This window comes from Barbus barbus (genome assembly GCF_936440315.1).
Source record: "Barbus barbus genome assembly, chromosome: 50".
NCBI classification, from domain to species: Eukaryota; Metazoa; Chordata; class Actinopteri; order Cypriniformes; family Cyprinidae; genus Barbus; species Barbus barbus.
This window is the reverse complement of record NC_136728.1, coordinates 16,889,606-17,012,481: the sequence shown is the minus strand read 5'-3', so window position 1 is coordinate 17,012,481 and position 122,876 is coordinate 16,889,606. Positions and strand designations below refer to the sequence as shown.

At 38.0% G+C, this 122,876-nt stretch overlaps 4 protein-coding genes across 4 annotated transcripts; 3 read left to right on the top strand and 1 right to left on the bottom strand.

The window, feature by feature from the left end:
- Positions 1-8,090: 8,090 nt before the first annotated feature.
- On the bottom strand, positions 8,091-13,959 carry LOC306868053 (protein saal1-like). Its single transcript, XM_079414043.1, has 13 exons — positions 13,816-13,959; positions 13,136-13,335; positions 12,210-12,311; positions 12,054-12,137; positions 11,890-11,969; positions 11,740-11,799; positions 11,517-11,632; positions 10,840-11,002; positions 10,598-10,680; positions 10,174-10,344; positions 9,877-10,055; positions 8,506-8,598; positions 8,091-8,410 (listed from the first exon to the last, which is right to left on the bottom strand). Exons 1-13 carry the CDS (start codon positions 13,817-13,819, stop codon positions 8,315-8,317), a joined length of 1,431 nt encoding a protein of 476 aa, XP_079270169.1. The 5' UTR covers positions 13,820-13,959; the 3' UTR covers positions 8,091-8,314.
- A 7,834-nt stretch (positions 13,960-21,793) lies between these two features.
- Positions 21,794-61,691, top strand: LOC306867926 (mucin-5B-like; the record flags this gene model as incomplete). Its single annotated transcript, XM_079413879.1, has 50 exons — positions 21,794-21,866; positions 23,312-23,573; positions 23,665-23,779; positions 27,747-27,837; positions 27,996-28,117; positions 28,233-28,458; positions 28,583-28,708; positions 28,926-29,040; positions 29,350-29,488; positions 29,623-29,736; positions 30,466-30,532; positions 30,623-30,760; positions 30,857-31,021; positions 31,512-31,606; positions 31,856-31,982; positions 32,921-33,176; positions 33,279-33,331; positions 33,742-33,842; positions 33,976-34,127; positions 34,334-34,472; positions 34,564-34,668; positions 34,952-35,131; positions 35,262-35,507; positions 35,609-35,765; positions 35,994-36,137; positions 42,417-42,586; positions 42,673-42,805; positions 44,007-44,176; positions 44,263-44,395; positions 45,795-45,964; positions 46,051-46,149; positions 48,559-48,670; positions 50,501-50,766; positions 55,820-55,994; positions 56,978-57,225; positions 57,313-57,496; positions 57,615-57,822; positions 57,909-58,084; positions 58,271-58,340; positions 58,459-58,559; positions 58,700-58,731; positions 58,856-59,033; positions 59,123-59,214; positions 59,291-59,299; positions 59,880-60,002; positions 60,090-60,188; positions 60,698-60,826; positions 60,933-60,972; positions 61,072-61,195; positions 61,278-61,691. 50 exons carry the CDS (start codon positions 21,794-21,796, stop codon positions 61,492-61,494), a joined length of 6,966 nt encoding a protein of 2,321 aa, XP_079270005.1. The 3' UTR covers positions 61,495-61,691.
- Positions 61,692-63,753: 2,062 nt separating this feature from the next.
- On the top strand, positions 63,754-82,659 carry LOC306867925 (mucin-2-like; the record flags this gene model as incomplete). Its single annotated transcript, XM_079413878.1, has 23 exons — positions 63,754-63,847; positions 63,940-64,005; positions 64,925-65,219; positions 65,329-65,443; positions 65,564-65,651; positions 65,754-65,833; positions 66,733-66,925; positions 67,060-67,185; positions 67,782-67,899; positions 67,987-68,125; positions 68,239-68,346; positions 69,437-69,605; positions 70,172-70,266; positions 70,382-70,511; positions 71,904-72,150; positions 72,258-72,298; positions 72,428-72,525; positions 72,665-72,825; positions 72,929-73,067; positions 75,131-75,235; positions 75,741-75,983; positions 76,698-76,820; positions 82,552-82,659. 23 exons carry the CDS (start codon positions 63,754-63,756, stop codon positions 82,657-82,659), a joined length of 3,081 nt encoding a protein of 1,026 aa, XP_079270004.1.
- A 5,259-nt stretch (positions 82,660-87,918) lies between these two features.
- Positions 87,919-102,291, top strand: LOC306867924 (intestinal mucin-like protein; the record flags this gene model as incomplete). Its single annotated transcript, XM_079413877.1, has 19 exons — positions 87,919-88,047; positions 88,621-88,740; positions 90,040-90,159; positions 92,065-92,184; positions 96,417-96,591; positions 97,583-97,830; positions 97,910-98,093; positions 98,212-98,346; positions 98,856-98,925; positions 99,044-99,144; positions 99,285-99,316; positions 99,436-99,613; positions 99,702-99,793; positions 100,478-100,600; positions 100,688-100,786; positions 101,296-101,424; positions 101,531-101,570; positions 101,670-101,793; positions 101,877-102,291. The coding sequence occupies 19 exons, from the start codon at positions 87,919-87,921 to the stop codon at positions 102,091-102,093; spliced, it is 2,436 nt and encodes an 811-aa protein (XP_079270003.1). The 3' UTR covers positions 102,094-102,291.
- Between the last annotated feature and the right edge of the window lie 20,585 nt (positions 102,292-122,876).

Genomic DNA, 122,876 nt, shown 5'->3' with positions numbered 1-122,876 from the left:
ATAAATATACACAGTACACATAAATATATTATGTAAACAAAAACATTTGGACAGTGCTAATCTTGATTTTTTTTCTGAGATGCAAAGCTGAATTTTCAGCATCATTACTCCAGTCTTCAGTGTCACATGATCCTTTAGAACTCATTCTAATATGCTGATTTAATATGCTACTCAAGAAACATTTCTGATTATTATCAATGTTGAAAAAGTTGTGCTGCTTAATATTTTTGTGGAAACCGTGATACAATTTTTTCAGGATTCTTTGATGTTTAGAAAGTTTATTAAAAAGCGGCATTTATTTGATTTTGAAAGATTTTTCTTTTTCTTTTTTTTGCAACAATATAAATGTCTTTACTTTCACTTTAAATCAATTTAATGCATACTTGCCAAATAAAAGTATTAATTACTTAAAAAAAAAAAAAAAAAATGTTGAATGGTGGTGTACAATTGAAATGCAGTACTGAAAAGCCAATAAAATAACTTAGCCTTTTTATTTACTATATTGCAAACAATTAAACAGTTGCAAAGAGCTTAAATACTGTATAGTGGGATGTAGAACTGACGTTGGTAAAAGAAGCATGTGACCCCATTCATGATTTTATGGGTCAGGTGTATTCCAGACTTAACGTGGAGAGAGTGTTGACTGTGTTTTTTAAGAGATTCACTCTGATTCCTTGAATGAGTCTTAAAGATGTGTGTCTGAACTCTGAAGTCAGTCCCAGGACTCCACTTGGGAAGATGTGGAGTCCTGGGACTCAGAATGGTTGGTACCCATGGTAAATATGATCAGAGAAGGCTGTGAAAATAAACCTGCATTATTAATCCTTTTGATCTTTTATTTAAAACAAATCACAAAAATTAACCTTTCATTGAACTAAAACAATTGAAAATGGGAGAAAATCTCATTATGAAATAAAAATTTTTTCAAATACACGTTGGGCACAATTATTGGTACCCATAGAAATTCTTATGAGTAAAATATCTGTGACGTATATTCCCATTCATATTTACAATTTTGAGCACACCAGAGCGATTATGAACATGAAATTATCCAGATTAATTATCCAATTATCCTGTTTCACAGAAATATAAATAGGAGGGAAAACAAAGGCCAAATTCCAAATTAATCATCCATCACAATGAGAAAAACCAAAGAATATATTTCTGATGTGCAGCAACAGATAATTTAGCTTCACAAATGAGAAAGTGATCAGGGCAATAATGAAGAATTTCCAATCAATAGAAAGAGGACGTGTGTCTATATAATCCTAATGCATGGTGAGAAGGAGAATTTGAGTGGCTAAAGACTCCAAGGACCACAGCTGGAGAACTGCAGAAAATAGTTGAGTCTCGGGGTCAGAAAACCTTAAAAAAATATAAATCAAACAGCATCTACACCACATGTTGTTTGGGAGGGTTTCAAGAAAATAAAAAATAAAAAATCAAGAAAAGAAAATGCTCTTTTCCAAAAACAATCCCCAGCATATTCAGTTGTCAGACATGACTGGAACTTCAAATGGCACTGGCTTCTATGGTCAGATGAAACTAAAAAATTAGCTTTTTAGTAGCAAACACTCAAGATGGGTTTGGTGAACACGGGGATAAAAAGATCTTCCAACCGGACAATAATCCGAAAACAAACCTCAAAAACAACACAAAAATGGGTCACTGAGCACAAAACCAAGCTTCTGCTATGGCCATTCCAGTCCTCTGACCTGAACCCTGAAGAAAATGAGTGAGGTGAACTGAAGAGGAGAAGCACCGTCATGGAGCTGTGAATCTGAAGGATCTGGAGTGATTCTGGATGAAGGAATGGTTTCTGATCTCTTGTCAGGTGTTCTCTAAACTCATCAGGCATTTTAGGAAAAAACTCCTATACTATTTTGGCAAGTAGAGGTTTCAAAAAGTATTGAATGAAAGGGTACCGTTAATTGTGTCCAATGTGTATTAGAGAAAAACATTTATTTCATAATGATATCCTCTCCCCCATTTACAATTCTTACGCTCCAGTGAAAGGTTAGATACTTAGATCAAAAGGATTAACAATGCAGATTTATTTTCACAGCTTTGATCATATTTACCAAGGGTACCAACAATTCTGACCACATGTGTATATATACATACGTACATTTTATATTTAAAATTACAAATATAGTTTTTAAATAAAGTAGTAACAAAGTAGTAGACAAAACTTTCATGCTTAAACAAAACACTGGAAGTCTAGTGTGACCATAGGCTAAAAATAATTCTGACATAGATCACCATCTACTTCCAGAAGCTGTGATGTCCCACACGTGTCAGAGTTTGGGGTGTGTGAGCAGTGTGTAAACTGAGGAAAACCCACCTGGCGGAAGGCAAACAAACTCCTTTCAACAGCACGGGGTGTGTGTGCGGAGGCTGCAGACTGCTGCTACATCAAAGCCTGAGCTCCAGGGGTCTGGAGACCACACGGATGCTGTGCTGTCATGACTGATGGGTGCAATGTCAGAGCCCCAGGAGCCTTTGAACTGTGTTCACTTTGACATTACGCCAGATGTGATGACAAACGAGCTATGACAGACAGAAAAGTGAACATTGGGCAACATAAAAGGGAATCTTTGTACAGTATACTTGATTTTTGCATAAGGTGCTGTTCATAATTCATAAATGGCTTTTTTAGAGGTAATAGTCAGATAGGGCAAGATGACTTCTGATACGACTCAAGTGGGTTTAAATGGGTACATAATTATGCGTATACGGCTGATAGTTTTAAAGATTGGTGCTGAAGATGTTTTGTCTCGTCTCGATAGTTTGGAGTAGGTTAGTTAGATGAAGCGAATCGATGTTAGAAATTGATATTTAACCGTGATGAGTCAGCCTCGCTCTCTCTCTCTACACAAAACAAGCTCAGTGTTAATTAAAGGAAGGCTTGGCTTACATTATGCAGCCTCTGGTTCTTTTGTGTGGTTTGTTTTGAAGAGGCTTTTAGCTGCAATGGCCAGTGAATGCTCATCGGTACACACTCATCTCATTACAGCTCACTCACAACCCAACACAACCGCAAGACGTCTACAAACAGCCAGACCACATGAGTTCACCCGATATGTTTCAGAAAGAAAATAATGCTTATTTTTGGACCATTACGATTATTTTCATTGTGATATATTCATGTTTTGATTTCTGGATAGCTAAGCATATTTGAGTCATTACAATGAATTAAAAATATATGATGTATAATGTAATATATGTGAACTATGTGAATGTGAGCTAGCCGCAACCAAGTTGAACTTCCAGATGCAGTATGGCAATGAGACTTTGAACAACATATGCTTAATTCTCATGCATTTTTTTTGTTTTTTTTTCCAAATCATTATTTTTTAATGAATTTGGGGAAAAACATTCTTAATTGTCATGAAAAATGTCATACAAAAATATTCCTGAAATTTTTTATTTTGCTAAAGCAAAACTACATAATAATAATAAAATGAACAGAAAAAAATGTGTTTTGTTTTCGTATATTGTTTTGGGACCTTTAAGACTATTTTCATTGCAATTAATTTCTTGACTTCTTTACAGTTAAGCACATTTTAGTCATTAGTATCAATTAATCAATCAATAAAAAATAATTAATTAATAATTAAATACACACAAATCAATTTTACAGTAATAAGAATTTAACAAGAATGAAAATTGAGAGTTGCAAATTAGGATAATGAGAATATTGGGAAAACATCCTTAATTGTCATGAAATATCTCATGAAAAAATATTCCTAAAATATTTAATTTCCCTAAAGCAAAACGACATAATGATAAAATTAACAGATAAAAAAATGTGTTTCATAGAGAAAATAATTTTGGGACCATTTTCATTGTGACATATTAATTTTTTTGATTTCTTGGCAGTTAAACACATCATTAGAATCAATCAAATAAATAAATAAATAAAATGTTGCAGTAATGAGAATTTAATGAGAAGGAAAATTGAGGATCGCCAATTATATTCAGATAATGAGAATATAGGGAAAACGTCCTCAACTGTCGTTAAAAATGTCATGCAAAAATAGTCCTGAAATGTTTAATTTTCCTTTAACAACCTACACAATAGTTATTATAATTTATTTTATTATAATTAATAATAATATAATAATATTTTTTGTCTTTGTTATTATTCGTATTTAGATTAAATATGACCTGGAAATGTTCTCAACAGATTTTGCTGTAACCAGTTTGATATCACATAACATTTTGTGCTGGCCTACAGCAACATTAGCACCTTCCATGTCACAATAAACATTCAAATAAGCACAAATTGGAGTATTTATGCATTTACAAACAAGTTTGTTGAAACTTTTCTGGCATTCCAGAACATCACAATCCACTTTGTGTACACAAAGTACATCAGTATGTGATGAGAGAGTGTAACTAGAGAGAAGGGAAAGTGTGAGTGTGTTTCCTCTTAGCAGGTGGCACAGAGAACATGCCCATCCTAGACAGACCCCTCTGATAACCTGGCCCAGTTCTGTTCATTTCAATCAAGGGATTCTCTCTCACTCACTCACTCACTCACTCACTCACTCACTCACTCACTCACTCACTCACTCACTCACTCACTCACTCACTCACACACAGTGATAGATGAGCTTGGCAATCCACCCTAAACTCAATTTGATACCAACTCCACAGTTCACACGAGGACACCATTTACAAACACACTACTGGAGCAAAGAAGTTTACAGCTCCCAAAAAAAGTCAAATTGGATTTGACTGCTGCAATAGTACATAAAAGTAACTTCCAGTCTAATTCTGTTATCAGATCTACAGTCTACCAAGAATTGGATGCACGGCATCTGCTGTATGCGAAAATCTGCTTTGCATTATAAATGAGTTCAGCAGGCATGAACAATAGCAACATGAGTTGGAATTGTGAACCAGGAATATTCAGGACATCATAAATGCATTTGCATGAACATACACTGAGCATCACGAACAAACTTTTTACTGGAAGTGAGTCACTTAATGTCAGGTTTTCAAACAAACAAAACTTGCGTGCACAAGTATAAGTGAGTCATTTGTCGTGCGTCATTGGTGTTGGAACATAGTCAATTTAGGACTCCACCTCTGACAGAACAAACACTAAACAGCTGAGCAACAGCAAACAGCACACTGCTATACGAGCACAGCAGATCCACTGGGAATCTGTCAGCTTCAGACTGAGAAATCACTCTGTTCTGACATTTCAAAGGCTGGGAGGGTTGCAGGTTGAACGGACCCGGTTTCCATTCATGCAGACGGGCTGTCATTACAGATAGACATCAACATGTTCCTGAAGGCTTCCTAACACTGTAAAAACACTTCCGTCTTTACACATTTACCACGTCAGGTACATGACACATAAGTTTAAAAGCAAACAGAAAGAAAGAAAGGAAGGAAAAGGATGATGTTAAAGCAATAGTTTACTTAAACATGAAAATTATGTCAATATTTACTCACTCATAATCTGTTTCCAAACCTGTTGTTATTTCTCTGTGGAACACAAATGGAGAATTTTTGGGGAGAGAACAACCCGTGACACTGCCTTACTTTCCTATACAAATAATATCAATGCATATTTTAGGACTGTCTCCAAGATGCTTCAAGAAACCTACATGCAAAGCTGCAGTATTAAACGTTTTAAGCACTTGTGTAAAAATGCTGTAAAATGAGGATGCTGTCAAAAATACTGTCATAAATAGATTTTCTTTATCAGTTAACTTCTATTAATTTAATTAAATCAACATTTGCGTTTAAAGCAGCTTTTGCCCTCGGTGCACTTGTGCATACATTCTAAAAAATGCTGGGTTAAATACAACTCAGCGCTGGGTAAAATATAGACAAACCCAGCAGTTGGGTTACTGCCCAGAAGGTTGGGTTAAACATTTAACCCAACTGTTGGTTGAAAACAACCCAGTCGCTGGGTTTATCCATATTTTACCCAGTGCTGGGTTGTACTTAACCCAGCATTTTTTAGTTTTTCAGGTAGCTTTGCTGGTAGGTCTCTTGAAGCATCTTGGAGACGTTGGCACAGTTCTTCTGGGTTTAGTTTGTCTCAGTTTGTTCTGTTTCTTCAGGTCATTCCAGACAGACTGGATGATGAGATCAGATCTCTGTGTGGAGCACTGCTGTTGTCAAACAATTTAGATTGTTTAGATGTTTATAGCTTGGTGTGAGACGTCAACATGCCATTTTTTTAATCTGAATGCAAAAACAATTGAGATTAGAAGTGAATAATCAGCACTGAATCACACATAAATATCATCTAGTTTAAAAAGGCTTGGATAAATTGGATTTCTAATCCTTTTTGGGCTTGGCAACTGTGAGCACTAAACTGTCCTTGTATGGAAAGAATGGAAAACATTCCTCAAAATATCTGCTAGTGTTTCAACATCAGGGTGAGTAAATAATGACAGAATTCATCTTTAAACAGTTACAGATCATCAAGTATGAGATGGCATCAGAGTTATTCTGGGAAATCCAGCGTGAACTGAGAGAAAGTTTCATTGTGTGCTTGTTGACAGGAGAGATAAACAGCAGCTGAAGAAGGCTGTGATGAGAGGCAGCTCCACGGCCCTTAATGAGCTCCAGCGCACAAGCAGCTGGACGAACGAGTGAAAAACAGACGTACGTGCCAGAGAGCACAATGCAGACATGTGTCACGTGACCGCTGACTACTCCAAAGACCGCATTCATCTTTAATGACATGCATTGTTGAGTTCCAACCTGATCCAGTTGTCTATTCTTCAAATGGAATTTCTGAGGTAATCAATCGCAAAGATGCCACTGAATTTATATGAACCATAATGAGGCTCCTACCACTGCATTATGACAGTGTTTCAGACTTTTAGTAGTCATGCAGAGGCCCCAAAAGCATTTGGACATTTAGCCGCTATAAAGCCAACATAAAAGGTTGTTTGTAACTGATTTTACCCAACGTAGATGTGAAAAAATTGAGCTGAATGTTCCTGAAAATAAATATTTAGTTGTAAATTTGGATAAAAAATTCATTGGAATAATATGAACCAATGAATTTCAGACCTGTTCTCAAAATGAACTTTTTCCAAATTATTTTATCATTTGAAACTTCATTAAATAAATAAAACAATTTAATGTAGCATTACTGCTGAAAATATGTAACTAAATGTTACTGAATATAAGACATTTGAGGTTTGTGTGTCTTTAAACCCAAATGTATGACTTTTACTGGCTGTTGCACACATCTACTATAGTTAGTGGGCGATGTGCCATTTTTGGTCATGTTACGCGTCATCAATTTAGGAGTTCTGTGCATCAGAGAGATGTTTGACAGCTGCCAATCATCTGTTTACGCTTTAACGTCTATAAACAGCACTGCTTCTGTTTTAACCAGTCCTCCGTCAACTCATATTAGTCGAGCGTTCACTTATACATGCAGTGATCTGGAGCGAACCAACTCAAGTGCTCCCTCACCATGGGGGACGCCCGTCAGATCAGCCTCAGGTAGATCTAAAAACATGCACGTCAATCAAAAGTCCTTGTATACCTGAGCATCTGGCCATTTCAGGCCAACCAAGATTCCCTCAAAACCTACAAAAGCCAGCGCCTTGAAATCACGCAAACGTGGTTAAAATTAGCCCCTGTCCATTTTACATTCAGTCCGGGTGGAGATCCGAGCTGAGTGTCTGGCCGTGTCTCTCTCAGGTCCTCCTCCTACACACCAAATTTCCATAAGAATGCATTGCGCTCTGCATATCAATCCGAACTCTTAATTAAAGAGCTGCTATATTCCTGCTGGCGTCACATACACGGGAAGTGCGCAGTAGACCCTTTCTCCCTGTTCTGATGGCCATTTGGAAAGCAAATGAGGGAAGTGATCACAGCACGGACGAGGCACGCACATTTGAGGGACACCTGATGGAGAACATCAGTAAACACTCGAATGTATGCAGCCAAGTGTGCGTAAAAAAACGTCAGCACGTTTGCCATTATATGCAAAACCTTTTTGTTTGAAGCAAAACACATTAAGTAACGTAAAATAAGTTGCTCCGTGAACTATGTTGTGCACTTGAAAGTATACAATTAAATAAAAACAATTACTCCATTCAAAACACAATCTACAAAACATGTTTACTAAACAGAAATGCTGGTGTATACAAACAAAACGATAATATACACAATTTAAACAAATATTTTAAACTACAACGAAAGCTGTTTTATTTTTTGATGTGTCTAAACAAAAGACGAGTCCTTTCATAAGAAGATGAATTTATCTCCAGTCTTTTGGGTCTGGGACTTTACTGAAGAATCTTTCCTTTTAGATTTTTCAGCTTGATACATTGGATGAAATAGAAAAGTCCTTTTTTATCATTTCTGCCAGTTTCGGTTCCACTTCTGACAACAAGCCAACCAGGTGCTGGACCTGTAGATGAGATGAGAAAAGACGAGAAGCTGTGTGATCACTGAGGGCCTATAGGAGCAGCGAGAAGGACAAAAAAATAAAGGACAAGAACGTACCGCTGTTATATGTTGAGGTACGAGGGTGCCAACAGCAGACACACAGCTTCTCTCTGTCAAACACCCTTCCTTGACTATGGATGACAACAGATCCTGAAGATTCAAGGGAATTTTCAATGAATTGATATGTAATACATTTAACATTTGTATGTTTTAATTTAGTGATTTTTACATTTACTTTATATTTTCATAATAAAATAAAAAAATTTTTTTGGAATGTACTTGTATTTAATATATATATCTATAATATATCTTATATATAAATATATATATCACATTTTTATAATATAGTGCAACCAAATAATATATACAATAAATTAGAATTGAATAAGTTAAATGTTTTGAAAGCCATTGGTTTTCTGGAAAAAAAAAATAGCACTTTCTGTTAGAATTTTACAGTCAAATAAACAAATTATGTGAAAATTACCTGTTGTACCCTCAGGTCTTAAAGGGTTAAGTTGTAAAATGTCATTTTTATTTTTAATAATATAGAATAAATGAGTCTCCGCGTGCTGTCGAAGGAGTAAGGTATGCAAAGACAGTAGCTCTATTTATTGTGGGGAAGTCGTGGCCTAATGGTTAGAGAGTCGGACTGGTAACCCAAAGGTCACGGGTTCGAGTCTCAGGTCCAGCAGGAATAGTAGGTGGGGGGAGTGAAGAGTGAATGTCCAGCGCTCCCTTCCACCTTGAATACCATGACTGAGGTGCCCCCAACTGCTCCACGGGCACCCAGCATAAATGGCAGCTCACTGCTCTGTGTGTGTGTTCACTGCTGAGTGTGTGCACTTTGGATGGGATAAATGCAGAGCACTAATTCTGAGTATGGGTTACTATACTTGGCCAAATGTCATGTCACTTTTAAATAATACTTCAATAAATTCTACATTTATTTATATTTTTATAATAATAGTATAATTTAGTATATATATTTTAAATTGAAATGTAATCATTTATTATTTTGTAAATTTGATAGCTTTAAGTTTCAATTTAATTTAAATTTTAGTGCTGTCAAACGATTAATCGCATCCAAAATAAAGGTTTTTGTTTACATAATGTATGTGTGCTGTGCATATTTATGATGTATATATAAATACACACACATGCATGTATATGTTTCACAAAAATAGGTTATGTTTATTTATAATACAAGTTATTTGAATATAAATATAGACATGTAAATATTTTCAAAATATATACATGCGTGTATTTATATATAATAAATAAACAGTACACACATATATTATGCAAACAAAACTTATTTTGGATGCGATTAATCGTTTGACAGCAGTAAATATAATATTATAATATGGTCTCAAGTTAGAATTTAATAATTTATTATTATTTTGTAAACTGGATAGCTGGCAGTTTCACCTTATTCAGTTGCATAAGGACGGCTGAGAGGAACTCTGCTGTGGTTTCGACTAAAGCTTTGAGCTGTACATCTTCCTCTTGCTTCACCTCTTCTGATTCAGAGTTTCCAGCTGTTCGGCTCTCACGCCATTCAGCATTGAACTGCAGAATGCGAAAAAGACTTCCTAATAATTCTGTACCTGTTAATAATAAACACACATTATGAAATCAAAACAGCAATATAATAGCAAACCTTAAACACCACAATGCCTCTCATGAAGCAATGAATCTGATATGCTAAAAGTGTGTGTTTCGTACTGATATCTGTCTGCAGGCTGGAGTGTAACGCTGACAGTAAAGCGAGCGCTGGGACCAGGAGGGCTTTCTGCTCCTGCAGGACGAGAGGAGGATCGTCCGCTTGACATAAATCCTCACATACGATCTTACACACAAACGTCCACACTGCATGACCACAAGCTCCATCTGATACTGGACACAAGGTAAAAACAAGAAATACATGATTAAAATACATTACAATTTAAATTGTAATAATATATTTCACAATATTACTGTTTTACTGTATTTTTGATCAAATAAACGCAGCCTTGGTGAACAGAAGACACTGACTCTCAGAGAAGGAACATCAATGTATAGCTCAAGTGATTATGTTATTGCCCCTAAAAAAAACTTGCTAGATAATAAATGAATTTTCAGGGACAGTGAAGGTCAGTGTGTGTCTCACCCAGAGCCTGCATGCCCTCTTCTACTGTAGTCAGTAGCTGGAGTGAATGAAGATACACTTCAAGAGCCTCTGGACTCTCTGACCTACAACACAAAAATTTGAATAATGCTAAACTGATATTTCAAAAACAACATTGATCTGATTCAGATAGAACATCTTCTCTTGCTCTAGCAGCAGACAGAGGAATAGGCTGGTAAATGCCTCGGACAGCAGGTCACATCACCTTAATGAACACGTCTCACCTAAGCTGTGTGGCCGCCTCAAGCAGAGAGGATGTGACGTCCTGCTGTGTGTCCTTGTTTGGGTCACTGTCGCTGGCTGGGGTGGACACCCAACTCTTCATCATCTCCTCATCCTCATCAAAGAGCTTATCCACCAGCTCCCCAACCTTAACCAGCAAATCCACTGCAGAGAGAGATACACTTTAGTGTCCCAATACTTCAGAGGCACAATTATCTGTTTGATAAACTTTTATCTAAGATTAATTTAAATTAGCATTAAAACACATCAAATGCATGCATTTTAAAATTCTGTTTTGATTTTAACATGACTGTAATTTAATTAAAATAAAATATATTTTTTAAATGTTAGCTTTAATTAATTTAAAACTTTAAATGAAAATATAACCTTAATCATATATTATTTTACACATTGACTTTTTAAGAATTACCTAAATGTAGTCATTAATTAGCTATAGAAAGTTATTGTGAGAAAGAAATTAACTAATTATTTATCTTTAATATATACTTATCAATAACTACAAGCCAACATTTGGTCACAAAATAGCTAGTGAAAACAAACTTGTGAAAAAATAATAAATATGCATAAGTTTGGGGGAAAAAAACTAAAATTGCTGCTTAATTTCTTAAGAGTTTCAGGCCCTTTTTTGTTGAAAGCAACATCTGTAAACATCACTGACCTTTGGTGGAGCTGCTCATGATGAAACACAGACTGCCGCACATCGCCGGCTGCTGCCGTATCCTCTCCAGCCACAGAGGGGCAACATCAGGCTGAGACAGGCACATTAGCAGGAGCCTGAGGAAGCCACAGTGTTGCAAGTCACACACCCACATTCAGTAAAATGCAGCATGCATTGTATAAGTTGTCTTTGAATTTTGTAACAGGGCTTTATCAGCACTGACCTGCACGTCTCCAAGAGCGTAGGTGGATCATTGTCCCCGAGCAGAAGTAGTAACACAGAGCTGAGATATACAGAGAACATGTCAGACATGAATTAGCAGTATTGTATTTACAAAAGTAGCTGAATTATTCTGATGTTAACAGAGAGTTACCATAGGTCAGAGTTCTGGCTGAGAGATACACATGTGTCATGGAAACAGGCCATATTACCCAGAATTCCAACACAGATTTCCTGTAACAGAAGCTCTGAGTAATTATTTGAAGTCATAAGCATACAAACATTATGTAAAGCAGTTACAGTGGTAAAATGTCTTACCGTGAGCCGTGGACTACGTGACTTTGCGATCACACCCAGTAAGATGTCTGGAGCTTTGAACTCCTGAAGAAAAACAGCCACATCCTGGAGAGAAAACACATGTAACATATGTAGATGGTGGGCATGGAGCAGGGGGATGAGTGTGTTTCAGTTTACCTTATCCATAGCCATGTCCCAAACTTTACACAAGTCCTCCTCCAGATCATCTGTCAGTTCCACTGAAGAATCACTCGGCCCACTTTCTTGATCTGTCACCACCTTGAAGTATATATTAAGAAAGAAATGAAAGAATAGCACAGCTTCAAGAAAACTTGTTGATAGATGGATGGATGGATAGATAGAATTAAAAAAGGGGTTCAGATTATATTTAATTTGAATTAAAACACAAACACATACATATACAAAGAAACCCAAATGATTCCATTTTATTTTTATGTATTTTTATGTTTTATTTATATATATACACACAAGTTAAAAAAAAAGAAGAGTATAGTTTTATATATTAAAATATAGTTATGCATCTAAATAAACTATAAAATTACAGTATAGATGCAATATATTACAGTTAATGTAATAATAAAAAATATATTTTAGAGACCATTTTAGTAGTTTAAATAATGTATCAATTATTTTTTTCATATTTATATAAATTTACTTTAGAATAATATTTATATAATTATGATTAAAAATTATAAGGACTATTAAAATCAAAAGGGATCAAATTTTATTTAAATGCAATTAAAAATAAAATGTTTTTAATAAAAACACAAATGGCATTTATTTAAAAAAATATACATCATCTTTCAATGTAACGGGTATGTTTTTGTAAAAATTAAACAACATAATCCGACCTGTACTTATTAAAACATCTAAAAGTGATCATACTCTATTTTTATTATATTTTAAATGATTCAAAACTTTTCATATTTTAAATTATTAAAAATGGCAAGGATTGGCAAAGATTTAAATTGACAATTAATTAGTATTTTGGGGGCTGCACTGTGATCTTGTTCTAATATGCCTGACAAGATGCTTGCTATGTGGAGACCAATGATACATAAGTGTAGTGTGTATGGTTATACTTGAATAAGGCGGGTCAGAGTGCTGAAGAGCCAGTGTTTGCTGTACACGGTCTCCCCGATGGCATCCGCCTCCTCACCGGCCTCAGTCTCATCTTCCTCGGGTGGAGGCGATGGGTTGCGGTCCATCTCCAGCGAACCCGCGGTGGAGGAACCACAACTGTCTCCATCCAGCTCCTCCTGAGAGCATCTGTCTTTGTGCTCTGATAAAATCAATGCATGACATAAAAGCATGAGGGATGAGATAAAATGCATGGATTAACCTTCAAAACATAGCATAAAACATATGCATGCATGCAAAAAAAAAGTCTCAGATAAAATATTAATGTGTGCACAAACCTCACATGCACACAAAACTTGCATGACTACATGTATGCATGAACTTCTCACTCATTCATGCAAAGCCTGACCTAAATGCATGGATAAATATAGTTCATGATGTAAACGCGTGCACATATTTACTGTAATTAAGTGGAGTCAAGGCACGAATCCAACACGCTTTAGCAACATAAGTGTGAAATGCAAACTTACAAAAACCAGTTTCGCTGTATGTTTAAAGCTTGAAAGTTTTTGCAGCTTTATTTATATAATACCGGTTCAACAACGTGGCAAATATTGAATTATTAAAATAAACATTCAGAGAGGATCAACACTTGCCCAATAACCCACATATCCTGACTTACCCATTAAAAATTACTTTTCACAACCAACGCTAAAATGCTCAGAAACGTCAATTCGAAAAATGAAAATTAAGCTTCAAGGTTTAACGTTTTGAATAAGCGCATAAAAGTGAACACTTCCGCTCTCGTGAGCATGATGGAAAGAGAAAAAGGAAGATAAAAGAGGATAGAATAGCAGTTGCATGAAACGTCTGAACATAAATGGGCGGAGTTTGTGTCCCGGTTTGACAAGCATAAGCTTGAAAGGGAGTAAATAGTATTTTTCATATTTCTGCTGTGCAACATTTATTTTTTCTATTCAGTATCTGTAAATGTGTAAGTGTAATTATGTAGCTATATACCCATTAGCTATTGTCTAGAACAGGACGGAAGCACATTTTCACAAGGAAGGTACGAATATGATTAGGCTAAACTGGTGCTTTAATATTGTTTTGGTCGGATTTCTGTATGTCAGTCACCAGTTCTCGACATGAATATTTAAACGGATACATTTTCCCCTGTAAAATGCCTCAATGGGACAAAAAACGTGGGTTAATGAGGGTTTCTGAGCCTCCATGCGCCCCCTGGAGGAAGATTCCTTGTTGTCGCTTTAAAATGGTTACAGCTTTTGCTGTTAAAAGGTAATCTTTCTCACACTGTCTATGTGTTTTATATCTTTATCATAAATTGAGTAATGACCTTAAACAGTGCAGAGTATTTCTTTTATTTCCTATTTTACCTCATAACTTTTTCACGTTTCAATATGGTCTCAGACTTCTGAACCCTACTGTATTTGTACAAAGTAATGTCCATTTCTGTAGGCCTGTGTTACATTCAGATTTGATATGGATTGTAAATGATTGTAAACTGTACAAATCCAAGGTTTTGTGTTCAACTCGATGGTTATATTATACTCTTTTCTTATTTCTTGAACTCAGCAGGCTAATAATCGAGGCAATGTACTGCAGTCTTACACTGTCTGTACATACACAACATATAGGCCTATGTCAAATGAGGCAGTGTCAATAGAAACTAGAGGCAGTTGTGTTGGTTTATATAATCAATGTTTTATGTTTGTTCCCTCCTTGTGCCAACAATGTGCCCGGTTTCATGAAGGCATTTTCTGAGGAACAGCTGTTTCTTAGACTGTCAAAACTTGCTTTGTGGTGTTACAAAAAGGTGGAGCCATCATCTCACTTTACATACATGCACATCAAACCAGATGTTTGCCTTTGGAGGAACTTTTGTATGGTGGCAGAGAGAATGCTGCAATTTAAAAAAAACAACTGATTGTACTTCCATCGAGGATGTAGAAGTTACATCCTGCACTGGCCACTGTGACACCAAATCAATGTGGGAGCATTGCACCCCTGTTGATTACAAATATACTCATTTTTTTTGTTCTTTTGAGTTCTCAGATGAACTGTATTGGAGTCATACTGTCATACTTAATATTTCATAAAACCAAATTAAGACTAATTTAAGATGGTGCTCAGTAGGTACAATCTAATTTGGTACCAAATGTTGATTTGTAGTTATTTATACACTTATATTTTCCATAAATTAAATTAAATTTTTCTATAGACTAATTAATTGGATATCAATTCAACAGACTGATAAAATGGTTGTTACCTTCTCCTTAATCTGCTGGTATGGGTCCATTACTGTAAAACAAAAAAACTCCCTTTCAAGATTAATTAAGGTGAGCAGCTGCATCACAGGTTCTAAGCAGAAAGGTCTGGAGGAACTTTATCAGAAGCAGATGTTAAGAAGGGTTGAATCTATCCTGTCAGAAAGTTCTCATCCCTTACAGGCTGAATTTCAGATGTTGCCATTAAACTCCCAAAATTTAGAACTAACAGATATAAACACTCTCTCGTACCTGCTGCCATTCTGCTTCTAAATTCTATAAAGAACCATAGATAACTTATTGACTTATTTTTAGCCAAGGTAGGCAATATCTGTATTGTGTGTGATTTGTACTGTACTACTCTGTTGCACAACGAATTGCCTCATTGGGGACAAATGAAGTAATTTGAACTTGAACTTGAACTTGAACCTGAATTATCATGTTTAACCAAAAAAAAAAAAGTAAAGTTAGTTCTGGGAAAATCTCCAACATTCATTTTCAGTAGCCATTTGGTTTCATAGTTTTGGATTTATTCTATGAAATTGAATACGTTTGCTTTTAAGTCTGCCTTAAGCATCCAATCCTTTGTGGAGACACTACATTAAACACATTCAGCTGTACTGCACTCATCTGACTGGGGCTTTCTTGGATGCGCAGGTATTCGATGTACATGAACGATTTGATGCACAGCTGTTCCTGCTGCCAGGAGGAGAAATTCACCCTTCGACCGGTGACGGTGAAGTGTTAAGTGCATTAATGGATATATTGCACCATTTATTTATTCTGTCTGGGTTGACCCAAGGCAGGGGCGTAGATTACGTGGGGGACATGTCCCCCCCCACTTTTTATAAAAAGTAAATTCGTCCCCCGCACTTTTTCATCGGACAGTTGTGTTCTCGACATGTTGAGGTTTTAATGGAGCAATGTATATAAATGCAGAATGATTTAAAATTCAAAGAGACAAGATAATTCATACATGACGTTTACGTTTCCATGCCAATTTAGTCACTCAGTTTGTGACGTGACGACATACCCAGGCTCGCGCCCGCGGTCCCGCGCTGTATCCATCATTCATTAGAGGTCGAGATGAGTTCAAAGCGGCAAGAAACTCTTCACTCCTTTTTTACGAAGAAGTCAAGCAGCGTAAGTTGTCATGTGGTATCCGAATAGTGTTGCACAATGTTGAGTGACTCTGCCTATTGCTCTTGCTGAATAATTAGCAAGTTTTGATGTTCATTATATGGAGAAATAAAAAGCTGCCTGGACAAACATGCACTCATTTATTTTCAGTGTATTTTTCCGTAACTCTTTTGTAACGTCTTTTATTTTAACACGTATGTATGTTATCAGAACCCTTCAAATAAGAATAAAGATAATGTTGAACTGAGATTTTACAGCGTTTGCAGCATTGTGACACTTCTACATGATGTATTTCAATCAAGTATGCAAGCACTGATTTTGATACAGGATCGATCTTCATTTAGGGCTGCTCTGTCATTAGTGCACTATCTTTATCGTTTTTATCTGTTGTCAAGAATGAACAAGAAACAGTCAGCCTAGGTCTGTTAGAGCAGAATCAGGACGACACACAGTGACAGGTGAGAAGAGTGGCTTTTAACACCTGGCTGTTTTTACATTCTATAAAATCTATTAATACACAAGTGTTTGTAGGATTATATATGGACCAATCATAGAAAACACATAATTAGTCAAATATAGAAAAATAAAAAATAGCATTAGTATGATGAACAACTTCTTCATTTTTAACTACAGTAGGTAATTATTAGCTTGCATATTGGTTGTTTATTAGTACTTAAGCACATATTAATTCTGTATTCTTCATGATCATATTCTGCATCCCATAATCATAAACTTAACAACTACAACGACTACCTTACAAGCTGTTAATAAGCAGTAAATGAAGAGTTTATTGAGGCAAAAGTCATAGTTAATAGTGAATGTGTTAACTCTAGTCTGTATTCGTATCTCTCAAAGGGGATCCAGTTTTTCTTTTATTTGTTAGATTCTTTGGAAATGCTTGATATGATTATGCACTTTTCCTTCCAATGAAGTGAATTAAAATCACAATAAAGCATAATAAAGAACATCAATTACAGTTCACTGGATTTTTTTTTCAATAAAGTCCCTGTGAATGCACTGAAAAAAACCCACCAACACTTAAAAACGGGATATCTCACAATGATTAAAGTACAAAGACTTTTTAAAGATTTTATATTTTAGAAGATTTGCAGGTGATTTATTTTAAAAGTCAACTTCTTGATCATTTGAACATCTAACATTGTCTACTTAGACATAAATAATCTCCAGTATATGGTTTCATATTTACAGTGAAAATAAAAAAAATACTTAAACTTTGTCCATGTTTAATTTGGATTTTGAAACTCACTGTACAGAGACAGTACCCACCTGGCCACAAAAAAGGTATCGTCATATCCTCTGCAGTACCTACATCTCATCATAAGAGATCACTGTCGTCCACCTACTGAAACTGACTTCAGCATGCACCTGTCTAACATTTCTCCAAACAATTATTAACACGTTCTTAATTCAACTAATTACAAAGCACTTAATTCTGATTCAGGTAGGCTATTTGTGAAAATACTAATCATTTGTCTAGGGCTACGTCGTGTAAATTACAGCTATCCTGAGACTTCTATTGTGAGGAAAAATTTGATCCATGACTAGAACCTTTGGAAAGTTAAAACAAGAAAATGAAGAAACAACACACAAACGTTTAATTGATTAATTCGAAAAGTTAACGAAGTTTCAGTTTAAGCATTAACTGCAAGGTGCATAGTTAGTGTAATATGATATAATGATATATACTAATATGATTGCAGGCACACAGATGAGCGAATATGCTATGCTATCCTATAAACTAATCCAGATTTTTAGTCTTTGATTTTTTTATTCTTTATTTCTTTATTTTTTACTCTTTCCCTAGAATTACTTTTGCATTGTTCTGAACTCGGTTTGATAACCAAGGCCATGTAATGCAGTCACTATATGCAACATTCATGTCAAAAGAGGCAGTGTCAATAGAAACTTGACGCAGTACAACCAATGTTGGTTTATCTAATCAGTGTTTTATATTTGTTTCCTCCCTTTGCCAACAATGTGCCCGGTTTCATAAGGGTATTTTATGAAGAACAGCAGTCGTGGCCTAACGGATAGAGAGTTGGATTTGTAACCTGAAGGTCGGGGGTTCGAGTCTCAGGTCCGGCAGGCATTGTAGGTGGGGAAGTGAATAACCAACACTCTCTCCACCCTCAATACCATGACTGAGGTGAGACCCTTGAGCAAGGCACCGATCGGATCTCACTTTGCATGCACATCAAAAACTTAATGTTTGCATTTGGAGGAACTTTTGCTCTACTGAAGGAAGTTGTTTGATGGCTCGGGCAGATCTCAATATCACTAAATTATTATATTTGCTATCGACTGAACAATGATTTACAATTGAGGGCCTGAATTTACTTCTTGTCTAATGGCCTGCCAGCCTTCTGATTATTCACTGTGTAAAGAAAGTAATGAAGGGCCATGTCAATAAACTCTTTTTTTTTTTTAATTAAAGCTGCAGTCCGTAAATTTTGGCTCTTTGTCGCCATCTCTGTTTGAAAACTTGGAATTGTAGTTTCTTGTGGAATTCCTTCCTTGCGTGGGGTTGTGCTCCGGCATAATCAAAGATTCTAGCCTATGTCTTGGAATATATGACCCAAAAAAAAGCATTACCATAAATCGCGCTACCAACAGTGATTAAATCTAACGATCGGTTAGCTCATATCACATCAAACCGTGCAAAGTATTATTATTTTTATACTTTATTCTCAAATTATTAATGTTAACAACATCAGCATTGCATTACTATGAGTATAGTGTGTATTAGCGTGTAGATTCCAATTTCTGTACAGTCTAATCTAATTGCCATACCATTCGAATTTCATACCAAGAAATGATTTTAACCCAAAAGGCAAACTATGCTCCCTTTTAACTGGTTTACTTTCAAATACAAATCTTGTGTAATCCCAGCTATCTGTAATCAGAAGCACATTTAAAACTAGAATATAATTTAATTTCATTCACATGTGTTTCATAAACACATAATCCTTTCTGGATTACAATCTACTATCAAAATGATTTTTTTGGACATTTAATAATTCTAGGGGAAAGGGAAGTGATGGGTGGCAACCCATACTCGGAATTTGTGCTCTGCATTTAACCCATGCAAGTGTACACACAGTAGTGAACACACACCCGGAGCAGTGGGCAGCCAATGCTGCAGCGCCTGGGGAGCAGTTGGGGGATTGGTGCCTTGCTCAAGGGTCTCACCTCAGTCGTGGTATTGAAGATGGAGAGAGAGTGTTTGTTATTCACTCCCCCCACCTACAATCCCTGCCGGACCTGAGACTTGAACCCACAACCTTTGGGTTACAAGTCCAACTCTCTATCCATTAGGCAACGACCGCCCTGTTCTAGCTGCTGTGAGAAAAGGCTAAACTTTCTGCCACCTGCAGGATCCTCACATGTCAAGCCAAGTGGGACAACTTCTTTATGTTTACCGAAGTGACGTAATGGCGCTGAGCCATGCTTGAATTTCCCGCAAAAACCTACCCATACCACTCAAATTAGAAAACATTATTATAAGCTAACCGTTGTGAATCGGGCTAAAGTAAGGCGATAGTTTTGAACACTTGCTGGTTATGTTCTTGCTCAAATATTAATTTTGGATCATTTTTAACCAAAAAAAGTTACGGACTGCAGCTTTAAATTTATTAAAACATTCTGTAAATAATTTCATATCAGTGTTCCTGAATTTACCATATTGAGGTATACAGAGATGAATCCATTTGAGCTTGCAAACTGAATTGCAAATGCATATTTATAATTATTGTATGTTTATAAAATTTCATGTTTTACTGTATAATCTCCCTATATTTCCCCATGCCTTGATTAAAATGTTATATTTTAATAAAATATACTGAAAGTACAACTTAAAAAGTGTGTTGTATTGCATTATCAAATGTATTTTGCAATATTTCCCTCTTAATGAAACTTTGTCATGTATTTTTTTTAAAGTTGCAACAACAATAGCAGTAAAGAGCCTGAAAACAAATAAAAAAGCTAAATATCAATGATTTATTTTGTATTTAATTTTTTTTTATGTATATTTATTTTAATGTATATTTACAGAAATTAGCAGCTTGGATATACTTTAAATTCTTAAAATAAGTACGCTTTCAGTGATAAATATTTCATTTTTGGATGAACTAATTATTTTTCTAAAGTCTAAATCATGTCTGTATAAATGTGGTTATTTTTACTGCAACTAAACAACAATCAGGAATTTCCTATCTTGTTACCATTTGGTGTCCCCTCAGTAAGACTCTTTATTTTATTTTATTTATTATTTTATTTCACTTTAAATACTGTAGAACTTTTTTGATGACTAATGTTTCATTTCCGAAGTGTCCACAGGGTCAGCCATGCTTGAAAAAATAGCTGAAGAAACAGCCATAAATGGTTATGCATGACATCACACTTCTCTCAAGTCTAAAATCTTTAACAAGTAAAGGATCAGGATATGAGCACTTCCAGATGGTGAATGGTCAGTTTGTTTGAATTCATGAAAGCTCAGGTGGCATTCAGGAGCTTGAGACACACCTGTGTACCTGCAAAGATGCTGAACGTCAAATGATCTGCATCGCAGACAGGATATTCAAACCTCACACGCAATCATATATGTGGACACTCGACATGTACTGCCATTTTGCTGCAAGCTTGATGGAACATTTGATTAATTTGACACATTTATGATCATATCCGTCTTGAGAAATCCATATGGATGTCCACAAAGTAACTTGGGACACTTAAGACTTTAGTTATTTACACAAGACCATTAGTCTTCATCTCATTCTTCATATCAGATGCTAAATGGTTTATTAATCATGTATTGTATATTTATTTTGCAGGTTTTAGCGGTGAATGTTATTTTTACTAATCCTCATCATACATGTACACCGAAGTTGTAAATTATTCACACCCTGCTGTAAATATAATATTCATTACATCAATTTTATTAAATGTCTCATCAAACATCGTTTAGAGAGGCAGAGGAACTGCCACCCTCACACACACACACACACACACACACACACACACACACACACACACACACATGCCATCACTGGACTTTTGTAATAGCAGGTTGACTTTTTTTCTGTCACATACACCACAGAAAGCTGGCAGACCCTCCCTGCAGGGTGTGGAGTGAAAGGTGAATGAGAAATGATATAAAAGAGAGAAATCCAACAGTACTGGAGCTTTACCTGTAGACCTCTCTCACCTCCCACCATGGAGTGGAGAACATCTATAATCTACATACTGCTTCTGGCGCTTACCAGCGTTCAGGTTGATTCAAAGACGGGTAAGAGTTAACGATCAGTCAAAAATGTCATACTTGAAATGGTTCATCTCTCTCGTTTATTTTATTTTATTTTTAAAAACAGTTTAGATTTTTTTTTATAATTAGCATAATATTTCTCTAAACCCTAACTGTATGATTTTATTTTATTGTTTATTAAAATATTAAATATATACTATATATATATATATATATGTGTGTGTGTGTATGTGTGTGTGCATGTTTATGTGGTTTATGAGGACACTGCCTATGTCCCCGTAATTCAAAAGGCTTAAAAAACATACTAAATGGTGTTTTTTTGAAAATCTAAAAATGCACAAAGTCTCCTGTGAGGGCTAAGTTTAGGTGTAGGGTTGGTGTAGGGCAATAGCACACACAGTTTGTTCAGTATAAAAACCATTACGCCTATGGAGAGTCCCCATAAACCACAAAAACCAACATGTGTGTGTGTGTGTTTAAAAAAATATTTAAAAAATCTTTAGTCATATCTAAATGTCTAAATCTTGTCCTTATTAATATAATTATTTTATTTTTACTGCTAAATAAATTACTTACAGTATATTGTTATAATTTGGCGTCCCCTCAATAAGACACCTTTTTATTTTATTTTAGTACTTAAGTTTAGTTCAATCAGTATACATTTTGGAAGGTTTTATATTTACGATTCAATATATGAAATGTTACGTGTGTTAGAATTTGAGTATGTACATAAATTATTAAGGTAAAAAACGAAATAAAATTCACATGCTTTAATCAATATATGTTTCTTTAGGATTGTAACCTTGATCATGGCAATGTTGGTGCAAAGATGAATTTCAAAGATGATTTTAGCTTGATGTGGTTAAAAACAGCATTGGTACAGTATCAGCATTTGGAAAGATAGAAAAACAAAAACAGGAACCAACCAGCTGATGACAGTTGTGAAGATATAGTTTCATCACCTGAACCTGATACTATCAGAGCCATTGATGACTTGCCTTAGAAGTTACTAAATATTTTCAGTTGTGTCAAAAAGTGACATAGTTCAATTACTTCCCTTCATGATGACTTGAAGTTCAGCTTGATCAACTTTCCGTAAACTTCTGGTTTGACAAATGTAAAAGTGACCAAATGCAGGAATTATCTGAGAATGCCTGAATTTTAATTGAGTTTGCAAACAGGGAACATAATTGTAATTAAAATTTAAGGAAATATAATTCATTTTCATAATGCATTTATATAACTGCTATAAGCATATATTTTAATAATACATTATGTTTCACATACATACATCAGCGATCAACATTTGAAAATCCACTTAATTTTTTTAAATTTAATTTATATTTAATAAATTATATTTTGGGCTGTGGTAGAAGAATAAAAATTCCCAAAATGATTTAAATTCTCTCAGAATTTTCTAAAATAAGTCAAACTTTTCACATTTCTTTGTTTTCTCCCATTTCTTGCAGTCTCTCCCAGCAACCATGTCAACAACATCTGTAGCATGTGGGGAAACTTCCACTTCAAGACGTTCGATGGAGACGTGTATCAGTTCCCAGGCATGTGTGAGTATAACCTGGTGTCCGACTGCCAAAGCCTCATTCGCCAGTTCTCGGTTCACGTGAAGAGAACAGAACACAGCACTGGCCCAAAGATCAGCAGAGTCTCTGTTACCATCAGTGACATTGGCATTGAGTTGACCGAGAAACAGGTCGTAGTCAATGGAGAAAAGTAAGATTCTGGGGAGCCCAACCAGCTGTAAAAGGCTTTAAAATGTATTCTGGTTGGTCAATCTTTCATTTGAATCTTTTCTCTTGTTCAGAGTAACGCTGCCCGTGCATGTCGCAGGGATCCTTGTGGAAGAGAACACAATTTACATCAGACTCTATTCCAAAATGGGCATCACTGTCACATGGAACAAAGAGGATGCCGTTATGGTGAGTTCAGAGGCGTAGCCATCATTTCAAAAGTCGGGGGGACGGAATGTCTAGTGTTATACCTGTTTTTTTGTTGTTGTTTTTTTTCAGTTAACCCTTGTCTAATTGACAGGTTTTATTTTTAATCATACCTTTTTGCTTAATATGCTTTATGATTATATTATTATATATGATTATAAAATAGAAGGAAATAAAGATAGAAAAAAGAAAAAGAAAGAAAGAAATACAACAGCTTGTCACTGAGACAGTACCCTTAAAAGGACATCTTTGTACCTTATTTACCTCAAAAAGTTTCATAGTTGTACATTACGGTTCATATTGGTATTCTAAGGTACTAATGTGCACCTTTTTGAGTATAAGTTACAACGATGTCCTTATTAGGGTACTATTATTTACATATTTCAGATTGTATTTTGTGAGTGTTGTATGTACAGTACATGGCACACAGTAATGGATACTTGCACATTCACATACTACTTTATTCTGTTCTGTTCTATTATACATTAGTCTGATTACTCTATGTTAAAAGAAATATCTTATCATAGACAATGCTGTAAATAATCTTTACCTCTGAAGCCTCACTGAAGCCTTCTGCCTCATTCACTCCCTCTGTCTACAGCAAATACAGTAGTGTTTGAAACATGTACATACAGGGAATAGTGACATACAGAAGAAAATAACACATTAAGTACACTGTTGGACAATAACCAATCATTTGTATCCTAAATTATTTTTTAACACTTTAGAATGGGGAACACATTCACTATTAACTATGACTTTTGCCTCAATAAATTCTTCATTTACTGCTTATTAACAGCTTGTAAGGTAGTCGTTGTAGTTGTTAAGTTTATGATTATGGGATGCAGAATATGATCATGAAGAATACAGAATTAATATGTGCTTAAGTACTAATAAACAACCAATATGCAAGCTAATAATGACCTACTGTAGTTAAAAATGAAGAAGTTGTTCATCATACTAATGCTATTTTTTATTTTTCTATATTTGACTAATTATGTGTTTTCTATGATTGGTCCATATATAATCCTACAAACACTTGTGTATTAATAGATTTTATACAATGTAAAAACAGCCAGGTGTTAAAAGCCACTCTTCTCACCTGTCACTGTGTGTCGTCCTGATTCTGCTCTAACAGACCTAGGCTGACTGTTTCTTGTTCATTCTTGACAACAGATAAAAACGATAAAGATAGTGCACTAATGACAGAGCAGCCCTAAATGAAGATCGATCCTGTATCAGATCAGTGCTTGCATACTTGATTGAAATACATCATGTAACGTTACAATTGGCAGAGTGTCACAATGCTGCAAACGCTGTAAAATCTCAGTTCAACATTATCTTTATTCTTATTTGAAGGGTTCTGATAACATACATACGTGTTAAAATAAAAGACGTTACAAAAGAGTTACGGAAAAATACACTGAAAATAAATAAGTGCATGTTTGTCCAGGCAGCTTTTTATTTCTACATATAATGAACATCAAAACTTGCTAATTATTCAGCAAGAGCAATAGGCAGAGTCACTCAACATCGTGCAACACTATCACCCTGTAGTGTTGCACAATGCCATATCCATATCAGCCATATCACCCTGTAGCCCAAGACTGGTTGCCCACTGAAGCTAAGCAGGGTTGAGCCTGGTCAGTACCTGGATGGGAGACCTCCTGGGAAAACTAGGTTGCTGTTGGAAGAGGTGTTAGTGAGGCCAGCAGGGGGTGCTCACCCTGTGGTCTGTGTGGGTCCTAACGGGGACACTATACTGTCAAAAAGCACCGTCTTTCGGATGAGACGTTAAACCGAGGTCCTGACTCTCTGTGGTCACTAAAAATCCCAGGATGTCTTTCGAAAAGAGTAGAGGTATGACCTCGGCATCCTGGCCCAATTTCCCCATTGGTCTCTGACCATCATGGCCTCCTAATCATCCCCATACATTGATTGGCTTCCTCACTCTGTCTCCTCTCCACCAGTAAGCTGGTGTGTGGAGGGCGTTCTGGCGCACTATGGCTGCCGTCGCATCATCCAGGTGGATGCTGCACACTGGTGGTGGACGAGGAGACACCACCCCTCACAATGTAGAGCGCTTTGAGTGCTTAGAAAAGCAGAAAAGCGCTATATAAATGTAATGAATTATTATTATTACTATTCGGATCCCACATGACAACTTACGCTGCTTGACTTCTTCGTAAAAAAGGAGTGAAGAGTTTCTTGCCGCTTTGAACTCATCTCGACCTCTAATGAATGATGGATACAGCGCAGGACCGAGGGGTATGTATGTTATCATTTTTAATGTCAGGAGTAAAATGTCAGGAGTGAGACATACATCCCTCATCCATCACATAAATGCAGGATTCCGTTTTCGAATGGAAGAAAAATATAATTTATCAAAATAGATTATTAAGCAATGTAAATGCACACTAATGGATTAATAGAAATATATTTGAATTTTCATGTCAAAATATTTTTAAATGGGGTTTGCAATTATTTATAAAAGTAATGACTGTAAATCTTGAGATGTCCAGATGTCAGACAAAGGTCTGCTAACAGACATAGGCTATATAATAGAAAAGAAACCCCAACTCAACCCGCTGTGTTGTTAAACGCAAAGGTTGGCAGCCTTGTCTTTAACTATAGGTCTTCAAATGCACTGTAAAAGAAAAAAAACTTAAAAGTTTAAGGCAACCAGCTTCAGCAGATTTTTGCCTCCCTCAAGTAGTTCCAAACCTGTAAGAATTTCTTTGTTCTGCTGAACACAAAGGAAGATATTTTGAAGAAAGTTTGTAACCAGGCTGTTTTGGGGAACCATTGACTTCTGTAGTAGGAAAAAAACAAAATACTATGGAAGTCAATGGTGCCCCAGAACTGCTCTGTTTCCCGCATTCTTCAGAATATCTTCCTTTGTGTTCAGCAGAACAAGTTTGGAACTACTTGAGGGTGAATAAATGATGACAGAATTTTTGGGTGAAATATCCCTTTAAGAGTCTACATTATTTTGTGAACCCACCGTAGGTTTGTTTTAGTGTGCAGCCCACGAAAACTAAACAATAGAATGACATGCTTTCTTTCCATGATTTCTTTCATGGTTGTATCCTTACAACCAGTTTAGACCACAAACTACATTTACATTTAGTCATTTGGCAGACGCTTTTATCCAAAGCGACTTACAATTGGGGACTAGCATGTAAACTAGCATGTAAAGCTTGGGTAAAACATGATTTATTTAGTTGTGGCACTGTAGAATAATAAAATGAATCTGCGTAATAGAATCTAGAAAATAATTTAATGTTTTATCAATTTTTTAAATTGGGCAATGCTGTCACTTTATTGGGCTTCTCTGATGATTGGACAAGTGCACAAATAGGCGAGTCTTTACAGCAAACGGCCAAACTGAAACGGCGAAATACACGATTTACAGACAGAGAACTTCAAAATCCCGCTGGAGATGGCTGTGGCATTATATTTGACCTTTATTATCTTTTTAAGTAGTTGAAGGAGCAGAATTAATTTATTGCTCAACATGACAGTTTCAAGGAAGTGAACAGCCCAGTAGCATATTGTGCAAGAAGCAGCAACGTGTGAAGTAAAATGCTATATAAGGCAATTCTCTGTTACACACTGAAGTGTATTTCCATCTTTGTGAACATAGTTGTTTACAATAGTGAATTTAAGTCTGCAAGTAAAATTTACTAGTGTATACTGACGAAACAAGTACTGTACAATACCATGGTAACTTATATATGGTAATATTTTGGTACCATAGTATTTTTACGTCATTGTTCTGGTTCCAATGGCTGGCATTGGCCTTTTCCCACAAGACAAAACACAAATGATATTCCATATTCCATTGTTTTGCTTGGTCTGATCACATAACATTACTACTGACATGAAGTCCAAATGGCCACAAATATTAAGTCAAATGATCTAACAATTCTGTGTGGTCCTTTGTTAGGTGGAACTAGACTCCAAATATTCCAATCGGACTTGTGGACTGTGTGGCGATTTCAATGGAGTTCCAGTTTATAGTGAGTTCATTGAATCTGGTAAGTCACTTTTACAGCCTGATTTCTTACTTTTCTGTATATAATGATTATTTGACCAATTATGAACAGTATTAATGATTATTCCTCATGGATTCCAAATTTGATGAATCTTCAAGAACTTTAAGAATATCCAAGATCAAGTGTCTTATTTATTACAGGACGGCGGGTTAGCTATGCTGAGTTTGGTAATTACCACAGAGTTCCCAACCCAACACATGTCTGCGAAGATCCTTTTGAAAACGACAATGAGCAAAATGTGGTGGACAAATGTGAAAAATTTGTAAGTCACAGAAGAAAGTTGATCATTCTACATTAAATTCATAGTCACAACAGCAACTTTTACTATTGTTACTTAATATGGCCCTTTAAGATGTTCCATGTCCTTTTCACAACAGCGCGCAGATTGTGCAGACCTTTTGAAGGATGAAAATTGGTCTTCTTGTAGCTGGGTTTTGAACCCAGAGCCATATATCAAGGCCTGTACGAATGATATTTGCTCGAGCCAACCTGAGGATGACGACACCAGCATCTCTGCGCTCTGTGCGACTTTGTCTGAATATTCACGTCAATGCTCTCACGCTGGAGGAACTCCGCCGACCTGGAGAACAGCAAACTTCTGTGGTAAGAAATGCCTTGATAATTCTGGTGGAAATGATAGAATTCTTTCATCTTGAGCTGTTCCTTTGCTTTTATTCCTTATTAATAGCAGTTGTAAAGCAGTTGTGTGTCTTGTATTCCAATGCAGCCGTGAAGTGCCCCTACAATATGGTACATTCTGAAAGCGGCTCCCCCTGTATGGACACATGCTCACACAAAGACACAAACGCATTGTGTGAGGAACACAACACTGATGGATGCTTTTGCCCGCCAGGTCAGTACCACTATTTATATATTGTTCAAAAGTTTACATATTTTATACAGCAAGGGTGCATTATATGGATCAAAAGTGACAGTAACAGCATTTATAATGTTACAAAAGATTTCTATTTCTATTTTTGAAGAATCCTGAAAAGAGTAAGCAGCACGACTGTTTTCAGAACATTAGAACCACATCAAGTTGATATTGTTGCATTGTATGTTCGTTATAGGAACTGTGTTTGATGACATCTCAAACACGGGCTGCATCCCAGCAGAAAAGTGTCAGTGCAAACATGACCGCGTCTACAGCACAGGAGAGATCCTACGCAAAGATGAGGAAGAATGGTAAGAAAACGCATTTATCTCAGTTCTCCTCATATTCCTGATATCCATGTATGGTGCATTTTTTTTATCCTAGTGCATTTTGTGTCCTTTCATGTATTTTACTACTCATATACAAGACAAATATGTATATTCATCAATATTACTGTTAACTGCATATTCATGACAAAATGCTAAATTATGATGAGATTGGATGAATAGGAAAAATGGGAGTCTCATAAATATATAAAAACATCAGAGCTGTGATTTAGCACATTGGCATCTGAAGCTCATTGTTTTCCACGTCTGTTTGTAATTGTATGTGTAATTCAGTATATGTAAGGAGGCAAACTGGATTTGTACGAGTATTCCTGGCCCTGGCCTGTGCTCCGTAGAGGAAGGATCTCACTTTACCACCTTTGATGGGAAAGAATTCACTTTCCATGGAGACTGTAACTATGTGCTCTCAAAAGTAAGTGGGATTTAGTTACTAACGACACCTTATTTAATCGCTAAGACGTGTTGGTTTTTCTTTGGTTTGTATCCATGCTTTCGGGAATATGTGAGATTCTTAAAATATGTTAACTTCTGCATTTGTTTTTGTAGGATTGTGAGGAGTCCAAGTTCATCATACTGGGTCTGATTGTTCCTTGTTTTACTCATCAAACTGACACCTGTTTAAAGTCTGTTGTGGTGCTGTTTGACGAAGACATGAAAAACGTGAGTACACCTCTCTACTTCCACAATCTTTTATATTTGACTTTTATAGCAAACAGTTTGAGTGAGTAATGAGATGTACATAATATGTGACCCTGGACCACAAAACCAGTCATAAGTGTCCATTTTTTCAAGTGTCAATAAATAAGCTTTCCATTGATGTATGGTTTGTTAGGTTAGGACAATATTTGTCTGAGATACAACTATTTGAAAATCTGGAATCTGAGGGTGCGAAAAAATCTAAATATTGAGAAAATCTCATTTAAATTAGTCCAAATGAAGTTCTTAGCAATGCATATTACTGATCAAAAATTAAGTTTTGACATATTTACAGTAGGAAATTCACTAAATATTTTAATGGAACATGATCTTAAAATTCTAATGATTTTTGGCATAAAATAAAAATGGATAATTTGGACCAATACAATGTATGGCTATTGCTACAAATGTACCCCAACAACGTAAGACTGGTTTCGTGGTCCAGGGTCACATATTACAGTGCTGTTCAAAAGTTTAAGGTCAGTAAAATGTTTCAGATGTTTATGCTTACCAAGGCTGCATTTACATTTTCAAGATTCCTTGAGGAACAGAAATAAAACAGCAGACTTTAATGTTATTTTTATTCAATGTAATGTGTCCTTGGCTAATAACAATGGCATTTATTTAAAAAGAAAAGAAAAGTAGTGTAACTTGTGCAAAATAAAACTATGACGGTGCTCTTTTTTTCTTCAGCCTCTGATTATTAAAGCTGACGGGACGGTGCAACACAATGCAGAAATTTCACTTCCTTACATGGCAGGTGAGGGAGAGGAAGCTTTTTATCTCTTTTCTGTGTTTTAGAACATATATATGAAGCATTTTTCAAACTCTTCGACTCTTTTTCGCTCAGCTGACTTCACGGTGTTCATGCCGTCATCGTTTCACATCATGCTTCAGACCACCTTTGGGCTACAGGTGCAGGTACAGTTGGTGCCTCTTATGCAGATCTACATCACTGTAGACCAAAGCTTCCAGGGCAAGACTTGTGGTGAGACCTCTGTCTTAAAAAGCATGAAACAACATCTGAATTATAAAGTGAATTCATCATGAAAGCCAATGTTGTGGCATTTGTTTGTTTATGCAGGTATTTGTGGAAATTTTAACAAAGTGCTGTCAGATGATCTGAAGACCCCTCAGGGAGTGGTGGAGGGTACAGCGGTCTCCTTTGCAAATGCCTGGAAGGCCCAGTCCAACTGTCCTGACCGTACTGAGAGACTGGACGACCCCTGTTCCTACAGCAGTGACAGTGGTGAGAGACCTTTTACTTCCAAACTCAATGTGGCGATGTCAGGCCGATTAGTTTTTAATTTTGTATTCGTATTGTTTTATACATATCACTGTAAAAAGTGATAAGTTCACTTAGGCAACCCATTGCTTTAAAATGATTAAGTAAATTATTATTTTTTTTTTTATTATTATTTACTTATTAATTTTAAGGCAACAGGTTTCCTAAATTTTTTTAAGTTAAGTCAACTTATCACTTTTTCCAGTGTAACGAAGGGTTTATAAGTAGATTGGATAGTAATAGATTCGGAAGCGATCAAGAGCACGAGTGTGTGTTCACGTATGACCGAAAATCACATCAACAAGTGTCAGTATTCTTTCAATACTGTTGCATCAGCCAGTATTTCCACATAAAATTACATGGTGCCCACGTTTTAATAAAGTATCTGCTCGTTTATGCATTTTTTGTTAAGTAGGAGTTTTAATAAAATTCCCATCTTTTATGATACTTTTAGAGCACTTCGCTGAGCACTGGTGTTCCAAGATGAAGGACAAGGAAAGCCTCTTTGCCAAATGTCACACCACTGTCAATCCAGACAGCTACTACAAAGTATGATATGAAACAGTAGCAGATTATATACAGACAAGCAGCATTTTCTTAACCTTTTGAAACTAAGCAACCCAATTTTGTATTATAGTATTTATTAATATTTTAAATTAGCTTTGTATTAATGTTCAGTTTTAGTAATTGCATGTGCTTTTGTTTTTTAAATATTTCTATTTAGCTTTAAATCTAGGACCAATTTAATTCCATTTATCCCAGCTTCCACAGTGACACAACATTTCTATGTACTTTCAGAGATGCAAATACTCCAGCTGTACCTGTGAGAAGAGTGAGGATTGTCTGTGTGCAGTGTTCTCTGCGTACGCCCGAGCCTGTGCGGCTAAAGGAATAATCCTCCAAGGCTGGAGAGACATTGTGTGCAGTAAGATGGCTGAAAATGATTTATTCTGTAGATGGATGGATAAGGGGAAATTTTCAGTGAACAAAAAGTCAAAAGTCTATTTAATGCTAAGTCATGTGATTAATTGTGCAAGTTTTTCACACTAACAAAAAATGCATACAATTTTGTGAGGGAGAAAATGCTAATCTCACATTCTTTGCAGTGTACATTTTTTCCATTGCACTATTCTCTGTATTATAAAAATGTAATTTTAAATATATTTGAACTGAATTCTAAAGGTTCAGGTGTTTACATTTAGGATTAAGATCAAATATTTTCCAGGTAATATTTTCATAATTTAATTTTAATTCAGTAGTAATGAAAAGTTGATGCCAACTTAATATCTTTATAATATAATGCTTATCATTTTTCACACACTATAAAAGTATATAAAACAATATAGCTGACTTTATATTTTAGGAAGGGCATCTTTTACAAGTGGGGTCATTATATCTGGGTATCTCAAAAAGCTTGAAACTAATCTAACCTAGATGATTAGAAGAATGCGTATGTAAATTTGCGGTAACACTTCATTTCGATAGCCCACTTTAGTCATTCTACTAACAGTAAGTAAGTTTGCAACTACATGTCAACTAGCAGTCATTAGAGTATTAGTAGACTGTCTGCTTAATAACTTCTAACACTTTATTTTGATGGGTCCACAACAGACAACATACTGACTATAAGAAACTTTGCAAATATTAAAAACATCAACTTATTCTACTAACCCTAAACCTAACCTAACAGTCTACTCTGAGAGTAAGTAGACATGTAGTGGCAAATTAATAAGAATTAGTTGACATGTAGTTACAAAGTTACTTAGTTAGTAGAATCTCTAAAGTGGACTATCAAAATAAAGTGTAACCAATTTTGCTACATGCATCTTTAAGACAAAATCTCTTTCAAACTGATCTCCACAGAGAAATATACGGAGAATTGCCCGGCCTCACAGAACTACTCCTATGAGCTGCAGAGCTGTCAGCGTACCTGTCTGTCTCTTGCCTCTGAGCGCCAAAGCTGCAGCGTTGACTTTGTGCCCGTTGATGGATGCACATGTCCAGAGGGACTCTACCAGGATGAGAATGATCTGTGTGTACCTATGGAAAAATGCCCATGTTACCACAATGGACAGAAAATTAATCCCGGCAAGTCTGTCACCATTAGGGATGAACACTGGTAAGTGAATGATAACATACTGTGGGTATTAGAGGAGTAGTTATACAAGAAATTTTAAAACTATGAATTTAATATACAATTTGATCTTATTTCTCTGTCTAGTGTTTGCATGAATGGAAACCTTCACTGTCGTTCCTGGAGAACCCAAATTCTGGGTATGAAATGTTTCTTTCATCTACTGCATAGGTTAAATAATTTTGCTTTTGGTTGATATGGACTATACCATCACTAGTACTGGGCTATCATGGCATCTGTAAACAAGGCATTATAAAGTTATCTAATCAAATGTGATGTTGAAAATAATTGTCTAACCAAGGTTTTGATAACCAACAATCCATGAACAATAAACAGTGGTCGATGATTAATATGGATTTTTTTGAGTGGCCAGTGCTGATATGTTAGACAACAAGGTGGCAGAAGTATAAATGACGCTGCACAAGTTACCTTTTAACTTTTTTCACAATTATCTTTTCACAATTGCTTGATGTCTGTTGTAAACAGTCTTTGAATATGGTTTCTGATATAACAAGTACATGAATGATGCAGCGCCTGATATATTTCGCAGGATGCTCCTCTCCGAAGGTTTTCTTCAACTGCAGTAGAGCAGCCCCAGATGAACATGGATTGGAGTGTGCAAAGACTTGTTCGCAACAGGAAGTTGACTGTGTGAGTCTGTAGAATCTAACATCTCTTCTCTCTTTTTCTTTCCCAAAGTCTATCACATGATTTTGCTGGTGGTGTTATTAGTGTGGATAACAGCATTTTGCTTGTACATAATGTTTTCTTCCCTTCTTTCCAGTTCTCACTGGACTGTCAGTCTGGCTGCCAGTGTCCTTTTGGTCTATTGGATGATGGGAGAGGACATTGTGTTAAACCAGATAACTGCCCGTGTAAACATGATGGACAGTATTATGCACCAGGAGCTGAGATATCCATAGATTGCAATAAATGGTCTGTAAAACCAGTGTTATTTATTTCAAGTAATTCAATTATTTTAATTTATTTTTTGTTGACAATAATAACCCAGTGTAAAACAACAGTCATTACCATTGCTACATTAAAATTACATTACCATGAAACCCCTAAATAATGAGGAAATACAACCTGGCCTTTAATGATCTGTAGTATAATACTGTAGTCTCCCTCTATATTTGCAGCACTTGCAAACAGGGAAAATGGAAATGTACACAATATACGTGTCCAGGCATATGCACCATTTACGGCAGTGGACATTATAGAACTTTTGATCAGCAAAGATTCGGCTTCAGGGGAGACTGCAGTTATATTGCTGCTCAGGTATGTGCATTTGGTCAGAGGCTTTATTTAAAAATAATTACAAATAAAGCTTCCTTCAGGAGGCAACACAGCACGTTCTCTTGTTTTGCAGAACAAGTGTGGAAATAAAACTGGCAAATTTCATGTGATCACTGAGAATATGCCTTGTGGAACAACTGGAACCACATGTTCAAAGGCTGTCAAGATACTTTTGGGGGTAAGGCTGCAGGCGTAGCATGCTATGCAGTTTTATGTTTAGCAAAATAGTCAATACTATGTGGTACATTAAGAGAAAAATAAAAGTTTTTAGCTGTTAAGCATATTAAACTTGTTACGTGTAATATAAGACAATATTAGTGTGCAATTTTAAAGGCCAATGAAGGATTTCCTCCCCTCATTCTCTTCAACATTTGAAAGCAATATATAGTCAATGTCTGTCACTGGAATCTATAACTCTTTTACGATGTTTGCGACTTTTTTTTCCCTTCTCTCTCACACAGAGGACTTTGCTGCTGCTTTCTGATGGAATTGTAACAGCCACTGATACTGGAAGTGGTCCAAAGATCAAGTACACTGTGAGAAACGTTGGGATGTACCTTGTCATTGATGCTAACATTGGACTGACAGTTTTGTGGGACCGCAAAACCACCGTCCGCATCATTCTGCAACCTCAGCACATGGTGAGTTTAAGCCATGACTCATGATCTTCAATTTTTTATGTTTTGAACTGACACTTCCAGACAATTTACAACAGTCCCTGAATTTGATTTATTTGTAGTGTAACATCGGTGCTTTATTGATTTTTAACAGGGAGACGTTTGTGGTCTGTGTGGAAATTTCAATGGGAATGGAAAAGATGACTTTACCACTCAGGGAAATTTGCCAACTTCTAATATCCTGGAGTTTGTGGATAGCTGGAAAGTGTTAAGCAGTTGCCCGGAGGCAAAACCAGACTACAACCCATGCCTTTATACCCCCAATCGAGAGACATGGGCAAAAATACAATGTAGCATCATCAAGGATATCCATGGTCCGTTCAAAGTCTGCCATCAAAAGGTACAGTTGCAAAGACTTCTGAGTAAATAAATGGAGTTCCCTATAATGTCGTAAACAAGAATCCTACAATTTTTTAAGGATGGAAATGCATGTTCCCACAGGTGGATCCAAACCCATATTATGAGAACTGTGTAAAGGACTCGTGTGCATGTGACACAGGTGGAGATTGTGAGTGCCTCTGTACAGCTGTTGCAGCTTATGCTCAAGCCTGCAATGAGGCAGATGTTTGTGTGAACTGGAGAACACCTGAGATCTGCCGTAAGCATGTTTCATTCTAGTGCACATCTGTAATCTTTAAATGTGATTCATGCAGATTCTGAATTTTCAGCTACTGTGCTTTCACAAAAAATATATTTTGTATAAACTGATTGCCTGATCATTGCTGCTTGAAGTGATTTCTTTCTTTTAACAATGTACTGCAGTTTTATTGCATTTCTTTTAGTTCAACTGTACACATTCATACTTCTGTCCATGTTTCTCTGTCAGCTGTGTACTGTGACTACTACAATAACTACGATAATGGAACAGAAGATTGCACATGGCATTACAGTCCTTGTCATAAACCTTGCTACAAAACCTGTCTCAACCCTGAGGGTATCTGCAGTAATAACAGTTTACCCCACTTGGAAGGTGAGTTGACATCTGGTGAACGCTAGTGTGCAGTTTTCATCACACTGCATATTTCTGACCTCCTTTTTGCGTTGCAGTGTGCACACATTTTTTGTAAGTTTGTGCACAGGTGTGGATGCACAATTTTAAGGCGACTCTTACCAAGGTGGCACATATTTAAATAATTTTTTTGCTCTTTGTGGCTTTTAGGGAGAAAATAGTATAATTTATTGCATAGGTTATCCAAGGCTTTTTTTTAATTTTTATTGAAATACATTTTATTTTTAGCGTTATCGCAAAGTTTAGCCTATTATTTAAAATTAGTAATCATTTAGAATTAACACTATTTGCTTAAAGTTGTTTTGTATCACTATAAACTGACGTGACGGACAGTGATTAACCTCATACTTTTGTCTCTATACATAAAGATACATCATTTCCTGATTTTGCACTGTAAATGTGATCATTTACATTAAGCACCCAGTTTGTGCCTGTCTAAAATTAAAATTACATTTACAAAACTAGCATACAATTAGGGCTGTCACTAATGATTATTTTGGTAACTGAGTAATAATCTGTCGATTATTCTGATGATTAATCAAGCAATTTGATCCTTTTTTGTGGTAATAAAAATAGACTTAAACGAACAATAGACTTTAAAAATGACTTAAAATACATATACAGTAGCAATGAGGCAATAGCAATTGGTTCAAATACAAGAGCAAGTAATCCCATAGTTTTATTGAATAAAACAGCTAAAATACACAGTGTAATAAAGCAATTTAATCATAACTTACAAATTATGTAGCACAGTATATCAAATGTCTGCAGAGGGCGTTAACAGCCTGACGATTGTTTACACTTTGGAGCGCAATCTAATACTTGTTTAATATTAATTAAACATTTAATCAAAATGTCCACTTAATCTTTAATATTTGGCCACTTCTTTATGATTGAAATGCTACAGCCACTGTAATTTCTCGAACAAGATGTGGACATCAAAACATGCAAACTCAGAACGAGGGTTTAAATTTTACTTTGGAATTGCAATGAACATTTAGCATACTTACAAAGATCCTGCCGTAATTCTCCTGTGCTGGCGTAGGATTTAGGGAAAGGATTTACCTTATAAATCTGATAGAATGGCGCACATTGTTCCCAGATGAACATTATAAGCAGAATAGCAGCATATTTAAAGATAGAGTTTGAGATGGTCCATGCATGTAAATGATAACTGTTTGTGTGGAGCAACATTTACTGTAAACGGAGCGCCTCTAAGATGCACATAACCTACAGTACACACATATAAATAAAGCTCATATATTTATTTAATTTTATTCAAATTTAATCGAGTGACGGAAATGAAATAGCAGAAATTAGCTTTTTTAATGAAAGAGAAGGTCCGTGTACAATAAAGTTGTTAATGAAATTAAAATGTTTAACGAAATTAAAAAAGATTTGAAAATGAAATGAAGATTTCATGAAACACCAGAACACATTTTTTGAGATGTGAACAGATTATCTACAGACTGCATTTCAGTGAAAACACTAATAGCGCTCATAAATGTTATCAATAAATGGAAATTGGTAATTTTTTCATTTTTCTGAGCAATTTCGTTCTTCCGGGTTGAAATGCAAAGTCGAGGTTACGTCGTGGGATGTGACGTAGAGCCGTTAAAAAGTGCGTTCGCAGATCGGTCAAATTCTGACTTGAAGCAGTGCATGCCGGTTAGAAATTTTGTCCGACTTGAGACAGTGTCACGCTGCTCTGGGAACACGGAGCACGGAATGAGGAGATGAGGAAACACGGAGAGTTCACAATTAATGTCTTTAATATCCAACAAGGTTACAAGGAGTACAGGCAGGGAAGACATTCAAGGACCGACGAAACACTGACTGAAAGGACTGGGGCTTTTAAAGACAGGATAACGAGGGAACTAAGGAGACACACCTGGGATCAAATTAAGCAATCAACATGAGGGAGAAACTGGGTCACAGAACACATGGGGAGCAAAACACACAAAACAGTCCACAATCCTGACAGACGGTGCCAATGACACGTGACTGTCACGCGTGGCATCAAAGTACCGCGATGGCGATTAGAGAGCAGCCAGCTGACTCAGCCGCCACAGTTTCTCCAGAGCGGCTGCAGGATCGCTGATGACGACAGCTGTTTTACGATTGGCCAGATTCACCGCATGACAACAGTCACGTGTGTTTCGATTTTTTCTAACCTTTTCAATTCCAATAATGGCCACAAATCTGTGTTTTTAGAACAGTAAAAGCATTTTTACAATAGTCGCAAAGTTATTTAGTCACGTTTATCATAAAACACTGATGAAAGCATATATATACCCCCACTTTATTAGTATTTAAATAGTATATGATTGTTGAACTTTGTTGCTCATGAAAATGTATTTGACAAATATTGCATTTTAATCACTTCATCTGCAACCCAATCTCATGAAAGTGCGTATAAATAGTACACCAAATAAAAATTAAAACTTGTGGTATTGTATGCAAAAATGGAGTTTGGCGTGTATATGCTACACGATGGGTAGGATTAGGGTTGTGGGGTAGGTCAGTATCATATGGACGTGAAAACTGTGTATCATATTCATGCCAACAAATTTCGTATCACATGCACGCGAAAACTGCGTTTTATATGTACCTGTTTTGTTTGGTTCGATTAAAACAAAATCGCTTCCCCCTTTGGTGCAGATCTTTGGGCAGGTGTGAATACAGCAATCACACTCTGGTGCGCACCAAACAACCTAACCGAGACCCAGCTAAAGAGGTGGTCTCGGTTCGGTTCCAAATTAACTCTGGTATGGTCCGTTTAAGGTGTGAATATGAACCAGCCTCGATCCGACCCAATTGCAGAAAGCACGCTCAGAAACACACAGCTCGCGCATATAGTGCTGTTGTTTGCATTTCAATCGCTTAAATCACTTGTTTTTAAACCGCAATGCTTAAAAAAGCATGCAAATTATGAATTTGAAATAAAAATAGACCCTTTACAGTTCCGAACTACGTATTATTCTTACCTATTTAAATTAGTTTCCACTGATATCCTGAAGCACGCTTCAGCTTCCACTCTCCACATAAATGATTGGATATGCGCCTAGCGCACATTTATCTAGGTTCAATGTTTAAACTAACATTTTGATATGCTTTAAGTATTTTATATCTATAGATTTTAATTACATAGTATGACATTGTCTCATTTGATGCTCATAAATTTCTTCAAATTGCGTTAGTATCTCATAACAGCAAATCAGTAAAAGAATACAAATTGCACTATGACGTGCCGTGACGCAACAGCTAAAGTCTGCCTACTCTGGATGCGATAAAGCGACTGTTGAAAATCATTTGAAATTTGTGTCAGCACGTCATAAATAGAACGCGGCAGCAGTTCTTTGTTGGGGATTTGTTGCGCCGCGCAGTATCCAGCGTAGACACTGGATGCGTCTCAATCAGCTCCCTAGCTCCCGAGCTCGTGAATCAGTTGATCATGTACACGAATTCGGTCACTGGTAAGTTCGCTGACTCACTGCATGTTGGGACAGTGATCACTCGAATTCCAGTGACATGATTACGTACAGCATCAACAGACAACATTGTAGAACGTCACTGCTTGAATTAATAAACAACAGACTGGACCAATTTTTTTATATTATTTTTTATTCTCTTTATTCACATTATTTTGCTTTGTTTCACAGAACTAATCGTTGCCTGTGTCGCGTAGATTACGTATGTGTGGGGCGGAGCTATCAAAATAAGGGCGAAACCCTTTTGGGGTAGGGGCGTGTTTGTTTTGGTGATTTCAAATATCAACATTGGCTTCCAGAAATCGCTTACTCCACCTTCAATTTCGGACCGGAGCAGACACTTTTCATTCATATTTTATATTTTCTCGTGCTCCAAACATGAGCCAGCACCATATTCAGGCACATATCATGTCTTCAAATGAAATACGCGCGAATAAGGGCGCTGATACAGCGGTACATCTGATCATGAATGTGATGACATGATGGATTATTGTGAAACACCACAAACAATGATATAGCTTATAGACCAAAAATTCAAAGAAGAGTAAACAATAAGTGACTGCCTTTATTCTTTCTGTTCTAAGGTGTGAACGATCAGTGCTGAAACGGGGGTTTCATGACACTTTAAGAGGTTGTTGTTCAATTTAGTTTGACACAAATAATGACACAAATAATCTCAAGGGTTTTTCACATGTGTCCCCTCAATGGACCACAACCTAATCAGTCTGTACATAAGAAAATAATTAATTCATCAAATCTACTCAAGACGCCAAGTTTTGAGTGCTGTACCGCAAACTACTACTTCTCACTGCTGTTTCCTTATAGTTCCCAATCCCAGTCCTCACGCTCTCCTGCTCTGCACATTTCATGTATTTCTGTGAAGTGGACATCACAGGATATTCCGCCATGATTACAGTTTGAAACGAGCATATATTTTCCATACAAAGGGCATTAAAGTGTGCGAGACTTTAAATAGTATAGAATTTAAATAGTATTTATTTACAGAGGTATATTATGTCACACTTCACTCTTCTCTAGTAAGTTTCGTCTGTGTGTGAAGATGCTGGCGCAGCGCAAATCCGTGAATTAATAAAAATCCAGGCAATGCTATGGGGGTCATTTGTAAAATTATTTTAATATGTTCCTTGAGGGTCACTTAAAATGTTAATGTTTTTTGCACTAAATAAATAAATAAGCAAATATATATGCAAAAAATTATTATTCTCAACCATCTTTCTGAAATTATCAATTTTTAAGGGACAACTCCTTTAAGGCTTATCAGTAAATGAAAGATCTTTTACTCTTCTGTTTGTCCTTTTGTCAGCAGACTCAAATGTCAGAATGTCCGAAACTGAACTGAATTTGTGTACTGTATCCAGTGTAGATAGCGTCAGTGATTATAAAGGGATCTATTTGCTTTTGACTTGCATAGTGCACATAGTGCTTTTGACTGCAAGTGTCAGCCATTAAGCGACTGAACACCAGTGGGTGGGACCTAAAGTGCAAAGATGTATAAATATTCGTTGATGTCACGCAATGCCACCCAATATACAAACAAACCATTTTTGGAGCTTGAATAAATGAATGATTTGTTTATAATGAAGGGCATGTTTTGAGCTATGAAACTTCCTAGACAGCAAGCAGTGTCGGCCCAGATCTGGCCCACATGGATTTCACACAGGCCAGATGTGGGCCAGATCTGGGCCAAAACTATGTTGCTGTCTGGGTTGCATGTTTTAATGGTACACAGAGCAAACACAATGGTCCAAAGTTTAAGGCAAATTTGATTTCTCATGTTATGATCCCGTTAAGGAAGCTTAAAGGTAAAAGCTCTTGGATTTCATAAAAACTATCTTAATTCATCTTCCAAAGATGAATGGAGGTCTTATGGGGTTTGGAATGACATGAGGGTGAGTAATTAATGACAGAATTCTATTTTTTGGGTGAACTATCCCTTTAACGTTGCTTAATGTATTGAGTCACTTGCTTTGAAGGATCAAAGCACCATAAATAACCTGCTGCGTACAGATAATTTGATTGTTTGACAGACAGATGGATAAAAACAGATATAAATGTGAAGTGTAAGTTTAATGTTAAGCAATAGAAAGGTGTTTACTATTTAATATCTCTAACATGACAAATATGGCATTCTATGGATTAGGGCAGTTTTGCAGTAGGCAATATTTATAACAAGCAGTGTTTGAGGGAAAATAGGTTCTTTTTTGTTGTGTTTTTAGTACAGTAAGCCAAATTCACCATTTTTCATGTTAAGTATTTTAGAATGTGCCTGCCTGTCTACTCTTACTGTCATTTTTTATTAATAATAAAATATGTAATTAAGTGAAATTATTCAACTGAATATATTAAAGGTAATAAAATAAATAATATATACAAATAAAAAAATATAACTTGTATAATAGTTCAAATAATAGACATCTCTCTTATTTATTTATTTATGCAGGATGTTATCCAAAATGTCCAGAGGATAAGCCTATTTTTGATGAGCAAAATCATATCTGTGTGGAGGAATGTACACCAACAACAACACCAGAACCTACGACATCATCTACCCCTACACCGACAACTACAACAAAATCTACTACAACAACACCAGAAACTACCACATCATCTACCCCTACACCGACAACAACAACAACCATGACATTTTCATCAACATCAACTGAGACTATGACACCATGCATAATATGTTGGTGGTCTGACTGGTTTAATGTGTATAATCCTGAATTAGAAGGATCGGATGACTTGGAGACTTATGAAAACATTGCAAAAAGGGGAAAAGAGATCTGTGAAGAGCCAGTAGATATCGACTGTAGGGCTGTGGGCCAACCTAACACAAGCTTTGAAGATTATATTCATCACACTGGACAAGTTGCCCATTGCAATGTTTCATATGGATTGGTGTGTAAGAAAACAGAACAGAATTCACGCCCCTATAAGTGCTTTGACTATGAAATACGTGTTAAATGTTGTATCCCTTGTTCAAGTACCACATCATCTACCCATACACCATCAACTACAACACAGTCTACTACAACAACACCAGAACCTACCACAACAACAGCAGAACCTACCACATCATCTACCTTTACACCGACAACTACCACAAAGACTGCAACAGTAGAACATAACACAACAACACCAAAGCCACCCACACCATCTACCCCAACACCGACAACTACCACAAAGTCTACTACAACAGCAAAACCTATCACAACAACACCAGAGTCACCCACACCATCTACCCCAACACCGACAACTACCACAAAGTCTACTACAACAGCAGAACCTACCACAACAACACCAGAGCAACCCAGACCATCTACTCCAACACTGACAACTACCACAAAGTCTACTACAACAGCAGAACCTACCACAACAACATCAGAGCCACCCACACCATCTACCCCAACACCGACAACTGCAACAAAGTCTACAACAACAACAGAAGAACCTACCACATCATTTACCCCCACACCTACAACCATAACAAAGTCTACTACAACAACTGAAAAAATAAGTGTTCAAACGGCAAAACCACCACATACAACAACAGCAACAGCTACACAGCAAATTATAATTACAACACCCACACCATCTACCCCAACACTGACAACTACCACAAAGTCTACTACAACAGCAGAATCTACCACAACAACACTAGAGCCACCCACACCATCTACCCCAAAACCGACAACTACCACAAAGTCTACTATAACAGCAGAACCTACCACAAAAACACCAAAGCCACCCACACCATCTACCCCAACACCGACAACTACCACAAAGTCTACTACAACAGCAGAACCTACCACAACAACACCAGAGCCACCCACACCATCTACCCCAAAACTGACAACTACCACAAAGTCTACTACAACAGCAGAACCTACCACAACAACATCAGAGCCACCCACACCATCTATCCCAACACCGACAACTGCCACAAAGTCTACTACTACAGCAGAACCTACCACAACAACACCAAAGCCACCCACACCATCTACCCCAACACCGACAACTACAACAAAGTCTACAACAACAACAACAGAAGAACCTACCACATCATTTACCCCCACACCTACAATCATAACAAAGTCTACTACAACAACTGAAACAATAAGTGTTCAAACGGGAAAACCACCACATACAACAACAGCAACAGCTACACAGCAAATTATAATTACAACACACCCACCATCTACCCCAACACCGACAACAACAACAACCATGCCATTTTTATCAACATCAACTGAGACTATGACACCATGCATAATATGTTGGTGGTCTGACTGGTTTAATGTGTATAATCCTGAATTAGAAGGATCGGATGACTTGGAGACTTATGAAAACATTGCAAAAAGGGGAAAAGAGATCTGTGAAGAGCCAGTAGACATCGACTGTAGGGCTGTGGGCCAACCTAACACAAGCTTTGAAGATTATATTCATCACACTGGACAAGTTGCCCATTGCAATGTTTCATATGGATTGGTGTGTAAGAAAACAGAACAGAATTCACGCCCCTATAAGTGCTTTGACTATGAAATACGTGTTAAATGTTGTATCCCTTGTTCAAGTACCACATCATCTACCCATACACCATCAACTACAACACAGTCTACTACAACAACACCAGAACCTACCACAACAACAGCAGAACCTACCACATCATCTACCTTTACACCGACAACTACCACAAAGACTGCAACAGTAGAACATAACACAACAACACCAAAGCCACCCACACCATCTACCCCAACACCGACAACTACCACAAAGTCTACTACAACAGCAAAACCTATCACAACAACACCAGAGTCACCCACACCATCTACCCCAACACCGACAACTACCACAAAGTCTACTACAACAGCAGAACCTACCACAACAACACCAGAGCAACCCAGACCATCTACTCCAACACTGACAACTACCACAAAGTCTACTACAACAGCAGAACCTACCACAACAACATCAGAGCCACCCACACCATCTACCCCAACACCGACAACTGCAACAAAGTCTACAACAACAACAACAGAAGAACCTACCACATCATTTACCCCCACACCTACAACTATAACAAAGTCTACTACAACAACTGAAACAATAAGTGTTCAAACGGCAAAACCACCACATACAACAACAGCGACAACAGCTACACAGCAAATTATAATTACAACACCCACACCATCTACCCCAACACCGACAACTACCACAAAGTCTACTACAACAGCAAAACCTATCACAACAACATCAGAGCCACCCACACCATCTACCCCAACACCGACAACTGCAACAAAGTCTACAACAACAACAACAGAAGAACCTACCACATCATTTACCCCCACACCTACAACCATAACAAAGTCTACTACAACAACTGAAACAATAAGTGTTCAAACGGCAAAACCACCACATACAACAACAGCAACAGCTACACAGCAAATTATAATTACAACACCCACACCATCTACCCCAACACCGACAACTACCACAAAGTCTACTACAACAGCAGAACCTACCACAACAACACTAGAGACACCCACACCATCTACCCCAAAACCGACAACTACCACAAAGTCTACTACAACAGCAGAACCTACCACAACAACACCAGAGCCACCCACACCATCTACCCCAAAACTGACAACTACCACAAAGTCTACTACAACAGCAGAACCTACCACAACAACATCAGAGCCACCCACACCATCTATCCCAACACCGACAACTACCACAAAGTCTACTACTACAGCAGAACCTACCACAACAACACCAAAGCCACCCACACCATCTACCCCAACACCGACAACTACAACAACGTCTACAACAACAACAACAGAAGAACCTACCACATCATTTACCCCCACACCTACAATCATAACAAAGTCTACTACAACAACTGAAACAATAAGTGTTCAAACGGGAAAACCACCACATACAACAACAGCAACAGCTACACAGCAAATTATAATTACAACACACCCACCATCTACCCCAACACCGACAACAACAACAACCATGACATTTTCATCAACTGAGACTATGACACCATGCATAATATGTTGGTGGTCTGACTGGTTTAATGTGTATAATCCTGAATTAGAAGGATCGGATGACTTGGAGACTTATGAAAATATTGCAAAAAGGGGAAAAGAGATCTGTGAAGAGCCAGTAGATATCGACTGTAGGCCTGTGGGCCAACCTAACACAAGCTTTGAAGATTATATTCATCACACTGGACAAGTTGCCCATTGCAATGTTTCATATGGATTGGTGTGTAAGAAAACAGAACAGAATTCACGCCCCTATAAGTGCTTTGACTATGAAATACGTGTTAAATGTTGTATCCCTTGTTCAAGTACCACATCATCTACCCATACACCATCAACTACAACAAAGTCTACTACAACAGCAGAACCTACCACATCATCTACCCCTACACAGACAACTACCACAAAGTCTACCACAACAGCAAAACCTAGCACAACAACACCAGAGCGACCCACACCATCTACCCCAACACCGACAACTACCACAAAGTCTACTACAACAGCAGAAACTACCACAACAACACCAGAGCCACCCACACCATCTACCCCAACATCGACAACTACCACAAAGCCTACTGCAACAGCAGCACCTACCACAACAACACCAAAGCCACCCACGCCATCTACCCCAACACCGACAACTACCACAAAGTCTACTACAACAACAGAACCTACCACAACAACACCAGAGCAACCCACACCATCTACCCCAACACCGACAACTACAACAAAGTATACAACAACAACAACAGAAGAACCTACCACATCATTTACCCCCACACCTACAACCATAACAAAGTCTACTACAACAACTGAAACAATAAGTGTTCAAACGGGAAATCCACCACATACAACAACAGCAACAGCTACACAGCAAATTATAATTACAACACACCCACCATCTACCCCAACACCGACAACTACCACAAAGTCTACTGCAACAGCAGAACCTACCACATCATCTACCCCTACACCGACAACTACCACAAAGACTGCAACAGTAGAACATAACACAACAACACCAAAGCCACCCACACCATCTACCCCAACACCGACAACTACCACAAAGTCTACTACAACAGCAAAACCTATCACAACAACACCAGAGTCACCCACACCATCTACCCCAACACCGACAACTACCACAAAGTCTACTACAACAGCAGAACCTACCACAACAACACCAGAGCAACCCAGACCATCTACTCCAACACTGACAACTACCACAAAGTCTACTACAACAGCAGAACCTACCACAACAACATCAGAGCCACCCACACCATCTACCCCAACACCGACAACTGCAACAAAGTCTACAACAACAACAACAGAAGAACCTACCACATCATTTACCCCCACACCTACAACCATAACAAAGTCTACTACAACAACTGAAACAATAAGTGTTCAAACGGCAAAACCACCACATACAACAACAGCGACAACAGCTACACAGCAAATTATAATTACAACACCCACACCATCTACCCCAACACCGACAACTACCACAAAGTCTACTACAACAGCAAAACCTATCACAACAACACCAGAGTCACCCACACCATCTACCCCAACACCGACAACTACCACAAAGTCTACTACAACAGCAGAACCTACCACAACAACACCAGAGCAACCCAGACCATCTACTCCAACACTGACAACTACCACAAAGTCTACTACAACAGCAGAACCTACCACAACAACATCAGAGCCACCCACACCATCTACCCCAACACCGACAACTGCAACAAAGTCTACAACAACAACAACAGAAGAACCTACCACATCATTTACCCCCACACCTACAACCATAACAAAGTCTACTACAACAACTGAAACAATAAGTGTTCAAACGGCAAAACCACCACATACAACAACAGCAACAGCTACACAGCAAATTATAATTACAACACCCACACCATCTACCCCAACACCGACAACTACCACAAAGTCTACTACAACAGCAGAACCTACCACAACAACACTAGAGACACCCACACCATCTACCCCAAAACCGACAACTACCACAAAGTCTACTACAACAGCAGAACCTACCACAACAACACCAGAGCCACCCACACCATCTACCCCAAAACTGACAACTACCACAAAGTCTACTACAACAGCAGAACCTACCACAACAACATCAGAGCCACCCACACCATCTATCCCAACACCGACAACTACCACAAAGTCTACTACTACAGCAGAACCTACCACAACAACACCAAAGCCACCCACACCATCTACCCCAACACCGACAACTACAACAACGTCTACAACAACAACAACAGAAGAACCTACCACATCATTTACCCCCACACCTACAATCATAACAAAGTCTACTACAACAACTGAAACAATAAGTGTTCAAACGGGAAAACCACCACATACAACAACAGCAACAGCTACACAGCAAATTATAATTACAACACACCCACCATCTACCCCAACACCGACAACAACAACAACCATGACATTTTCATCAACTGAGACTATGACACCATGCATAATATGTTGGTGGTCTGACTGGTTTAATGTGTATAATCCTGAATTAGAAGGATCGGATGACTTGGAGACTTATGAAAATATTGCAAAAAGGGGAAAAGAGATCTGTGAAGAGCCAGTAGATATCGACTGTAGGCCTGTGGGCCAACCTAACACAAGCTTTGAAGATTATATTCATCACACTGGACAAGTTGCCCATTGCAATGTTTCATATGGATTGGTGTGTAAGAAAACAGAACAGAATTCACGCCCCTATAAGTGCTTTGACTATGAAATACGTGTTAAATGTTGTATCCCTTGTTCAAGTACCACATCATCTACCCATACACCATCAACTACAACAAAGTCTACTACAACAGCAGAACCTACCACATCATCTACCCCTACACAGACAACTACCACAAAGTCTACCACAACAGCAAAACCTAGCACAACAACACCAGAGCGACCCACACCATCTACCCCAACACCGACAACTACCACAAAGTCTACTACAACAGCAGAACCTACCACAACAACACCAGAGCCACCCACACCATCTACCCCAACATCGACAACTACCACAAAGCCTACTGCAACAGCAGCACCTACCACAACAACACCAAAGCCACCCACGCCATCTACCCCAACACCGACAACTACCACAAAGTCTACTACAACAACAGAACCTACCACAACAACACCAGAGCAACCCACACCATCTACCCCAACACCGACAACTACAACAAAGTATACAACAACAACAACAGAAGAACCTACCACATCATTTACCCCCACACCTACAACCATAACAAAGTCTACTACAACAACTGAAACAATAAGTGTTCAAACGGGAAATCCACCACATACAACAACAGCAACAGCTACACAGCAAATTATAATTACAACACACCCACCATCTACCCCAACACCGACAACTACCACAAAGTCTACTGCAACAGCAGAACCTACCACATCATCTACCCCTACACCGACAACTACCACAAAGTCTACCACAACAGCAAAACCTACCACAACAACACCAGAGAGACCCACACCATCTACCCCAACACCGACAACTACCACAAAGTCTACTACAACAGCAGAACCTACCACAACAACAACTGAGCCACCCACACCATCTACCCCAACACTGACAACTACCACAAAGTCTACTACAACAGCAGAACCTACCACAACAACACCAGAGCCACCCACACCATCTACCACAACAACACCAGAGCCACCCACACCATCTGTCCCAACATCGACAACTACCACAAAGCCTACTGCAACAGCAGCACCTACCACAACAACACCAAAGCCACCCACACCATCTACCCCAACACCGACAACTACCACAAAGTCTACTACAACAACAGAACCTACCACAACAACACCAGAGCAACCCACACCATCTACCCCGACACCGACAACTACAACAAAGTCTACAACAACAACAGAAGAACCTACCACATCATTTACCCCCACACCTACAACCATAACAAAGTCTACTACAACAACTGAAACAATAAGTGTTCAAACGGGAAATCCACCACATACAACAACAGCAACAGCTACACAGCAAATTATAATTACAACACACCCACCATCTACCCCAACACCGACAACTACCACAAAGTCTACTGCAACAGCAGAACCTACCACATCATCTACCCCTACACCGACAACTACCACAAAGTCTACCACAACAGCAAAACCTACCACAACAACACCAGAGAGACCCACACCATCTACCCCAACACCGACATCTACCACAAAGTCTACTACAACAGCAGAACCTACCACAACAACACCAAAGCCACCCACACCATCTACCACAACACCGACATCTACCACAAAGTCTACTACAACAGCACAACCTACCACAATAACAGCAGAACCTACCACATTATCTACCTTTACACCGACAACTACCACAAAGTCTACTATAACAGCAGAACCTACCACAACAACACCAGAGCCACCCACACCATCTACCCCAAAACTGACAACTACCACAAAGTCTACTACAACAGCAGAACCTACCACAACAACACCAGAGCCACCCACACCATCTATCCCAACACCGATAACTACAACAAAGTCTACTGCAACAGCAGAACCTACCACAACAACACCAAAGCCACCCACACCATCTACCCCAACACCGACAACTACCACAAAGTCTACTACTACAGCAGAACCTACCACAACAACACCAAAGCCACCCACACCATCTACCCCAACACCGACAACTACAACAAAGTCTACTACAACAGCAGAAACTACCACATCATCTACCCCTACACCGACAACTACAACAAAGTCTACTACAACAGCAGAACCTACCACATCATCTACCCCTACACAGACAACTACCACAAAGTCTACCACAACAGCAAAACCTACCACAACAACACCAGAGCGACCCACCCCATCTACCCCAACAACGACAACTACCACAAAGTCTACTACAACAACAACAGAAGAACCTACCACATCATTTACCCCCACACCTACAATGATAACAAAGTCTACTACAACAACTGAAACAATAAGTGTTCAAACGGGAAAACCACCACATACAACAACAGCAACAGCTACACAGCAAATTATAATTACAACACACCCACCATCTACCCCAACACCGACAACTACCACAAAGTCTACCACAACAACAAAACCTACCACAACAACACCAGAGCGACCCACACAATCTACCCCAACACCGACAACTACCACAAAGCCTACTGCAACAGCAGCACCTACCACAACAACACCAAAGCCACCCACACCATCTACCCCAACACCGACAACTACCACAAAGTCTACTACAACAACAGAACCTACCACAACAACACCAGAGCAACCCACACCATCTACCCCAACACCGACAACTACAACAAAGTCTACAACAACAACAACAGAAGAACCTACCACATCATTTACCCCCACACCTACAACCATAACAAAGTCTACTACAACAACTGAAACAATAAGTGTTCAAACGGGAAAACCACCACATACAACAACAACAACAGCTAAACCGCCAATTATAATTACAACACCCACACCATCTACCCCTACACCGACAACTACCACAAAGTCTACTACAACAACAGCAGAACCTACCATATCATCTACCCCTACACCGACAACTACCACAAAGTCTACTACAACAGCAGCACCTACCACAACAACACCAGAGCCACCCACACCATCTACCCCTACACCGACAACTACCACAAAGTCTACTACAACACCAGAACCTACCACAACAACACTAGAGCCACCCACACCATCTACCCCAACACCGAAAACTACCACAAAGTCTACTACAACAGCAGAACCTACCACAACAACACCAGAGCCCCCCACACCATCTACCCCAACACCGACAACTACCACAAAGTCTACTACAACAGCAGAACCTACCACAACAACATCAGAGCCACCCACACCATCTACCCCAACACCGACAACTACAACAACGTCTACAACATTAAAACCTACGACATTACCTACCACTACAGTGAAAACTGAATCGGTTGTTTCCAGTACTACACCAACACCTGCTCCTACACCAACTCGACGCTACGACTGTCCCGAATGGGATGCAAACGTACGACTTAATATACTTTCTTATAATTTTTGTATCAAGGGGTCATGAAATGCAGTTTCAGATTTTTATATTGTTTCTTGAAGTTAGTATATAAAGTTTACAAATAAATATTTGAAAATATGTATATATATAGGTAGGTAGGTACATACATACATGGGGGGAAAGTTACTTGTAAAAGTAATGCATTACAATATTGTGGCACTCCCTAAAAAAGTAACTAATTATGTTACTTAGTTACTTTTTATGGAAGTAAATATTTTTAAATATGAGCAGGGCTTGATTGTTTGTTTTTAATATAAAAAGTTATATTATAGCAAATGTAAAAGCTTCAGTCTGAAGGAAAAGTAAATTCACACCTGTACAGTAGAACGCAGGAGAAAAAGATTCAGCAATAAAAAAAAAAAACAATGAAGCACAATTGTTAGTTTATCTTAAGTCAATTGTTGCTTATTAGTATGGCTAGATCATCAAAGGTCAGCAGAAAAGACATCGGTTAATAAAATGAGATTAGATACATGTGTTATTTAACATTTAATTATTGCAGGTTTGCGTCATATTCTGAGTTTGCATTTCACTGTTTTAATTCATTTTGATGAATACTAAATCAGTTTTTTGCGAGTGAGATTAATTAATGCGCATTCACATTTAGTCTAGAACTACAGTAACATCATGCTCACAGCGCAGACGACACCTGTGTACTTCCGATTTCTTCCAATATGGGGACAGGAGAACTGTCAGTCAATAAAAGGGAAAGCAAAGTTTTTGAAAAAGTAACTCAGATATTTTCTTGTAAATTGAAAAGTAACGCATTACTTTACTAGTTACTTGCAAGTTACGTAATCAGATTACTTTTTTTCGTTACTTGTAATGCGTTACCCCCAACACTGTACGTATAATATATATATATATATATATATATATATATATATATATATATATATATATATATATATATATATATATATATATATGTATTTTTTTTTTTTTTTTTTGTTTTTTTTTTTTTTTTATACTGGATTCTGATTGGCTGGCAGGTATGCAGTAAAACCGTTTAATGCACAGATAGTTCCAAGTCAGTTTGATCACCATTCCATATTAATGTGCTGCTTTAATTGATGCACACAAACACACACACACACACACATAGAGAGAGGAGGGGGGGGGGGGGAGAGAGAGAGAGAGAGGTCAGAGATCAACGCTGCCCCATGACGTTTATTAATAAAATAGCCTAGATACTAGATCGCTACATTATATTCTTCAGCAAGGAGGTGGTAAAGTCGCTATTTTTGAAGTAACTAAACACGGCTTGATTGTTTGTAGAAAGACAAACTGACACAGGTAACACACACACACTTGTATCTCTCTCTCTCTCTCTCTCTCTCTCTCTCTCTCTCTCTCTCTCGAACGATAATTAATTAAAATAAATGCTATAATTAATTCAAATAAATGTGATCTTACTGCACTTTTTCATCTCTATGTCTCATTTGAAGCGGGAAGAATGTGCTAACTGATGAAAATAACCATAATTTTTACCCTTCCGGTCAAATATTGCACTGAAAAGAGCAATACTAGCTTTAACTTGTCTATAACTTGGCAAATGACCATGGAATAAGCGGGATAATCAACGGCTGGCTGTGCATTAAAGGGGATTCACCCAATCTCATGTTAATCTTGAGTACCTATAGAGTAGTAGTGCATCCTTCATATCTCCAAAAAGTCTTTAGTTTTATCATATTAATAAAAGAAAGATACAGCTTTACGATTCTCTATGGAAAAAGCCGAGCTCCTGGAGGCGCGCCGTGTGGGCGGAGCTAAAGAGTGAAGAGTACTTGCGCCGATGGCCAACATTTGATGCTGTTTCACTTACCATCTGCAGTTCTGAATCATGACCGGGATCTTTTATAGCTGGAACTGCTCCATCTCTCAGTATTACACATTGTGCAAATCCAGCATCGAACTGGGCCTTGTTTATAAAACGTTCGTCGACAAAACACTTGAGAAACTCCATTGCTGCCCTGGAAAAACAAACTGTATCCACTGTTCACGTAATGGTGGGTTCTTTTGGGAAGCTGAACAAGGTTATCTTTCCCTCACAACCAAAAGCACACTTCTTTAGAGACATTCTTCCCAAGCGAGTTCTGTGCAGCAGTGCAGTCGAATGAAACGCATTGATGGGCGCTCTCTCTCTCGCGCGCGCTGTTCGATGCGTGCACGGGCGCGTTCTTCCGGGAGAAATGCCCATATAAGGAGTTCCACCGTCGTTTACGTCAGCAAGAACCATGATAGAAAAAAACTCTCTGAAACGTGTACAAACCCGGAAGTGAGATTTTTGGCACAGAAATACTCTGTTATACGTCTAAATTGTTTTTTGAAACTTTGTCCATGCTTAGCATGAGAATCCAACTCTTTAACAGTGTAAACAACTCTGAATGCATGAAAACGCATTGTACACCGCTTCGTGTCATGGCTGCATCACCACCTCGGGTGTGCATTATTTTTCTAATAATTCAATGGCCCGTCGTCAATTATTCCTTACTTAATGCACGGCTAGCCGTTGATTATCCCTTACACATAGGATTTCATCCTAATTTTCACACTCTGTGAAAGACACTTAATGTCAGGGGGAATTACCTCTCGAAGAACCTGAAGTAAATACCCACTGCTGTCTGCTGTAACTGGCTAACTTTATTGCACCGTATCCATGCTTGTCATGTGTTTTGATACTCGTGATGGCAAGTACTGTGATAGAGGCATATATGTTTGAGCCAGAGTCAGATCCTGAGACAGTCAAAATTGAAACACTTCATCCACAACAATTGAAACAATCTGTTTCAATGTGGAAATTTTTGCTTGCTTAATTGCTTAATTTTTGTTATGCAGTTTTAAAATCACTATCAGCAAATGCATTTATTACAAAAAAGACACTGCATGTATGCAGGTATGTACTGATTTTACAAGCAATACTCAAATATGATACAATCAGTATCTTAATAGTATTAAGCACTGGTTTGACGTTTATTACACACTGTAAGAATAAAAACAAATGTACTTAACCTGTGTTGCCTCCAGTGACAAAATGCTTGGCAATGCAGTATCTTTCAAAAAAAGATATTTTGAAAAACTGTTGGCATGTTTAGAATGGTTCACTGAAATATCTTTCAGTCGTTCAGGCACATCATTAAAAAAATTAAATTCAGCCATGCATTTTTAATGTGCAGATGTTTAGTAGGGCTATGCAAAGTTTTTGGAGATGCAGTTTCTTTACATCCACTGACAGAACGTCTGAGTTCTTACTCAACATCTTTATCCAACAGAAGTATTGCTCTTGTCATTGATGAATAGACATGAGTTGTTCAGAACACACCTCCAAGATTATGTACAATTACATAGGATACATGTTAAGGGGCAGATCGAGAACATCACAATTGTTCTGATTTCAAATCTGGGCATTTCAGAGGGGTAGAAAATAATAATTCATATTTAAAACTGGGGAGTTAGTTCATAGTTCTGAAACTAATTATTGTAGAGCAGGGGTATGCAACGTCGGTCCTGGAGTTCCGATATCCTGCAGAGTTTAGCTCCAACCCTGAAAAAACCTCACCTGCCTGTAGCCCTAGTAATTCTGAAGACCTTGATTAGCTTGTTCGGGTGTGTCTGATTAGGGTTGGAGCTAAACTCTACAGGACAGCGGCACTGCAGGACTGACGTTGCCTACCCCTGTTGTAGAGTAACCTCTTATATGTCTTAATTAACATTTTGATTCTCCATTTCATGAGCCCTTCAAATATATGTGGTGTATTTATTTTTTTTTTTTTTTTTTTTTACAGGAGTAATGTACTATTATAAGTGTCTATGGTGCCATTTTAATATTCCAAGGAAATAACATACACTACATTTCAATTTTACATTTAAATTTTCAATTTTACGTCTTTATAATTCTTGTACTTTTTTCTTTATCACCAGACAAATGAGATCTTCTACTTGTGTAAATGCTCAATGGCGAGGTGCATAGAAGGCAACGTCATTGAAATTATCCCAATTCAATGCCCTCCACTGCAGACCATCACCTGTGAAAATGGCAAAAAACCAGTGCTCGTCTATGATGAGCATGGCTGCTGCCAATATTATGCATGTGACTGTGAGTAAACTGGTATTCACAATATGCTTTATTTGAACTGTTATGCTTTCATGGTTTCAAAGGTGCTTGAATTTTGAATGTGTTCCTTTTAAAATTACTATAATTACAAAACACTGCAGTTATGATCTGTGATTTTCTGGCGTCTCATTGAATCTCTTTGTTTTGATGCTGCGCAAGAAAATAAAATGGTCTCTGTCACAGGTTAAATGACAAAGTGGTTATGATAAAATGTTCAATTCTTCAAATGTCAATTGCTATTTTCAACAATCAATGTACATAGGATCAGATTTACTAAACAGGTCAAAATAACATTAGACCACAATCCTATAAAAGCACAAATGGGAGTGTAAGGTTGTGGCTGATCTACTGCACAAATTAAATAACACAGAAGCAGCCAGCTCATTTCCATACTGACAATGCAATATAGGAAGTGGAACACAAAATAAAAATTATGTGGCTTGGTAATCGATATATTCAGATAACATTGTCATTCCAAATAAATGAACACAAGTGGAGAACATTTTCTTACTTCTACCATAAGCTCTATCTTCTTTGTGATGTCTCCTCCTAGCAGCAACTATTGCAGCCATGTCAAGCACAAAATGGATTAAGATATGTTTTGGAGGGCACAATTATTAAATAATGGCACAAATACCAGTAATTTGACTTCCGCAAACCTTAGTAAATCATGCATGATTCATTTAAATACTCTTCTCTCAGAAATTTTGCATCTGAAAGGAAAACTCCTACAAATGCACATGCAATAAGATCAGCTGCAAAAATTCCTGTCCACACATTTCATTGCTTATTTTTCACTGCATTTCATTAGTAAAAAGGCTGTAATTTTTTAACTGCAAAAAGAGGGTTTGCCTGGAACAAGCTATAAGTAAATATGGCCCTTAGTGTTTACCAAAGTCCAGTAGCTTGTTCAGTTCAAATAATTGAATACTGTTTTTTTATTGTTCACCCTCTCCTAATCATAGGCTTTTGTGAAGGCTGGGGTGACCCGCATTACAGCACATTTGATGGACACTTCTACAGTTATCAAGGAAACTGCACTTATGTATTAATGGAGGAAATCAGGCCTCAATTCCATTTGAAGATCTACATCGACAGTGTCTACTGTGACCCTGTTGAGCGTGTATCCTGTCCCAGATCTATAATTGTGTCTTACAACAAACTAGTCATAACACTCACAAATCACAATCTCATAGGAGGTGCAGACCTAGAGGTGAGACTTTCTAGATTTGGAATGAATAACATGTTTTGTCTGCTTTACCAAGTATCCTAAAATTCTCATGTAATATTCTCATAACAGGCTTTTGAGAACAACGTAAAGGTACAACTACCATATGCTCGTAATGGTGTAAGAGTTATAAGCTCAGGCCTAGACTTGTTCCTGAGTATTCCACTGCTGGATGTTAACATAACATTTGGAGCCACTGGATTTGGCGTCAATCTGCCATTCCAGCGTTTTGGAAACAACACACAAGGTCACTGTGGTAAGTCAGCCACCCCCCTTTTTCTGTATGGATGGTTAAATCACAGTGTGGATGGTATACGAGGGATTTGTTTTTATGCATTGCCCATCTAAATTACTCCAAATTAATTCTGACTAAGGAACATGCAACAACAACCAGGCTGATGACTGCATGATTCCTGGAGGGATCTTGGTGGACGATTGTGCAGCCATGGCAGATTACTGGCCAGCCAGTGGTGTGAACGGTGAAATTTGCACTCCACCAACTGCATTACCTACCGTTGGGGGTAACAAACCTACATCTAAGCCATGCCCAGTTCATCCTGACTGCAACCTCCTTGATAGCGAGTGAGTGGATTCTGTGTGGTGTTTTTATTATAAATTTCAATACAAGGAGCTTCCAAAGTGATATTTACTACCTCTGTCTTTCTCAGGGTGTTCAAAGCATGCCATTCCCATCTGTCCCCCAAAAACTTAATTTTAGCATGTGAATATGACAGTTGTCACATGAGCAACCCTGCCATGGTGTGTCCCAGTCTGCAGACTTACGCAAGGGCTTGCTCTCAATTAGGGATTTGCATACACTGGAGGAACTACACTAAACTTTGCAGTAAGTTGCATTTTATTAATCTTTATATCATGCTGCTTCTTTAAGTTTTTCCAAAACCCTTAACTTTCTGTTGTACATTTCTGACTTTAAATTTCTTTTTTATATGAGATTTTCTTTGTGGTCTCAGACTTTTGGATGCTTAAAGATTATTGTGTGTAAATGTTGTATTTGTCTTTTCTTCCCCAGATATTGAATGTACAGCAGATAAAGTCTTCAATCCTTGTGGTCCAGCTGAGCCACCAACCTGTGCTGATATGTATGCCCATTTATCCAAATGTTTTAATAATTTAGACATTTTAGAATATAAAAGTTTAGATGTTTATTGGAATGAATCTCAGGTGATATGTGTAATAAAAAAGGTAAATACTTTGCAGACCTGGACAGAACACCATTAAAGTGCCCACAGAGGGCTGCTTCTGTCCTGAGGGCTCATTGCTCTTCAACAAGGCGTCAAGAGTCTGTGTGAACAAATGCGGTGAGCAGCCTTCGAGTCAAGTTTATGTGCATGCATATTGAGATGTACAAAAAAGTGTGCCTTTCTGAGTCATCCTGCATATCTTAGCTGCTTTTCAAGAACATATCTGTCTAATTTTGTTCTTCCCTTTTTGTTTTTAGGATGCTTGGATGCCTCTGGAACACCACATGAGGTATGGTGGTGTTTAACAGTTTTAATTTAGCTGTTTGCTCAATACTAGAATTTAATTTTATAGTTCTTAAACTTCAAGTTATTTCCATAACTTTTAACTGAATTATCTTGATATTTTGTGGCAGTTTGATGAAGTTTTCGAATACAACTGTGAGGAGTGTATCTGTGATAAGGCCAGCAAATCTGTGATCTGTAAGCCCAAGAAGTGTCCTGATGTGAACCCTGAAAACTGCACTGAGCCCGGCTTTGTGCTGGTCAATGTCACCGATCCTTCAGACCCATGCTGCAACAAACAAGTTTGCAGTAAGTTAATGCAGTTTTTTTTTCTTTTTTTTCAAGAGTACAGTTTTTTGGTTTGGGTTCACATCTTCCTTTTGATTTGTGTGATGTAGATTGCGATGCCAACATGTGCCCACCTATGGATACGAAGTGTGCAGTTGGATATGCACTAGTCTTGGAAGTGCCTGACCCAAAATGCTGTCCAGTAATCAAATGCGGTATTGCTATTATTCACACTTCAGTTCATTTTTGTGACATTTGTATGCTTATTTTTGTCTCAGATTGTGTCGGTAATATCATTCTTTATAGTGTTTTGTTTGTTGTTTGCCTCCTCAGAGCCAAAGAAAGTGTGCGTCCACAAAAATATGGAATATGCGGTAATTAAAATGACTGTTATAGTACTTTTTTAAAATCAAACATTTCTGATTTTTTTTTTAAACTAATAATTAGTGCTGTCAAACAATTAATCGCGATTAATCACATGCAAAATAAAAGTTTTTGTTTACATAATATATGTGTGTGTGTACTGTGTTTATTTATTATGTAAATGTCAATACACACACAAAGTATATATTTTGAAAAAAATTTAATGTATATAGATTTATATATTTATATTATATATAAATATATATGTAAACATAACATATTTTTCTTAAATATGTACATGCATGTGTGTGTATATATATATATATATATATATATATATATATATATATATATATATATATATATAACAAATATACACAGTATACACTCATATAGTATGCAAACAAAAACTTTTATTTTGGATGCGATTATCTCGATGAATCATTTGACAGCACTAGTAATAATTAAGCTTTACACGCTCATCTCTCCCATTACTTCCCCCAGCCTGGTACCAATGTCCCCGTTGTTGACTGTCAGGAATGCAGCTGTACGTGGGACGTGGATCCTAAAACGCAGTTCTTCAGGATCAAATGTGGATTTGTGCAGTGCAATGAGAAATGTGATCCTGTAAGTTGCATGACAAGCTTCTGATCAGCTTGTCTCAGAACTGAGTGTAATTTCATCGACTTCATTTAATGTTTATTGTTTTCCCAGGGTTATGCATATGTTGATACGAACTCTGTCGACTGCTGTGGAAAGTGTGTGCAATCTCACTGCATTGTCAGTGTCAATGGGGTCGATCATATAATGAAGGTAAGGTCAAATGTCAAAAGTTCAGTTGTCTTGATGTGTGGAATATTCAGGTTAAATGGAACTTGAATTAACATGGGCCAGATTTACTAAACAGGACAAATTAGCATTAGATCGCATTTCCATAAAGGCGCCAATGGGAGGGGCAACTTCTGCGGGTTATTTACTAACAATGCACATTAAAGAACAAAGACACAACCTATTCTGACTTATTTTGAGTCAAATCAACTGACAATAAGTCTGACTAACTGAAATAAACCTGGCTTATTTGGTAAACTTGTTTTGTGAAACAAACGTTTGTAAATTGTTTTGCGTGATTCATTTTTATTCTCTCCTCCCATAAATGTTTTATCTGAAAGGAAACTCCTACAAATGCATATTCAATAAGGTCAGGCACATTTCGTGTGAGGAACAGATCCAAATTTAAGCCAGTATTACTTGAAAATCTCATTCCTCCTAACAAACCTAACATTTTTGCAATGAATTTGACCTTGTTCTCTTTTTGTTTGTAGGAAGGAGAGACTTTGCCCACTACAAATCAGGGCTGTGACAGAATCACGTGTACTAAAGTTAATGGACAGTTCATCACCAACAAATACACAGTCCAGTGTCCTCCTTTCAACATTTCCAACTGCCAGCCTGTCAGTACTTCATATATCATACAAACACACATTTACACATTATACTGACTGATCATGGTGATTAAATCACATTGATGATATTCTGCCTTTGTGATTCACTCTACAGGGCACCGTCCAACTGTCACCTGATGGCTGCTGCCATGTTTGTGAGTATTTTATTTTTTTTAAAGAAAACAATGTGAATTTTGGTTGATTTGAGTCAATTATTAATGTGTCTATGTGCGTTCAATTGCCTGTGTTTGAAGGTGTGGACCAAATTAAGGGATGTCAAGTACAGACTGTTCGTGATTACATAAATCACAATGACTGTCAGTCAGAGAAGAAAATGGACCTGACATTTTGTGGTGGAGACTGTACTAGTTTTAGCAGGCGAGTAGACACAGACTCTGTAACTTAAATAGACTGGTTTGAAATGTTTACATGTGTTTTTCTCTCTTTCTCACATTTGTAGGTACACTGAACCTGGATTGTCCTCTTGTACCTGTTGCCAGGCCACTCGTGCAAGTAATCGCACAGTGAATCTTGGTTGCGTAAATGGACGCATAGTGACCTACACATACATCCATGTTGAGGAGTGCGCCTGTAGCAGAACTAACTGTCATAGAGCGGGAGTGGACCAAGCACTCATTGAAGACAGCCAAAGAAAACGCAGCTTAGGACTTCAGTGACCAGCAGCAGTAAATCATCCATAGGAAGACACTGAAATATGAATTATTTGAGATACTTTGTTTGGAAATTAATTTAAATTGCACATGCTTTAACATTTCTAAATCTTTATCTATAGGTCTCTTTTTTTCTTTTCTTAAAAATGCATACTATTGTGCTTGTGTTTGAAATTAAAAGCAATAAAAAAGCATCTTAAACCTAAACGCATTCATATTGAGTCTTGCACTGAGAACATTTTTATATATTGTTTATGATCACATATTTATATATACATATGTAATGTTATTTACACCATTTGGCCATAACCTTGGTGTCATTAGCGCCATTATCTACTTTTTGAGCTACAGAAATGGTTTAAAAGTGAATAGCCAAATAATGTAGTCAGTAGGTTCAAATCATATTTTACTAGCAGCGAAATTGCATGATACAATTTAATTGCTTTAAAATGTTACGATCATCAAAGAATGCAAAACTTTGAGATCACAAGCGTGTCCTTGCTGAAATGATCAAGTGCATCTATTTGTTTTTGTATGTAGGTTTATGGACAGTCATGCGACAGTTTGTCCACTGTCATTGCAGGACAGGTTTGCTCTTTCAGTAATAAAAACAATAATCTTCAGTTACTGACATCTCATGTAATATGATTTGTCACCATGTTAACTTTGCTATCCTGTTGTTAAAAGAGTAGCTTTCACTATGAAAATGTCAGAATCCCTCCTAAACTTTAGCAGTAGATTAAAGATGCTGTATTTAAAAAATATTAATCATGAAAAAAAGTAATATGCCATATCTGAAACTTGTACTGACAGGATGACTAATACATCCTACAAGACCGGAATTAAAATAGAGCGAAGTTAATCAAGGATCAAAATATCTAACAAACATAAATAGGTTGTCTTTTGGGAGGTAAATCATGTGTAAATACACTTAATGTAATAACTGTAATGGCTACATTCCAAAAATAAAGGTGCTTAAAAGGTTCTTCACAGCAATAGAAGAACCATTTTGGTTCCACAAAGAATCATTCAGTCAAAGGTTCTTAAAATAACCATCTTGTTCTTACCTTTTTAAAATCTGAAGAGCTTTCTTTTGCCACAAAGAACTTTTTGTGACACAGAAAGGTCCCTCAGATGTTCAAGGTTCTTTATGGAACCATTTAGACATAAAGGTTCTTCTATGGCATCGTGAAGCTCCTTTATTTTTAAGAGCGTATGTGATGCATCTAAGTTCTTTGATAATACCAGACCTTTCTTAAGCACTGTGTCTTCGCACACAATGCAACAGAAACAAGGAACAGGGATGAAACAGGGTATGAATTTAACACGAGATTCAATAATTATACAGAAAGCATTAGAAAAGCAACAGTGGATCAACTGGTTGTTCTACTTATCTTACATGGTATTGCATTCAATCAGAAATATCTCATATATTTAAATATTGACTTTCGGTGGAAGTCTATCAAGTGGTCTATCAACTATGGAGGGACGCCGTGGTGCAGTAGGAGAAATGAGGCCTATGATCTCATTTATCAATCAGAAATTTGATCAGATGAAATCCTAAAGTTAATGTATTTGATCCTATGTTAAAAATGGCAAACAAAACAGGAATTATAAAGGCAGCAAGTTATGTATTTTTATGTGTAAGCCAATGGAAATATATGTGTACATGTACCACTGTATGCCAGTGCATGCTGACTCGATTTACAGTAATACAGTATTGATTGTTGATTTCAAAAGTCAAGCAGTACTGGACAATTTCACTTTTTATATAAAATTGCTTGTCAGTGTTTGTGGCATTCCAGACAGCATGATAGTCTGAGTGTTGTTCTGCGACATGCAACGGTTGATCCTGCTTTGGCTTGGATGAAATCATTTTAATTTGTAGAGTGAAATATAGAAAAAATAACTGCCAATATTGTGTCTTACTGCATTACAGTAAATGTAAATACCTTGCTAACCCAGAACAGTTACTGAAAAGGTAGGTATTTATTGAATAGTTTACTTTGCATATACTGTACAACTAAGTTTCATTGGAAATAATAACATAATTATTATATCTCCCCACCAAAGTTTGCATAAGCATTGTTTAAACTCAAATAAAATTATAGAACATTAAATATCCATTTGATTAAAAGATAGAATCCCATTGTAATGCATAATATAGGTTCCACCCTGTGAGCTCTAATTACATTCTTCCAATGAAATCTAATATTCACTATAAAAGATCAAGTTCTGGCCGATAGTTGACATTAGCTCTTGAGGATGGATGTTATCTCCATGGGGACTGTGAGGATGTCCCAGATATGGATGCTGAGATGGGTCGTCCTGCTGATGGGGCTGCAGTCGGTGCAAGCAGGTTAGCTGACTAAAAAAAGAAATAATTTCTGTTCTCATCTCACGATACTAAAAATGATTGTAAATGTGTATCTCTGTTTTTTATGTTTATAGACTATATGGGAAATCAAATGGAAGGCATAACAGATTCTGTAGTGGACGTCATGACAACAGCAGCTGGTAAATATTTCCTTTTTATGTGTTGTGTGTTACAGGTATTAATTAGGGGAGTCAATGTAAAGACTTTTTTATTAATTGTAGTGCTGGGGAAAATAGCACATTAATTTCTTGGATAAATTTAGGGGAACGTGTGTTTATTAGACTAATCATAATAATAAAAGGCATCATTACACAAATATTATTTCAAAGTTAGTAAACTATCACCTGGTTTCACAGACAGGGCTTAGACTAAACCAGGATTAAGCCATTGTTTAATTAGGACATTTAAGTAATTTTTATATACATGCTTAGAAAAAAAACATTACTGGGGTGCATGTTGAGACAAAACAAAGGCACCGATATATTTTAAGATCAGTCAGTGCAAGTTTATTTCAGCTGAAACAGCTAAGATTTACATTTTAGTCTGGGACTAGGTTTAAGCCTTGTCTGTGAAACCGGGGGAAAATGTTTAATCCACATTAATTTGGTTTACTTTGTTAATAAATAGCATTTATTATGTTTAAATGTATTAATTGCACCTAACATTATTAAACATTTAGCCCCACTACTAATTGGATTGATTTACAAAGAATTAAAATTTTACATTCATTTGTCTTAAAAACATGATTTAACTCTTCCTCGTCTTCTTTTTAAGTGTTCCCTCCCAGCATGAAAACTGTGATGGTAACTAGAGGTATGAAGTCATAGCTTTTTTTTTTTTTTTTTTTATTTGAACTGATTTTTGAGTGCTAGTACAGATATATTATTAACCCAAAACTGGCAACGTATCAGGTGGGATACAAACATTAAAATCAAAATGAAAAGTCATGTTTTGAAAGAAAAAAAAAAATGATCAAGTTGTATTATTTGTGTCCCAATAAGATGGAAAATAGCAATAAATTAATTTTCTGATGTCTCTTTATGGTCTTGCCATTTTTAGGGTTAATATCTATTCTCTCTCTTGGTTTAGCAGAAACAAATCCTGATCATCAGTCCATGATCTGCAGCACATGGGGAAATTTCCACTTCAAGACCTTCGATGGTCATTTCTTTCAAGCGCCAGACACGTGCAACTACATTCTGGCGGTGATGTGTCACAGCACAACATCCGATTTTAACATCCAAATGCAAAGAAAGACTGAAAATGGCTCAATTATTTTCAGCAAAATCACAATAAATCTGCAGGGGACAGTCATTGAACTCACCAACAATGACATCATCATGGACGGTGAAGTGTGAGTTTATTTTTATTCACTCAAGACTGCATCCAAATGTCCAAGATTTTTCTTAAAAACATTTTCTTTTGTTGAATGTTGACCTTTTTTTTTCAACTTGCTTTAACAGGTTGTATAATTCAACCTCTAAGAATGAAATTGCAGTCGAGCTGAGTGCATCAAGTGTTAAGGTCTCTAAAAAATATGCAGTGACTGTCTTTTTTGAGAAGGACCAATCTTTGTTGGTATGCTATTTCTCTGTTCAAATATACAATTACTGTATAGTATATGTGTGTCCCAGTAGGTCAAAAAAGGCCTAATCTCCATTCTGTAATAATCTTATATTTTTATATGATGTTCCCCAGATTGAACTTTCTGACAGTTACCGAGGCCAGACCTGTGGACTCTGTGGAAACTTCAATGGCATCAAGGCCGATGATTCAACTGACAGTGGTAAACCTCATTATGATAAAATCACCTGCTAAAGTAGTTCAGTAATTCATATTTTAATGACATTATATTTTGTTGATATCTGACCATTTGAAACATGTATAGGTCTGGCCAACTGGAAGGTGCCTTCGCCTGAATCCTGTGGGAAAGTCAATCCTCAGCTTAATGATCATTGCGAAAATCAGGTATTATGACAAAAAAAAATGCAATTTGTTGCAATTTTAAAAGATTTCTAGAAATAAAAGTTATTTTATAAAGTTATAAAAAAAAATTATATTTATAAAGTTTCTTTTTAATTATTTCATATAAATTACTAATTACAACATTAATGCATTTTGTGTGGAAAATAGTTTGGAATTACAGAGTATATGCTTTTAATTCTCATTTATTATTTCAAGTTATCAGAATCAGAATTAGTATTAACTTTTTCGGCAAGTGTGTGCAAACACACAAATAAATTGTTTTGGTTTTTTATATTATATATGTTTCAGTATTTCTTCAAATTTGTTATGGTTCTATTACGTGTAATATGGCACTAAGTGCAAATAGCGATAGCTTCTGTTTACAAAAAGTGCAAATAATGATTAGATAGATAGATTCTAATAGATCCTATTTACACTGTGTAAAAATTGCTGCATTTTCTTTGCAATACGTGTTAACAGTAGATGCTGTTTATACTATTTAATTTTTTATAATGTTTATTTGCACCTCAGTATTGTAGTAAATTATAAAACAGTGTGCAGTAATAACTTATTGAGTGTAAATGATCATATTTCTTAAAATTACTTAATGGATGCCACCTTATATTGGGGTGATAAAGCCCTACCCCTAAATCAACCCCAACACTGTTATATTATTAAATAGCCATGAGTCCATTTGTTAAATATTTATTTTATTTTTATTGACAATAAATGTCTCTCTCTCTCTCTCTCTCTCTCTCTCTCTCTATATATATATATATATACATATGTATATACATATACATACATATATATATATATAAATATATATATATATATATATATATATATATATTATTATTATATTTTTTATTTTTATCTCCTAGACAAGTGTTTGCCAGCAGTATCTCAGCAGTCCGGGGTTTGCTGACTGTTACAGGGTGATGGACATGAGTTCATTTGAAAAAGCCTGTGTAGACGACCTGTGTCAGTGTTACGGCAATCACGACTGTCTCTGCAACACACTCACAGAGATTTCACGACAGTGCACACATGCTGGAGGAATACCAGGAACATGGAGAACAGAACAACTCTGCCGTCAGTACTATATTTGGAAGTTGATATAAACAAATGAAATGATGATGGATGGAGTGTTTTATAAGTTAATTTTAATGCTCTAGACCAGCAATTATGGTGCATTTTGTGACACACTGTGTTATTCTGTGGAGCAGCAAGGACATGTCCTCTAAACATGGAATACCAGGAGTGTGGCAGTCCATGCAAGAACACCTGCTCAGATCCAGATGCAAGTCTACTGTGTACAGAACACTGTGTGGATGGCTGTTTCTGCCCTAATGGTGAGAAACAATTTACAAAATGCTAGGTAGGGATGTGGGCCCGATACTGCTCTCCTGTACTCGTACTCATAAAAATGCTCCGATACTGATACCACACAGCGTGTGAACATTCCTTTGTCCAGACAGAACAACAACAGAGCTTAGACTGGAGTTATTAGAGATTAAGGATGTCTATGAAGTACATGAATCTAATTAATATAATGTTAAATATTCAAAATTCATGCCTGCTGATGTGTGCAAACTGATAAGCAAATCAAGTTGATTGAGCGTGCAGCAGCCCAGATCTTTTAAAAAATTACAAATGCTATGGTAATACAGGTATCATTTTAAGCAAGTAGGCTACAATAAAAAAAGTATCCATATTGGTATCAGTGCACCCCTAATGCTAGGAGCCTCCTAGTGGGAGTTTTTTTTTGCACCTAAGCATTACCGCTTGATAGGTCTATTTTCAAATGAAGCTTCTCCTTGCAAGAATAACTTACCATGCTTAAAGTATTACATTAGATGCAAGTAAATCTTAAATATGAGAACTGTTTGGTTTATAACATACAGTACTGAATAAAAATGACACAACATTCTGCTTACTTTTTGTAAAGGCAACGTTGAGGATGACATTGGTAAGAAAGGTTGTATTCCTGTGAATGAGTGTCCATGTGTGCACAATGGCAACATATACCTATCAGGAGAGTCATACACACAAGCTTGTAAAACATGGTGAGTCATTTGTAATAGAACATACAAACATGCACTAGACATTTAACAAAATATACCCATGATAACATTATTGCCATACTGTGTCAGTGGGTGTGCTGCTGGACACTGGAACTGCATAGATCTGGAATGTCCCGGAATCTGCTCTGTTGTGGGAGGGTCTCATATCATCACTTATGATGGAAAAAAATTTACCTTTGATGGCGCCTGTGACTACATCCTCACTAAGGTCTGTGACTGTCAGTATAACAAATGTACATTAACCTGCCCTAAAATATACTCCCTTAAATGATCAATTATTTAAAATCTGAATTTAATTGTTTTTTGTTTGTTTGTTTTCAGCACTCTAATGGCAGTGATATTGCGGTGGTGGGAAATCTGGCACAGTGTCATCAGGCCAAAACAGAAACATGTCTAAATTCAGTTACCCTTGTCATCTCAGGGACCACGGTAAGCTCTGTTTAATATTAATATCTAACAAATTAAATAATGTTTATCTCAAAGTAATAGTCAGACTTGTTGTCACACTATATACAAAATTTAAAAAGAAATAATTTACGAAAACAAGACAATCCAAAAACGTATTTAAAAAAAAGTAGAAAGGCCAGCTCTGATATGAGGAAAAATTTTCAACTTTTCAGTTAAAATCTTCCTTAAACATAATTGACCCTTACCTGAATTTCACCCTTTGTGGTTTTATTGTGTTCACCTAATTACACAACAGCTAGTACAACAAATATTTACAGTTTTCTATGAATTTACAGAAATCATTCTAATTGAAGGGGGTTTTATTTGTGTAATTAATTTGTGTAATTCACTGACATAGATTTTTGAATTCCTTTGATCTTTTCAGTGAATCTGTTGATCTAGAGCACAAACCAGTCTGAATGAATCATTCACAAACCAGAATGATTAGATTCTCAAGTTCTAATGACTAATTGCACAATAGTTCGATCACAGCCAGTAACAGCTGTCTAGAGAAAAAATGAACAATGTCAGATAGCTTCAGAAAACTTGCAGTTCAGAAGTCAAATGTTATTTTTAAAAACATTTTTAATTCATTCATTTTTAAGCTTGAAAATATTGCATGAAAAAAATTTGACAATTATTTAAAAAGTTCCGTTTTGTGTCCTGAGGAAGTCAGTCAGTCAAAAGAGATGATGAAAGAATTATATTTTTAAGTGAACGATCCCTGTATAATCAACTTCATATTAGCATATAAACGTATCTTTTGTAAATTTGAGAAATACATTGAGGTTTATTCATTATAATCACAGTACAATAATAGATTTTGTTGTTGTTGTTACAAAACAGATAAATTTTTTCTCCAGTGGATCCGTAATGAATGAAAACAGTCCATATCTGCTTCCTGTAATTAAAGGTATGTTGACCCTAGCAAACACAAAACACTCATTTAACATTAGAGTACAACAGATAATTTGATATTTGCACATGAAAATTGTAACATAATTTATGTTAAGGGAAGATAGTGAGAATCAATGCTCCCTAGTTTTTGTGGTGCATTGTGGGATTTTCTTAGCGAGTGAACATTCCACTTAATTTCTTTGTCCCAGGTCCTGTGAGCATCTTCCAGCCCACTTCCTCTTTCATCATTGCTGATATGAAGAGTCTTCGTCTAGAGATCCAGTTGGCTCCAGTCATGCAGTTGTATATTGTAGCCAGCACTGAAGAGAAAGGGAAGATGAGTGGTTAGTAAAGCAGACATCAAATCATTTTGTTATTTTGATTGTAATGACCCCAGTAATGTATGTAATAACTCTATCCACTACACACAGATTTTAAAAAAAGACTTGTCATACAATGCATGTATCATATACTGTAGATACAATTAATAAAACAGTATAAATGTTAACTTCCTTTAATTCCACACCTTGCTTGTTTCAGGTCTGTGTGGCAACTTTAATGACAACCAAAAAGATGACTTTAAAACGGAATCAGGAATTATAGAGGGCACATCAACAACCTTTGCCAACATATGGAAGAAAAACATTTACAGTTGTACAGATGTTAAAAACACAATTTTTCCAAATAATCCCTGTAGTGTGGCTTCGAACACAGGTACAGTTATATAAACATTAATACAACATGCACTGATAAAAGGATTTTGAGAGAATATAAGAATGGTTCATAATATAAATAGAGGTTTTGTTTTCCCATCCTGATATTTTTAATCCCTTTTATTTGGAATACTAGAGGACAAGGTCCTACTACTTTTTGTCTTAGTTGTGCTGAAAGTTTTTATTCTTTCATTCAGAGAAAACGGCTAAAGACTGGTGTTCCCGTCTTACAAACCCAAATGGAGTCTTTTCCCCATGTCATTCAGAAATACGTCCTGAGATTTACTATGAAGTGAGTCTTTTTGCACAAAACTACCCTTTCATTTTAATTAAATGGTACATGAAATATGATACACAAATTTAAAGATTATCCTTTATTAATGTTATTTCTGTTTCATCCTCTGCAGTGGTGTGTCTACGATACCTGCAAATGTGCAGATATTAGGAAGTGTATGTGTGCGGCCGTGTCCAACTATGCCCATGCCTGTGCTGCCAGAGGAGTCATTCTCCAGGGCTGGATGGATTCTGACCCCTGTGGTGAGAACTTTATAAGTATTTGTTTGTTTATATGTACGCTATGAAATGTAAATGTGAATGTGAGTATTACAGTGGCATGCGAAAGTTTGGGAACCCCTTGCAGAATCTGTGAAAATGTGGATAATTTTACCAAAATAAGAGAGATCATACAAAATGCATGTTATTTTTTATTTAGTACTGTCCTGAGTAAGATATTTTCCATAAAAGATGTTTACATATAGTCCACAAGACAAAAAAATAGCTGAAATTATTAAAATAACCACATTCAAAAGTTTGGGAACCCTTGGTTCTTAATACTGTGTGTGGTTACCTGGATGATCTACGACTGTTTTTTTGTTTTGTGATGGTTGTTCATGAGTCCCTTGTTTGTTCTGAACAGTTCAACTGAGCACTGTTCTTCAGAAAAATCCTCCAGGTCCTGCAGAATCTTCAGTTTTCCAGCATCTTTTGCATATTTGAACTATTTCCAGCAGTAACTGTATGATTTGGAGATCCACCTTTTCACGCTGAGGATGATTGAGGGACTCAAACACAACAATTAAAAAAGGTTCAAACATTCACTGATGCTCCTGAAGGAAACACGATGCATTAAGAGCCGGGAGGTGAAAACTTTTGAACAGGATGAAGATGTCCAAATTTTTCTTATTTTGTTGAAATATCATATTTTTCCATTTAGTACTGCCCTTCTGATGTGACAGAAGATACTTGCATGTTTCCTGGAAGACAAATGAAGTACAATTTACCTTGATCTTCAAATTCAAAAAGTTTTCACCCCCGGCTCCTAATGCATTGTGTTTCCTTCAGGAGCATCAGTGAATGTTTGAACCTTTTTTAATTGTTGTGTTTGAGTCCCTCAATCATCCTCAGCGTGAAAAGGTGGATCTCAAAATCATACAGTTACTGCTGGAAATAGTTCAAATATGCAAAAGATGCTGGAAAACTGAAGATTCTGCAGGACCTGGAGGATTTTTCTGAAGAACAGTGCTCAGTTGAACTGTTCAGAACAAACAAGGGACTCATGAACAACCATCACAAAACAAAAAAACAGTCGTAGATCATCCAGGTAACCACACACAGTATTAAGAACCAAGGGTTCCCAAACTTTTGAATGAGGTTATTTTAATAATTTCAGCTATTTGTTTGTCTTGTGGACTATATGTAAACATCTTTTATGGAAAATATCTTACTCAGGACAGTACTAAATAAAAAATAACATGCATTTTGTATGATCTCTCTTATTTTGGTAAAATTATCCACATTTTCACAGATTCTGCAAGGGGTTCCCAAACTTTCGATCCCCACTGTATATTATTAATGTGCATTTGAATCACATTGTATTGATTTGGCATGAAATTAAACCATGAATCATTACAAATGTATGTTATTCTGTAGATTCAGTGACTGAGTGTTCAGGCAACATGAAGTACTCTTATGGCGTGACCAGCTGTGGCAGCACCTGCCGCTCTCTCAGTGTACATGCTTACAATTGCTCCTTCACACCTGTATTTGGCTGTGTCTGTCCTGAGGGCACCTACCTCAATGAAGCAGGCAGCTGTGTTTCTGCTGACCAGTGTCCTTGTTATGATGGTGACAAGGTCATAGATCCTTCAGGAATATTCTACAATAATGGTGTTAAATGGTAAAAATAGTAGTTCAACATACCATATTATTGACTCATTTATTATTGATAATAAAAACCCTATAGTTACTCTTGATATCTCCTTGCCTTGTTTTGTCATGTTACAGCACATGCAACCATGGCAAATTACACTGCTCCAGTCAAGAAGGTGAGCTGCAAATACCTCTTTCTCAACACCACCTGCCAAATTCAAACTTGAGACATTACTGAGACATGCCAACATTGGTATGATGTGTGCAAATTTTCTGCTACTCGTTAATGTACTGTCCTGTTTTAGACTGTGTGGCTCCAAAGACATTCTTCAAATGTTTAAATCCTGGAATAAGAGGGACAGAGTGTCAGAGGACATGTGAGAAACAAGACCCAAACAGTTGTGTGAGTAATAATAATATAGCATTTATTATAATACATCGATAACATGAAATAGCACATTTTGTAAAAACATTCTTGCAGGGGACATGATTGCACTATATTGCACTAATGCTGGTTCTTCTTTGGTTTGTTTTGTCTGTAGGTGAGCACAGGTTGTGTATCAGGGTGTATGTGTCCGGATGGCTTTCTGGCTAATGAGACAGGTAGGTCTTTCACATGTGTAAAGAGGGAAGAATGTCCATGTACCCATAATGGAGGCATCTATTTACCTGGAAGTGAAGTTCAACAGGACTGTAACAACTGGTGAGCCAATCATCCAATCATTACATACATAAGCCATGTTATTAGAGTGTATTGTTGATGATAATTGTTTGGTAAAAAAATGTATATGTGTTTGATATTTTAGCAAATGCATAGCTGGGAAGTGGATTTGCACTAAAACGGCATGCTATGGCACCTGTACCATCTACGGTGAAGGTCATTTCAGGACTTTTGATGGCAAGAGATATTACTTCCATGGAGACTGTGAACACACCATAGCCCATGTATGTTTTTCCTTGTCTGTGTCACTCAGTGGGTTAGGGTTAGGTTAAATACATGAAGACTGTTTTTTTTATAGGCTTTATAGACAGATAAGTTGAGATTGACTCTTTAAAGACTAACATCACATCCTCTTGTACCACTCTTTCAGGAATTGATCTCACAGAATCTTAATTTTTAGTCCAACTCTGTAAGACAGACTTTTCAGGATAGGAGATAGACTAAAAATGAACTCCCAAAACTTACTGCCAGATTCTGGAAGATAAATTCTGAAATGCTGGAAAATTCTGATGTGATGCTAGTCCTTCAAGAGTCATTCACAACTTATCTGTCTATAAACCCTATAAAAAAAATATATTTTTTTCATGCATTTCACATCACTTCAGCATATTATTCTTATTATATTATGTGTCAGGTTGCAGTTCTCGAAAATGGTGGCGCTGGAGACTAAATAGTTCCTGATGGTTTCGCACCTAATTCTTCACCTTAATTCTTAATTTTGCAGTTAACGTGTCTTTTCTTCTCCATCTGTTTTTTTTCTGACCGTGCTGACCCAATGAGCATTTCGCTGTCCAATGTTCATGCCTTAACGTTGCAAATTCTAGTATTGCATTAGTATTGCATCTGTCTCATGGGAATTTAATAATTTTTTAATTTTCAGTCTGTTAAATCTCTTTTTTGGCTCATTTGATCTGTAAAAGAAAATGTGCCTAATAATTATGCACACCTGAATATTAGTAGTTTTTCACTTCCAGCCTTCATGGGCAATTATATACCACTTATAAATGATTAAATACAAAATTAATAGTAGTTATTAAGATTGATGTGGTTTGGAATTGGTCAAATGTGCATGTTAAAAAAATATCACCAGAATATCAACGTTCCTAATAATTATGCACGCACTGTAGTGTGCATTTTGGAAGGCAATGTTTGCCATGATTACTTTATTTTCATATTTGCATAATTTCCAACATTTTTATATAACTTTTATATATAACTTTTCAGAATTTTATCAGATTTGCAACGAGAAGCATTGATCAACCTGTTGTCAACTAGACACAGAAATGTCCACCAGCAGGAAACACGGAAACTAGCAAACTAGAAAACGCTACAGGCTAAAGTCCGGGGTAATGTGGCAAGAGTCTGGAATGGAGTGCCCTTTAGCGAAGCTCATGGGCACTCCAGCTTGAGATCGTGACACTTCCACCATTGGTATTCCTCTGGCTGTGATGAATTATTTAAAATGAAATTACTTCAGATCAAGTTGTAGCTTTTCTTTTTGTTATTTGAGAATAGAACATTTTTTAAAACGTGTTTCCTTGTTGTCCTAAAAAAGGTAACTGAAAAATTAAAAGTACAGAGTGTCTATTTACACTAAGTGCAAATAGTCCATCTTGTTGGCAAAGGCTATTTACACTAACTCCGCCCACCAACGTGTGATTGAGTTAGTCACCAGTAAAAAACAGGCGCTAATTCAGCATTAGTTTCAGTGGCGCAGGTGGTAAGACGTTTTGACGCGATCGACCCGAGTTAGAGCCTGGCTTTTGCCGAACTTTTTTTTCTCCCTTTTCAAATCTCATATTGCATCAGAAAATCATTTGTTTTAAATAAAAATGAAGGAAATAATCAAAAATTTGAAAATAAGTGTATCGGGTAGGGTTAGGGTAGGTGTAGGTAGGGCTTTATCATCCCAATAAGGTGGCATCCATTTAATAATTTGAATTAAAACTATAATTTGCACTCAGTACGTTATTATTGCATACTGTTTTATAATGTACTACAATACTGAGGTGCAGATAATTGCCACTATTTGCAATAAGTAGTATAAATAGCAGAAAATCTTGCTATTTTAACATTGTGTAAATAGAATCTATAGCTATTTGCACTTATTGTAAATAGCATCCATCGCTAAAAAAAAAAAAATGCTATTTACACTGAGTGCAAATAGCCACTGCCTTATAAGAATGCACTGAACATATATTTCCACTTGCAAAAACTGTTTTATGAATTCACCTCTCTAAGGCAACTTCTTCACTGCCTGACAAGTTACTGTTTGTAACCCCCCTAGGATTATTGCAACATGAACCAGGCTCTCTCCTTTAGCCTTGTCGCAGAGAACAAACTCAGTAAGACCACCAACAACATGTACAAGTCTCTCAGTCTCTTATTTGGGGTGAGTTTATTTCATAGCTCAAACTAAGCATGAATGTAGTATTAGAAAATGTGTAAAATGTGGAACAACAAAATCACAAATGTGTATCATTTATATAATGAGGGTAAATGCTTAAAAAAATTTAATGCAAAATCTGTACATATTTTTGTCCTTTGTGATAATTTCATTAATAAAAAAAGAAATATATTCAATTACACATGTTGAATTAATGGAGAATGTTTTACTACTCACTATTCAAATCCTGCAGCAATACAGCATACATTTGTCAGAGGATGGAGTCAAAGTTGTTGAAAGCAACAGTACTTATGGCCAATATCAAATCTATACTGCTGGGGTATACATTATTACTGAGGTCGAAGGTCTTTTGAACTTAATCTGGGACAATAAAACAAGTCTGATGGTCCAACTCCATCCCAAATTTAAGGTAAGCATTACACCAAACCATATTTTACACCTTCCTGTTCATCCACTTACCTTAATGTCTACGTCTCTATCTCTGTGGCAGGGCAAAGTGTGTGGACTGTGTGGAAACTTTGATGATAATGCAAACAATGACTTTGTGAAGCACAATGGAGAAGTGGTAACAGATCCAGAGGACTTTGGGAATAGCTGGAAGGTGGATCCCAAATGCCAAGATAACACAAACATGGACTCTTGTACACATCAGCTAAATCCACATCGGTTATCCCTGGCTGAAAAACGATGCAAGATTATTAAAAATGATGTCTTTGAGAAATGTCATGCATCTGTAAGTATCAGTATTAACATTTTCAGAATACAGGTGATTTGTTAAAGATTTATTATTTTTCAATGTTCAAGCACTTTCATCTGACCAGAGACAGACAGCAGAAATTTTGCAACAGTTTGCTAAACTTATTAGATAACACTTTATTTTGATAGTCCACTTTAGTCATTCTACTAACATTAAGTAACTTTGCAACTACATGTCAACTAGCAGTCATTAGAGTATTAGTAGACTGTTTGCTTAATATCTTCTAACACTTTATTTTGATGGGTCCACAACATACAACATACTAACTATGAGAAACTTTGCAAGTATGTCAACTTATTCTACTAACCCTAAACCTACCCTACTGAGAGTTAGTAGACATGTAGTTGCAAATTAATTAGATTTAGTTGACATGTAGTTACAATGTTACTTATAGTTAGTAGAATGTCTAAAGGACTATAGAAATAAAATGTAACCACTTATTATTTATTTAACTTATTTAAAATTATTTTTACCATTCCATTTTGTGATGATAGTGCCACAGAAAACAGTTCTATAAATAAACTGAATGAAATATAATTTAACTTAAAAGGTTGCTTAATAGTGTATATTTCATTTCATTTCCTAAAAGTAACGATGGGACCCCTTGAGGAAGCAAAGACTGTCTCTAATTGTCTTTGCCATGAAGTACATGATGGAAGCTGTAAAATATTTTTGTTTTTCTTATCCTAGGTGGATTCTGGCCCATACTATGATGCCTGTGTAAAGGATACCTATACATGTGACACTGTGGGTGAATGTGATTGTTTCTGTACTGCAGTGGAAGCTTATGCTGCCGAATGTCGTAAAAAGGGGGTTTGTGTGACATGGCGGAGCCCAGTTAATTGCCGTAAGTCACAAATATCCTACAGAAAATGTATTTTTTGTGTGCTTTTATCTATAAACATGAATTGCAACGTATCATAGAACTTTGAATGGAACGTGATTGTTTCTATTGGTATTTTACAGATCTGCATAATGTTCTATGTATAACATTGTCATACTGAAATGTTTTTGCAGCTTTATTCTGTGACTACTACAACCCCCCGGGAGAAGAATGTGTGTGGCACTATACATCCTGTGCAGAACCCTGCATAAACACCTGCAGAAACTGTTCTAATGAAATTCCTCTTCTTGAAGGTTAGTTAGAGTAGTTTGTTGCCGGCTGCTGAATAGTTTTGATTTTCTCACTGTTAATATGCATTGCATTGACTGGGAGAGAGTATCCTATCTTTATATTTTATAATATTGGAAGTTAAATAATAGTTGATGGCAATTATGATGCATTTTGCATTATAAAAAATGTGTGTGTGTATATATATATATATATATATATATTTATGTGTGTGTGTGTGTGTGTGTGTGTGTGTGTGTGTGTGTGTGTGTGTGTGTGTGTGTGTGAGCATGAGCAATATCACACTCGAAGTCGTGAGATATTGCTGTATATTGGCACGGCTGTGATCCCATACAGCCATATCTCACGACTACGAGTGTGATATTGCGTTTATACAACAGTTCAACGGCAGGAGTGTGTAAATACATAAGAAACAACAACAAAGTGTCTTTAAAAACCGGTGACACTACACAAGAGCACATACGTATTGCAATATTAGCACTCTAGTAACTATTAGTAATTAACAAGAATCTCTGATTAATGAATTTGTAAGTAATAGTGCTTAGTCGAATGTGGTAGTTCACTATTAGCTAATTAGTAACTATCATTTTTTTCATACCTCCTTAATAACTACTAAGAACTACTGTATACAGGTTAATACATTATGTATAATTAATTCTAAAGTGAAGGTGATTGTAACCCACTAGTAACAACTCAAGTATTATCAAATTCTTAACTAATTAATTAACTAGGGATTAACTAATTATTTGGATCAGTATTCTATAGTGAAGATCATGATAACTCCCTAGTAATGACTAAAATCATTGTAAGTTTTTGGGGGTTTTGTAAAGTATTGGATAGTAGTTATTCAGGTGTTGCTACATCCTTCTAAAGGAATTACTAATTTTTTGGATCGGTATTCTATAGTGAAGATCATGATAACTCCCTAGTAATGACTAAAGTCATTGTAAGCTTTTGGGGGTTTTGTAAAATACTGGATAGTAGTTATTCAGGTGTTGCTACATCCTTCTAAAGGAATTACTAATTTTTTGGATCGGTATTCTATAGTGAAGATCATGATAACTCCCTAGTAATGACTAAAGTCATTGTAAGCTTTTGGGGGTTTTGTAAAATACTGGATAGTAGTTATTCAGGTGTTACTACATCCTTCTGTAGAAACTATTAATTTTTTGGATCAGTATTCTAAAGTGAAGATCGTGATAACTCCCTAGTAATTACTGAAGTCACTGAAAACTTTTAAGGTTTTTGTAAGGTCCTGGTTAGTAATTCATTTTGCTAGATTTGGTAACACTTAAATAATTACTAGTGGGTTACCGTGATCTTCACTTTTTGAATACTGATCCAAATAATTAATAGTTTCTACAGAAGGATGTAGTAACACTTGAGTCATTACTATCCAAAACCTTACATATATCTCAAAAGCTTACAATGATGTCAGTCAATATTAGGGTGTTATGATGATTTTCACTTTAGTGGGTTACCTTGATCTTCATTTTAGAATTAATTAATCATTATGCATAATTCACATTAATTATGAAGCTGTATATAGTAGTTCTTAGTTCTCCAGGATATATGAAAAAACAATTGTTATTGTTAGCTATTGATTAGCTAATAGCGAACTAACTGAGCGCTATTACTTACTAAATCATTAATCAGAGTTTCTTGTTAGGTAATGGGATTTACTACAATGTTAATAATGCATTAGTCATTTGCTCCTGTCTAGTTATTCATTAACGATGGAACAGTATTCTAAAGTGTTACCTAAAAACACTCTTTTGTGCAGGACTACTTGCTTCCACCACGGATTCAAATCTAAGTTTGACAGTTTAACAGCTCAGCCCAAGCCTCTGTCACTAATTCGAAACCCTCACTTTATAACTAGTAATGAAGGAACATTGAATTGCTCCATTAAAAGCTTATTGTATTACTATATTAAAAGCAGTGTATTATGTGTAGTAGAGTATTATGAGAGAGAGATGGACTGAGCGAGTGTGATTACCTGCATCTGATACAGCATTCATTCTTCAGATCAATCTCATACTCCCAATTAAACATTAGTTTGAATGTCCACTGAGGAAAGCGATAGGCTCTTTGTTGTATTATCCTTTCACCTGTTAAGGGTAATTTCCGATGACAGCGCTGCTCAGTGCATTTGTTGGTAGCGTCTTACAGGCTGTTGTCTAAAGCCCTGAACACACCAAGCCGACGCCGAACTAGTGGCGACGACTGACTGCGGGGTCAGACCAAGCACGTCCGTTCTGTGCCTGCGTAAGAAGAAAGCAGCAGGTGGCAGTAGTCTCGTGCACTGGTTCGCCAGCTGAGCAGCCAATCAGAATAGTCAGATGGCCAACTGGCCGACCACCTCTGACACAGATTCAACATGTCGAATTGGCCGAAAAAAAGCTGATGAGGACCAACTTCAGCTGACGGTGCAGAATACACTAAGAAAACTTAGTCGGCCGGCGTACAAAAACTGCCCGATGGCCGACTGTCGTTGGCTTGGTGTGTTCTGAGTTTAAAGGCCAATTCACACTGCACAGACAAACGCCAACAAACAATCAACAAACTAGTCTGTTGGAGTTTGTTGAATCAGTGTGTTACCCTTTTTGGCGTTTTTGCCATTGGTTGGAGTTTATCACCCCACTGAACATGCTTAATCGGCGTTTGTTGGGTCGTGAAATATCTGAGCAGTGTGAAATGATTTTCCAACAAACGTCAACAAACTCTGGCCCCGTTTATTCTGTCAGTTATATGTGACCCAATTCCGATTTTTTGCTCATATGTGACACAGATCGGATCTGTTCTATGACAGTGTAAACAGGAAAAAAACGCATGCATTCGGAGATAGCGAGTCATGTAAACAGGCTGATCGGATTTTCTGAGGCATCGTTCTGTACGTCATTAAAACTGCGACATTAAAATTTTGCGCTACAGAAAAAAAAAAGGTAAAAATTTAGATTTTAGTCAAATTTGAGGATTTCACAAAAATGAGTTCATTAAGTCCTTGTTTAGCAATCACAATGCTACAATTAGTAATTAACATCTAAAAGCATCTTTAATTGTATATTTTCTGAGAGGATTACCTTTTCTCCGCTCGCTTTTCGCGCTGATTGTCATCTGAAGAGCGTGCATAACGGCGCTGATGGTGCGCAATGTCGATAAATAAACAGAATTATAGTATTTCAGTATTCACGCAAACATAATCTGTTCTGTGTTAAGTGAACGCTTGGGGAACTGATGGGGAAAAACATCTGATGTGTAACTTTATATGATTCGTGCATTACAGTAGGCCGTCTGTCTCAATGTTATCTATCAATAGCCTATAAACGAAAAGAGGGAACCACTCGTAGCACTTCATTTAACTGCTTTTGTAGTTTTAATAATCAATTTATTTGTAATGAACACACTGAAGTGATTTTTACATTTGATAATTTGTTTTTCATAGGCTATATGAATGCTTTTGTTTAGATGTAAAATGATAAAGGTAATGCATTATTTCTTTCTTTCTAGGCTATTTGTTCCTATATTGTTTTTTTTCCATCTGTTCATATTTATAATAGGAAAGATTAAAAAAAAACAGTTATATTGGTTTTATTAATATGGTAGCCTAATTATTAATAAGAAAAGAACTGGAGGAAAACTTTAATCTCTCTCATAATCAACCTTGCTTACTCTATATCGACTTTAAACGAGTGTAGCAATAATTTTTTGTCCGATTCCAAAAAAATCATACATCATTTTGAAGGTCTTTTAATGGAGAATGTGAAAATAAAAATAACAAATTTATTTTTAAATTTGCTCGACTCGTTTTGTCAGCACAGGTCACATTATTCTCAGGAGGAAGCATGTGTGCATGTGGGATGTTTCAGATGGTATGGCAAGTGTAAACACATGAATCGGATATGGGTCACAATTGAAAGAACATGTAAATGGACAGCCAAAAATAAATCGGATATAGAGAATGAGAATGTGACGTAACGCCGCGTTGAGTTCTGGGAAACCGCTTTGTTTATCCGCTATACTTGCAGGATAGTGCTGCCTTTCCGCTATTGAGTTTAGGGCAATATTTGATTTTATTTTTGTCGTGATTGTGAAAAATGTCATCATTGTATGTCAATCATGCTGCATCGAGAATTGCAATAGTAACTCATCGTTCTGAGAGAAAACTGGATAAAACAGAATGTTTTTTCACCTTTTTTTCTGTGTAAAAACACCAAAGGAAGCAGGTCGCAGAGAAGACGTTGAATAGTAAATCTGTTACTCCCTGATTAAACCTATGACTCTCACTAGACTTGTGAATTAGCACAGCTTGAACAGGGGCCTTTCAAATATGTGCAGATACGCAGCTCAGAATGTGAATGCAAAGTGATAATAAAAGGCCACATTCTGTACACACCTTTCTAATAAATCATAATATGTGCAAAAAAGCAGATGAGCCCAAAATATGAATATTAAATATCACTGTATTAATCCATAAGCATTTTCTACTTTACGGTTTTCTAAAGGGAGGAAAACGCTTTGTTTAAACATGTCACGTTAATATTCTGGCTCACCTGCATGTCTTTTAGCATCACTGTTTTAGTACATTAAACCAGCATTTTAAAATGCTATAAAACAGTTCACGAGCTCCTAGGGATTAGATTTTGCTTGCCATTTGTTGACTTAAAATATAAAAATACAGCAAGTTTGTGACTCTCTGAATGTGACCCACAATCTCTGATTCTCCTCTGTGGCCATGGAAAAATTAACAATTATACTTTGTCATTTAAAAGTTTCCAACAAAGAAATTGATCGACTTCTGTCAGCTTGTTGAACACACTTTTATTTGGATAATACCATTTGACGGCTGAAGCAGCAGCGAGCGATGCATCTCAAGGGGTTTAACCCAAATAAAATTAGTTGAATTTGTTGTTGAACCATGGAAACGGACAGCGTATCCTGCTAATATAGCGGCGCCTTCCCGAAATGCAACGCGGAGTGAAAAGAATGTGACGTAACTCCTCATTCTCCATAGCAGGGTTCCTCAAATCTTTCCCTGGAGGTCCAATCTGCTGCAGAGTTTAGCTCCAACCCTGATCAAACTCACCTACCTGTGATTTTCTAATGATCCTGAAGACTCTGATTAGCATGCTCAGGTGTGTTTGATTAGGGTTAGAGCTAAACTCTGCAGGAGTGGGCCAGATTTGAGGATGCCTGCTCTATAGGCAACAAATCGGAATTGAGTATCAAGACCTGCAGTGTAAACGAGGCCACAACATAATCTGTTGTGGCCACGCCATGACGATGCACATATTTCACTTAAAGCAAGCTTCCACCACGGCCTCTTTCATTTTATTTGGCGTCTTTCCGGCGAAGAATGACACGCAAAGACGTTAATAACAGTAAAATTTTGATCATCTATTTCTTACCCAGTTAGAGTTCTACACCATCTACACCGGACGCGAGTGGCATGGTGCGACAATATACAATGAGGTTCTATCAGTGACTCTGTCTACAATGGATGCGGCGCGTCCGGTATAAACACAGTGTTACTTGACTCTTTGACTCAAAGTTTATTGGTGTTTATTGGGGCAGTGTGAATATGATAGCTATTTTTCAGCCAACAGCCAACTTGAGCCAACTTGTTTGTTGGTGTTTGTCTGTGCGGTGTGAATTGGCTTTTTCACGTGTGTCCCCCCCAATGGACCACAACCTAATCAGTCTGTACATAAGAAAATAATTAATTCATCAAGATGCCAAGTTTTGAGTGCTGTACCGGCAAACTACTACTTCTCACTGCTGTTTCCTTATAGTTCCCAATCCCAGTCCTCACGCTCTCCTGCTCTGCACATTTCATGTATTTCTGTGAAGTGGACATCACAGGATATTCCGCCATGATTACAGTTTGAAACGAGCATATATGTTCCATACAAAGGGCATTAAAGTGTGCGAGACTTGAATTGAAATAGTATTTATTTACAGAGGTATATTATGTCACACTTCACTCTTCTCTAGTAAGTTTCGTCTGTGTGTGAAGATGCTGGCGCAGCGCAAATCCGTGAAATAATACAAATTCAGGCAATGTTATGGGGTCATTTGTAAAATTATTTTAATATGTTCATTGAGGGTCACTTAAAATGTTAATGTTTTTTGCACTAAATAAATAAGCAAATATATTTGCAAAAAATTATTATTCTCAACCATCTTTCTGAAATTATCAATTTTTAAGGGACGACTCCTTGAAGGCTTATCAGTAAATGAAAGATCTTTTACTCTTCTGTTTGTCCTGTTGTCAGCAGACTCAAATGTCAGAATGTCCAAAACTGAACTGAATTTGTGTACTGTATCCAGTGTAGATAGCGTCAGTGATTATAAAGGGATCTATTTGTTTTTGACTTGCATAGTGCACAGGAAGGAATCTTAAAGGGATAGTTCATCCAAAAATAAAAATTCTGTCATTAATAACTCTCCCTCATTTCGTTCCAAACCTGTAAGACCTTCGTTCATCTTCGAAACACAAATTAAGATATTTTTGATGAAATCCGAGAGCTTTCTGACCCTCCATAGACAGAATCAGAATCAGAATCAGAATCAGAATCAGAAAGAGCTTTATTGCCAAGTGTGTTTGCACACACAAGGAATTTGTCTTGGTGTTATGAGCTACCAGTACAGAAAGTACAAACATAGTGCAGACAACATATAATTAAGGTGATAAAGAACACTAATGAAGAGAATATACAATAATTAAGAATAACAATAGTAATAAAAATAAAAATATACAGAAAAGAGACTTGACCATAGACAGAACTGTGAATGTGCATGTGTCCTATGTACAGATGAAGGTTTGATGGGTTATTTACAGATGTACAGTACCGGGGTGTGTTATGTGTTGTTCAGGTGGGATACGGCCTGGGGGAAAAAACTGTTCTTGTGTCTGGCTGTTCTGGTGCTCAGTGATCTGTAGCGCCGGCCAGAGGGCAACAGTACAAAGAGAGAGTGAGCTGGGTGTGAGGGGTCCAGAGTGACTTTCTTAGCCCTTTTCCTCACTCTGGAGGTGTAAAGTTCTTGGAGGCTGGGCAGAGGGGCACCGATAATTCTCTCAGCAGTCCTAACTGTCCGTTGTAGTCTTCTGATGTCTGTTTTGGTAGCTGAACCAAACCAAACAGTTATAGAAGAACATAGGACAGACTCGATGATTGCAGAGTAGAACTGTTTCAGCAGCTCCTGAGGCAGGTTGAACTTCCTTAGCTGGCGGAGGAAATACAGCCTCTGCTGGGCCTTTTTCGCAATAGAGTCAATGTGATTGTCCCACTTCAGGTCCTGAGAGATGGTGGTGCCCAGGAATCTGAATGACTCTACTGAAGTCACAGTGCTGTTCATGATGGTGAGTGGGGGGAGAGCATGGGGGTTTCTCCTGAAGTCCACTATCATCTCCACAGTTTTGAGCGTGTTCAGCTCCAGGTTGTTAAGACTGCACCAGACAGCCAGCTGCTCAACTTCCTGTCTGTAAGCAGACTCGTCACCGTCCTTGATGAGGCCTATGACTGTAGTGTCGTCCGCAAACTTCAGGAGCTTGACAGAGGGGTCCTTTGATGTGCAGTCATTCGTGTAGAGGGAGAAGAGCAGTGGGGAGAGAACGCAACCCTGAGGGGCGCCAGTGCTGATGGTGAGAGTCCTGGATGTGAGTTTGCCCAGCCTCACTAGCTGCTGCCTGTCTGTCAGGAAGCTGGTGATCCACTGACAGATGGAGGAGGGCACAGAGAGCTGTCTCAGTTTGTCTGAGAGAAGGTCAGGTATGATGGTATTGAAGGCCGAGCTGAAGTCCACAAATAAGATCCTTGCATAATTCCCAGGTTTGTCGAGGTGTTGCAGGATGTAATGCAGTCCCATATTGACAGCGTCATCCACAGACCTGTTTGCTCTATAGGCAAACTGAAGAGGATCCAGCAAGGGTCTAGTGATGTCCTTCAGGTAGGCCAGGACCAGTCTCTCAAGTGACTTCATGACCACAGACGTGAGTGCGACAGGTCTGTAGTCATTAAGTCCAGTGATTTTGGGCTTTTTGGGGACGGGAATGATGGTGGAGCGTTTGAAGCAGCGGGGAACTTCACACAGCTCCAGAGATCTGTTGAAGATTTGTGTAAAGATGGGGGCCAATTGGTCAGCACAGACTTTTAGACAGGCAGGTGAAATACCGTCTGGTCCTGAAGCTTTCCTAGATTTCTGTTTTCTGAAGACCCGGTTCACATCCTCTACACAGACTTTAAACGCAGGTAGAATGGTGGGGGAGGGAGTAAGGGGGGTTGCAGGGGGTGAAGGTGAATGTGTGAAGTGCAGATCAGAGCGGGTGCTGGGTGTCAATCTGGCCTTTTCAAATCTGCAGTAAAACACATTGAGATCGTCAGCCAGTTGTTGATTCTCTGCAGACTGTGGGGGTGGTGACTTGTACATGGTGATGTTCCTCAGACCAGTCCATACCGACGCCGGATCGTTGGCTGAAAGTTCTTTTTTCAACTTCTCAGAGTAGTTCTTTTTAGCTACTCTGATCTCCTTTGTTAGTCTGTTCCTGGCCTGGTTATACAAGATTTTATCCCCACTTCTGTAAGCGTCCTCTTTGGCCTGACGAAGCTGTTTGAGTTTCCCAGTAAACCACGGTTTATCATTATTGAATGATAAGAATGTCCTGGTGGGGATGCATATATCCTCACAGAAACTGATATATGATGTTACAGTCTCTGTGAGTTCATCCAGATCGGTGGCAGCGGCTTCAAAAACAGTCCAATCAGTGAGGTCAAAACAAGCTTTTAAATCTTGCTCTGCTTCATTAGTCCATCTTTTAACAGTTCTTAATACGGGCTTAGAAGATTTGAGTTTTTGCCTATAGGTCGGTATGAGATGAACCAAACAGTGATCAGAGAGCCCCAGAGCTGCCCGTGGGACAGAGTGATATGCATCCTTAATTATTGTGTAACAATGATCCAATATATTACTGTCTCTGGTGGGACATGTAACGTGCTGTCTGTATTTTGCCAGTTCGCGGGAGAGATTTGCTTTATTAAAATCTCCAAGATTGATTAAAAAAGAGTCCGGGTACCTTTGCTCTGTTTCAGATATTTGTTCAGCCAGCTGTTGCATCGCGGCGCTCACGCACGCGTCCGGAGGCACGTACACATTCACGAGAATGAAGGAGGAAAACTCCCGGGGTGAATAGAACGGCTTACAGTTTATGAAGAAGGCCTCCAAATTAGGAGAACACATCTTCTTCAGAGTTGTTACATCTGAACACCAACCTTCATTTATGTAGAAACATAGTCCACCACCTCTCGTTTTCCCCGTTAGCTCCGTGATGCGGTCTGATCTGAACAGCTGATATCCCGGCAAATGAAGCATGTTATCCGGGATGTTTTCACTCAGCCAGGTTTCAGTGAAGCACAATGCAGCAGAGTTTGAAAAGTCCTTATTTGTGTGGGTGAGGAGAAGTAGTTCATCCATTTTGTTAGGAAGGGATCGGAGATTCGCTAGATGAATGCTTGGGAGCGCAGTTCGGAAGCCGCGTTCGCGGAGTTTAACCAGCGCGCCGGCGCGCTTCCCTCTTTTCCGTCTGAGCGCGCGTTTGACTAGGACCGCTGCCCCTCCGACCAAAACATCCAACAAAGCGTCTGAATAATCAAAAACCGGAAAAAAATTGTCCGGTGTGTGTTGCCTTATGTCCAGTAGTTTGTCTCTGGTAAAACTGACAGTAGGAGAATGACTAAACACAGAACAAACAAACAAAAACAACAAAAGTACGGGAGCGTTCCACACCACAGCAGCCATACTCGGCGCCATCTTGAGACAGCAATGTAAATAAAATGTTCCCAGGTCCAGAAACGTAGTAAGGACATTGTTAAAATAGTCCATGTGACATCAGTGGTTGAACTGTAATTTGTCAAAGCTACAAGAATACTTTTTGTGTGTTAAGAAAACAAAAATAATGGCTTTATTTAGCTATTCTTCTCCTCTGCGTCACTGTCCACCACCATTCATAAGAGTACCTTGACCCATGTGTGTGATGCTGCTGATGTAGAATACACATGCGCTATACCTTGTTTATGATCAGAGGAATGTCTATGGAGGGGCAGAAAGCTCATGGATTTCATCAAAAATATCTTAATTCATATTCCAAAGATGAATGAAGGTCTTATGGGGTTTGGAATGACATGAGGGTGAGCAATTAATGACAGAATTTTAATTTTTGGGTGAACTATCCCTTTAACGTTGCTTAATGTATTGAGGCACTTGCTTTGAAGGATCAAAGCACCATAAATAACCTGCTGCATACATATAATTTGATTGTTTGACCGTTAGATGGATAAAAACAGATATAAATGTGAAGTGTAAGTTTAATGTTAAGCAATAGAAAGGTGTTTACTATTTAATATCTCTAACATGACAAATATGGCATTATATGGATTAGGGCAGGTTTGCAGTAGGCAATATTTATAACAAGCAGGGTTTGAGGGAAATTAGGTTCTTTTTTGTCGTGTTTTTGTACAGTAAGCCAAATTCACAATTTTTCATGTTAAGCATTTTAGAATGTGCCTGCCTGTCTACTCTTACTGTCATTTTTTATTAATAATAAAGTATGTCATTAAGTGAAATTATTCAACTGAATATATTAAAGGTAATAAAATAATATAACTTGTATAATAGTTCAAATAATAGCAATCTCTCTTATTTTTTTATTTATGCAGGATGTTATCCAAAATGTCCAGAGGATAAGCCTATTTTTGATGAGCAAAATCAGATCTGTGTGGAGGAATGTACACTAACAACAACACCAGAACCTACGACATCATCTACCACTACACCGACAACTACAACAAAATCTACTACAACAACACCAGAAACTACCACATCATCTACCCCTACACCGACAACTACCACAAAGTCTACTACAAAAGCAGAACCTACCACAACAATACCAGAGCCACCCACACCATCTACCCCAACACCAACAACTACCACAAAGTCTACTACAACAGCAGAACCTACCACATCATCTACCCCAACACAGACAACTACAACAAAATCTACTACAACAACACCAGAACCTACCACAACAACACCAGAAACTACCACATCATCTACCCCTACACCGACAACAACAACAACCATCACATTTTCATCAACATCAACTGAGACTATGACACCGTGCATAATATGTTTGTGGTCTGTCTGGTTTAATGTATATAATCCTAAATTAGAAGGATCGGATGACTTGGAGACTTATGAAAACATTGCAAAAAGGGGAAAAAAGATCTGTGAAGAGCCAGTAGATATCGACTGTAGGGCTGTGGGCCAACCTAACATGACCTTTGAAGATTATATTCATCACACTGGACAAGTCGCCCATTGCAATTATTCATATGGATTGGTGTGTAAGAAAAAAGAACAGACTGCACGCCCCTATAAGTGCTTTGACTATAAAATACGTGTTAAATGTTGTATCCCTTGTTCAAGTACCACATCATCTACTCCTACATCATCAACTACAACACAGTCTACAGCAAAAACACCAGAACCGACCACAACAACACCAGAACCTACCACATCTACCCCTACACCATCAACTACAACACAGTCTACTACAACAAAACCAGAACCTAACACAACAACAGCAGAACCTACCACATCATCTACCTTTACACCGACAACTACCACAAAGTCTACTACAACAGCAGCACCTACAACAACAACCCCAGAGCCACCCACACCATCTACCCCAACTACCACAAAGTCTACAACAGCAGAACCTACCACAACAACACTGAAGCCACCCACACCATCTACCCCAACACCGACAACTACCACAAAGTCTACTACAACAACAGAACCTACCACAACAACACCAGAGCCACCCACACCATCTACCCCAACACCAAAAACTACCACAAAGTCTACTACAACCGCAGAACCTACTACAACACTAAAGCCACCCACAGCATCTACCCCAACACCGACAACTACCACAAAGTCTACTACAACAGCAGAACCTACCACAACAACACCAGAGCCACCCACACCATCTACCCCAACACTGACAACTACCACAAAGTCTACTACACCAGAAGAACCTACCACAAAGTCTACTACAACATCAGAACCTACCACAACAACACCAGAGCCTACCACATTATCTACCTTTACACCGACAACTGCCACAAAATCTACTACAACAGCAGAACCTACCACAACAACACCAAAGCCACCCACACCATCTAGCCCAACACCGACAACAACCACAAAGTCTACTACAACAGCAGAAACTACCACAACAACACCAGAGCCACCCACACCATCTACCCCAACACCGACAACTACCACAAAGTCTACTACAACAGCAGAACCTACCACATCATCTACCCCTACACCGACAACTACCACAAAGTCTACTACAACAGCAGAACCTACCACATCATCTACCCCAACACAGACAACTACAACACAATCTACTACAACAACACCGGAACCTACCACAACAACACCAGAGACTACCACATCATCTACCCCTACACCGACAACAACAACAACCATCAGATTTCCATCAACATCAACTGAGACTATGACACCGTGCATAATATGTTCGTGGTCTGACTGGTTTAATGTATATAATCCTAAATTAGAAGGATCGGATGACTTGGAGACTTATGAAAACATTGCAAAAAGGGGAAAAAAGATCTGTGAAGAGCCAGTAGATATCGTATGTAGGGCTGTGGGCCAACCTAACGTGACCTTTGAAGATTATATTCATCACACTGGACAAGTTGCCCGTTGCAATGTTTCATATGGATTGGTGTGTAAGAAAACAGAACAGAAGGCACGCCCCTATAAGTGCTTTGACTATAAAATACGTGTTAAATGTTGTATCCCTTGTTCAAGTACCACATCATCTACCCCTACACCATCAACTACAACACAGTCTACTACAAAAACACCAGAACCGACCAAAACAACACCAGAACCTACCACATCTACCCCTACACCATCAACTACAACACAGTCTACTACAACAACACCAGAACCTAACACAACAACAGCAGAACCTACCACATCATCTACCTTTACACCGACAACTACCACAAAGTCTACTACAACAGTAGAACCTACCACAACAACACCAGAGCCACCCACACCATCTACCCCAACACCGACAACTACCACAAAGTCTACTACAACAGCAGAACCTACCACAAAAACACCAGAGCCACCCACACCATCTAGCCCAACACCGACAACTACCACAAAGCCTACTACAACAGCAGAACATACCACAACAACACCAGAGCCTACCAAATCATCTACCTTTACACCGACAACTACCACAAAGTCTACTACAACAGCAGAACCTACCACAACAACACCAGAGCCACCCACACCATCTACCCCAACACTGACAACTACCACAAAGTCTACTACACCAGCAGAACCTACCACAAAGTCTACTACAACATCAGAACTTACCACAACAACACCAGAGCCTACCACATTATCTACCTTTACACCGACAACTGCCACAAAATCTACTACAACAGCAGAACCTACCACAACAACACCAAAGCCACCCACACCATCTAGCCCAACACCGACACTAACCACAAAGTCTACTACAACAGCAGAACCTACCACAACAACACCAGAGCCACCCACACCATCTACCCCAACACCGACAACTACCACAAAGTCTACTACAACAGCAGAGCCTACCACAACAACACCAGAGCCACCCACACCATCTACCCCAACACCGACAACTACCACAAAGTCTACAACAGCAGAACCTACCACAACAACACTAAAGCCACCAACACCATCTACCCCAACACCGACACCTACCACAAAGTCTACTACAACAGCAGAACCTACCACAACACCAGAGCCACCCACACCATCTACCCCAACACCAACACCGACAACTACCACAAAGTCTACTACAACTTCAGAACCTACCACAACAACATCAGAGCCACCCACACCATCTACCCCAACACCGACAACTACAACAAAGTCTACAACAACAACAACAGCAGAACCTACCACAACAACACCAGAGCCACCCACACCATCTACCCCAACACCAACACCGACAACTACCACAAAGTCTACTACAACTTCAGAACCTACCACAACACCAGAGCCACCCACACCATCTACCCCAACACCGACAACTACCACAAAGTCTACTACAACAGCAGAACCTACCACAACAACACCAGAGCCACCCACACCATCTACCCCAACACCAACACCGACAACTACCACAAAGTCTACTACAACTTCAGAACCTACCACAACAACATCAGAGCCACCCACACCATCTACCCCAACACCGACAACTACAACAAAGTCTACAACAACAACAACAACAGCAGAACCTACCACATCATCTACCCCTACACCGACAACTACCACAAAGTCAACTACAACAGCAGAACCTACCACATCATCTACCCCAACACAGACAACTACAACACAATCTACTACAACAACACCGGAACCTACCACAACAACACCAGAAACTACCACATCATCTACCCCTACACCGACAACAACAACAACCATCAGATTTCCATCAACATCAACTGAGACTATGACACCGTGCATAATATGTTCGTGGTCTGACTGGTTTAATGTATATAATCCTAAATTAGAAGGATCGGATGACTTGGAGACTTATGAAAACATTGCAAAAAGGGGAAAAAAGATCTGTGAAGAGCCAGTAGATATCGTATGTAGGGCTGTGGGCCAACCTAACGTGACCTTTGAAGATTATATTCATCACACTGGACAAGTTGCCCGTTGCAATGTTTCATATGGATTGGTGTGTAAGAAAACAGAACAGAAGGCACGCCCCTATAAGTGCTTTGACTATAAAATACGTGTTAAATGTTGTATCCCTTGTTCAAGTACCACATCATCTACCCCTACACCATCAACTACAACACAGTCTACTACAAAAACACCAGAACCGACCAAAACAACACCAGAACCTACCACATCTACCCCTACACCATCAACTACAATACAGTCTACTACAACAACACCAGAACCTAACACAACAACAGCAGAACCTACCACATCATCTACCTTTACACCGACAACTACCACAAAGTCTACTACAACAGTAGAACCTACCACAACAACACCAGAGCCACCCACACCATCTACCCCAACACCGACAACTACCACAAAGTCTACTACAACAGCAGAACCTACCACAAAAACACCAGAGCCACCCACACCATCTAGCCCAACACCGACAACTACCACAAAGCCTACTACAACAGCAGAACATACCACAACAACACCAGAGCCTACCACATCATCTACCTTTACACCGGCAACTACCACAAGGTCTACAACAGCAGAACCTACCACAACAACACTAAAGCCACCAACACCATCTACCCCAACACCGACACCTACCACAAAGTCTACTACAACAGCAGAACCTACCACAACACTAGAGCCACCCACACCGACAACTACCACAAAGTCTACTACAACTTCAGAACCTACCACAACAACATCAGAGCCACCCACACCATCTACCCCAACACCGACAACTACAACAAAGTCTACAACAACAACAACAACAACAGAAGAACCTACCACATCATTTACCCCCACACCTACAACCATAACAAAGTCTACTACAACAACTGAAACAATAAGTGTTCAAACGGGAAAACCACCACATACAACAACAACAGCTACACCACAAATTATAATTACAACACCCACACCATCTACCCCTACACCGACAACTACCACAAAGTCTACTACAACAACACCAGAATCTACCACATCATCTACCCCAACACAGACAACTACCACAAAGTCTACTACAATAGCAGAACCTACCACAACACCAGAGCCACCCACACCATCTACCCCAACACCGACAACTACCACAGAGTCTACTACAACAGCAGAACCTACCACAACAACACCAGAGCCACCCACACCATCTACCCCAACACCAACAACTACCACAAAGGCTACTACAACAGCAGAAACTACTACAACAACACTAAAGCCACCCACACCACCTACCCCAACACCGACATCTACCACAAAGTCTACTACAACAGCAGAACCTACCACAACAACACCAGAGCCACCCACACCATCTACCCCAACACCGACAACTACCACAAAGTCTACTACAACAGCAGAACCTACCACAACAACACCAGAGACTACCACATTGTCTACCTTTACACCGACAACTACCACAAAGTCTACTACAACAGCAGAACCTACCACAACAACACCAAAGCCACCCACACCATCTACCCCAACACTGACAACTACCACCAAGTCTACTACAACAGCAGAACCTACCACAACAACACAAGAGCCACCCACACCATCTACCCCAACACCGACACCAACAACTACCACAAAGTCTACTACAACTTCAGAACCTACCACAACAACATCAGAGCCACCCACACCATCTACCCCAACACCGACAACTACAACAAAGTCTACAACATTAAAACCTACGACATTACCTACCCCTACAGTGAAAACTGAATCTGTGGTTTCCAGTACTACACCAACACCTGCTCCTACACCAACTCGACGCTACAACTGTCCCGAATGGGATGCAAACGTACGACTTAATATACTTTCTTATAATTTTTGTTTCAAGGGGTCATGAAATGCAGTTTCAGATTTTTATATTGTTTCTTGAAGTTAATATATAAAGTTTACAAATAAATATTAAAAAAAAATGTATATAGATAGATAGATAGATAGATAGAGTTTTTTGCGAGTGAGATTAATTAATGCGCAATCACATTTAGTCTAGAACTACAGTAACATCATGTTCACAGCACAGACAACAACTCTGTACTTCCGATTTCTCCCAATATGGGGACAGGAGAACTGTCAGTCAATAAATGGGAAAGCAAAGTTTTTGAAAAAGTAACTCAGATATTTTCTTGTAAATTAAAAAGTAACGCGTTACTTTACTAGTTACTTGAAAAAAAGTAATCTGATTACGTAACTTGCGTTACTTGTAATGCGTTACCCCCAACACTGTATGTAATATATATAAATATATATATATATATATATATATATATATATATATATATATATATATTTTTTTTGTTTTTTTTTTTTTTTTTTTTTTTAATACTGGATTCTGATTGGCTGGCAGGTATGCAGTAAAACCGTTTAATGCACAGGTAGTTCCAAGTCAGTTTAATCACCATTCCATATTAATGTGCTGCTTTAATTGATGCACACAAACACACACACACACACAGAGAGAGAGGGAGGGAGGGAAGGGAGGGGGGAGGGGGGGGGGGGGGGGGGGTCAGAGATCAATGCTGTCAACGCTGCCCCGTGACTTTTATTAATAAAATAGCCTAGATACTAGATCGCTACATTATATTCCTCAGCAGGGAGGTGGTAAACTTGCTGTTTTTGAAGTAACTAAACACGGCTTGATTGTTTGTAGAAAGACGCACTGACTCAGGTAACACACACACAGTTGTATCTCTCTCTGTCTCTCTCGATCGATAATTAATTAAAATAAATGCTATAATTAATTAAAATAAATGTGATCTTACTGCACTTTTTCATCTCTATGTCTGATTTGAAGCGGGAAGAATGTGCTAACGAGCCGTAACTGATGAAAATAACAATAATTTTTACCCTTCCGGTCAAATATTGCGCTGAAAAGAGCAATACCAGCTTTAACTTGTCTATAACTTGGCAAATGACCATGGAATAAGGGGGATAATCAACGGCTGGCTGTGCATTAAAGGGGATTCACCCAATCTCATGTTAATCTTGAGTACCTATAGAGTAGTAGTGCATCCTTCATATCTCCAAAAAGTCTTTAGTTTTATCATATTAATAAAAGAAAGATACAGCTCTACGATTCTCTCCGGAAAAAGCCGAGCTCCTGGAGGCGCACCGTGTGGGCGGAGCTAAAGAGTGAAGAGCACTTGCGCCGATGGCCAACATTTGATGCTGTTTCACTTACCATCTGCAGTTCTGAATCATGACCGGGATCTTTTATAGCTGGAACTGCTCCATCTCTCAGTATTACACAATGTGCAAATCCAGCGTTGAACTGGGCCTTGTTTATAAAACTTTCGTCGACAAAACACTTGAGAAACTCCATTGCTGCCCTGGAAAAACAAACTGTATCCACTGTTCACGTAATGGTGGGTTCTTTTGGGAAGCTGAACAAGGTTATCTTTCCCTCACAACCAAAAACACACTTCTTTAGAGACATTCTTCCCAAGCGAGTTCTATGCAGCAGTGCAGTCGAATGAAACTCATTGATGGGCACGCTCTCTCTCGCGCGCGCTGTTAGATGCGTGCATGGGCGCGTTCTTCCGGGAGAAATGCCCATATAAGGAGTTCCACCGTTGTTTACGTCAGCAAGAACCAGATAGAAAAAAACTCTCCGAAACGTGTACGAACCCGGAAGTGAGATTTTTGGCACAGAAATACTCTGTTATATGTCTAAATTGTTTTTTGAAACTTTGTCCATGCTAGCATGAGAATCCAAGTCTTTAACAGTGTAAACAACTCTGAATGCATGAAACCGCATTGTACTGTTGGCATGTTTAGAATGGTTCACTGAATAGTCTGTTGTGAAATGTGAAGAAAAACAATAACATTTTCTTTCATTCGTTGAGGCACATCATAAAAAAATTAAAAATAAATAAAAATTCAGCCATGCATTTTTAATGTGCAGATCTTTAGGAGGGCTATGCAAAGTTTTTGGAAGTACAGTTTCTTTACATCCACTGACAGAACATCTGAGTTAGTTCATAGTTCTGAAACGAATTATTGTAGAGCAGGGGTATGCAACGTCGGTCCTGGAGTGCCGATATACTGCAGAGTTTAGCTCCAACCCTGAAAAAACCTCACCTGCCTGTAGCCCTAGTAATTCTGAAGACCTTGATTAGCTTGTTCGGGTGTGTCTGATTAGGGTTGGAGCTAAACTCTACAGGACAGCGGCACTCCAGGACCGATGTTGCCTACCCCTGTTGTAGAGTAACCTCTTATATGTCTTAATATCAAGAACATTTTGATTCTTCATTTCATGAGCCCTTCAAATATATGTGGTGTATTTATTTTTATTTTATTTTTTTTACAGGAGTAATGTATTATTATAAGTGTCTATGGTGCCATTTTAATATTCCAAGGAAATAACATACACTACATTTCAATTTTACATGTATCAGTCTTTCTAATTCTTGTACTTTTTTCTTTATCACCAGACAAATGAGATCTTCTACTTGTGTAAATGCTTAATGGCGAGGTGCATAGAAGACAACGCCATTGAAATTATCCCAATTCAATGCCCTCCACTGCAGACCATCACCTGTGAAAATGGCAAAAAACCAGTGCTCGTCTATGATGAGCATGGCTGCTGCCAATATTATGCATGTGACTGTGAGTAAACTGGTATTCACAATATGCTTTATTTGAACTGTTATGCTTTCATGGTTTCAAAGGTGCTTGAATTTTGAATGTGTTCCTTTTAAAATTACTATAATTTAACTTTTTAAATGAAAACATTGCAGTTATGATCTGTGATTTTCTGGCGTCTCATTGAATCTCTTTGTTTTAATGCTGCGCAAGAAAATAAAATGGTCTCTGTCACAGGTTAAATAACAAAGTGGTTATGATAAAATGTTCTTCAAATGTCAATTGCTATTTTCAACAATCAATGTACATAGGATCAGATTTACTAAACAGGTCAAAATAACATTAGACCACAATCCTATAAAAGCACAAATGGGAGTGTAAGGTTGTGGCTGATCTACTGCACAAATTAAATAACACAGAAGCAGCCAGCTCATTTCCATACTGACAATGCAATATAGGAAGTGGAACACAAAATAAAAATTATGTGGCTTGGTAATCGATATATTCAGATAACATTGTCATTCCAAATAAATTAACACAAGTGGAGAAAATTGTCTTACTTCTACCATAAGCTCTATCTTCTTTGTGATGTCTCCTCCTAGCAGCAACTATTGCAGCCATGTCAAGCACAAAATGGATTAAGATATTTTTTGGAGGGCACAATTATTAAATAATGGCACAAATACCAGTAATTTGACTTCCGCAAACCTTAGTAAATCATGCATGATTCATTTAAATACTCTTCTCTCAGAAATTTTGCATCTGAAAGGAAAACTCCTACAAATGCACATGCAATAAGATCAGCTGCAAAAATTCCTGTCCACACATTTCATTGCTTATTTTTCACTGCATTTCATTAGTAAAAAGGCTGTAATTTTTTAACTGCAAAAAGAGGGTTTGCCTGGAACAAGCTATAAGTAAATATGGCCCTTAGTGTTTACCAAAGTCCAGTAGCTTGTTCAGTTCAAATAATTGAATACTGTTTTTTTTATTGTTCACCCTCTCCTAATCATAGGCTTTTGTGAAGGCTGGGGTGACCCGCATTACAGCACATTTGATGGATACTTCTACAGTTATCAAGGAAACTGCACTTATGTATTAATGGAGGAAATCAGGCCTCAATTCCATTTGAAGATCTACATCGACAGTGTCTACTGTGACCCTGTTGAGCGTGTATCCTGTCCCAGATCTATAATTGTGTCTTACAACAAACTAGTCATAACACTCTCAAATCACAATCTCATAGGAGGTGCAGACCTAGAGGTGAGACTTTCTAGATTTGGAATGAATAACATGTTTTGTCTGCTTTACCAAGTATCCTAAAATTCTCATGTCATAACAGGCTTTTGAGAACAACGTAAAGGTACAACTACCATATGCTCGTAATGGTGTAAGAGTTATAAGCTCAGGCCTAGACTTGATCCTGAGTATTCCACTGCTGGGTGTTAACATAACATTTGGAGCCACTGGATTTGGCGTCAGTCTGCCATTCCAGCATTTTGGAAACAACACACAAGGTCACTGTGGTAAGTCAGCCACCCCCCTTTTTCTGTATGGATGGTTAAATCACAGTGTGGATGGTATACGAGGGATTTGTTTTTATGCATTGCCCATCTAAATTACTCCAAATTAATTTTGACTAAGGAACATGCAACAACAACCAGGCTGATGACTGCATGATCCCTGGAGGGATCTTGGTGGACGACTGTGCAGCCATGGCAGATTACTGGCCAGCCAGTGGTGTGAACGGTGAAATTTGCACTCCACCTACCGTTGGGGGTAACAAACCTACATCTAAGCCATGCCCAGTTCATCCTGACTGCAACCTCCTTGATAGCGAGTGAGTGGATTCTGTGTGGTGTTTTTATTATAAATTTCAATACAAGGAGCTTCCAAAGTGATATTTACTACCTCTGTCTTTCTCAGGGTGTTCAAAGCATGCCATTCCCATCTGTCCCCCAAAAACTTCATTTTAGCATGTGAATATGACAGTTGTCATATGAGCAACCCTGCCATGGTGTGTCCCAGTCTGCAGACTTACGCAAGGGCTTGCTCTCAATTAGGGATTTGCATACACTGGAGGAACTACACTAAACTTTGCAGTAAGTTGCATTTTATTAATCTTTATATCATGCTGCTTCTTTAGGTTTTTCCAAAACCCTTAACTTTCTGTTGTACATTTCTGACTTTAAATTTCTTTTTTATATGAGATTTTCTTTGTGGTCTCAGACTTTTGGATGTTTAAAGATTATTGTGTGTAAATGTTGTATTTGTCTTTTCTTCCCCAGATATTGAATGTACAGCAGATAAAGTCTTCAATCCTTGTGGTCCAGCTGAGCCACCAACCTGTGCTGATATGTATGCCCATTTATCCAAATTTTTAAATAATTTAGACATTTTAGAATATAAAAGTTTAGATGTTTATTGGAATGAATCTCAGGTGATATGTGTAATAAAAAAGGTAAATACTTTGCAGACCTGAACAGAACACCATTAAAGTGCCCACAGAGGGCTGCTTCTGTCCTGAGGGCTCATTGCTCTTCAACAAGGCGTCAAGAGTCTGTGTGAACAAATGCGGTGAGCAGCCTTCGAGTCAAGTTTATGTGCATGTATATTGAGATGTACAAAAAAGTGTGCCTTTCTGTGTCATCCTGCATATCTTAGCTGCTTTTCAAGAACATATCTGTCTAATTTTGTTCTTCCCTTTTTGTTTTTAGGATGCTTGGATGCCTCTGGAACACCACATGAGGTATGGCAGTGTTTAACAGTTTTAATTTAGCTGTTTGCTCAATACTAGAATTTTATAGTTCTTAAACTTCAAGTTATTTCCATAACTTTTAACTGAATTCTCTTGATATTTTGTGGCAGTTTGATGAAGTTTTCGAATACAACTGTGAGGAGTGTATCTGTGATAAGGCCAGCAAATCTGTGATCTGTAAGCCCAAGAAGTGTCCTGATGTGAACCCTGCGAACTGCACTGAGCCCGGCTTTGTGCTGGTCAATGTCACCGATCCTTCAGACCCATGCTGCAACAAACAAGTTTGCAGTAAGTTAATGCAGTTTTTTTTCTTTTTTTTCAAGAGTACAGTTTTTTGGTTTGGGTTCACATCTTCCTTTTGATTTGTGTGATGTAGATTGCGATGCCAACATGTGCCCACCTATGGATACGAAGTGTGCAGTTGGATATGCACTAGTCTTGGAAGTGCCTGATGGAAAATGCTGTCCAGTAATCAAATGCGGTATTGCTATTATTCACACTTCAGTTCATTTTTGTGACATTTGTATGCTTATTCTTGTCTCAGATTGTGTCTGTAATATCATTCTTTATAGTTTTGTTTTGTTGTTTGCCTCCTCAGAGCCAAAGAAAGTGTGCGTCCACAAAAATATGGAATATGCGGTAATTAAAATGACTGTTATAGTACTTTTTTTAAATCAAACATTTCTGATTTTTTTTTAACTAATAATTAGTGCTGTCAAACAATTAATCGCGATTAATCACATGCAAAATAAAAGTTTTTGTTTACATAATATATGTATGTGTACTTTGTTTATTTATTATGTAAATGTCAATACACACACAAAGTATATATTTTGAAAAAAATTACATGTATATACATTTATATATTTATATTATTGTATTTTATATTATATATAAATATATTTAATATGTAAACATAACATATTTTTCTTAAATATGTACATGCATGTGTGTGTATTTATATATATATATATATATATATATATATATATATATATATATATATATATATATAACAAATATACACAGTATACACTCATATAGTATGCAAACAAAAACTTTTATTTTGGATGCGATTATCTCGATGAATCATTTGACAGCACTAGTAATAATTAAGCTTTACACGCTCATCTCTCCCATTACTTCCCCCAGCCTGGTACCAATGTCCCCGTTGTTGACTGTCAGGAATGCAGCTGTACGTGGGACGTGGATCCTAAAACGCAGTTCTTCAGGATCAAATGTGGATTTGTGCAGTGCAATGAGAAATGTGATCCTGTAAGTTGCATGACAAGCTTCTGATCAGCTTGTCTCAGAACTGAGTGTAATTTCATCGACTTCATTTAATGTTTATTGTTTTCCCAGGGTTATGCATATGTTGATACGAACTCTGTCGACTGCTGTGGAAAGTGTGTGCAATCTCACTGCATTGTCAGTGTCAATGGGGTCGATCATATAATGAAGGTAAGGTCAAATGTCAAAAGTTCAGTTGTCTTGATGTGTGGAATATTCAGGTTAAATGGAACTTGAATTAACATGGGCCAGATTTACTAAACAGGACAAATTAGCATTAGAGCGCAATTCCATAAAGGCGCCAATGGGAGGGGCAACTTCTGCGGGTTATTTACTAACAATGCACATTAAAGAACAAAGACACAACCTATTCTGACTTATTTTGAGTCAAATCAACTGACAATAAGTCTGACTAACTGAAATAAACCTGGCTTATTTGGTAAACTTGTTTTGTGAAACAAACGTTTGTAAATTGTTTTGCGTGATTCATTTTTATTCTCTCCTCCCATAAATTTTTAATCTGAAAGGAAACTCCTACAAATGCATATTCAATAAGGTCAGGCACATTTTGTGTGAGGAACAGATCCAAATTTAAGCCAGTATTACTTGAAAATCTCATTCCTCCTAACAAACCTAACATTTTTGCAATGAATTTGACCTTGTTCTCTTTTTGTTTGTAGGAAGGAGAGACTTTGCCCACTACAAATCAGGGCTGTGACAGAATCACGTGTACTAAAGTTAATGGACAGTTCATCACCAACAAATACACAGTCCAGTGTCCTCCTTTCAACATTTCCAACTGCCAGCCTGTCAGTACTTCATATATCATACAAACACACATTTACACATTATACTGACTGATCATGGTGATTAAATCACATTGATGATATTCTGCCTTTGTGATTCGCTCTACAGGGCACCGTCCAACTGTCACCTGATGGCTGCTGCCATGTTTGTGAGTATTTTTTTTTTTTTAAAGAAAACGATGTGAATATTGGTTGATTTGAGTCAATTATTAATGTGTCTATGTGCGTTCAATTGCCTGTGTTTGAAGGTGTGGACCAAATTAAGGGATGTCAAGTACAGACTGTTCGTGATTACATAAATCACAATGACTGTCAGTCAGAGAAGAAAATGGACCTGACATTTTGTGGTGGAGACTGTACTAGTTTTAGCAGGCGAGTAGACACAGACTCTGTAACTTAAATAGACTGGTTTGAAATGGTTTACATGTGTTTTTCTCTCTTTCTCACATTTGTAGGTACACTGAACCTGGATTGTCCTCTTGTACCTGTTGCCAGGCCACTCGTGCAAGTAATCGCACAGTGAATCTTGGTTGCGTAAATGGACGCATAGTGACCTACACATACATCCATGTTGAGGAGTGCGCCTGTAGCAGAACTAACTGTCATAGAGCGGGAGTGGACCAAGCACTCATTGAAGACAGCCAAAGAAAACGCAGCTTAGGACTTCAGTGACCAGCAGCAGTAAATCATCCATACGAAGACACTGAAATATGAATTATTTGAGAAACTTTGTTTGGAAATTAATTTAAATTGCACATGCTTTAACATTTCTAAATCTTTATCTATAGGTCTCTTTTTTTCTTTTCTTAAAAATGCATACTATTGTGCTTGTGTTTGAAATTAAAAGCAATAAAAAAGCATCTTAAACCTAAACGCATTCATATTGAGTCTTGCACTGAGAACATTTTTATATTTTGTTTATGATCACATATTTATATATACATATATAATGTTATTTACACCATTTGGCCATAACCTTGGTGTCATTAGTGCCATGATCTACTTTTTGAGCTACAGAAATGGTATAAAAGTGAATAGCCAAATAATGTAGTCAGTAGGTTCAAATCATATTTTACTAGCAGCGAAATTGCATGATACAATTTAATTGCTTTAAAATGTTACGATCATCAAATAATTCAAAACTTTGAGATCACAAGCGTGTCCTTGCTGAAATTATCAAGTGCATCTATTTGTTTTTGTATGTAGGTTTATGGACAGTCATGCGACAGTTTGTCCACTGTCATTGCACGACAGGTTTGCTCTTTCAGTAATAAAAACAATAATCTTCAGTTACTGACATCTCATGTAATATGATTTGTCATCATGTTAACTTTGCTATCCTGTTGTTAAAAGAGTAGCTTTCACTATGAAAATGTCAGAATCCCTCCTAAACTTTAGCAGTAGATTAAAGATCCTGTATTTAAAAAATATTAATCATGAAAAAAGTAATATGCCATATCTGAAACTTGTACTGACAGGATGACTAATACATCCTACAAGACCGGAATTAAAATAGAGCGAAGTTAATCAAGGATCAAAATCTCTAACAAACATAAATAGGTTGTCTTTTGGGAGGTAAATCATGTGTAAATACACTTAATGTAATAACTGTAATGGCTACACTCTTAAAAATAAAGATGCTTAAAAGGTTCTTCACAGCAATAGAAGAACAATTTTGGTTCCACAAAGAATCATTCAGTCAAAGGTTCTTAAAATAACCATCTTGTTCTTACCTTTTTAAAATCTGAAGAGCTTTCTTTTGCCACAAAGAACTTTTTGTGACACAGAAAGGTTCCTCAGATGTTCAAGGTTCTTTATGGAACCATTTAGACATAAAGGTTCTTCTATGGCATCGTGAAGCTCCTTTATTTTTAAGAGCGTATGTGATGCATCTAAGTTCTTTGATAATACCAGACCTTTCTTAAGCACTGTGTCTTCGCACACAATGCAACAGAAACAAGGAACAGGGATGAAACAGGATATGAATTTAACACGAGATTCGATAATTATACAGAAAGCATTAGAAAAGCAACAGTGGATCAACTGGTTGTTCTACTTATCTTACATGGTATTGCATTCAATCAGAAATATCTCATATATTTAAATATTGACTTTCGGTGGAAGTCTATCAAGTGGTCTATCAACTATGGAGGGACGCCGTGGTGCAGTAGGAGAAATGAGGCCTATGATCTCATTTATCAATCAGAAATTTGATCAGATGAAATCCTAAAGTTAATGTATTTGATCCGATGCTAAAAATGGCAAACAAAACAGGAATTATAAAGGCAGCAAGTTATGTATTTTTATGTGTAAGCCAATGGAAATGTATGTGCACATGTACCACTGTATGCCAGTGCATGCTGACTCGATTTACAGTAATACAGTATAGATTTCAAAAGTCAAGCAGTACTGGACAATTTCACTTTTTATATAAAATTGCTTTTGTGTGTTTGTGGCATTCCAGACAGCATGATAGTGTTGTTCTGCGACATGCAACGGTTGATCCTGCTTTGGCTTTGTATGAAATCATTTTAATTTGTAGAGTGAAATATAGACAAAATAACTGGTAATATTGTGTCTTACTGCATAACAGGGTCTTTTTACAGTAAATATAAATACCTTGCTGACCCAGAACAGTTACTGAAAAGGTAGATATTTATTGCATAGTTTACTTTGCATTATACTGTGCAACTATGTTTAGTTGGAAATGTTGTATTACAAATTTATTAAATGTTTAATTTAGGTTCCAATACAATAGTATATAAACTGAGAAAGTTTAGTAGACTGAATTTAGCATTTGAGGCATAGATGATGATATTCAAAGAAGATTAAGTCAAGCAATCCAGGTGTCTGACATTAACCTTTTGTCTTTATGCACCTCCTGAACAGTGTCATTGTCCCAAGTTAAGATATGATAATGTGAAGGTATGGGTGATACTGTCAGGCTGATTGGATTAGCACCTATGCATTTGAATCACACTGTTATGCTGATGATGTCAGGGCTGGGGAAATTCTGGTTATGGGCCGATTGCTGTACTGCATTTGCATGCTTTGTTTAGATTGTCTCCACCTCTATGTATCCCTCCCCCTCGAAAGGTATAAACTCTACTGTGCTGAGATATAGTCAGACTTGGATGACTACAGCGACGCACAGAGAGTTCTCAATAAAGAGTAACTTCTGCTTGAAAGATATCCCAACATCTCCTGGTATCTGCTTTGACGATGGAAAAGTTTCCAACAGAAATAATAACACAATTATTATTTCTCCCCACCAAAGTTTGCATAAGCATTGTTTAAACTCAAATAAAATTATATTTAATTATATTAAATATTAATTTGATTAAAAGATAGAATCCCATTGTAATGCATAATATAGGTTCCACCCTGTGATCTCTAATTACATTCTTCCAATGAAATCTAATATTCACTATAAAAGATCAAGTTCTGGCAGATAGCTTACATTAGCTCTTGAGGATGGATGTTATCTCCATGGGGACTGTGAGGATGTCCCAGATATGGATGCTGAGATGGGTCGTCCTGCTGATGGGGCTGCAGTCGGTGCAAGCAGGTTAGCTGACTAAAAAAATAAATAATTTCTGTTCTCATCTCACGATACTAAAAATGATTGTAAATGTGTATCTCTGTTTTTTATGTTTATAGACTATATGGGAAATCAAATTGAAGGCATAACAGATTCTGTAGTGGACGTCATGACAACAGCAGCTGGTAAATATTTCCTTTTTATGTGTTGTGTGTTACAGGTATTAATAGCACATTCATTTCTTGGATAAATTTAGGGGAACGTGTGTTTATTAGACTAATCATAATAATAAAAGGCATCATTACACAAATATTATTTCAAAGTTAGTAAACAATGACCTGGTTTCACAGACAGGGCTTAGACTAAACCAGGATTAAGCCATTGTTTAATTAGGACATTTAAGTAATTTTTATATACATGCTTAGAAAAAAAACATCACTGGGGTGCATGTTGAGACAAAACAAAGGCACCGATATATTTTAAGATCAGTCAGTGCAAGTTTATTTCAGTTGAAACAGCTCAGACTTACATTTTAGTCTGGGACTAGGTTTAAGCCTTGTCTGTGAAACCGGGGGAAAATGTTTAATCCACATTAATTTGGTTTACTTTGTTAATAAATAGCATTTATTATGTTTAAATTTATTAATTGCACCTAACATTATTAAACATTTAGCCCCAGTACTAATTGAATTGATTTACAAAGAATTAAAATGTTACAATTACTTAAAAAAATATATATAAATAACACATATTGTGACGAGTCGGCTGCCTCCCCCCTGTCCATCATCACCACCCCGTCCCGTATTCGCCGCCCTTCACCAGGCTCCCGACGGGAGTGGGTGTGTGAGAGAGGAGGGGCACTGAACACGCAGGGCTGGCGGCGTGTGATGAGGCGCACCTGACGTGAATAGAGCCTCATCACCGCCGCTGTTTAAACACCGAGCGCGCCTCTCCTCGGGAGACCGGTCTCTTCCCCGTGCATGCACGCTGGTGTCCTCGTGGGTCCAGGAAGGGAGCGTCGAGGAGGACTGCCGCACCCGTTAGGCGGCTGACGGGCCAGGATGCCGGGCCGCCGAATCCCCCAGAAGCGCCGGGAACCCAGGAGATGGACGAAGTCGCGCAAGAGACGCCGCCGCCACTCGCTCCCGGCCCCGAGAGGGGAGCGCGTGCGGCCACCGGACTCCGCCCCTTCCCGGGACCCTTCCCTGACGAACACTACCCTCCTTCACTAGCCCCGCGGCACAACGAGGACACCAGATTCCCCGTTTATTTGGACACTTTTCCCCTTGGACACTTTATTTTCCCTTTTTATTGTTTAATAAAAACCTCTCCGAGGCTTGACGCCACGCCCACTGTGTCTGTCGTTTGCTCCTCTCGCCACAGTGGTGGAGAATGCGGCAGGCGGAGCCTAGACAGCGCAGTTGGGCAACATCAGATGACGTCATCCCCTCTCGCTCGCAAGAAGCCGTCGAGCCCGTATGGGGACGGAGGAAGGACGGGGACAGCCTCCCAGCCACCAATGGGGTAAGTGACATTCAGTCTTTGTCATTATTACCCCGTGGTTGGTTGAGGCTGTCAACTAATACCCGCTTTCTCTGTCCCGGCTCCGGCGCGGTGCGAGAGGGAGAGTTGCCCGGAGAGGAATCCCTGCCTCGCCCACTCCGACCGCTGGAGCCTGGTTGAGGAAGGTAGCACTCCTGCGTGGGCGGCGACTCTAGGACGGGGATGTCGCTTGGGGGGGGGGGATGTGACGAGTCGGCTGCCTCCCCCCTGTCCATCATCACCACCCCGTCCCGTATTCGCCGCCCTTCACCAGGCTCCCGACGGGAGTGGGTGTGTGAGAGAGGAGGGGCGCTGAACACGCAGGGCTGGCGGCGTGTGATGAGGCGCACCTGACGTGAATAGAGCCTCATCACTGCCGCTGTTTAAACGCCGAGCGCGCCTCTCCTCGGGAGACCGGTCTCTTCCCCGTGCATGCACGCTGGTGTCCTCGTGGGTCCAGGAAGGGAGCGTCGAGGAGGACTGCCGCACCCGTTAGGCGGCTGACGGGCCAGGATGCCGGGCCGCCGAATCCCCCAGAAGCGCCGGGAACCCAGCAGATGGACGAAGCCGCGCAAGAGACGCCGCCGCCACTCGCTCCCGGCCCCGAGAGGGGAGCGCGTGCGGCCACCGGACTCCGCCCCTTCCCGGGACCCTTCCCTGACGAACACTACCCTCCTTCACTAGCCCCGCGGCACAACGAGGACACCAGATTCCCCGTTTATTTGGACACTTTTCCCCTTGCACACTTTATTTTCCCTTTTTATTGTTTAATAAAAACCTCTCCGAGGCTTGACGCCACGCCCACTGTGTCTGTCGTTTGCTCCTCCCGCCACAATATCTTGACTTTTTTTTTTTTATATAAATGTCTTAATGGACCTACACATTGTCTTGTACAATAAATGCCTTCATTTAACTCTTCCTCATCTTCTTTTTAAGTGTTCCCTCCCAGCATGAAAACTGTGATGGTCCAATAAGATGGGAAATAGCAATAAATACATTTTCTGATGTCTCTTTATGGTCTTGCCATTTTTAGGGTTAATATCTCTTCTCTTTCTTGGTTTAGTGAAAGTGAAGTGAAAGTGAAAGTGAAGTGACATACTGCCAAGTATGGTGACCCATACTCGGAATTCGTGCTCTGCATTTAACCCATCCATCGTGCACACACACAGCAGTGAACACACACACACCGTGAACACACACCCGGAGCAGTGGGCAGCCCCGGGGAGCAGTTGGGGGTTCGGTGCCTTGCTCAAGGGCACCTCAGTCGTGGTATTGAGGGTGGAGAGAGCGCTGGACATTCACTCCCCCCACCTACAATCCCTGCCGGCCTGAGACTCGAACCCGCAACCTTTGGATTACGAGTCCGACTCTCTAACCATTAGGCCACGACTTCCCCTTTTTGGATTTGTTTAGCAGAAACAAATCCTGATCATCAGTCCATGATCTGCAGCACATGGGGAAATTTCCACTTCAAGACTTTCGATGGTCATTTCTTTCAAGTGCCAGACACGTGCAACTACATTCTGGCGGTGATGTGTCACAGCACAACATCCGATTTTAACATCCAAATGCAAAGAGAGACGATAATTATACAGAAAGCATTAGAAAAGCAACAGTGGGATCAACCGGTTGTTCTACTTATCTTACATGGTATTGAATCAGAAATATCTCATATATTTAAATATTGACTGTTTTTTTTAGAAGGACCAATCTTTGTTGGTATGCTATTTCTCTGTTCAAATATACAATTACTGTATAGTATATGTGTGTCCCAGTAGGTCAAAAAAGGCCTAATCTCCATTCTGTAATAATCTTATATTTTTATATGATGTTCCCCAGATTGAATTTTCTGACAGTTACCGAGGCCAGACCTGTGGACTCTGTGGAAACTTCAATGGCATCAAGGCCGATGATTCAACTGACAGTGGTAAACCTCATTATGATAAAATCACCTGCTAAAGTAGTTCAGTAATTCATATTTTAATGACATTATATTTTGTTGATATCTGACCATTTGAAACATGTATAGGTGTGGCCAACTGGAAGGAAAGTCAATCCTCAGCTTAATGATCATTGCGAAAATCAGGTATTATGACAAAAAAAATGCAATTTGTTGCAATTTTAAAAGATTTTGGGGCTGTGCCCACATTTCTAGAAATAAAATTGAAAAGTTTATTTTTAATTGTTTCATATAACTACTAATTACAACATTAATGCATTTTCTGATATGTGGAAAATAGTTTGGAATTACAGAGTATATGCTTTTAATTCTCATTTATTATTTCAAGACTGTTATTCTATCAGAATCAGAATCAGAATAAGAATTAGCTTTATTCACCAAGTGTGTGGAATTTGTTGTGTTTTTTTATATTATATATGTTTCAGTATTTGTTAAAATTTGTTATGGTTCTATTCCGTGTAATATGGCACTAAGTGCAAATAGGGATAGATTCTGTTTACACTTAGTGCAAATATAAATCGATTCTATTTACACTGTGTAAATAGCAGTATTTTCTTTGCAATAAGTGTTAACAGTAGATGCTGTTTATACTATTTCATTTTTTATAATGTTTATTTGCACCTCAGTATTGTAGTAAATTATAAAACAGTGTGCAGTAATATCTTATTGAGAGTAAATGATCATATTTATTAAAATTACTTAATGGACTCCGCTTTATATTGGGATCATAAAGCCCTCCCTACGGGAGGTATTCGAAGTTTGTCTTCGAATACCTTAACCCACTTTCCAGCCCCCTCATGAATATCTGGGAGGCGAGTGACCAGCCCCTCGAGGTCCTGTGTGGCCCAGGGGACATACTGTCCCTGTGCACCCTTGATTAAAATTGGGAGTTGTGCAGCCAGTGGTCTTAGGGTCCCTTTTTTTCTGCCCTGTTCCCATTTTGTATCAAATGATTTTTCACTTTCATTCACATCCTCACTACTGTCAAACAACTTATTTCTCCCTCTCTCTAATTTATTTGCCTCTATATATTTTTTTTTTCCTTATTCTTTAATTTTCTTCTCTATGTCATCTTCCATAACTACTATTTGTGCTTTAATTTCCCTATCTTTTCTCCTCATCTCTTCTAACACTTCTGCATATTCCGTTTTGCCTTCCTGGTTTGTTTTCATCATTTCTAATGCTATGTGTGCCTGTCTATTGCAATCTATCGGCAAATATCCTTCACTTTCTTTTCTCAGTCGCCTCTTTGGTTTCACATCTGGTTCCTTTTTTTCTTCCAACTCTACGTGTCCTTCCATCTGCATTTCTCCCAACACTTCTACCGTTCCCTTAAGAATTGGTAACTGATACTCTGGGGGCAGATATGGGGGTGGTTTAGAAAGCAACTTTTCCTTTTTCTTTGTTTCTTTGTCTGCCGACTTAAGCATTCTCCTTGCCTGTATTATACTTTTTAATGCATCATTCCCTTCCTTTTTAAACATGGCTAACACTTCGTTCTCTTTTTCCCTTTTTGCTTCTCTCTTTTTTCTTTTTTTACTGATACTTTTAGTTTATCAGAGTTTCCATTTTCTCACACAATGCTACATCAAATGGCCCTTCCTTTGGCCATTTTGTCATCATATTCTTAGTTCTCTTCTACCATTTGTTTGTGTTACGGGGCTGACGAGACGTGAGACATGCGGATCCATATGCAAAGCTTTATTATAAAACATGGTCATACAGGCAGGGTCGGGAGACAGCAAACAGGTATGGCAAGGGCAAGCCACAGCAATCCGTGGAGCAAGCGTGGGTCGACGATCGGCGAACAGTATCCAAAGGGGCAAGGCAGAGAGATAATCCAGAAACGAAAGCAATAATCCAAACGGGGAGCGAACACAGTCCAAACGGCAAGGCAAAGGGGTAAATCCAGGAAACACGGGCAGGGTCAGACACGGCAAGATAAACAAGGCAAGACAAGACAAGACTATAACAATGGCTCTGTAAAGTTGCTATCGCTAGGTGAGTGATAAACACTAACAATACTCGGCCCAGAGCAAGAGGAAGTCCCAGGTTAAATAGTGTGTGTGATGGGGTGATCAGTGAATTCAGCTGTGTGATCCGTGTAATCAGCTGCGTGTCGTCAGTGCAATGGATTGTGGGAACTGTAGTCCAGTGTGCTGTGTGGTGTACGAGTCCATGTGGTGAGTGAGTGACATCTGGTGGCGAGTTAACGGAAGAGCATGGCCAGGATTCGTGACAGTTTGAGACCTTAGTGAAGTGAAGTGAAGTGACATACTGAAGTGAAGTGACATACTGCCAAGTATGGTGACCCATACTCGGAATTCGTGCTCTGCATTTAACCCATCCAACGTGCACACACACAGCAGTGAACACACACACACACCGTGAACATACACCTGGAGCAGTGGGCAGCCATTTTATGCTGCAGCGCCCGGGGAGCAGTTGGGGGTTCGGTGCCTTGCTCAAGGGCACCTCAGTCGTGGTATTGAGGGTGGAGAGAGCGCTGGACATTCACTCCCCCCACCTACAATTCCTGCCGGCCGGAGACTCGAACCCGCAACCTTTGGATTACAAGTCCGACGCTCTAACCATTAGGCCACGACTTATATAGTTATCAATTCTCTACACAATGGATATTTTAATCCTAATAATTCCACCGGAGTGGCTGCCATACTTTTTCTATAATCTTACAATCCAATATTTAAGATTCTATATATATTTCTTTATAGCCAATTAACTTTTTATTTAAATTTTATTCAATATTCTCCTCTTTATTTTGACCTGCATCTTTAAACTTATTTTTTTATTCTCTCTGATGCATGTACACTTTCTGTATGAGTTAATAGTTTCAACTCTATTTTATAATCACTCAATATCCAAAACTACTAAAAATAATATTTATATTTATTTTTACTTCAATTCTTTTGTCCACCTTTATAGGTTGATTTTATTTTATTTTTATTGTTTTATATTATTATTATTATTTTAATTTTTTATCTTAATGCCTAGATCTCACTTCTGCTGCTTTGATCTCAGAAATGTTCTCCTCTTCAATCACACAGAGCTCTAAAATGTATAAACATATAAAAGATCTTTTTCAATCTTTATTGATATAAATTTTTCCTAATCACAGTCACTCCTTCTAGTCCCTTTATTCACACAGGGTTCATTCTTTCATTCTGTGCCCCTTTATTTATAGGGTTGATGCTGTCAATCATCCCTCTCAGGTGCGGCACTAGCGGCGTCCCCCTCAAGGGAAATCCAGAAGGGGGGAGCAGCTTTTACCCACCCTATACGGAATTTATTTATTTTTCATACAACCTCAATCATTCACGCAGACACAAACACAGACACAGACAAGACTACACTACGTTCCTCTAGAACGACCTGCGTCTGTACTGCTCACTCTTTTTCTGATGCACTTCCTCAACACAGAAAAAAACAGCACCCTGCAGGATTTTTGCCTTATCCTAAGGACTTTGCGCGCTTTCCTCTACTTTATCTGCTTAACGTTTAATGTTATCCTCACGGCCCATTAAACAATAAACACAGACCATTGCATGCAATGTATATCTGCTCAACGTTTACGTCATCCATCAAAGGCCCTCTTGACAGTAAACACAGATTTTTGCATACACAATCTGCCCTAATTCACTGCTATCCATCAAAGGCCCTTTTAACAGTAAAACAGATTTGTGCATGTAATTATTTCTTCTGGAATCAAAACCCCCTTTCTTTTCTTTTTGTTCTTTAAATTTGGAAGAGCAATTTTTAAGAGTTCTTACCACAAAGGGCCAACTGGCAAACAACACAAACCAATTATATAAGCATAAACTGCCTACCTGTTTAGTGGCCACTTAATTTGTGTTGCTCGTCAGCAAGCTCAACGCGGTCTTTCACCCTCTGCTCCTTTCCATCCTGTTCGTGACGCCAAATGTGGTGGTTTCCCTTCTCTCTGAAGAATCACTCTCAGAGCCTTGTGGGGTTTTGATTCCAGAAAATAGACTTTATTATAACAAGAAAATAAACCCGAGAAGTCTTCTGCGGAAAAGTCCTACCAAACGTTCTCTGAGTTTCTCTTTATATAGTCTTTCTTCTAGGCGTGTTCAGAACATTTCATACATGTGCATTTTTCGTTTTTTGGCAATATTCCTTATACATATGTTCTTTCCCTAGAGAGAAGTGGCTCCTAGACGTGTTTAAGGAAAGAAGCCTCCTTTGTATTTCCACATATGTTTTCCATCATAAGGGTCAGAACATTCCATCCATGCGAGCCCTTAACATACAGGCATATGCTTATATTGGAAATATAACTTAATACACAAGTGGTTAAATTCACATTAATTATACTTGATTAATTCGTATTTTGACTAATAAAAATCTTCTACAATCACTGACAAGATCTTGCTTTAGATCAGTGATTCTTTTTTTTATATACAGATTTTCCATCAAGTGGTGACAAAACACTGTACCAAAATTGTGTATCATTATCAAAAATGTAAAAGGGAGACATAGCCATCATCCCTAAATATCTCTTGAGATTAGTTGGGTTTGTGCACTTAGCAGCCAGTTGTTCACTGCATAAAATGCAATTGACCACACAAGCCATGTGTATTCTCGTTTCATTTGAACCCATATTTAATTTAATGATGTAATGGGTAGTATTTTCTTTTACCTTGCAAAGTTTTTCTCATGAATGACCAACCTTCATCAACAATGAAGGTAGGTCACATAACATCCATGTTAGTATCAGCCTTATTTGGAAAAGCATTTCTCCTCCCTTTTAAATGTGGTAAAATTGCTTAGTTTGGTTTCTTAATTATGCATAATATGGATAGTTGCATTTCATTATCATTTGCTTTTAGCATATCATTTAGCATTGTTATTCTCTACTGTCCACAACTATCAAAATAGACTTTAGAACAATTTAATGGACTGCGACCCATCAGTTGAGAACCAGTGCCCTCATATTGTTCATGGCGCATTGCAATACAACATAGTATTCTGGAGCAGGATTATCATCATGACTCCAAAATGCCTTGTTTCACACAGGTTTATGTTAACGATGTTGAGATGAAGCCAACAATCCAGCTGGGAGATATAATCATCACCACTACTGGCATTACAGTGCTTGTGAATGTATCTGATATTAAAGCTGAGATTTTAGTCAGTAAGCATGCTGTTTCTGTCAAACTCCCATTCTCTTACTTCCATGGTAATACTGAGGGACATGTGGTGAGAACAGATCTGATATCTCTTGGCATACAATTATAATGATAAATAAATTAGTTTTTATCTGTTTGTTGGACCTTTACTAAAAGACCAGTATATAAAAACTCTGCCTGAATGTTTATTTGTTTATTCAAATTATCTGGTGACTTGGTGTCAGCAACCTGATCTAGTATAATTTATGTTTTTTTTTTCTAATTACATAGTTTAACTTTTTAAACTGCATGTCTAATGTTTCTCCATTCTGTATTTTGTTTTTTAATTCGGTTGACATTTTTAAGGGGTTTGTGACAATAGCACAGCAAATGACTGCAGACTCCCTAACGGAACAATTGACAAATCTTGTGCCCACATGGCACAGTTTTGGATGGTACTTCCTGGATGCAATCCTCCTCCTAAAGTACCTCAGCCAAGTTGTGCACCAGAAATGTACAATGCCTGTGAACTCATCAAGGGCAAGTAAGACAAAGCCAATGCTTTAACCTTTCAAAACCTAATAACAGCAAAATTCATCTGCTGCATAACTTACTGTAGCAAGCTGCCTATATAGACAGACATCACAGGCAAGCTTGTGACTGTTCCAGAAAGTATATAATCATGCTGCCCCCTAAGATACATTCTTTTAGCCACATTTAGCAGTTTATTAAAACATTTTGCTAGTGGGGACCCCTGACCGTTCCCAGCAATGTGCTGATTTCAGATTTACTTGTGTTGGACTTTTTTTATACTACCCCACCACCTCAATCAATCAATCAATCAATCAATCAATCAATCAAAAATAAGAATATAATAATAATCATAATAATAATAAAATGAAAAGCAGCCTAGATCTGACCCTGCGGCCCAATGTCCATACTATCCATCCAAAATAGTATGTGAGATTAGAACAAGTGTGTCCTAAAGCACAGTATGTTGAAAAGAGTATGTAAGTCCCCAGATGTAAGAGTATGTAGGTAAGCGTATGTAAGTCCCCAGATGGTCTACTATTTCAGGTAGATTTTTGAAGTGTGGATCTGTGCACACTCTAAGGTTAATATTGGCCATAATCCATTATGCTTTGGGGAAGGATTCGCTTCAGAACTACAAAATGCATTTAAAAACTACAAACATGGCAGATGTGTGCAACCGACGGAGGTTTAGATAAAAGAGTTTGATTTACTAATAATCAGCATTTAACCTGGTAAAAACAAATATTTATTTAATGTTATCTGTGTTCAATTTCAGTTGCATCAACAATGTGAACTTTTATAAATATCCGTTTGGCCATTAATTTTAAAATGCATAATCATGCAAATCATCTCAGGTTACATATGTAGCCATGGTTCCCCAAAGGGAACGAGATGCTGCATCGAGACGCTATGGGAACACCTTCAGCGTGACCACACTCTGAATCACATGTATAATCAGTCCAATGGAAGGGCGAGACGTCACGGGCGGGCGACGTAATCGGCCAGGAAGCATAAAAGCACATGTGGTGGAACCGGCATCAGCTTCAGGAATGAAGCAACCGCTCGCAGGGATGCCGGAAGTATGGCCCCGAGACACAGCGTTTCATTCCCTTTAGGGAACCATGGTTACATACGTAATCTGAGATGTTTTCCCTCCAGGAATTCGAGCTTGCGTCGAGACAGTATGGGAACGAGATGCCCACGCCACCGGACTTCCAAATCCCTGCCCAGTGTGGATGGAGCACAGCTAGGGCGAGATAAATAATGGGCCACGAGTGGCCAAGTAGGCGGGACCTGTGTCCCGAAGGCCAACTTCTGAAAGTAAGTCTTGATCCCCAAGTGAGGGGAGAGCAGAGGACTCGAGGCTATAGAAAGCATTCGCATCCACTACAGGCATAAGCTCTCTGGCCACATGCTCTGGCAAGTGAAGGTCTCTAAAACTCTCTAAGCGAGAGGAGACCTGACGACACTCGCCGAAATAGTCGAGCTCTCAGAGCGGAGACCTCTGCATACCGACCCTCTAAATCGAGAGGAGGTCAACTGTGCTCCACACACTGGACATCCTGTAAAGAGACTCTCCTAGAGCCTACCACTCACATAACTGTCCCAGCGGAGCTTTGGCGAGCGGAGTTCTCTAAAACTCTCTAAGCAAGAGGAGACCTGACGACACTCGCCGAAACAGTCGAGCTCTTGGAGCGGAGGCCTCTGCATAACAACTCTCTGATCGAGAGGAGGCCTGCTACACTCCATACGCTGGACATCTTGTAAGGAGACTCACCTAGAGCCTACCACTCACATGACTGTCCTAGCAGAGGACTGGCGAGCGGTGGTCTCTAAAACTCTGACCTGACGACACTCGCCGAAACAGTCAAGCTCTCAGAGCGGAGACCTCTGCATACCGACTCGCTCTCAGCCAAGCACTGAAATCCTCTGCCCCGCCGCTTTTTCCTCACAGGTGCCTGGGAGGAAGAAAACGGGAGGGAGCGAGGGGCGGGATCGCTCTCTGAAAAGAAAGCGATCCGCGAGCGCAGAGAGGCGAGACTGAAACGCTCGCAGTGCGAGCATTCAGTGTCAGCGAGCGCTGCATCTGCATGGGATTTCCCCAAGCAGGAAACGCACTCGCTGTGGCCGTCATCGGAGTGCAGGGGAGCCCTGCACGAGCCGCAATGTCGGCCAGGCATTTGAAACAACGCCTAAATTTGCTCTTTTAGAGTGCGTGAATTCGCCGGATGGTGGCAGCGAACAGACCGGGGCTTCTGCGGGGCTGGAGCGCGAAGAGCGTCGTCTCAGCAGGCAGGAGGTCTCTGGCTCAGCTGCGAGGCGTGTCAACGGCGATGGCGGCTTCTTGGGATCAGCGAAGGCGAGATGTCGTCGCTGAAGGAGAAGAAATCTGAGGATCCTATGGCGAGACGGCTGATTATATAGCCAGATAACCCCACCCATTCTGGCGGGATCTGGCGGGCTCCGTCGCCATAGGCTCGTGCAGCTCCGCTGCCGACACATTGGTTCGTTTTATCACACTGCACAAACCAATGATCGTGCAGTTTCACTGCGTGATTGAATAAGGCTTCAGTAAAGGAGAAAAAAGGCTTTTTCCCATAGCGTCTTTAGCAAGACGCAGTACGAGTGGAGTATCGATAGGGAACAGAATTTTTTAAGGCATCATATCATTTTAATATTCCACTTTAATACTCCTCAACTGTGACATGTCATTATGTTGATATGGTAGACGTGGCACTCAGTTCATTCATTGTTGGTTTCCATAACAGAATACAAGTGCCCGAGTCACAAAGTGTACAAGGCATGTGGGCCTAAAATAGAAAAAACCTGCAGTACAAGGTAATGGTCAAATCTCTAGTCATGACAAAACATTGTCTTTGTGTGGATTAAATGTAATACTGAATGCTCCAAATACTGTATTACGCTATATAACAAGTCTTCTATTGCATTTAAATACCAGATACAATGATGAGTTTGTGGAGAACAATTGCCAAGGCAAAAATTGTCAACAAACATTCATGGAAGGTTGTTTCTGTCCTGACAACACATATCTAGTTAGTTCAACGATAGATAAATGTACACCTAACTGCAGTAAGAAATGTTACTTCATTTACTATCTTTGTTAAATAAATGCTCTGATGACATACTTGTGTTGATTTTGAATCAATCCCTCCTTGTAGATTGCATTGGCCCTGATGGATTACCTAGATTGGTATGTCTCTATTTTGAATTATATTTTCCTTCAAAAGCAACATGAAATGTACCATGTAGGATTGTTTTTTTAGTAACTTCTTTGTTTAGTAAACAGGGTCCTATTCCATTGTAGGATTGAACAGGCAGACTTGTGTTCATGATCAAAACTAGCTAGCATTAAATAACTTTCACTAATGATCTTCTTCTTTTGTAGCCTGGGCAAACATGGACCTTTAACTGTACTATGTACCTCTGCTCCAATGAGAGCTTTGGTATTGTGAAAGAGCCTATTACGTGTCCTACCATAAAACCATGTGGCCATGAATACAAAACAACAATTGAAAACTGCTGTCCAACTTGTGGTTAGTCATTGAAAAACTTGTAAGTTCTTCTGACATGCATCATAATAAAGACGATAAATCATATGAAACAGACAAGCACTTGCAAGGCATTCAGACAGCTTGATAACAAAAATGACTTTTGAGACCACCTTGTAAATTACCATTTAAAATGCAAAATGCATTCAAACATTCAACAATCATTTAAAATGACTTGCTGTTTTATCTCTGCCCATTTAGTGTGTGATCACGAGCTGTGTCTTCAGAAGAAATGTGATGTGGGATTTGAGTTAGCAGCAAATATGACCAATAACAGTTGCTGTCCACCCTGTGGTAAGTCTCAGATATATTTCTCCTTCGTCTTCATTTAGACTCGTAGTAGGAGTTATAGTTCACATATCATTGCTGTTACAAACTTGAAAATTAAATTAAATTAATATTTTATTTATTTATTTTTATTTAAAAAACCTGCATTTATTGAAATGTAATTAGTAAGCAATTACCTAAGCAGTTATTTGTTTTTCTGACCAGTCCGCAAAGAAGTCTGTGTGTACAATAACACTGAATACAAGGTGAGATGCTAGATTTATTTGTTTACGCTAATTACATATGATAGGACAAGCTTGGAATTTTAAAATGACACTAAAATGAAGGCAAACACCACTGTTAAATTTAATGGCATATTTTCCTGTGTTGTAATCTTTATTCATTGTGTAATTTGTCAGTTCTACCACATTAGTCTGCATTTTAACAGATTTGGCCTTTTATTTCTTTAGTTTAATTAATAAATTTTTTTTTTTTTTTTGGTCATTGAAAAAAGTAATTGGGGGTTGGCTGGTTGGGTTCACATTCCTAACTTGTTTTTTCTTTCTAGCCTGGAGTTAAAATCCCTGTGGATTCTTGTGAGGAATGTTACTGCGAAATGAATGAAGCGACTCAACTGCATGATGTGAAATGTGGTACAAAAGTCCATGCACCTTGCTCTCTGGTAATAATTAAAATTTTAGTTTAGAAGCTTAATAAAGTCCAACCATATATAAACAAGTCACTGTGCATCACACATTTCGGTATACTGTCTGCATAGCCTTTCTCAAGGAGAGACTGTTGTTCATATCATCTCATTTAGAGAATGTCCTGTATCTCTCCACGCACCCGTCATCTCTGTCCTCTCTGCTCACCTTTTCTTACACCTTTGGTTCACAATCCTAGTTTTGGATGTCTTCTTTATTTCACACACCCATTTTCTGGTCCTTAGAAACAAGATTGAGAATCACTGTTTATCACTTCTTGCTCTTTCTTCAACCCCTGTCCACTTCCTCTAGGTAGAGTTAAATAATTTAAGCAGAAAATGCATAAAAGGTAATTAAATACTTGTTTTTGCACCTCAAGGGTTTTGAATATGTGAAACAAGAAGGAGAGTGCTGTGGAATGTGTGTACCAAACATGTGTAATTACACAGCAGACAACAAAACATATCATCTCCAGGTATATTTGAAAACATTATTTATTTCTTCTCTCAGTTCACCAAAGAAAGAATCTGCTCTGTTCTTTAGTCCTTGTGACATCTGTCTTTTGTTAGGTTGGAGAAGCCCTCGGTGACAAATGTGAAAACGTTACCTGTCGTAAAGTTGATGGCACATTAGTGATTGAGAAGACCAAATCAGAATGTTCATCCTCGTCACTTGCCTGTGGTCATGTGAGTAGAAGCACTAGCTTAACCTCCACACAACATACTTATTTTCTTTGTATTTCGTATGGCTGTTGCGTTCTGAAGTATTATGATGATGATTTTACAGTAGTGATGATGTGTAATGTTTACCAGTGTGGCTCACTGACCAATGACGTTCATCCTGATTCTCCTTACTCATTTAGTTGACACTGATGCCACTTTCAATCTTGTCACATTCAGCTGTACTCTTTGTGCAGCCTCTCACAGAGCTCCAGACTGTGACTAAAACGGGCACAAATGCAGAAAAAAAAAAGAATTCTAAATTTGTGACAACATAAAATCTAACTGCTGTTTTGACAGTCACAAAACCTGTCACATGAGTATTTACTTGCTATATTATAAAAGTAAATTTTATTATAGTAATAATATGTATTATAGGCAGCTAGCGTTATGTGATCATGCTTAACATTTGAAACTTCCAATACATGCATTACACATCTTTCCTTTGTGGATTTAAGACAAGTTTGAGGTTATCTTAACTTTAAGAAGTTATTTACGATTATTTCAAAGAACGTTCTTTTCAAGAATTTGAATTCTTCTAGTGAGTTCGACTCTGGTTCTTTGTAGAGTCTGTCAAAATTAGTGAATTATTAAAACTAGTTTTTGCATTTCAAGGGGTTTGAATATGTGAAACAAGAAGGAGAGTGCTGTGGATCATGTAAACAAAGAGTCTGTATTTATGATGCACCAGACAACACCAGACATTTTCTCAAGGTATTTTTGAAAATATTCTTAAGCTTTTCTTCGATCTTTGAGTTCACTATTCTTCAGTCCTCATATAGTCTGTCTGTCTTTTTGTTTAGGACCAAGAGGGGTACAAGTTCAGATGTACGACTGCTACCTGCCGTGAAGAGAATGGCACATTTGTCATGATGGAGAGCTTTAAAAAATGCCCTGAATTTAATCCGGAGGACTGTGAGCCTGTAAGTAAAAAATTTTAGTTTAGTTTTTCACTATTTAAATATGTACTTTTTGTATAAAAATGTGCAACGTGTTTTGGAAAATTGGGTAAATGTTTTGAGAGATTTGACCATATTTTGAGAAATGTGTAAATGTTTTATTTTCTATTATTTGTGTTTTTACAGGGAACAGTAAAATTTGACATAGATGGATGTTGCCAGATCTGTAAGCTATTCTTTATACAAAACATCCTGACACACTTTTTTTTATATATATTTAAATGGTTTCGTCCACCTCTATTGTTTACTTAGATCATTTAACAGATGTTAAATTGTTATAATATAATAGGCACTACTTAAAATGCAGTGTGTGTTTTGCTCTTGAGAGTCAGCCACAAGCTTACCTGCCTCTATTGTGTCAGGTAAGTCCAGCAACTGTGTTCTTGAGAAGAACGTCACCCGTCTGCGTGTTGATGATTGCACTTCCATCGAGGATGTAGAAGTTACATCCTGCACTGGCCACTGTGACACGAAATCAATGTGAGAATATGAGCACACCTATTGATCACATACATAACTTTAGGAAATGTTAGGGAATTTATAGGAAACTTGCAGCTATTTATGCCACTGTATGTTAATGTTATGTTAGATTAGTTTATTTATTTTTGTTGTGGGAACTGTTAGATAATGCTTTAATGCAGTAATGCAAAACCACATAGAAATATGCCAATGAAAAGTGGGGGGAACTGAGTTCAAACATGCTGCTGAAAGGTCTCCAAACAAAACCGGCTCAGGAAAGTGAACTTAACTCTGGGAAAATCTCTAAAATCATTGGTTAGCAATAGCCATTTGGTTTGATATTTTGTCTTCTATCAAATAAAATATATTTTTAAGTGTGACCTTAGGCATCCGAACCTTTTTGGGTACACTATATCAGGATGTACTCATAAGAGCATATCCAACTATTCTACACTCATCTGACTGATGTTTTCTTGGAAACCTGCACAGGTATTCAATGAACACAAAGGCTATGATACACAGCTGTTCCTGTTGCAAGGAGGACGGCACTGGTCATCGAAAAGTGACGCTTAAGTGTGCCGACAACAGTGAGATTGTTCGTGACTACATGTACATAAAGAGGTGCAAATGCACCCCTACTACGTGTGTAGACTAGAAGACCTCTGGATAAAAGACCCTGCTTCAGTTTGATTACTGTTGATTTAAACATAATGCAATGTTATGTAATAATTTGTATGTATATATATATATAAACAAAAAAATATAACCAAAATGATTTAAGTTGATTACTGTAGTTAATTAATAGTTCAAATTACTTGCAAATATTGCACCATTTATTTTTTCTTTGTGGTTTAATCTAGGGATATGGTTAACTCGAAGCATAATCTGTTTAGTTTTCTCTCGAAGGGGATTCTGGTCATTTCTTTCATTCTTTACAATGTTTGGTAATGCATGATATAATGTTGTACTTTTCCTTTCAATTAAATGAATTATAATCAATAAAGCATAATACAGAGCATCAATTGCAGTCTTCTGGATGTGATTTGTAATGTAATGTAGAATGTAGAAACATCTATACAAGTGCATTGCATCAAATTATCAATTTAAATGTAAGTACATAGTTAAGAACACTTAAAATAAATTCCTTTTCTTTTTACTGGTAATAGTTTATAATTCATTTCCAGTATGTTCCATATTTACAGGGGGGTTTCCACTAGTGGAAAGGCTTGAAGAAGAATTCAATGACTTCTCAATATGAGCCCTTGTTAAATGAATAAGTGTTTTATTGGATGAAATTGTGTGTGTTTGCGCTATTGCCTAATCCCAGTTAACAAAAGTTAACTGAAACGTTCTTATTTAACCAACAATCTACCTTTTAAACGTATATATCCTACTTTTACCCCAATTTTAGAGTTAATTTATTATGATCAAATACATTTGTTCAGTATTTTCCCATATCTTTTTCTCCTTCTCAGATAAAAACATTAACGTTTTCAGTTTACATGCACTTGCAATAAAATTACAGAAAATCATACAATTGTAAATCATACAAGGAAAACAGTGCAAATTATCAATCAATACAATAGTAATAGGTAGCCTAAAGAAGGCAAATTTCAAACAAATAGCTAGTGCAACTCTGACAGTGTTATTTAAAAGACTACAAGGTACACAATGTTGGACTTGTCACTCCCTTTTACCCTGCAAGCCAATAGCATTTAAGCTTATGGCAGCTTTCACAACCAGTTCTAAAGACATTTCGACATCCCTATCCCTTTTGACGCCCCTTAACTTTTGACACACCCATTCCTCTTACCTGCAGCTATCCCTCACTGCATCTGAAAATGAATACGTCCCTACTATATAGTATGTGAAAAACAATATATGAGGTGAATAGTATGTCCATAGTATGTGAATAGTATGAGTCAGGATGTGGATTTTAGATGGAATAAATAAGTAACAGTGGATCAGCAGGTTGTTCCAGTTATTCCATATTGTACTCTATAGGAAATATATTTGAATTTTGACTTTCAGTGGAAGTCTAACAACCATGGAAT

What these genes read in the sequence shown, in the direction of transcription:
- LOC306868053 (XM_079414043.1), bottom strand. An exon ending in TCCTTATGCAACTGAATAAG is followed by an intron (nt 8,599 to 9,876) that starts GTGAAACTGCCA and finishes TTGAATCTTCAG; the next exon opens with GATCTGTTGTCATCCATAGT. An exon ending in TACCTCAACATATAACAGCG is followed by an intron (nt 8,411 to 8,505) that starts GTACGTTCTTGT and finishes TCTCATCTACAG; the next exon opens with GTCCAGCACCTGGTTGGCTT.